General features: G+C 48.4%; 3 protein-coding genes and 1 long non-coding RNA gene across 12 annotated transcripts; 1 reads left to right on the top strand and 3 right to left on the bottom strand.

The window, feature by feature from the left end:
• Positions 1 to 2460: 2460 nt before the first annotated feature.
• LOC307107038 lies at positions 2461 to 9583 on the top strand. Of its 9 annotated transcripts, XR_013814174.1 has the most exons (6): positions 2461 to 3301; positions 4434 to 4503; positions 6062 to 6154; positions 7420 to 7682; positions 9030 to 9130; positions 9237 to 9578. It is a non-coding gene; the product is annotated as an uncharacterized lncRNA (long non-coding RNA). The 9 variants fall into 9 exon arrangements; XR_013814171.1 differs by adding an exon at positions 7760 to 7905 and having other exon boundaries at positions 2461 to 6154; positions 9237 to 9583; XR_013814173.1 differs by having other exon boundaries at positions 2461 to 2601; positions 3017 to 6154; positions 9237 to 9582.
• Positions 9584 to 13273: 3690 nt separating this feature from the next.
• On the bottom strand, positions 13274 to 36130 carry LOC307107491 (lipopolysaccharide-binding protein-like; the record flags this gene model as incomplete). The annotated part of the gene is given in 15 exon segments (XM_079784727.1): positions 13274 to 13425; positions 14104 to 14167; positions 15026 to 15071; positions 17100 to 17167; positions 20923 to 21093; positions 22377 to 22574; positions 24241 to 24249; positions 24253 to 24417; positions 26652 to 26743; positions 27792 to 27855; positions 29148 to 29211; positions 31467 to 31622; positions 32493 to 32621; positions 35212 to 35326; positions 36010 to 36130. Coding segments are annotated over 15 exon segments (1614 nt in total).
• A 28888-nt stretch (positions 36131 to 65018) lies between these two features.
• Positions 65019 to 85752, bottom strand: LBP (lipopolysaccharide binding protein). Its single transcript, XM_079783456.1, has 15 exons — positions 85612 to 85752; positions 83765 to 83879; positions 82245 to 82373; positions 79144 to 79299; positions 78503 to 78566; positions 76971 to 77034; positions 75029 to 75120; positions 74333 to 74509; positions 72732 to 72791; positions 72036 to 72203; positions 70255 to 70322; positions 69677 to 69719; positions 67814 to 67877; positions 66962 to 67038; positions 65019 to 65352 (listed from the first exon to the last, which is right to left on the bottom strand). Exons 1-15 carry the CDS (start codon positions 85733 to 85735, stop codon positions 65308 to 65310), a joined length of 1446 nt encoding a protein of 481 aa, XP_079639582.1. The 5' UTR covers positions 85736 to 85752; the 3' UTR covers positions 65019 to 65307.
• A 7399-nt stretch (positions 85753 to 93151) lies between these two features.
• Positions 93152 to 121838, bottom strand: BPI (bactericidal permeability increasing protein). Its single transcript, XM_079784196.1, is given in 16 exon segments — positions 93152 to 94356; positions 95904 to 95980; positions 96955 to 97018; positions 100863 to 100905; positions 103046 to 103113; positions 104148 to 104315; positions 105617 to 105676; positions 106746 to 106785; positions 106787 to 106884; positions 108653 to 108744; positions 110055 to 110118; positions 114500 to 114563; positions 116021 to 116182; positions 117659 to 117787; positions 118998 to 119112; positions 121618 to 121838. Coding segments are annotated over 16 exon segments (1413 nt in total). The 5' UTR covers positions 121748 to 121838; the 3' UTR covers positions 93152 to 94317.
• Between the last annotated feature and the right edge of the window lie 21426 nt (positions 121839 to 143264).

Genomic DNA, 143264 nt, shown 5'->3' with positions numbered 1-143264 from the left:
CCCAAGTTAATTAATCATCCAGATTCATTAGTTAAGAAGGCTGTTTTCAAGGGTCATCCACCATGGATAGAAGGAAATTCCAATCTCACTGCTGAGGTTATCAGTCTTTATCTAGGACTTCATTCCCCAGGGCACATCCCTGCCAGTTTTTGAAGGAAGAGGACTACAACTTCTCATGCCTGTCCACATGGCAGAGGCTGCCTGAGTCATTTATATCATTATTGGCCCACATTGGTCCCCTCTTCAAAACCAGTGGCCTTTAATGAACCAGAAGCAAAAGTAGAGAGAGAGAGGTTGTGGGGGTCAGAGGACCCAAGTAGGGGACTCAGGGAGAAGGAGGTGCTGAGACCCTGGTGGGAGCTGACCCTGGTGGAAAGACCCTCTGTCTCATCTCAGTCTGTCAGAGCATCCAGAGAGGGCTTGGGGCTGTTGGAGACTCCAAAACAGGCCAAGATCCAGGGCATGAGGCAGCTCAGGGAGAGCCCGACCTGCCTGAGAAGCCCCAGGGGGCTGGAATGGTCAAGGCTTCTACGAGGCCTCAGCTCCAACCTGCAGGGGCCTGAGCCTATTGCCTCCGAAAGATGCAGTAACAGAGGAGCAGAAAGAAGGCCAGGAGCAGGATGGACAGGCACAGCAAGGTCTCCAGCATGGTGATCATTCTTAGCGTGGGGGTGGAGCCTGGAGCTCCTGCAGGCCTCACAGGGCCAGTTGCTGACTTCCAGCCTTGACCCTGGGCATCAACTCCTTGGGACAATCTGCCCAGCCAACGGTTTCATTTTCCTCCAAGGAAAGGGGCTCTCTCAGCTATTGTGAGGTCACAAATTCTAGATTGGTGGAATGTTGGCCTCAGAGTTACAGCCCAATCCATTATTAATGCAACCAGTGTGTTGAAAATAGAACTCCTCGTATGTAATCATAATTTTATTTGTGTGTTTTTGTGTGTTTTGTTTTGTGTGTGTGTGTGTGTGTGTGTGTGTGTGTGTGTGTGTTTTGTTGGTTTGTTTGTTTTTTGCCAGCCTCTTAGACTTTCTAAGTAGAAGTATCTTTCTCCTGTCCCTAGAGAAATATCAGGCAGGTCTCATAGCTTTTCTGCCCATTCTTAGGTAGCAAGTCTTATAATCACTAAAAATAAGGAACACAGTTTCCATTCAATTATTTTAAATGTCAAGTCTGGCCCACTAGACTTTTCAAACTCAGCACACTTGCTCTGCCCCATAAGTAATCCCAGAGGGCCCTCAGCTTTCTCAGAAGTACTAAAGTATTGCAACTACCATGCCTTCGCCATGTTCTCTGTGGTATGCTCTTGATATGAGTCGTTTCACTTAATTTTCACAGCAACACTATGAGGGGGGAGCTCTGATTCTGCCATCTTTCAGAAAAGGAAAACGAAGGCTAGGCGGAGAAGTTAGGTCACTTAGCCAAGGTCGCACGGAGAGGAAGAGCAAGAGCAGGAGTCAGGAGAGGGCAGCAGGCTGAGTGGCCACAAGTGTGTCCAGTGTCCTCACAGCCAAAGCATCCCATGTGGCTGTGAGGACCACCACAGAGACCACCCCCCCCAGAAAAAACAGAGACCACCCCCCCCCCAATTTTCTCACAGTCTTAGAACCCCAGCAACTTCTCCCAGAACACTGAATGTGGAGTGTTCGCATGCTCAGAGACCCCCATTTTCTCTCGGTTGCATACATCTGGATTGTGTGGACGTAGTGAGCGCCAGGAATCTGTCTGTGGGCCAAGGGTGCGCTGTTTTACTCTTCAGAATGTGGGCTGAGTTAGTGGCAGGGTTGCCCGGGGTCTGAGAGGTACACCTGGCTTGGGATACAGGCAGTGCTAGAGCTTGTGAGAATTGGGAGCCATGAGTCCCCTCCCAGGCCTGTGTCTAGTGTGATGTTGGGAGCACAGGACCTCTGCCTTCTCTGCCACTATGCATATCTGATCAGGACCCTCACATGCAAATCTGATCAAGGATTCTTTTCCCATTTAATTTTAGGATGAGATTCAGTAAAGCACCTGCATATCCCTCTAGGCTTCCTCACATTCCAGTCTCAGACAATATTTTAGACTGGTGATGGCCAAATAAATACATGGACAGAATTCACTCATTTGTTCACCTGTGCCAGCCACTAAACCAGGTGCTATGAATACAGTGGTCACTCAAATTCCTATTGCCCAAATTAAACACAGTGTACAACGAGATCCTGCTAATAAAAGTTCCTCACGTGGAAGAGTGATCATTTTTACATATTAATGACAAATCAGTGACCAAGGAACACCTTCAGAACAAATAGAATGTTTTTTCTCTAATTCCAGACTGCGTTGGGAAAATTATCCCAAACCCTCCAGAGTCAGAATTTGAACTCCGCTCCACCAGGGGGCGCTGGAACCGCTTTCGCGGGCTCTGTCCGGGGAGGCGCCGCTCTGGGCCGCAGCCCGCGCCGCAGCCTCGTTTCCGCCGGCGCCGAGCATCCGGAGGAAGGGCCTGGTCGCGTGGGTGCTGCCGGCAGTCGACCCACGCCATCTCCCGGAATCCTCAGACATCCACGCCGTCCCGCAGTGTCGGCCCTCTCTCCGCCGCTGTCCCGAGCCGCTGGTCGCGGCACCCAGGTGAGTCCACTGCGGAGAGCGATGGGCGCGTGGTCTGCGCCTTCCAATGTCGGGAAACTGAGGCCGGAGGTCAGCTCCGAGGCTGGGCCCGGCTCCCACTTCGGTGCCCGTTTCTTCCGCCGGGTGTGGATCTCTCCGGGTTCGTGCCCTGGGGAAAAGGGCGTCAGGGCGGCCGCGCCCTCTGCCCACGCTGCCTCGGAGCCGGCCGGGCGTCCGATCCCCGTCCTCACCCGCCCGGGGGGGGGGGAGGCCTGTGCCCGCTGACGGCCAGAAACGGGGCCGGAGCCGCGTGTGACCCCGGGCCTGGGGGGCGACAAAGCCCCAGGTTTCCTCTGCCCCGGCATTTAACCTCCCCGAGCCACTCGTCTGTTGCCTACACGGTGTACTAGTGACCGTAATTCTTTCCCTTTAATAGCCCTAAGGGAAGTGTTGGACCTCCATTGACCGACCCGTGGGCTGAGCATTCAATTCAGGGATGCTCCCAGGGCCCCGGAGCCTGGAGTCCTCCCGCTGCTCTGCACGAAAGCCTTCCCCTTGCTCTTCCCGGCCCAGGCCGCGGGACTCCGGCTCTCGGAGGCAGATGACAGCTCTCCCTCGGACGGCCTTTGGGGCTCTGCACCAGCCAGCGCCCCGTCTCTCCAGGGCCCCGATGACACTGCCTGATGCGCCCGCACTGTGGCCGGAGGGTGAGCCCCCCCGGGTAAGTGCTGCTGCCCCTGAGCCCCTTGAACCCCGGGCTTGTTGCCTTCCGGCCCCACCGCCGAGGGGGGGAGGGTCCTGGAGTTCACCTGGGCGCCGGGAACTGTCGTGCAAAGCACTTGTGCCCAAGGGGCCTGGTGGAGTAGATGGGGCTGGGTTTGGGGGTTCAGATCCTGACTCAGCCCCTCCTTCCCTGTGAAACTTGGGTTAAGTTTCTTACTTCTTTTTTTTTTTTAATCTTATTGATTTCAGAGAGGAAAGGGGAGAGAGACATCAATGATAATTGGCTGCCTCCTGCACACTCCCCACTGAGGATGGAGCCTGCCCCGTGGGCGTGGGTGTGACCCGGATTTGAGTAACCGATGTTCAGTCACTGAGCCAAGCCTGTCGGGTCCTGTGGACCCTTCTGATGAGGGGAGATGGACTCTACATGGAGTGATGATGGTGCTCAGGGTCCTGGGCTGGGCTGCTTACATGGGCTCCTCGTTCTGGCTCTCACTCCGCCTTTCCTGCCCCTGCATTCGAAAGTGATGGTGGGCTGCCCGTGCCCTGGTCATTGATAGTGCAGGGAGAGCAGCTGCTGGAAGCGTTTCCCCGTGTTTGGAGGGTGCACCCCATCCCTTGCAAACCCTGGAGCTTTCACACACCACCACCCTCCCGCCACCTTTAGAGGCCGCCAGGCCCCTGGTGTCTGGTTTGTTGAGTCTGTGAGGCCTTAACAGAGGACAATGAGAGGGGGTGCTGCCTCGGGCGATGCCTGGGTTGCTTGTGGCCGTAGCTGTGGTCTTCTGGCTCTGGTCTGCAGTTTCGCCAGCTCTGTGTCCTTTCCTCTGCCTGAGTTGGAAGTGAGTAAGGGTGCCCGTGTCCTGTAGTGCAGGCAAAGGGAAAGTTGTCAGGGTTTCCTCATACTCAGAGGACCCACTCTTGCCCCTTCCTGAGGGGACAGTCTTAGGTGAGTGGCAGTGACGGAGCATGAAGTAGACTGAGGTTCAAGGGAGACAGGCTGTCATTGCATTCGTATCCATATCCTAACACTTGGATTCCCCAAGTGACTTTCTGTTGAGCACGACGGTTTTCTGGACATATAAGCAGTGCCGAGTGGCCTATCACATGCTGGCTTCCTTCCCCTGCAGGAGTGTCCTGTGACCGCTGTCCCATGAATGAGAAATGTCCTCAGGGAGATCCTGGATTAGGAGATCCCAGGTAAGTATGTTCTGTCTGGTTCTCTAGAGCTCAAGTTCTGTGCAGGCTAATAGGCCAGAGGTGTGGGGCGAGGAGAGCACAGTGAAGGCTGCTCCCCAGTGTTCCCAGGTTTGACCCCTGGGGCCAGCAGGCACAGGTCCCGGCCCTCTTCTGAGAGCCGCTGGTGAAGGCTCCGGTGATGTTGAGAGGAAACAGTGTGTTGGAATGGACGGAGGGCTGCGTTTTAGAGCCAAGCCTGGGTTTATGTCGTGACCAGCGGTGCGCTCTGTGAGCCTGAGTGGGAATGCTGTCATATGTTCCGTGTTGGTGCCAACTCATGCCCAGTCTTTCGGAACTCAAGGATTCTCAGTATACCTACTGTTAGTCTTCCCTTCAACTCTCAGCTCTTGGCAGGGACTTGGTAAGTAATCTCTGAAAATGAGATGTGGCTTCTGTAATCTTCGGTTGTAATCTGGTCATTGACCTGTGTGCTGGCCCGGTCTCACTTCAGCCATTTCTCAGGCTGCTGGCAGTGGCCTCCCTTCTGGCCTCGCTCACTGCCCTTTTCTGCCCCTGCATTCGAAAGTGATCGTGGGCTGCCTGTGCCCTGGTCATTGATAGTGCAGGGAGAGGAACTGCGAAAGCTTTTCCCCGTGTTTGGAGGGTCCACCCATGTCCCTTCCAAACCCTGACGCTTTCGGACATGTCTTCCCACCAGTTTGTGTTACTTCCTGGTACCTGGTGCCTCCCCATCACATGCACCCCTTCCCACATCCTCAGACCCACCTCTTCGCGCTAATCACGCCTGGAAAGTGTTGGCTTGTTTATCGTGTCCCCATGCTGCGATCTTGAGGGCAGAGCCTCAGTCTTGTTTTGCATTGTGCTCAGGGGCTGACATACAGCACCTGGACAGAAACAAAGCAAAATAACAAAATGAGGCTCATCCCTTTGTGGGCGGTTAGGGGAACAAAACCGTTGAAAAGTGCCCTGGACTGAGACATTCCCTCCCCCGTCCGCCCACCCACTGGAAAAGTGTTCTCTCTCTATTGAAAGATAGACTTCTTGTGGTCTACCTTTCGTCTTGCCATGGACAGAGCCCATGGCCCATCAGGGGTGGTTTTCCCTCTTCCCTTAGATGACAGGGAAGGGACTTGAGCAGTAATAGAGCTGGGCCAAGCACAATAGAGTTGAGGATATATATGTAAGCAGCTCTTAAACTAGATGGTAGACATGGGGCCTTCCCCTACCCAGTACCCTTCCAGTTCCTGCTAGTCACTGCCAGTCAGCCATGGCACCCTCCCTAAAACTTGGGCTCGGCATCCTTTCAACATAGACTTTTAGCAACAAATCGATCACAGTTGGCACACAGGATAACACGGATGTTACTCCTGATCACAGACGATCTGCAGACCCCTTCCTAGAGTTAAGTTGTTCTTGTTCCTGGGACGGCAGTGTGGCCGTTCGGGTACTCATAGTAACAGCCCATATTTGTGGGTGCTCTAATCTGCCAGCTACTGTGCGTGTTCTCTGTGCCCCCGGGGCCTGCTACGAGTGCCCATTCATGGCTTGTCTCTTGCAGGTGGGTCTGCGGGTGCAGGGGTGCCATGGGAGATGGCAGTCATCTTCATGTCAGTCTCCTTATCAGCCGGGTGCTAGACCATGGGGTCCTGAGGTAAGTTTTTTAGACCATTTTCTGGAATTTTGTTACTTTACATCTGTAAAGTCACATGCATATTCCCTGGGACTTGGGTGAAAATGTGAGGGGGAGGGAGGTAAAGGGGGCATCCGTGAGTTCACAGCTGTGTTTCTGCTCTGGGAAGTCCTTCACACGCCTACAGGAGAGGGGCCTCTAGGAACCTGCTTGGGTCAGGGGCTCCCTGGGGCATCGCCCTTCCGAGTGCTGGCGTGTCAGCAGGCTGCTGTGACGGAAAGCATGTGGGTTTAGACACCAGAGACTCTGGTCCCACCTCTGAACCTGTCCAGCGGTGACCTAGTCTCCTCTCTACTTCTTCATCTGAAAAATCAAAGCTGGGGTAGCAGAGAAGGTTTCTAACTTTTTTACATGGTGGTGTCATGACCACATGATCCTGATCTTTCCCAACCCAAAAGCACTTCTAATTTTTTATGCTGGTAATGTCTAGGTTCCGGCAGAGATTTCAGGGGGTCTTTGCAGGACACAGCAGAAGCTGTTGGGGTTCTGCTCGGCTGGGCCGCTTGCCTGTCTCAGCCATGCCCCTGGCACCAGCCTCCTGCCCTAACCGTCCTTTTCTGCTCCTGCATTCGAAAATGATCGTGGGCGCTGTGCCCTGGCCATTGATAGTGCGGGAGAGGATTGCTGAAAGGAGTTTCCCCGTGTTTGAAGGGCCCAGCTGTCCCCTCCAAACCCTGGAACTTCCACACACTAGCTGTTTCCTCCTGCCATTCTCTCCTTCGCTGGCCCCATGTGATATAGTGACTGGGCGACCCCCTGACTTGTGGGCTTCACTCTGTCTTTTCAAGTTAAGGATCCACTTCTCAGAAACCAGTCCATGTGTTTACATATGTACCTCACAGTGGAGTAAATTCAGATAGTGCTGAAGGGCATGCATAATTCATGGGTTCTGCTTTATAAATTTATAGGAGTGTAGGATAATCCATAATAATACGTTATTCAAGACAGCCAGTGGTGTTTGGGTGTTTTTGCTCCTTGACTCTTGAGCACAACTATATTGCTTCTCCAGGAGCCGTCGGTAATATCAAATTAATGGAGGGGAAAAAAGTTGGGGGCCAAGTGTAGTGGCAAAGAGGGGTTCTATTAATTCTGAGTCAGTTTGTATTGTCACAGTCTACCAGAAAATTGAGGCGTTTTCTTGTCAGTCACGGAGGAGAGTCGAGCACATTGACTATTACTCTCCTTTACTGATATTTAACGTGTGCTTTGTGGTTTCTCTTGAAAAGGATGACCCTGGGTTTTACTAGAGAAGACATTTCCGGCCTGTGGATCTTTGGAGTCTGTATTTGTGGACTCGAACTGTGGCTTGCTTTCTGGTTCATGTTGGAATGGTGTGTTGCTGACGGGACACCCAGACATGGAGTCCGCCATTCTTCTGCCTCTTGTCCGTGCAGCTGTGTTCTGTAGGAGGCAGGACCCTGTGGCTGCCGTCTCTCTGTAGACTCGGAAGATGCAGCATGGTGCCCCTGAAAGGCATGTCCTCGCTGAGGTGAGTTGGAGGTGAGGTCAAGGTATTCTTCTCATTGGTCCCCACTTTTGGTCTGAGGACTCCTGTCTGGTTCCCAGGTGCTCTTCCGTTGACATTCATGTCTCTCGTCTCTGAGGATGGGATGCAGTTTGCCATGTCTTTTGCCCTATGTCTCTCATGATGCTGTGAAGGTAGTGGGAATAATACATGTGAGCCACCTGGTACAGGCAGCCATCTGATAAACGTGAGATTTCCCAACCTGCCCTCTGCCCTTTTGCTTGTCCTGTCGCACAGCCTGGTTACCAGGCCTGGGGCTCCTCAGTCATGTTGGAGGATTTATGGACAGTGGTGACCATTTTGAAAAGACAGTTTATCACCACCCCCACCCCCACCTGGTAATTCATGCCTCTGAGTGTAGCAACCTGTGGATTGAGTTGGGGCTCGCTTATGTAATGTGTTCAGGCTTTGATGCTGTTTTCTCATTTAGCTTTCAGTGGGTCTGGCAGTCTTTTTTTTTTTAATGTTTTTATTGGTTTTTATTGATTTGAGAGAGAAACCTCCATCGGTTGCCACACACACTGGACTGGCGACCTTTCAGTGCATGGGACGATGCTCACCCAATTGGGCTACACTGGCCAGGGCAGGGCCCGGCAGTCTTTTTTTTTTTTTTTTTTTTTTTTTAATATATTTTATTGATTTTTTACAGAGAGGAAAGGAGAGGGATAGAGAGTTAGAAACATCGATGAGAGAGAAACATCGATCAGCTGCCTCTTGCACACCCCCTACTGGGGATGTGCCCGCAACCAAGGTACATGCCCTTGACCGGAATCGAACCTGGGACCTTTCAGTCCACAGGCCGACGCTCTAGCCACTGAGCCAAACCAGTTAGGGCATGGCAGTCTTGATCTTCAAAGATCTGGGCACCTAACAAGTCTTGCTGGAGGCTTATCTTTTATTTGCCTTTTTTGGCTGGGTCATACAAAGTGGGTCTTTGTAGAATAGGATGACTCCTGCTGGGCCTGTGACAGGCTAGGCAGATAAATAGTGACAAAACGATGTGAGAGCCGCTGAAGATGATGGTCCATTCCCTTGGTCAGGATGCAGTGGGACCTGTGTCAAAGCCCCTGACAGTGAGGGCTGAGCTGTCTCTCCTCTTGAGGGGTACTTTTATCTGGGGCAGTTGTCCTGATCATGAACCACTTGAGAGAAAACCATTTCCTATAAAAAGTGGGCTTTTAAGTGGTTTCCTTTATTGCCCTTTCCATTCAGGTGATACCTCGTTTGGTGTGCATAAACTGGGAGCTTGGTGATGTCGCTTGGGGAGAAGAGGCCACTGGAGACTAAATGCTTGTATGCTTCCTGTCCTAGGCCAGCCTTAGATCAGAGACTGTTGAAGAAAGTCCCAAGGCCATGAATCAGTGACCCTCAGGATGATTTGGGAGCTGTGTTTCCTGATATTTCTCACCAAAGTGAGTTAATGCCAGGGGCTGGGAACCGATAGCTGGAGGATAAGCTGTTTTGTGTTTATGCAGATGCGAGCTCCAAACCACTGGACTCACCTTTCCTTTCTTTTAGATTCTCTTGGTGGTGTCTGTGGAGACCAGAGGGGCAGAGAATTGAGAGGGAGGTCCCCACATGAAGCCTCACCACAGCTCTCCCCCCTGCCCGCTCAGAGCATCATGAGCAACTTCACTCTGCACAAGAGATCAGAGGGAAGCTTGGGGTCCACTTCAACCAGCTCTGCGTCTTGACAGCAGCACCCTTAGAGGGCCAGCCCTGTGTCCCTCGGCCATGCCCAGAATGACTTTAGTAACCAAGAATTTTCTCTTGAATTTGTAGCTGCTCATCACTTTCCTCCACCACCCATTTAATAAACCTTACCAACGTGCTTTGTCTGCCTTTTAAATCAGCATCAAGCCTTGTGCCAGCAAGACTGGGCCTGAAGAAAGTGGGTCACGGGCCAGATCTCGTTTTCAGTCCTGGAGTGTTCAACATGGGTTGTTGTTTAAAGTGTTCAATTCGGACTAGGAGGTGAACAAAGGATGGTAGTTGGTTCAGATTTAGGACCCATGACAGTTGAGGTGTTGAGGAGCAGTCAGGCCAAGGCTTTGGAAGGGTGGCTGGTGACAGAGGAGACTAGAGAGACAGATGCTGATGTCAGAGAAAGTGGGGTGTCCTGGAGTTCTGGGGGTTGGCTCAAAAAGCTGCCTGCTGTGTGACCAACTGTCCAAGTTTGCCTGGGATTGAGGGGTTTCCCAGAACGAGGAACTTGAATTGCTAAAACCAGGTAAGTCCCAGGCAAACTGGGACGAGTTGGTCGACTTATCTGGGGTGTAAAATACAGGAGGTAAACTTGAGAGGACAGGTCACTGTGTGAAGGTGGGAGCAGGGTGAATGGAGCAGCTGCTGTTGAACCCTGGTGTCCTCGGGGTCAGGCTTTTTGGAGATCTTGGTTTAAAATCAAAAACTGCCACAATGAGGATGTGCATGCATGAATTTTTTAATCCCATTTTACAGATAGAGCGGTCTGTACATGAGGATGTCCCAAAGGCCATGATGTCCCCTTTCTGCATTTGAAATAGAAACATTGGCTGGGCTGAGCAGAATTCAGGCTGTCTAGCCTGCCCGAGTTTGGCACCTTGATGGCCTCTACTGCAGGGGCAGGCATTCTTCATGGCTGACCTGTTCCACTCTGCCCCCAAGCTGCTGTTTCTGCCTTCCCCTTCCCTTTAACGCCTACCCAAGGCCCTGGCTGGGCCTGTATTACTCAGTGGTTAGATATAGGCCCACGCAACAAAAGGTTGGTCTGATTCCCAGTCAAGGGCATATATCTGGGTTGCAGGTTCTATCCCTGGCCCTGTTCCAGTCACATGTGGGAGGCAACCAATCGATGTGTCTCTCTCGCATTGGTGTTTCTACTCTACCTACCCCCCTCCACTCTAAAAATAATGGAAAAATCCTCAGGTGAGGATAACAAAAAAGACCTACCCAAGGACTATCCTTGGACCCATTTTAGTCACTGGTTGTAGCTGCCTGAAAAGATGCCAAGAAAAGGAATCTGGGTCCACTTAAAAGTTGCGACTGGTAATGTCTGCTGCTGTGGGGACACCAGGCACGTCCTGTCAGGTACCAGGTCATTTTCCTGCTTCTGTGGGAAGCAGGAGCCACCCCTGGTCCTCAGGGCCTGAGGAAATCAGGAGAGCATTACAACCAAGGGGACCCAGGAACCAGGCGGAATGTCGAGGAGGTATGGTCACCGCCTGGGAGCTGCAGGGTACCAGAGGCTGGTGCAGCAGCTGGTGGGAGGTTCCAGAGCAGAGTCAAGAGCCAGGAGTATGGAGAGATGGACAGATTGAAAGTTCATTTTAAAAAGGCAATTAATGAGCCAGACACGATGTTAGAAATGGTGTGATGGTGAATAAAGACAGTTTGTGCCTTCAAGGGACTCACTGATAAGTATATTGAGAATGTTTGTCATGTCGCTCAGTTCTGTATACATGGTCTTTGTTTCAGGTAGAACTCCTTTCAACACTTCTTATAATGTAGGTCTTGTAAATTCCCTCACCTTTTGTTTGTCCCATCTCAATAAATACACACCAAGGAAGTAGCAAAAACAAGGCTTTGAGCTCTCTGTGTCTGACACTTGCTCCCTTAACCATGACATCAGATGAAATGTACAACTAAGGTGTTCTGCATGTTTAACCTTGAGTAGGATGCTTTGGGCTGCGTGGTGACTGGTCACAGCTCATGCTTTTTCTTCACCAAGGCTTATTTTAGCACCAGACAGGTAAGGAGATGGGGTCAGCTCCCCACAGTAAAGCTGAGGACAGCTGCAAAGAACATGTAGGGACATGGGGAGGAGGAGGAGGAGGATGAAGCTGGAGAAGGTGCCCCATGGTCAGGCAGGCTTCCTGGTGATTAGTGTCCATGGGGACAGGGACACTCATGGCAGAGGAAACGGAATGGTCACAGCCACTGGGGCTCCACAGGGCAGGCAGGGCCAGTCGCGCTGTGGTGTGTCCACTCCTCCAGCCACAGGAGCTCCTCAGTCTTCAGTCTAGTCAATGTTGGCCCCTACGAACAAGAAGTTCTGCAGAGAAGACAGAAGGGCAGACAAGAAAGGCCGTTATCTGAGTTGCATAGGATCTTCCTAGAAGGGAAACTTTCTTAGGGAGAGGCAAGTTATTGAATAAAAACCCAGTTAGTGCAGAAACCAAGACCTTAGGCTTTTATAAAAGGAGGTCTTTATAAAATTGTCCTTTCCCTAGCTGGTTTGGCTCAGTGCATAGAGCATCAGCCTGTGGACTGAAGGGTCCCGGGTTCGATTCCGGTCAAGGGCACATGCCCAGGTTGCAGGCTCAAGTCCCAGTGTGGGGCATGCAGGAGGCAGCCGATCAATGATTTTCTCTCATCGGTGTTTCTATCCCTCTCCATCTCTGAAATCAATAAAAATATATACTACCTAATAAAAGGGAAGTATGCAAATAACCATCACTCCGCTATGCCCACGATTGGGCTGGCAGGAGGAGCAGGGGGCAGGGACTCATGAGTCCCCGCCCCCATTCCTCCCGCAGGCCCCAACAGCAGCGCTGCGGGAGGACCCATGGGGCCAGCAGAAGGTGCGGGGGGGGGGGGGGGGGGGGGGGCGGAACTCGGGGTGGCTGATTGCATGGCTGCCGGCACCAGTTTTCTGCCAGCACCAGTTTTCCTCTGGCCACCCGCCGATCGAGCGCCTCCCGATCGGAGTTCCTCTCGGGGTGGCCGATCGTGCTGGCGGGAGGCGCTCTGGTCGGCGGGTGGCCAGAGGAAAACTGGTGCTGGCAGCGAAAACTGGTGCTGGCAGCCAGGTGAAGGAAGGTCTATTGCACGAAACTTCGTGCAACGGGCTTCTAGTTTTAAAATAAAAATAAAACTTATCAGCTGTCCTTATCAGTTGTTGGCCCCCAAGAAATTATTTGCATATCCTAAGCTTCTGGTTTCTGGAAGACATCCATAACCACTCTCCTCCAAAATGTTTTCTCCCAGGGAATAATGTATACTCGGGTGCTGCTGGAGTTTACTCCCCTCACATAATTTCTGAGAATGTAGTCCTGGATTACCTTAGAGTAAAAAATATGATCAATACGTTTTTTAAAAAAGTTTAAAAAGAACATGAACAGTGAAGACACTGCAAACTGGTACTTCTGGATTTATATCATAAATTGTACTATGATTGTCCATGTCCCCTGCCCTGATGGGTTCCTACCACTAGAAGGCATGGTCAGTTTTTCTCCAGGATCATCCCTTGCTGCTGTGGGTAGGAGGGCTGGTCAGTGGCCCAGTGGGGACTCTCACTCCACCAAGGACATTGAGGGCTTCTTCAGGTGGCCTGTCCTCAACCCCAAAGTATTGCATCTAATCTGATGCCTTTGCACATTCTGCCATACATGGCTAAGGACCTTGCACATTGTAGGTGTTCAATTAACGTTGGACCTGAAATATTGAGAACTGAGCTATTGTACTTGAAGCCCAGATTTCAGATCATCAAAACCTGCCATTTATACACCAAAATTCAAAACATTTTTTTCTATGAAAATTAGGTCTAGGATGTAAGTGGGAGTTAAGGACTCCCCCTAATATCCATCAACCCGAAAGCAGCCCTCCCAGGCGTTCTTAGAGCTCCCCACCAGGCCCCTCTTCTCACTGACCTTATGGATTTGGAGCTCCAAGCCGTTGAGGTAGGTGTCCCTGGGCAGAGGTAGTGGGAAGCCCTTCTCAAGCTTTGCTGGAAGATAAACAGCAGAGAGCGGGCTGGACAGAAAACACTGGGAGGTGGGAGGTGTGGAGACACAGACATTGCATTTGCAGCTGGCCAATGAGAATGGGCCACTGTAATGGAGACTATTGGATTCAGGGCTGTGTGTGTTTTTTCGGGGCAGGGTGTGGGGAATACACACAGGCAAACACTTGGGAAATCAGCCTCTAGGAGTCTACAGCCTCCTGGGCTTCTATCCCTTCAAGAGCCTTTCCTCAATCATCACCCAAAGTGGCCAGGGCTGGGCCGTGCAGTTTCTATCCAGGGAGTCATCCCCAAGGACCACAGTCCTAACCTGGCTCAGGACCCACCGTGTTAACTCCAGGTATTCTCCATGTGCCACCTGGGATGCTTCCTCTTCTTGGGTCTAACTCCTTGTGCTTTGGACTCACTTAGCCCTCACCTCCTGGGGTGACCTCTAAGTCATGTTCAGTGCCTCCTCCTAGCTCCTGCAGCCCCAGTGCTTCCTCCTGTCGTGGCATTTATCAACTTACATGTAAGCCTTCCCAACAAAGTGTGACCTCTGAGGGACAGTACCCCAGCCAGCACAGAATACAGGCTCAATGTCTTAAATGAATGAACCATAAATGCTACCGAAAGGGTAGAATTCAACCTTCACACGTGGCAGTCAGTAGCAGCTATTCTTACCATTGAGAAAGGGAAATATGATGTAGGATGCATAGTAATTGAAGATGGATTCCAGCAACCTCACCTGGAACAGGAGGGGCCAGAGCAAAAGGATCAAATGAGGCATGAATAAAAATGAGTCCAATAAAAGAACAGCTGCCCCCACCTCTGGACACATCGACATGTCATTCCATTTACAAAATAGAGGTTGACTACAGATAAACACAGATAAACAGCTCCCTGTTCGCAGTCCCCCCAAACTCCAACTCTCTGAACTTCATTCTCCATAACTGCATGCAAGCTCATTTTAAGGCAAAATGACCGCAACTGTCATAGGGCTATCTACTTTGTGTGGATATTTTAAAATTTGGTGGCAGAAATAGTAATGTGTTTGATTATAGAGTGCTGCCCCAGATCCTGCTGGAATTGTTATATAATATGGTGCATGCGCCATATATTATCTCAAAAAGTCTCAATTTTGAAACCCATCAGGGATTGTGTACCTGGGCCACTATTATTACAATAATAAACATATGTTGAGAGCTTATGTGAGATATTTTGTCAAAGCGTCTTACTGAATTCATTGCCCCCATTTTATATTACAGCCCCCATTTGAGGTAGACACTATTATTCCCATTTTACAGTCAGGGAAACTGAGGCTTAGAAAGGGTGAGTGATTTGCTAAGGACACACAGCTAGCAAATGGCAGAGCTGATCTCCGAGCCTAGATCTATCTCCCTTCAAAGCTCATACTCTCAATGTCCCTGTCCTGTCCCCCTTGAGCCCTCAGGCAATGCCTCTCGGCTGGTTAACTTTCAGAGGTGGTGTCTCATTTCCAGCAAGACTGCAGTGCATCATCTTCTGGGACCTTGTCACTTCTTGAACCCCATGATGCCCTGCTTGGACAAGACTGTCAAGAAATACTGAAGAGAAAACAACTCACATTGAAGAAATCGATGTTGGAGTGTTTCAGCTCCAATTTCAGCTTACTGTGTGGAGAAGAGAGAAGCATGCTCACGCCAGGCCTTGGCTAATACTTTTTCACACTTATGCCGTGGGGTGAGCAGTCCCTGTGGGCAAGGGCATTTCAGGGCTGGGCACCCAACGGTTCCTCTGCAATTTAAGGCTTTAAGCATGCACTGTGATTTAAGAAGTGGCATTAAAAAAAAAAGTGTTATCTGAGCACTTTTGATAACTTGGAAGAAATTATGATGACATAAATATTAACTGGGGAAAGTGGAATATAAAAAACAATGCACTGTATGTTTCCAGTTATATATAAATGTATAAAAAAAGACTGGAAGGAAACATGAAACTATTAAGAGTAATAGTCTCTATGAGGCAAGATTATGGGTGATTTTTGTTTAAACTTTTTAAATTCTCTTAAATTTTTTTATCTTGCCATGAGCATGGATTATTTGTATAATATGGGAATAGACAATAAAAATGGAAAAGAGGCCCTGGCTGGTATGGCTCAGTTGGTTGGGCATTGTCCCGTGCACTGAAAGGTTGCCAGCTCGATTTTTGTAGGGCGCATACAGGAGGCAGCCAATCGATATTTTGCCCTCACATTGATATTTCTTTCTCCCCCTTTCTCTAGAATTCAATTATAAATATATATATATATATATATATATATATATATATATATATATATATATATATATTAAAAAAAGAAAAAAAAGAAAAGAGCGGCACCACAAATGGTAATGGCAGGCAGCTGGCAGCCACTGGAGTGAAGGAAGGCAGAGGGACTCAGCACCTGGATTGCTGTCACTATAAAAGCCGGACACCAATTTCCCCATTGCTCCCTTTGGCTGCTGACCTGGTTCCCTTGTTCAGGAATTCTAATTACCCTAGACAGATCTCTGCTTTCTGCTTATGAAGCAGAGTAATTTTAATAATTCCAGAGTAAATTATTGGGTGAGATCTTCTGCTCACTTTGCTGTCTCCTCAGACTAAGCTCTTGGCTGGCCTCCCTGATACTGCAGACACCCCAAGCCAGGTCTATGCATACACTCAAATTCAGGGACCTCTAAAAGCGCACCATTAACTTATTTCTCTTTTTAAAAAATGATATTTTTAATTGATTTCAGAGAGAGGGAAAAACATTGATGAGAGAAACATTGATTGGCTGCCTCCTGCATGCCCCCTACTGGGGATCAAGCCCTCAACCCGGGCATGTGCCCTGATGGGGAATCCAACCTGCCACCTACTTGTGCATGGAACACTCTACCAACTGAGCCACACTGGCTGGACTAGCTTTTCTTTTTAAAGACCTCTTAGGGAGATGTTCATTTGAATGGGGTTAGGGCATTCTATCAACCAACAGGCATCTAAACCTGAGACCAGGAATTTGTTCTTCTGATGAACCATTGCACCTGTACCTCAGCAGGGAGCAGCAGCCAGAGCAGCTAAGACATGGGGCACAGGTGAGAGCTCTGGACAGAGAGTACCACTAGGGCCAGTGCCAACTACTGCGGGGTGGTATAGTCTCTGCTGTCCAAAGCCTGAACTCCCTGATTAAATAAATACTTGCCTATTGATTGGGTACCTGGGCAATGGAGCAGTAAGCAGTGGCTTGGGGCACCTTTAATCCTCCATCCAAAATCTGCACTTTCTGGTGTGTAATATTGACAGTTTTTCTCAATCTTGTATGTAAAGTCCTTGCAAATACAGCTCCAAGCCCCACCCTCTCCAACTGGACTATTGTTTCTAAGTACTCTTTATGCAGAAGTTTCAGCTCCTTCACTGGTGCCTATGAGGGGAAGTGAGGAGCCCATAGTGACGGGGAACCTGAAGGTGACCTCTGGTCCCTGGCAGCTTTTCTCAGCTTCTGGCTTTTCCCCTGAGGCATTGCCAATGTGCATTTTTCAGAGGGGCCAGATGAGAGAATGAGACCGCCCCAGTGGAGACTCCTGTTCCCAAGGGGTAGCTCCAGCCCTATCAGTGAACCAGTCTCGATGCTCTGACCACCCATTCCACACCTGCTCACACCCACACCCATGGCCTCTTACCTTCCTGGGGTCAATGAGCCAAGGACCCTGCCGGAGCTCACACTGACGGTGGCGGAGATGTTAGTTCTCTAAAAGCAAAAGGACACCACCCAGATTCTCAGGCTATGTAGGCATTGTATTGGCTCCCAGTCCAGGAGACAAATCTCTGGAAATAGAAACCACGGCCAGATGTGGGACTTAGGAGGAAAAGGCAGCTACTCAAGGATTATGGACTGAGGATGCAGGATGTTGGTGGCTCCATAGCTAACTTTAAGAAAGGTGAGCTAAGATTTCTGAGGTTTCCATCTTTTAAAAAAAATTATTATTATTTTATTTGTTTATTTGAGGTGGGGAGAGATAGAAAGAGACATTCATTTGTGTGTGTTTTTGTGTTAATCCTCACCTGAGGACATGTGTCCATTGATTTTTTTGTAGAGAGTGGAAAGGAGGGGAGAAACATCGACTTGAGAAAAACACATCAACTGATTGTTTCTCGCGTGCAGCTGGGGGTTGAGCCTGCAACCAAGGTACATGCCCTTGGCTGGACTCAAACCTGGGACCCTTCGGTCCACAGGCTGATGCTCTATCTACTGAGCCAAACCGGCTAGGGCTGAGGTTTCCATCTTAATGTAAGCATCAAGAAGCGGGCAGAAAAAAAAAGAAGGGGGCGAATAAGCACTGTCTGGTGTGGCTCCATAGTTAGAGTGTTGCCCCTTGAACCTAAGGGTCTTGGGTTTGAATCCCGGTCAAGGGCATGTACCTAGATGGTGGGTTCGCTCACTGCCCCTGGTCAGTGCATGTGTGGGAAGCAACCAGTCGATGTGTGTGTGTGTCTCTCTTTCTCTCTCTCTCCCTAACTCTCTTTGAAAAGCTGTGGGGAAAAAATATCCTCAGGTGAGGATTAATACACACACACATACTCACAAAAAAGAGAGAAAAATAAGGAGGAATAAGCCCAAACTAGACTCAGAGTATTTGAATTGGGAGACTATCTGCCCCTATAAGCATGACTTTGGAGCAGACTATCAAGGGAAGTTCAGAGAATATCTGAGCACTTGTCAGATCCTGAGCCCTTGTCAGATATAAGATTTGCAAATGTTTTCTCTGATTCTGTGGGCTGTCTTTTCACTTTCTAGAATGGCGGTGTCCTTTGAAGTACAAGCTTTTAATTCTGATGAACTCCAATTTACCTATTTTTTTATTTTGTTGCTTGTGCTTTTGAGTTGATCTGAGAAGGCTCTGCCTAACCCAAGGTCATGAAAACTTGTTGCTATATTTTTTTTCTGAGAGTTTTATAGTTTCAGCTCTCACAGTTAGGTCTATGATCCTTTTGGAGTTAATTTTTGATTATAGTGGTCTGACTTCATTGTTTTGCATGTGGATGTACAGTTGCCCCAGCACCATTTCCTGCAAGTCTGTTCTTCCACATTTAATTGTGTTTGTTCCCTTGTTGAAAATCAATTGATTATAAATATGGGGAATTAATTCTGGATTCTTAATTCTATTCTATTGATATTTATATCTATCCTTGCACCAGTACCATACTATCTTGATTAATATAGCTTTATAGTACATTTTGAAATAGGAAAGTATGAGTTATGCAACTTTATTTTTCTTTTTCAAGATTGTTTTGGCTATTCTGGGTCCCTTGAATTTACATATGAATTTTGGAATCAGCTTGTTATCTGGCAAAAAAGCCAGCTGGGATTTTTTTGATAGGGGTTATGTTGAGTCTATAAATCAATAGCAAGCGTATTGCTATTATAAGAGTTCTTTAAATTTTATATCTTCTTTAAAAAGATAATTTGATAACTTTCATTTATAACAATTTAAATAGGGTTATGCTTTAAACAATCCTCTCTAATAAAATGGTAATATGCAAATTAATCATCACTCTGCTACATAAAGCCACGCCCACCAACCAAGCCACGCCCACCAACCAATCAGGGCGAGTATGCAAATTAACCCAAACCAAGATGGCTACAGCCACAGAGAGCAAGGTTTCCCAGGTAACAGAGGAAGCCAAGCTTTCCATAGCCGTTGCAGGCCTAAGCCTCCACTCAAGCTACAAAGTTTCAATTATAGAAGGTAAACAAATTCAAACAAATGGCGGCAGAATGGAGCTTGAGAGAGCAAGCCAAGGTTGCCGGCGGCAACAGGGGAAGCAAAGCTTTCCGCACACCCTGGCTGGGCTCACCCGCTTAAGGCTACAAAGTTTCAATTGTAGAAGGTGAATTAACTGCCACAGAAATGGCTGCCACCCCGGAGGGAACAGCAGGCTTGGCTCCGCTCCAGGCTACAAAGTTTCAATTGTAGAAGGAAAATAAATCCCAGATACCAGGGCCTCTGCTTGGGTTGCCAGGGGGTGTGGCCGGCCTGCAAACCACCACAGGCCCCTCACTCAGGCCGCCCCACACCCCAAGGGAACCCCCACCCTGATCCGGGACACCCTTCAGGGCAAACCAGCTGGCCCCCACCTGTGCACCAGGCCTCTATCTTATCTAATAAAAGAGTAATATACAGATTGATCATCACTGCAACACACAATATAGCTGCCCCCATGTGGTCAAAGATCCTGCCCCCATGTGGACACAAGATGGCCACTACAAGATGGCCAGCAGGAGAGGGCAGTTGGGAGGCACCCGGCCTGCAAGGGAGGGCAGTTGTGAGGGACCAGGCCTGCAAGGGAGGGCAGTTGAGAGGGACCAGGCTTGCAAGGGAGGGCAGTTGGAGGTGATCAACCCTGCAGGAGAGGGCAGTTAGGGGTGACCAGGCCGGCAAAGGAGGGCAGTTGGAGGTGATCAACCCTGCAGGAGAGGGCAGTTAGGGGTGACCAGGCTGGCAGAGGAGGGAAGTTGGGGGCAAACAGGCTGGCAGGGGAGCAGTTAAGCATCAACCAGGCTGGCAGCGGAGTGGTTACGGGGGTGATCAGGCTGGCAGGCAGAAGTGGTTAGGGGCAATCAGGAAGGCAGGCAGGCAAGCAGTTGGGAGCCAGCAGTTCTGGATTGTGAGAGGGATGTCCGACTGCCCGTTTAGGCCCGATCCTGGTGGGATCGGGCCTAAACGGGCAGTCGGACATCCCTCCAGGAGTCCCAGATTGGAGAGGGTACAGGCTGGGCTGAGGGACAACCCCCCACCGTGCACGAATTTCGTGCACTGGGCTTCTAGTTTTTTTATAACCAACAGCAGCGAGAAAGCTAAAATTTTCAACTCAGCTGCAGTGAATGACTTTTAAGGTTTCTTGAAACTCTGATAATATTAATTACTAGAGGCCCAGTGCACAAAATTCATGCACCCAGGTGGGGGGGTATCCCTCAGCCCGACCTGCGCCCTCTCGCAGTCCGGTACCCCTCGGGGGATGTCTGACTGCCGGCAGTCGGACATCCCTCTCGCAATCCGGGATCCCTCACTCCTTACCGCTCGGCTCGCTGCTCCTTAGCACTGCCGCAGAGGTGGGGGAGGCTCCCACCACCACCACTGCGCTTGCCAGCCATGAGCCCGGCTTCTGGCTGAGCAGCACTCCCCCTGTGGGAGTGCACTGACCACCAGGGGGCAGCTCCTGTGTTGAGTGTCTGCCCCCTGGTGATTAGTGCGCATCATAGAGACTGGTCATTCTGGTCGTTCCACCGTAACCGTCACTTAGGCTATTATATATATAGATATAGATGCCCTTGGGAAGCCTGGCCATTCAGATCAGAATTGCAAGGCCCACTTATACCTCCAGTGGAAATAAATAGCCTCCAGCATCTATCAGCTGTGCAGTCTCCTAGTCTTTCCGCTGAGGGAGGGGCTTACACCCATGGCAAACATAACCCTTTGCTGCCCCAGCCAGAATCAGACTTACCGCCCTGAGTTGGAAGAGTGGCTTGCGGTTAGAAGAGTTGGGCAGGAGGGCGAATGCCTGGATGTTCATCACTGGCATGAAGGTAACATTTCCAGGGGTGAACATCAAGAATGGAGCTGATTCAGGTGATATCTCAAGTTCTAGCTCTGTATTGGGGTACAACCTGGCCAGCTGTAGAAAGAGGGCAGAGACTCAAGGGAGGGCAGAACACAAATGGAGGGACTCTGGTTCAATCTCTAAGGGCCTGAAATCAGCAGTGGAAATATCACAGGATGGAGAAACTTGTATTTTCCAGAACTCCTTTTCAATAGATGGCTATTGTGGTTGGAAAGGGCACTCTGATAAAGAGTGTGAGGTGGGTGAGACACCCCAATGGGCATTTCCAATAAGAATAGATGGTTGCCTAGCTGTTGTGGCTCAGTAGTTGAGTGTCAACTTATGAACTAGGAGATCACGGTTCAATTCCTGGCCAGGGCACATGCCTGGGTCGTGAACTCGATCTCCAGTGTGGGGCATGCAGGAGGTAGCTGATCAATGATTCTCTCTTATCATTGATGTTTCTATCTCTCTCTCTCCCTCTCCCTTCCTCTCTGAAATCAATAAGCATATTTTATAAAAAAAAAAAAAGAATGGCTGGTCACTATATTTCCTTTTATGCTGGTCAACTTGTTTTAACTAGTGTGCAAGTTTGGGGCTGAGCTGAATTGCCTGGTTCAAGAGAGGGAAGGCTGCCGGAACCGGTTTGGCTCAATGGATAGAGCGTCGGTCTGCGGACTGAAAGGTCCCAGGTTCGATTCCGGTCAAGGGCATGTACATTGGCTGCGGGCACATCCCTGGTGGGGGATGTGCAGGAGGCAGCTGGTCGATGATTCTCTCTCATCGATGTTTCTAGCTCTCTATCCCTCTCCCTTCCTCTCTGTAGAAAATCAATAAAATATATTTTTTAAAAAAAGAGAGAGAGAGGGAAGGCTGAGTGCTCTTCTTCACTCTGTTCCTGCCTCCTTTCAGCTATGCTCTACATAAACATCAAGCAAATATCAATTATTAGCCTGCTCAACATGCCCCATTTGTGCCTTGGAAGGATTCTGTACATTGTAATGGTTGAGTGCTGTTGTCTCCCATTGATACAACTCAGTGGGGCAGGTACTATTGCTGTCCCTCTTTGACAAATGAGGAAACTAAGACCCAACAAGGGTGAGTTCCAAAGATAGAAAATAGCAGACTCAGGATTAAAACACCGGCAGTCTGAATCCAGATCCTCCATATTTATGCCATAAGGAATCAGAATGATGGGAATTTTATACAAAAGAAATGAACAATTTTTATCTTTACCCACTGTTCTAATAGGTAAGCTGTTTGGAGAAAGTCTATGCATAGCTCAAATACAAACTCCACTTTGGCCTAGGGTCAAGGGGCTTGCCTTGTCCTCTATGATGAGTAGGCAGCGGTCTTACCTGAGGAATCACGGCCCCTAGTGATTTGGTGTGCAAGTGAATTGGAAAGTCCAGAGGACTCTGCAGCAGAAGAAACAGGTAGTTGCTTACAAAGCAGGACATCATGGTGGTGAAAGGTGTGGCCTCGGAGGCCAGACAGCTTGGGTTCCACCATTCTTTAGCCGAGTGATTGCTGAGAAACGCGGTCAGGTTCTGTATCTGTAAAATGGGGATGATAATAATGACACTTGCTGTACAGGCTGTGCAAGGATTAAATGAGATAGTCTGTGGAGAAAGCATGAAGTGCAGTACCTGGAACATACTGAATAGTACTTAATAAATGTCTGTTATTGTTATTTATTATTTTTCAGGACGATCCCCTAAAAGGCCAATGAGGACTGCTCACCACCACAATCTGGATTTAGGGAGCTTCCAGATATAGCTCCCCCCAAAATCTGTTTCTCACCATCTCTCACCTTTCTCTACCCACCTCGTCACTTGCTGATCTTTCAGCTTGTTATGGGGAACCCTGCCTACACCTGTTCTTAGCCAACCTTCCTTCATCTCTCCTCCCTGAAGATCCCCACTCTTTACCTGGGCAGCTCCTATGGCACTTATCACTGCATAGGCTCGGAGCTGTGCTGCTCAGAACTCCCTTCAAGGGGGTCAGCAGAGAGGCGGGCAGCTGGCTGCCACTGCCTCCCCTTCAGGCCCCACAGCATTCACACCTGAGGCACGCTCTCCCAGGCAGCTCGCAGCCCCTGCGGAGCATGGCTGGGGTGGTAGAGCTGGAGAATTTTGTCAGATCACTGCCAGGATTCGGAGTGGTAGTACAAGCAAGAGACCAACAGGAAAGGGCACTCCCGCACCCCCATTGTCCATTTTCCCCTGTGGCATGGCATCTTCGAGGGTCAGATGTGCCGATGCAGATGGGCTGGGGGATCATCTTAATGCCAGGGGATCCCTGAACCAAAGGGCCCTGCTGTTCTGTGGACTCAGGGGGAAGAGGTGGAGGAGACAGGGTGGGGGTGAAGTAGAAAAGTACTGAGACTGAAGAAAACCGTCTTGGAGACTGGGAAGGGGTCTCATCCGAGGCACATGAACAGAGTCTTGGCTGAGGTGTCCCCTCCTCCCCCATCCGTAAGGAGACCTCTGAACCGGAGGTGTCAAGACTAGGAATGCTGAAATGCCAGTCTTGGGTGGGAGTGGGGCGGGGCTTGAGCTCCTTCTAAGAGACTGACAAGCACTGGCCCTGCCCCAGGTCTGGCCTGGCCTGTGTAACCGGCTGTGGTCAGGTGTGAAAGAACACATGTAGGATTTTGGCCTAAAGCCGAATCCTCACACTCTGCCTGATGTGTGTGGTCCTCCTCCAATCAGCAAGCTGTGCTCTTGCACCCCCACCAGCTTGGCTGAGACTTCCCAGAGCTATGCAGTAGCATGTCCACCGGCTGCCTTCCCTCTCTGTTCACAGGTGTGAGTACCACATCGCATCGCAGTCTGAGGGCTCTCCCACCTCCTCCTCCTTCTCTCTTTGATCCTTCACAGGATCCCCAATAAGACTCTTATAAGTCTAATGCTATCTGGGCATCTGCTGCTCAGAGAACCTGTTCTGACACACCGGAGTCTGTCTTAGTTTTGTAAATTCCTGCCAATAATAGCTAACGTGTATTGTGCGCCAGACACAACCTCTTTACAATCACTCTTAGAACCCCTGGGGGTCCATGTGCACAGACAGGGAAACTGAGGCACAGCCTGGCTTGGCACTCATGTTGGGCAGGCTCCAAATTCCACATTCTTCCCCTAGCTTCCTAGGACATCCAGAGAGGGTCTATAGTCCCACTTGGTGCTCTCTCCTGGACCCCAGCCTCCTCCGTCCCCTACTCACGTCCTCATTTCAGATGGTGAAGTTCATGTGCCCAGCCTGGTGGTAAACCCGGCTGGCCGTGTTGAAGACATATGGGGAAACTGCAAAGTAGGCCATGCGGTCATGCTCCTGGGGCAGCCTGATGAGAGGAGCATCAAAGGGAACTGGGGAGCGCTGGCTTCGGCTAAAGAATTCACCCTGGAGACAGAAGGACATATCAGTCACCCAGGGTTCCTTCCAGAGAGGCTGTCAGGCAGAGACATCCAAAGCCTGGCCGGGGGAGGCCTCCTGTGCCTGGGAGGTGGCTGGGGTTGGGGGGGGGGGGGGGAGGTGCAGTTTCTCTCCAGAATGTGGGTTCAGGGGTCCTGAAAGATTCCCTCTGACCCCACAACATCTAGGTCCTGACAGCTGCCTGAAATCCCTCTTTTGGTGGGGAGGTACGTCCTGTGTTCACTCGGGCTCAGGACACAGGACAGGAGGCCCAGCGGTGGTGAAAAGCATGGACTCTGGAGCTTAACAGTATGGGTTTGAGTCCTGGTCTGCCACTTACTGGCTCTGCAACCTCAGGCAAGTCACTAACTGCCTGTGCCTCAACTCCGTCACCTGTAAAATGGGGATGAGGCTAAAAGTTTTTACTTCATGGAGCTAATATGAAACTTAAAGCAGTTAATATTGAACAGCATCTGGGACATAGTAAGAAGCACATACATGTTAGTTAAATAAATACAATTGGAGGGCGTGGCACTCCAGGGCCTGGCTCAACCCACGGGGGAGTTGTGGAAGAGACCAGTATGAAGAGGGGTGTCCTAGTTTCCTGTGGCTGCTGTAATAAATTACCTTAATCTTAGTGGCTTCCATCAGCACAGATTTATTCCCTTGCATTTCTGGAGGTCGAAAGCCTAAGCTCAAGAGGTTATGGCTGGGCTCCTTCTAGAGCAGTGGTTCTCAACCTTCCTAATGCCGCACCCTTTAATACAGTTCCTCATGCTGTGGTGACCCCCAACCATAAAATTATTTTCGTTGCTACTTCATAACTAATTTTGCTACTGTGAATGAATTGTAATGTAAATATCTGTGTTCTTGAGAACCGCTGCTGTAGAGCCTAAGACAATGGGAAAACACAGATATTTACATTACGATTCATTAACAGTAGCAAAATTACAGTTATGAAGTAGCAACGAAAATAATTTTATGGTTGGGGGTCACCACAACATGAGGAACTGTATTAAAGGGTCGCGGCATTAGAAAGGCTGAGAACCACTGTTCTAGAGGCTTCAAGGGCGAATCTGCTTCCTTGTCTTTTCTACCTTCCAGAGGCCACCTGCATCCCCTGGGCTGTGGTCCCTCCATCGCATCACCTCTTGCTTCACTCCAACTCTCACTTCCATTGTCACATTGCCTTCTGTCCTTATCTACTACCTCCCTTCCATAAGGATCCCAGTGATTACAACAGGCCAGGATAATCTTGTCATCAACACCCTTAATTTAATCACACCTACCCAATCCCTTCTGCCAGGTAAGGGAACTTTGTTTTTTTTTTTTAATGCTCACCCAAAGATATTTTTCCATTGATTTTAGAGAGAGTGGAAGAGAAAGACAGAGAGAAACATCAGTGTGAGAGAGACACATTGATTGGTTGCCTTCTGCATGTGCCCTGACCAGAGCCCAGGCCAGGGAGGAGCCTGCAACTGAGGTACGTGCCTTTGACCAGAATCGAACCTGGGACCCTTCGGTCTGCAGGCCAATGCTCTATCCACTGAGCCAAACTGGCTAGGGCTGTAAGGTAGCATTTACAGATTTCAAGGTATAGGACATGCCCATTGGCCCCCTCCAGCCTGCCCCCGCCCACACCCCAGGCCTTCATCATCCTATTGTCTGTGTCCATGGGTTATGCATATATGTATATATGGTCTTTGGTTGATTACCTTCCACCCACCCACCCTCCCCTGCCTTTCCTCCGAGATTCCGAACTCTGTTCCAGAACATGGACATTTTAGAGAGCCATTCTTTAGTCTACGATAGGCGTGGGCAGATAGTAATAACAATGCTACCCTATATATGTGCTAGGTGCCAGGCACTTGCTAAGCACTTTATACATATCTCACTTAATTCCTATGGCAACTTTATGGGGAAGACTATTATTATTCCAATTTAATAGAGAGTTTAATTCTTACACCACATAAGTGATAGAGCCAGGATTCAAGCTCAGCTCTCTCTGGACTCCAGACAGATTCACCACATTGGTTCAGAAACCTTGTTTTAGGTTTTGCTCTGCAGTTCTGAGTATCACATCTGCCCACTGTGGGCCCTGGTCAAGGATGTGGACTGACAGGCAGGTGTGCTGGAGAGGGAGAATAGGAGCTGACTCTGAGAGGTGCAGCTGATTTCCTGCCAGTTCTCAGCTCCAAGACCCTTTACCTAGAACCCCTTACCTTGAAGGGCGTGTCCAGGCCTTGAGAGGTCACCTGGGGAGCTCCTACTAAACTGTAGTCAATGCCAGCAACCTGGTCAATCATCAGGGTGACTATGGAATGGGAAAGAGGCAGCATTATGAACAGTGGCTAAACACAATTGTGCACATTCTATACTGGGAGCTCCTTTCACATGGACTGTAGTAGCCTTTGGTGAATGGAAATGGGCTGGGGCATATCCATGTCTCTTCAGTCACAGGGAGAGTACTTCATTCGTTCATTTATTGATTAATTCATTAATTTAGTATTTACTGAGCATAAGTTCAGAGGAGGAAATAATCAAATAGTCAAGGAAATAAATGTTCAATTGCTAGTATGTTAGATGTTAGGTAGAAGTCCATAGGATGATGCCAGCCATATAACAGGAGTTAAATTGGGGGTAAAGTGACTTGCATGGGGAGTCAGGGAAGACTTCCCAGAGGAGGTGTTGCTTTGGCTGAGATCTGAAGGAACAGCAGGTGTTGACTGGGTGAAGGGGGGTAAATGTGGAGGAAGGCATTGGCAGAGGGAATGATATGTGCAGAGATCTCCCAGTGTTATGGAGCACTGTATATTAGAGGGATGAATAGGGACCGGAGTGGCTGGCTGAGTTGGGGAGGGGAGCAAGGTAAAGCTGGAGACAGTGCTGTGGTGGTCTGGGCCAGACCATGCAAGGCCTTGTCCCCCACAGCTGGCCCATTATTCTGAGAGTCGGAGGAGTCTTTGATAGATTTCAAGAAGAGGGGGAGACCTGACCTGATGTGTGATTGTAAAAGGTACCTGTGTCAGCCAGAGGGTCAGGGCTAGGAGGGTCCCCAGCCCTGCACAGGGAGGTCAGAGCACCCCTGTTTTGTAAAAGCAAACACATGATTCTCCCACATATTCCTAATTTTCTGCCCACCTTGTGCTCCCAGCAGGTTTGTGAGTCACCACCTTTAGTCACCTTACTCCCCCACCTCTAGAGAACAGACCCCCCAAGAGGTGGTCATCCCATATCTAACTGTAAAATGGAGAGGTGCCTAATGGGGAAAATTCTCCCAGGGCTCTTGAGGGGGTGGTGGTTCCAGGGGTACTGGGTGCCATGGCATCTGATGGCACCCGAGAAGTGAGGGGACTCCTAACCTGGCAGAGTCCGGAGATAGGGCTCCAGGTGTGAGGCTGTTGATGTCCTGACGATTTTGCAGATCTGCCGAGAAAGTGGGTGAGAAAGTCAGGCAAGTCCTTTCTTCTCCCTCCTCCCGCCCCCTCCACCCTAGGAACTGTGTGTTATATCCCTACCTTGTAGGTAGATATGTGAGGGGAGGGAGAGAGTATGGTGAAAGGGAGAAGAGACCACTACCACCCTCAACACCTGGTCACTGTCCCACTCGGGCTGGCCTCGCAAACAGATGGGCCCAATTTAAGTTCCTAGAACCCAGTTACAAGTGGATGGTGGTCAAGTCAACACTGCCCTAGGGTCTACCACTCTCATGGTTTTCTGGCAGCTGAGTGGCAAGCAATGTAGTACATAAATGCTTATATTAGAGAGCAGAGGGACAAAGCAGAAGAGCTTCTAAATATAAGAGGAAGCTCTTGAATTAGAGGCTACACCACCCCATTTCCCAGCCCCTTTGCCTCCTTTTCCTACTGGGGTTTCTGTCATCAGTGAATCTGTCAAGGAGCATGGTGCCTGGTCTGTAGGCAGTACTAACTATGGCCACCAGAGGGCTTCAAAGTAAAGCCAACGGAGGGTCTGCTCCAGAATTGTATTCCTCAGTAGGCCAATTTACTCCTCTGTAAGCCATGAATTACAGCTTGGGAGATCTCAGAAGCCCTTAGTCTTGTGATTTCCTAATTCCAGCTATTCCTACTCCATCTCTGATGCTCCAGGATGTGTGTTGATTTGTCCAAATATACACAAAGGGTAAATGTAAGAGGTACCTCTTTGCCTCCAAGGCCAAGGCCTTTTCCAGAGGTGAGAAATACTGAGGGCCAACTCCAGTGCGGTTCTCAATATGATGCCTTTTTTTTTTGGAGTGGGTAGTCTTATTTAAGAAACATTTTCCTATCCTCAAGATGAGATAGATATCCTAGGTTTATCCTCTAAAAAGTTTTAGATTTGTTTTGGCATTTAAATCCTTAGACTAGTGGTCGGCAAACCGCTCTGTTGACTAATGAGTTTGCCGACCACTGCCTTAGACCATTGGGAATTGATTTTTTGTGTATGGTATGAGGCAGGGATCCAAAGCCACTTCTCCATATCTCTCTAATATTATCTACAACTAGATATCAAACACTGTCAGTTTCAAATGCCAATTTAGATATGTGATCATTCACTCTGGGGAAAGCCTTGAGGTTTGCCTTTACACCACAAATAAATAAGGTTTTTTAAAAGTAAATTCAAATGATAACCTACTTAAAAGACAAGACTGTTTCCAAATATCAAATATGCACCTGTCAATGATTTTTAATGGAAAAATCTACTTATCCTTTCTTTACCTCTTGTTTCAAGATATCTTTTAACTTGTTTTCAATTCTTTCATGGAAAAGGTTCAGGAGCCAGCTGAAGAAAAGAAGAAAGAGGGTCAGGATCCACTTTACGATGAACTGAGATTTCCAAGAAGAGGGCTACCCATAGATGCGACCTTCCCCATGTTATCCCAAGAAGATCACAGCCAGGTGAATTTAATCTGATATACTCCCACCTTTCAGACTGGCAAAAAGCTAAATCTTTGATAATATGCTGTGTTGACGGTGATGGGGGGAAACAGCCACTAACTAGCAAACCACGGCAAGAGCAATTTGTTAGTATATATTAAAAAGACAAAATGCACATACCATTTAAAAATTTACCCAATAACTTATTTGTCCAGATGCCAAATGATGTTATGCACAAGGTTATCCTTTGTAGCATTGTTTGTAGTAGCGAAAGACTGGAAGAAAACCCCTTACACTAAAAAGAGAAGTCTATCAATAGAGGTCTAATTATTACATTTTAGTGTCTTCATATGATGGAGTACTTTGAAAAGGAAGCTCTTATGTTCAGGTGTGGAAGAGCTTACAAAGACATAGTGAAGTAAGGCGAGCTAGGGATATAGCACTCTCTATAGCATGCTACCAAATGTGTTAACATGAAGTGGTAAACTATCTACATGTTCAGACATAGACTCTCAGGAACGAGACGTTAGACACTATATTGGTTGCCCTGGCTAAGAGAGTTGGTTGGTTTCATTCTGTACCCTTTGCACTTTTTGAATTTTGAACTATGCAAATGAACTCAGACGCATTTACATTTTTAAAGGTATGATAAGGAGAGTAAGACCCATTCTTTGTACCCTGCAAAGTCCATCACACAACTTATCTGGTCACTTAGCAATTAGTCATTCACTCGTTCCTTCATTCAGCAAACGTGCACTGAGCCCCTTCTACCTGCTCAGGTAGGTGTTGAGGGACATTGCTGAATAACCTCATGGTGCTCAGGCTGTGAGTCTAACCCACTTCAGGTAAAGCTGCCCACCGAAAGCCCCTCCCAACCACAGACACCACTCTGTGAGAATCATGGCCCCGAACAGAGCTTCTCACATTGTTCGCACCTGGGGGTGAGGGTGAGAGGTTGTGGGAAATAAGTGAACTGCGTTAGTGGAATTACTTCCAGTAAAAAATTTTCTCCCATAAAGTTTTCTTGATGGTTCGCTTGCTGATTGAAGGACTAGTGGTATGTATTAGAAATGTATATGCATTATAAGTTGATATGGTAACATCAGACACGTGTGTTTCCTGGGGTTCTGCAGGTAGCATCGTGGGGGTTGATGAACAGATTCATCTCTCAAGCCTTCTTGCTATCTGGCTTCTAGTTGTTTTGGTCAAAGGGAGACACAGGGAGGAAAGAGAGAAGAGTTGGGATGTTTATACCCAGGTCCCTCTGCCTGCTGTCCCAGAGCTCTTCTCCAAGGTTCCAGCTCTTTCCAGGCTCTGGAAACACCCTTCCCTCCCTCTCACCTTCAACCCTAGGAGGGTAATAGCTCCCTGCTGCTGCCAGTCTCAAGTGAATGTTCTCTTCATTAGATTCTTGTCAGCTAAGCCTTTGAGTTGCCCTCTGTTTCCTGCCAGGGTCTGAGTGATGCAGTGCAACCAAAACAGAGTGGGAGGCAGTCACCATCATTCATTCGATATTCACTGAGCATCTGCCCCAGGCACGTAGCTTTGAGATGCTGGATTTTTTAAGCAAATTCAAATGGTAACCTACTAAAGGCAGTCTTGCCAAGAGGTGAGCAAACTTTCTTAAAGGGCCAGATAGTAAATATTTTTGGCATTGCAAGCTGCATGGTCTCTGTGGCAACTACTCAACTCTGCTATCGTAGTGCTAAAGCATCCAGAACAAATGCAAACAAATGAGCGTGACTGTGTTCCAATGAAACTTCATCTACAAGCACAGGTGGCCTGCTGGATTGGGCCCACACACTTTAGTTCACTGACCTCTGATCTTTTGTTTTTTTAATCCTCACCCGAGGATATTTTTCCCATTGATCTTTAGAAAGAGAGATTGGAAGGGCTGGGGGGGGAGAGAGAAACATTGATGTGAGAGAAACACATCGACTGGTCGCCTCTCACATGTGCCCTGACAGGGACTGGGAATCGAACCCACGACCCTTCAGTCCGTGGGCTGATCCTCTAAACACTGAGCACACTAGCCAGGGCTGACCTCTGATTTTGATGAATCTTAAATCTTGCTCTTCTGGTCCATCAGGGACATCCTGTGGGCAAGCTGGATGCTGAGGCAGTTCTGACAACTTCCAGCAAGTGGATGGGGTGGCTTACCTTAGGTTTCCAGAAATGTGAATGCTGACGTGGCCAACGGAGTTGCTGCAGTGGGCCACAGAGGCAGTGGGTCGTCCAGACCCGTCCTTGCCCAAGTTCAGATAAATCGAGATGGAAACACCATCCACACTCAGATCAAAAGTACCCTGTAGGGTGCTGGTTGGGAGAAATGAGAACCAAATGGGGAATAATCAGTCGCCTCCAGAAAGAGGAGCCAGAAGAACGCAGACCCAGGCTTAGCTCTTAGCTCCCCATTAACCAGCTGCGCATCCTGCCTGAGCCCTGGTGACCTAAAAATCGAAAGGCCTTTCAAGGTGAGAGGCAACAAGCATTTATTTGAGGTCAATAACAATAGCTACTCAGGAAGCATTGATAAGGCAGAAAGAAGCCCAAGCAATGTTTCAATCAGGAGACAAAGGCAATGGGTATTTATGAGAAAGGGAAGGGGAACAATGATTCAATAGAAGGAAGGCATTTCTATTACTGAAGATATAACATAGTGATATTAATTCTAAATGCTGTTTTTAATTTTAACTCCAGGAGTCATCAGTTCAGTAGTCATATATCTACTGTCTTGTTATCTTTGCAAACAGTTCTTTGGGGCACAAGATTGTTTTAGGCTCGGTGCAAAGGTTATTTTTCCCTGCTTTAATATTCCAAAGGTTTGAGACATAAGACATGCAAGGCGTTCCTCTGGCATGGCAGATCCGGCTCTATTTTCAAGTGGCTCCATTTATATTATTTTGACAGCCGCTTCTTACCATTAACTAAGATAGCCAGTGTTTACTGAGTATTTGCTATGCTCCAGGCATACTGTAAATACCTTACATCTGCTATTTTATTTAATCCACAAATGCATCTGGGTTGGGTTATAATTAACCCTATTTTACAGATAATGAAACTGAGGCTTAGAGGTAATCAGATCTGGGCCCTTTATAGATTGGACGTTTAAGAATCCAGAAATGGAAGTCCAGAGTAGAACCCTTGCCCAGAGCTGAGAGACATTCTAACCCAAGTACTACTTACATGAAAGCCTTTTCCACCTTCCAGTTCCCTCTGATAGACACGTAGTTATTGGACAGGGAGACTCTGACACCCCTCCCTGGGAGTAGGCTCAGATCGGAGTTTCGGATTTGGAAGCTACGGATTCTCAGGCTGGGGAAGGAAGGCAGACTATTAAATCCAGAAAAACTAGGACCACATCAGTCCTCTGAATGAATCCCCAGAATCCTCTCCAGCCTCTCACACTCTCTTTCTGACTTATTGACTTAAACCACAGAGGACAACCAAACCATTGCACCCACATCCTACAGGTCTGCATGGGCTTTCCCTCCTCCAGGAAGATTTCCCTCAAGACCTTCCCTTTGTCTGTGACACCTGCCTCCAATAGCTGCTCCTCCCCTTTAACTTCTGTCATGCTCACTGGGCCCTCTCCACTGGGAGGACCTGTGAGCTGGCTTAGCATTATGTGCCCTGTCTCCAGGAGGCAGCTTCCTCTGTCTGCTCCCCACACTTCAAATAAGGGCTCACAATTTAGGTCTGAGATCACGCCCTGGTGATCTGTGGGCCAAACATAGGATCAATATGCTGCAGCTCTGCTTTTCCTGTGTTCTTAACAATTTGAATCAATTGCCAACATTTTAAAATGAGGACATTTCCTTGTAAACATATGAAGAAAAACAAAACTAAACTAAAATTCTAGTTTCTCTTGAAAAAGTCAAAAGCCCTGGCCAGTGCGGCTTCGTTGGAGCATTGTTCTGTGCACTGAAGGGTTGTGGTTTCAATTCCTGGTCAGGGCACATACCCGGGTTGTATATTCAATCCCTGGTTGAGGTGCCTGTGGGAGGCAATAGATAGATATTTCTCTCTCACATTGCTATTTCCCTCTGTCTTTCTCTCTCCCTCTGCCTCCCTTTCTCTTCCTCACCCTTCCTCTCTCTCAAATCAATTAAAGAAAAGAAAATATTAAAAGACAATGTTCTTATTTCCTTACAGCATCAATCAACTACAGTGCATAGCAGCTGCCCCCTTTAAATGGGGCAGATGCCCTCCAGACAAACATCGTACTTATAATTTGCCTATTTGCTCTCAGGTTCATTCTCTTTCTTTCTCTTGCTCTGACTAATAGTGGATGTGACTGAACTCTGAAAACTACATTTCCCAGGATCCTTTGCAACTGACTTCTAGTTAGGCTTGGCTTCAGACAAGCTCTTAACTCCTACTTTGAAGCCCTCGCTACTGTGCTCTGTTGATACCTTTCCTCTCTTTGTCTTGCCTGCTCTGGGTTTGTTAATAACTTTTTGTTGTTGCTAATTTCTGGATTGCTTCATCATTTCCTGTTTGGCTTTTCAGATCTTCTATTAAATTGCCTCCATTGAAGTTCCCTCTTTCCCGCTGATCCCCACTGCATATAGTCACTCTGCCTGGAATACTCATCTACATTACCCACTCCCCGGTGGCCACTGGAGTTTATGACTGTTGTCAGATCAATATTTAGGAGTTCCCTCATTGAACATTCATTGAGATCCTGCTCTGTCTTACCTGGCTGTAGGCACAGAGGCCACAGAGATTCAAAACTCAGTCCCTGCCCTCAAAAAGCTCATAGCTGGTGGCAGGTCTGGATGTGTTAACAGACCATAGTAACCTACTGTGGAAACCAGATGTAAGAGGTGGTTTAGGGATAGGGAAGGGGCATTGACCTCTAAATGGCGTGGCCTGGACAGTGTGTGTGTGTGTGTGTGTGTGTGTGTGTGTGTGTGTGCGTGCACACGCACACACATTTAAAATAGCTCTCCTTTGCCCACTGTGTTGTCTCCAGGAAGGATTCCAAGAGGAGCCTTTTCTATCAGTATCCTCAAGGGCTGACTCTGGACACTGAGGAGGCTGGGCAAGAAAAATCCATGCAACTAAAGAGTGGGTTAAAAAAGAGAAAGGAGCCCAGCCGTCATGGCTCAGTGGTTGCCTATGAACAAGGAGGTCACAGTTCAATTCCCAGTCATGGTACATGCCAGGGTTTTGGGCTTGGTCCCCATTCCGCTGCCTCCCCCCACCCCATGCAGGAAGCAGCCAATCAATGATTCTCTCTCATCATTGATGTTTCTGTCTCTCTTTCCTTCTCCCTTCCTCTCTGAGATCAATAAAAACATATTTTCAGAGAGAGAGAGAGAGAGAGAGAGAGAGAGAGAGAGAGAGAGAGAGAGAGAGGAGTGAGGACTCTAATACTGAATATGTGGAAGTTGGAGGGAGAATAAGGTCAGTTAAGTCTTTGGGGGAGAGAGATGAGGAATCAGAACTTGTTCACCAGGGACCAGGAGGCCCCCTACTTTATTCCTCACTGGGGAGATGTGTGGATGCTGTCCTCAGGAGATGGCATGCAAATAAAATGTGAATAGGTTCCAGAAAGACTCTAAGTCCTTGCTTACAGATGCCCACCAGGCTCTGGAGGGATGGATGGTATGTCTCAAGTAGGTTCCTAATCTGGGTAATCAGGAGAGTGCCAGGGATTCCTGGTAGAGGGGAAATCCAGGGCCAGTCCCTGCTGGGCTAGTGAAAGACTTCAAAGGGTTTCTCTCCCATCCCGACGATTCAGGAAACACATAGCACTTTCCAGAGGCCCAATAAGAGCTGTCTATGGTCCTTTTGCCTCTAGTCAAGTGCTGATCCCATGTTTATCTCCCTTCCCCTTGACCTTAGGCCCCCATTTTTCCTCCTCCATTGCCCCTGTGGTAAAGAATGAAGACCTCACCTTTTAAACTCGTAGCTCACACTTCCCATCCAACCGACTTTGAAGCTTCCTGATAAATCAGGCACATTGATGGTGGACAGTTCCTTCTTCAGGGTGGCCATTCCATATTGGCGGGCTGGGGGCAAATAGAGGGAGTTAGCTCCTTCAGTGGGAGGTACCAAGCATAACGGTTGAGTGGCCAGGTTTTGGAATCACAAAAGGACTGGGATTTAATGCAAGATTTGCCACTTACTGTTGGTATAATCCCAAGAAAGTCCCTTAAATTCCATAAACCTCAGTTTCCCCACATGTAAATGGTAATAATAATAATAATAATAATAATAATAATACCAACCTGAGCCTGAGAATTAAATTAGATCATTAACTCAAAGTGTCAGGTAAATGACAATCATTGCTATTTATTCATTCAACCAGATCGTGGAAGCAATGATGGAATACAATGGGACATTTGAGGAATCATTTCCCACAGTGTGGTCAAACCTTAGGGTTTTTCACCATTGCTTGGACCACATGTCAACAATGCAGATTCCTAGGCCCAACATCAGTCAATCTTGGTGAATCTCCAGAATTGTGTCTCAGCAATTCTAATGTGGGGGCTCCCCGGACCACCCAGGAAAAAATGCTGATCTAGTCCTACCCTTAACCTTTTATAATTCAAGATGAGGAAACTGAAGCCCAGAGGGTGACATACCCAAGGTTTCTAAGCCGGGCAGGGCACAACCTGAGATTTCAAAAATCCTGGTTACATCACTTTGATGAGCAACAGTGGGCACCAGAGGAATGATCAAACCCACTTACCATATTCCAGGCCTTTTCTGGTGATCCTGACCACAAACCCAGGATTAGAAGCTCCTTCTCCAAGCCTGGAGGCCTCTGCTAGCAGCAGTAGGGCCACTACCACATAGTACGGTCTGGTCATCGTCTTGTCCTCCGCTTCTTCCTGGGCAGAGGTTGGTCAGAGTCTCTTTGTAGGAGCCTCTCTTACTGAAGGTGACAGCAGAGGCTGAGGTGCTTTATAAACCCAGGGGCCAGATGAGGAACTGAGCCAGCTGGGAATGAGAGCAGGGAGGGGTCAAGGCTTTGGGACAGCCCAAATTTCAGCAACTTGAGATGGGGAGAGGTTGTGGTTTATCTTTGGCCTGAGAGTAGCAAAAATGGTGCTCTCATTTCCAGCTTCTTCCTCTTCCAAGTACTGCTGAGAGCCGAAGGAGCCTCCCCACCACACCTGGCTCTAGCTGACACCCTCCATTCATTCCTCATTAGCTACAGACTGAAACCTAAGCACCCAGCCTAGCAGTGAAGGCCACCACAACTTGGCTGCGATGCACCTCTCCAACCGGAACTTCCACTGCCCAGCCTGCTGAGCCTTCACCCTGGCTTTGCTGTTCTCTACTTATATCAAGCAAGGCCATCTCCATTCAGGCTGCAAATGCAACAAATGGATTCTGAAACTCTAGGCTCCAGAAACTTTTGATGTTCTCTTGCCTACATTGTTTTTCAGTCAACTTATTAAGGTACGAGAGGCCCAGTGCACAAAATTCATGTATGGGTAGGGTCCCTTGACCTGGCCGGCAATCAGGGCCAATCTGTGTGGCAATATGCGGGGTGATGGGGGGGCCCCCACTGGCACCTGCCTTGGCTGGCCTGGTGCCACCCACTTGCCGGCCCTGCCCCCAGCTGCCGCCACCAGTCACCTCCCTCTGTGGGGCAACTGGTGGGGCAATCAGGGGCCCCCACTGGCGCCCACTTTGGCTGGCCTGGGGCCTGCAGGCTGGGGGAAGCTCCTATGTTGAGCATCTGCCCCCTGGTGGTCAGTGTGCATCATAACGACCAGTCATTGTTGTTCTGCCATTTGGTCGATTTGCATATTAGGCTTTTATTATATAGGATAAGTTGCATTCAATAAAATGCACACATTTTAAGTGTACAGTTCAATGAGTCTTGACACATGTCTACACCCATGTAACCACATTATAATAAAGATTTTAAAAAATGTTACTATCCCAAGAAGTTCTCGCATGCCAATGTCCTTTTCCACCTCCTATTCCAGAAAACCACTGATACGTTTCTGTTACCATTTATATTTCCCACTCTAGAACTTCATACAAATGGAACCATCTAGTACATCTGCTCTTCTGACTGGCTTCTTCTTTGCAGCATTATGTTTTGAGACTAATCTTACCAGAAACATCAGATCTTAGTAGAAAAGTGAAACCGTAGTAGAGAAAAACTCCTAGCTGCAGCTTTCACTTCTTCTTTGGTCAAAACTTGAGGTCAGTTCAGGAAATTGGAAGCTCATGCCTCCGAACTCAGGAGCCCTGGGCTGAAAAATGTGTCTTTGAGCTATTTTTACAGCACAATGGGCCCTCCAGGCATCTTGAACATGTCTGATTTAATGTTCCATGAGAATGATATTCCTCCTGCCCTCCACCCAAGTGCTCTTCTCACACTGACAGGGAGCTCACTCCAATCTGTGAACACCCATGGGTGGCCTAGCCTTGGAATTTTTTTTCTCTTCCTAGTTGGGACCAATTGACTTCTCTCTTGGGTCAGCACAGATTTTAACCTGCGGCAACAGCGCTGTGCCTGTCACTGGTCCTTTACCCAAGCTCAATTCCATTTATTTGCTTCTTCTAGGACTGGGCTGATGCTCTAGCAGTTAGTGGTCGGCAAACTCATTAGTCAACAGAGACAAATAACAGTACAACGACTGAAATTTCTTTTGAGAGCCAAATTTTTTAAACTTAAACTTCTTCTAACGCCACTTCTTCAAAATAGACTCGCCCAGGCCGTGGTATTTTGTGGAAGAGCCACACTCAAGGGGCCAAAGAGCCGCATGTGCCTCGCGAGCCGCGGTTTGCCGACCACTGCTCTAACTTACCTGATGAAAAAATACCTTCACAGGCAATAACTGTTTGTGATAAAAATGGTACAAATGATACAAAAGGTGAAAAGAACTCTTCCTTCCACCCCTGTCCCCAGTCCTCCAGCTCCCTTCCCCAGAGGCTGTGTCCTTCTCATACTTCCAGAAGCACCTGGTGACCACAGAAGCACACGAGGAAACACAGGTTCTTACACTTGCTTTCTGCTCTTAACATTAGAACTTGGAGATGGTTTCCTGATAAAGAAAAAGAGTAGATGTAAGGGACATTTAGAAACTTTAGAGACTTAAGAGCTTGTCTGGATCCCAATACAAACCAACTAAGTAGGAGAAAACATTTATGAGACAATCAGGGAAATGCAAACACTGATTGGATATTCTGATGATATTCATGAATTCATATTAAATTTTCAGCTGTGATAATGGTATTGTGATTATGTAAACAATTCTTACTTTTTAGATATCTATACTGAATTACTTATGAATAAATGTCCAGGATCTTCTTTAAAATTATCCAGCGGAGGGGAGGGGAGTGGGCAGGGGTTCTATGAAATGAGAGTGGCCATAGTTAGTTGCTGAAGTTAGGTAATCTGTCCATGGGAGTTTATTATAAAAGGCTCTCTAATATTTCTTGAACATTTTTATGATAAAAAAGTTTTTCTTAAAGGTTTCCAGCTGTTCAATTTTTGGCTAATAGCTTGTATAAGTCAGTGTCTCAACAGGAAATGAAAGACACATTTAAGTTAGAACAATTAAAGGAGGGTTTATTTACAAAGGGTCTGTTTTCAAAGGCATGGGATAGTCATAGGGGAACCACAAGGAAAAGTGCAGGAACATGAAATTAGTGACAGCTGAACTGCTATATCCCCAGGCACAAAGGAGAAGGGAGGAAGCAGTTACTGGACTGGAAGAAGAGTTTTATAGAGGCCTCCTGTAGAGGATATTCCCATTCATCTTCCTCTCTCTCATCTCTTGTCAGACCCATTTTGAAGCCAGAGGGTAAGGAACCCCATTGGTGTTCAGTTGGTGTCTTTGTTGCCTTACTATTGGAAGAGCAAATGGAAAAGTAATGACTCACTCCTATCTCTTCCTTGTTGTTTTCTAAACTCATGGTAATCAGGTTTCACCCCTACCATTTCACCAAAGTTGTTCTCATTGAGGTTACCTACAAACTCCATCATCCCAAATTCAATGGTCAGTTCTTATTCATTTTGGCCAATCTCTTCACAGGCAATATCTCAGTAGCATTTGACATAGTTCCTTCCTCCTTGGAACAATACCTTTTCCTGGATTCCTTCCTCCTCATTTACCATTTCTTCTCAGGGTCCTTTGCTCACACTTTCTCCTTTTCCCAACTTTTAAATGTTGAAGAGTCCTGGGCTCAGCATTGGCCTTCCTCTCTTCTCTCACTTCCTAGGTGACCTCATCAAGTCTCTTGGTTTTAAATATCCTCTATATGTAAAACACCCCACAGCTCCTACCTCTCTCCTGGGCTCCAAACTCATAACATCAAATTTCTACCCAACATCTCCACTTGAATGTCTAGTAGTCATCTCAAATGGCTCCATCATACATCCATCCAGCAATTAAGCCAAATACTTAAGGGGGGAAAAAGACCCACTCCAATCCATTAGGAAGTCCTATCATGCTAGTGTCCAGACTCTGACCACTTCTCACCATCACCACTGCTTGTCCAAACTACCACTATATCTCTAACTTAGGCTATGGCAAGTAACTGCTTACCTAGTCTTCCTGGTTCCATTCCTGTTCCCCTACAAGCTTATTTGCCATAGTAGCTGGACAGTGTGGTTCAATTGGTTGGGTGTCATCCCATGCACCAAGAGGTCATTGGTTCAATTCCCAGTCAGTCAGGGCACATGCCCAGGTTTCAGGCTTGATCTCCAGTAGGAGGAGGCAACCGATTGATGTTTCTCTCTCACATTAATGTTTCTCTCTTTCTTCCTCTCCCTTAAAAAAAAAGAAAAGAAAAAAAATCAATGAAACATTATCTGCTTATGTCACTTCTTTGTTTAAAACACTCCAATGGCTCTTCATATTTCTTAGGTCAAAATCTAACCCCCACAAGGACTTATAGTGACTCAGGGAGAAAGGTTGGACTCTCTCCATTGTAAAGACAGGCTACCACAGTCCATTGGCTGAGAGGTGTCCCAATTTCCTTATTCCTTGCCTTTTATGTGTAAAGAAATGCTGAAGCTTATGGGAAAGAGACCTGTAGGCATGTTGAATTGAAAAAAATTGGCATTACTCTAAGGAGGGGTTGCAAGAGTTCTCACATATTCTTCCAATGAGAAAACTTAGATTAAAAAAAATGATTTTTAATAAAATTTAGTCCTTTGGGGTGGTTGCTTCCCTATTGTCTATATTTATAACATGTAACACAGTATTCCATAATCCCCAAATTTGTGTCTCTTTACTGGGCCAACAGTGCATCTGGTGTGCTATGAATTAATTTTTTAAAAAACAGATTCTGTATTTATCACATGAATAATGTAGTTATTTTCATGGTATTTTGTGTGAGTATTTCAATAGGGATTATTGTTAAATGTAAGTATTTATGTTTTTATAAATTTTGTAAATGAAATCTGTAAACCTATTTAGAGTTTCTTCATTTTAGCTGGGGGGAAATTTACGGAGTTATACAACCATCACCATTATCTAATCCCAGAACATTTTCATCATCCCAAAGAGAAATAAGCATAACTGTGCATAACCTAAAACAATTCTGAGCCTTTTTAACAAGTTCAGACCTTTTCCATTTCAGGGCTTGGGACTATTCATAAAGAAAGAAATTAAGAGAACTGGAAGATGGCTGCCGATGGGAAGGCAGACTGCAAGATAGTGCGTAAGTGAGAGAATGAAGGGAGAGTGTGTGGTCGCACGGGGAGTGTTTGTTTGTGAGTTAAAGGACAGCTATACTCCAGGGGACTGTGGGGGATTGCCGGATGGGGTTCCCCTGACCGGGCAGCCTCCACTGCTGCTGAGATTCCTCCTGGAGCTACCGGCTCTGATGCGGAGACTGCACCATCTTGAAGGGGAGAGTAGATGTTATTGGAAGCCTGAAAATCCCGGGAATTTACAACAACGGCACCCAGTGAACAGCTGTGAACCCGGGAACATGGGTACCCAAGCAGTGCGAGCACGCGGATTCGGAGGAGCTCTGAACCCTCTCATGGAAAGGAGAGAGAGAACTACATAACTAGACACCCAGAGAAGAGAGATCATGGGGAGGCAAAGAAACAGCCCGCATATGAAAGAAAAGCAGGCATCACCAGAAAAGGAAGTAAACAAAATGGAGGCAAGCAACCTGTCAGAGAAAGAATTCAGAGAAATGGCCATAAGGTGGATGAAAAGAATGGAAGACAAATTCAACAATATGTGTAAGAACCAAGAGGAAATGAAGAAGAACCAAGAACAAGTGAAAAATGACATCGCTGCTATAAATAACTCAATAGAAAGCATCAACAGTAGACTAGAAGAAGCAGAGGACCGCATCAGTGAGCTAGAAGACAAGGTAGAGAAAAATACCCAAGCAGAACAGCATCTAGAAAAAAAACATAAAAAACAGGAGGAGAGCCTAAGGGAACTTTGGGACAACATGAAACGAAACAAGATCCACATAACAGGGGTGCCAGAAGGAGATGAAACTGAGCAAGGAATAGAAAAGCTGTTTGAAGAAATAATGACAGAAAACTTCCCTGATATAGGGAAGAAAAAACTCACACAAATCCAAGAAGCTCACAGAGTCCCAAACAAAATGAACCCCAAAAGACTGATGCCAAGGCACATTATAATTAAGTTGGCAAACACCAATGACAAAGTAAGAATATTAAAAGTGGCCAGAGAGAGACAGAAAGTTACCTACAAAGGATCCCCCATCACACTAGCGACTGATTTCTCAACAGAAACACATCAGACCAGAAGAGAATGGAATGAAATATACAAAGTCATGCAAAGGAAGGGTCTGAATCCAAGAATACTGTACCCAGCAAGGCTATCAATCAAAATTGAGGGTGAAATCAGGAGCTTCACAGACAAAAAAAGGACTAAGGGAGTTTATTACCACCAAATAAACAATGCAAGAAATGCTAAAGGGTCTGCTGTAAAAAGAAGAAATAGAAAGCAAAGAAGGAACACAGGGGTAAAGAATAAAAATGGTGACAAACAAGTACCTATCCTATCTAATAAAAGAGTAATATGCAAATTAGCCATCATTCCGCTACACCCACCAGCCACGCCCACCAGCCAATCAGAGCGAGTATGCAAATTAACCCCAACCAAGATGGCTGCGGCCACAGAGAGCAGGAGGGAGGCTTGGGTTTCCCTGGCAATGGAGGAAGCCAAGCTTTCCGCACACCCTGGCTGGCGGAGGCCTCCACTCAAGGGTACAAAGTTTCAATTATAGAAGGTAAATAAATTTCAATAGAAATGGATGCAGCCACTGAGCTGGAAGAGCAGGAGGATAGGGTTGCCCCGGGCAATGGAGGAAGCCAAGCTTCTGCAGCCCTGGCCGGCTCAGGCCTTCACTCCAGGCTACAAAGTTTCAATTGTTGAAGGTAAATAAATTCCAGAAACCAGGGCCTCTGCTTGGGTTGCCGGGGCTGGGGGGGGGGGCATGCCTGGCCTGCAAACCACCACAGGCCCCTCGCCCAGGCTGCCCCATGTCCCAAGGGAACACCCACCCTGATCCGGGACACCCCTCAGGGCAAACCAGCTGGCCCCCACCCATGCACTAGGCCTCTATCCTATCTAATAAAAGAATAATATGCACCAGGCCTGCAAGGGAAGGCAATTGAGGGCAATCAACCCTGCAGGGGAGAGCACTTAGGGGTGACCAGGCCAGCAGAGGAGGGAAGTTGGGGCAAACAGGCTGGCAGGGGAGCAGTTAGACATCAATCAGGCAGGCAAGCAGTTGGGAGCCAGCAGTCCTGTGAGAGGGGTCCCAGATTGGAGAGGGTGCAGGCTGGGCTGAGGGACACCCCCACCCCCATGCACGAATTTCGTGCACTGGGTTTCTAGTCAATAATAATTTTAAATGTAAATGGATTAAATGCCCCAATCAAAAGACATAGGGTAACTGAGTGGATAAGAAAACATGACCCATATATCTGCTGTCTACAGGAAACCCACATCAGAAAAAAAGATGCACACAGACTGATGGTGAAGGGATGGAAAAAGGTCTTTCAGGTGAATGGAAATAAAAAAAAAAGCTGGGGTAGAAATACTTATATCTGACAAATTAAATCTCAAAGTGAAGGACATAACAAGAGATAAGGAAGGCCACTTCATAATACTAAAGGGAGCAATCCAACAAGAAGAAATAACTCTGGTAAACATATTCGCACCCAGTACAGGAGCACCCAAATACATAAAAAAAACTTCTGGGGGATATCAAGGGAGAGATTGACAGCGATACAATCATAGTAGGGGACCTTAATACCTCACTATCACCATTGGACAAATCCTCTAAACAAAAAATCAGCAAAGAAATATCAATCCTAAATGATTCACTAGATCAGATGGAATTAATTGACATCTTTAGAACATTTCACCCCAAAGCCACAGAATATACATTCTTCTCAAGTGCACATGGGTCATTTTCAAAGATATACCATATATTGGGTCACAGGCAAAGTCTCTTCAAATTCAAGAAGATAGAAATCATATCAAGCATCTTCTCAGATCACAATGGTATAAAACTGGAAATCAACTACAATAAAAACAATCCAAAAAAAAAATCAAACACTTGGAGACTAAATAGCATGCTAATAAACAATGACTTGGTTACCAGAGAGATCAAAGAAGAAATAAAAAACATCATGGCAACAAATGACAATGAAAACACAACAACCCAAAATCTATAGGACACAGCGAAAACAGTCTTGAGAGGGAAGTTCATAGCTCTACAAGCCTACTGCAAAAAACAAGAAACAATGGTAATAAATTACCTAACCCTACAACTCAAAGAGTTAGAAAGAGAGCAACAAGAAAAGCCCAGTGTAAGCAGAATGAAGGAAATACTAAAGATCAGTGAGGAGATAAACGACATAGAGACCAAAAAAAAAAAAAAAAAAAAACAATACAAAAGATCAACAAAACCAAGAGCTGGTTCTTCAAAAGGATAAATAAGATTGATGAACCTCTAGCCTGGCTCACCAAAAAGCAAAGAGAGAGGACCCAAATAAACAAAATCAGAAATGAAAGAGGAGAAATAACAACAGACCCCACAGAAGAAATACAAAGGATTGTTGAAAAAATACTATGTACGACTCTATTCCAACAAACTGGACAACCTGGAGGAAATGGACATATTCCTACAAAAATACAAACTTCCAAAACTCAATCAGGAAGAATCTAAACATCTCAATAGGCCAATAACTATGCAAGAAATTGAAGCAGTAATCAAAAATCTTCCAGAAAACAAAAGCCCAGGGCCAGACAGCTTCACATGGGAGTTTTACCAAACATTCAAGGAAGAACTAAAACCTATCCTCCTCAGACTATTCCAAAAAATTCAAGAGGAAGGAACACTTCCAAGCTCATTCTATGAAGCCAGCATCACCCTAATACCAAAACCAGATAAAGACAACACAATGAAAGAGAATTACAGGCCAATATCCCTCATGAACATAGATGCCCAAATCCTCAACAAAATTCTAGCAAATAGGATCCAGAAATACATCAAAAAGTCATACACTATGATCAAGTAGGATTTATCCCAGGGATGCAAGGATGGTACAATATCTGCAAATCAATAAATGTGATACGTCACATAAACAAATTGAGAGATAAAAACCACATAGTCATATCAATTGATGCAAAAAAGCATTTGACAAAACCCAACACCCATTTTTGATAAAAACTCTCAGCAAAGTGGGAATAGAAGGTTCATACCTCAACATAATAAAAGCCATATATGACAAACCCACAGCCAACATCATACTCAACTAAAACCATTTCCCTTAAGAATAGGAACAAGATAGGGATGCCCACTCTCACCACTCCTGTTCAACATAGTACTGGAAGTATTAGCATTGCGATTAGACAAGAAGAAGAAATAGAAGGCATCCAAATTGGAAAAGAAGAAGTAATACTGTCCTTATTCACAGATGACATGATATTGTACATAAAAAACCCTAAAGACTCCATCAAAAAACTATTAGACTTAATAAATGAATTCAGCAATGTAGCAGCATACAAAATTAATGCCAAGAAATCTATGGCATTTCTATACACTAATAGTGAACTTACAGAAAATCTATGGCATTTCTATACACCAATAGTGAACTTACAGAGAGAGAGACTAAAAAAGCAATCCCATTTACCATCGCACCAAAAAATTTAAGATACTTAGAATAAACTTAACTAAGGAGGTAAAAGACCTATATGCGGAAAACTAACAGACATTGAAAAAAGAGATAGAGGAAGACATAAACAGATGGAAGAACATACCATGTCCATGGATTGGTAGAATCAACATCATTAAAATGTCCATACTACCCAAAGCAATCTATAGATTCAATGTACTCCCCATTAAAATACCAACGGCATATTTCACAGACCTAGAAAGAACTCTCCAAAAATTCATCTGGAATAAAAAAAGACCCCCAATAGCCACAGCAATCCTGAGAAAGAAGAATAAAGTAGGTGGGATCTCAATACCAGATTTCAAGCTGTATTACAAAGCCACTGTTCTCAAAACAGCCTGGTACTGGCATAAGAACAGACATATAGACCACTGGAATAGAATAGATATCAACCCAAACCACTATGCTCAATTAATATTTGACAAAGGAGGCATGAACATACAATGAAGTCAAGACAGTCTCTTCAATAAATGGTTTTGGGAAAATTGGACAGATACATGCAAAAAAATGAAAGTAGACCACCAACTTACACCATAAACAAAAATAAACTCAAAATGGATAAAGGATTTAAACATAAGACAGGAAACCACAAAAATACTACAGGAATACACAGGCAGCGAAATCTCAGACATATACCGAGGAAATTTCTTAACCGATACCACTCCCAGGGCAATGGAAACTAAAGAGAAAATAAACAAATGGGACTACATCAAAATAAAAAGCTTTTGCACAGCAAAAGAAACCATCAACAAAACAAGAAAGCCCACTGCATGGGAGAACATATTTGCCAATGTCGTCACTGATAAGGGTTTAATCTCCAACATTTACAGGGAACTCATACAACTTAATAAAAGGAAGATAAACGATCCAATAAAAAAAATGGGCAATGGACCTAAATAGATACTTTTTGAAAGAAGACAGAAGGAAGGCCAAGAGACATATGAAAACATGCTCAAAGTCACTAATCATCCAAGAGATGCAAATCGAAACGACAATGTGGTACCATCTCACACCTGTCAGAATGGCAATCATCAACAAATCAACAAACGACAAGTGCTAACAAGGATGCGGAGAAAAAGGAACCCTCGTGCACTGCTGGTGGGAATGCAGACTGGTGCAGCCACTGTGGAGAACAGTATAGAGTTTCCTCAAAAAAACTAAAAATGAAACTCCCATTTGACCCAGTAATCCCACTTCTAGGAATATATCCCAAGAAACTAGAAACACCAATCAGAAAGGATATATGCACCCCTATGTTCATAGCAGCACAATTCACCATAGCTAAGATTTGGAAACAGCCTAAATGTCCACCAGCAGATGAGTGGATTAGAAAACTATGGTACATCTACACAATGGAATACTACGCTGCTATAAAAAAGAAGGAATTCTTACCATTTGCAGCAGCATGGATGGAACTGGAGAGCATTGTGCTAAGTGAAATAAGCCAGGCAATGAAAGAAAAATACCACATGATCTCACTCATTTATGGAAAATAAAGAACATTATAACCTGATGAACAAAAAGATAGATACAGAGGCAGTAAAGCATCGAACAAACTGTCAAATTACAGCAGGAAGGTTGGGGAGTGTTGGGGAGCGGGGGAAAGAGATCAACTGAAGGACTTGTATGCATGCATATAAGCACAACCAATGGACACAAGACACTGGGCGGGGCTGGGGGGGATGAGGGCGTGCAACAGGGGGTAGGGGAGGCTGGGGGAAGGTCAATGGGGGAAAAAAGGAGATATATGTACTACTATGTGTAATACTTTAAAGAATAAAATAAAAAATTTTTAAAAAAGAAATTAAAATTTGCCAAGGAAAATCAGTGTCATCTTTTGCCATTCAAAATATGACTGTGCAACAGGTCAATAGCCTTGTAAGAAAGAGTTCCCTCAATTCTTTTCTCTCTCCCTCATACCAAAAAGCAAACTTGAAGAACACATTCCCATAGAATCTTTCAGGAATGTGGACTCACTACTTCTGTCCACCATTAAGGCTTAGCTGGAATCAGGAAGAATAAACATATATTTCAGAATCACACGAGAAAAGCCTGCTGCATTTCGACCTTGAGGGTTTGAGGAAGGAGAACAGAGAAGTAGGTGGAAAGCAAGGATAAGATGGTTGTATTATTTCCCTTCTGTGAACTTTCTTACTTCTTATTTTCATTTTCCCTCTGTGAACTGGCTTGCAGGGGAAAAGGAGAAAGTGCATTTGAGGAAACACTGAGGATAGGAGGAAATTGCTGACTCTGCTTTCCATATAACACTCTGAAAGAGGCCGCCTCTCACACTGTCCCCTGCCCTAACCTGTAGGACAACTGGACAACTTAAGGTGAGGGTCAGGCAGAGAGAGGTGTGTTAGTTAGCTCAGGTTACCATAACAAAATATCATAGACTGGATGGCTTACACAACAGAATTTATTTTCTCACAGTTCCGGAAGCTAGGAAGTGCAAGATCAAGGTTGCCAGGCAATTAGATTTCTGGTGAAGGCTCTCTTCCTGGCTTGCTGATGTCTGCCTTCTCACTGTGTTCTCTTATTGTCATATATATATGACAGAGAGAGAGAGAGAGAGAGAGAGAGAGAGAGAGAGAGAGACCTCCCTGCCTCCATGGCCTGCTATCTCTCCCTACAAGGACACTAATCTTACTGGATTAGAGCTTCAACCTACATTAGTTTAACCTTAATTATCTCCTCACTCCAAATACAGTCACATTGGGATTAGGCATATGAATTTGGGGGCTATAAATGTGACAAAGTCCATAGCAGAAGGCCTTGAAATTTCGTTTCCCTGAGCTGCCCCGAAATCCTGTGTGGCCTAAGCAGACCCAGACATGGCTGTGGAGCTGGATGGAGAGCTGGTTAGAAGGGACCACAGAGGCACCATATCTGCCTTCTGCTTCACATCCAGCATGCGCCATGGTGAACTGCAAGTGTTTATTAAAAGAATCAGTTGGGTTGTGTCTTCTTTTTGTGGGTGTTGTATGAGTGTCCCAAGTTCTCCAGCCTTCAGGAGTCACCCTGTCCTTGAACATTCACGGAATGTCATCAGCCCCAAGATCTGCAAGAAATCCATACAAGAGCCTGCTCATGTGTTTCAATAGCTCCATCCCACAGCTGTTGTAGTTTCTTCTCTGAACGGCTCCATTGTGTCTCTTGTGGTACCTTCCTCCACTTCGTCCCCTGTTCTCCCAGTTGCTGTTCTTTTCCTAAACCATTTTGCTTCAAACATCCTTATAATCAGCTAAGGCCAGCACAGATTCCAAACTTGGACCTGATCTTGCATCGGCCCCAGAAGCATGTGGAGCCATGGCCTCGGATGTCATCAAGATGTTCTCTAGCTCACCCAGGCAGGCCTGCTCTCAAACATTCACCTGGAGATTGTGACAAATCCTGGTGCTTAAACATCTTCCATCTTCTTTTGTGACCCACCAAGGGGGGTCTCACAACCCAGGGTATGTAGATTAAATCTAAGGATGGGAGACAATACAGAGGAAGAGAATGTGACAGGAAGTGAGAGAAGATGGAAAGCTATCACAACTTAACCAAAGTTAAAATTCAATTTGCATCCAAATCACCTAGAAGGCTTCATGTTTCTGGGCTTCATACTAGTCTGTGATTGAGAAGGTTTGGAGTGGGGACCAAGACTTCTCATCCTATATAATAAAGAGGTAATATGCAAATTGACCTTCATGCCCTCGTACAAGATGGCCTCCCCCATGTGGTCAAAGATGGCTGCCACAAGATGGCCAGCAAGGGAGGGCGGTTGTGGGTGACCAGGCTGGCAGGGGAGGCAGTTGGGGGCAATCGGGCTGGCAGGGGAGGGCAGTTGGGGGCAATTGGGCCAGCAGGGGAGCAGTTAGGTGTCAATCACGTGGCAGGGGAGTGGTTAGGGGGTGATCAGGCTGGCAGGCAGAAGCAGTTAGGGGGCAATCAGGCAGGCAGGCAGGAGAACGGTTGGGAGCTAGCAGTCCCAGATTGTGAGAGGGATGTCCGAGGGGTCCTAGATTGGAGAGGGGTCAGGCCAGGCTGAGGGACACCCCCACCCCAGTGCACAAATTTTGTGCACCGGGCCTCTAATTTCTAATAAGTTCCCAGGTAATGCTAATGCTGCTTGTTGGGGACCACTTTGAGGACAACTGACCTCATCCAAAACCAGCTTGGACACAGTGCACCCGCTTCGGATACAGTGTTTTGCTTTTTCACAGTGGGTAGGCAGCTCTTCTTCCAAAATATCCCTGCAGCCTACAGCCAAGTCCATCTGTTTGTTCATGCAATAGCAAGATGTCCAACAAATCCCTACAGAAGCTAACAAGTAACTTGGATCCAACTCTTTATTGTCTGTCAGCGGAAAGGCATCCATGCTTGGTAATGAGCCTTTGGTGACTCCACTGGGCTCTGTGGCCAGAATAAAACATCTTGTCATCTAGGTGGTAAAGGCCTTACTTGATGGTATTGGACCAGGAAACCAAATCATGTTCTGAATAGCACCTGCTTACACCCACTAAATTGGATTTCTACTCTCAGAAACCCGTTTATTTCCATCTTGGTGGTGTGGAAAACAGGAGAGGGTATGTGTCCCACGCTGTGCAAAGGCTTGGGATGAGATTGTTACACACCCATTCATCCATTCCATCAGGATTTAGTAGACATCTGCCTAGTCTGACCCTGAACTAGATTAGGTTAGGTGGGAGCAAGGAGGGTTGGAGGGGCAGTGATGACATGCATCTAGGCTCTGCTTCAAGGCTAGGCTAGGGATGCAGCTTGAGGCTGAGAGCACAGTGAGGCCTCAAGAAATGTCAGCCTTGATTATGGTGGATGTGATGAAGAAATGTGTCCCATTCACAGTCTGGTATAGAACTCTCTTGCTTGATGCAATTCACAACCTCCGTCTGGAGAAAATTAGCATTCCTGATAAATGCTCAAGCAATTTTCTGATAAACTTTAACAAGATTAAAACCTCTTTGGGGAAATCAGCTACCCAAACACTCGGCCGATTATCAGACATTCTTTGTCTTGTATCCATTTTAATGATTACCCAACCATTTTCTTTTCCTGTGAAATATCCTGAACAAAAAAAAAAAAAAAGACTTGGCTTTGTGGCAAGATTGAAATAAAATTTTGACACATGCTTCTAACTAATTTTATCTTAAAAATTTTAAAACAGTCATTATGGAGATAGGACATAATAATAGTAGCTAACATTTAAGCACTTGCTGCTTGCCAGATGTGATAGGAAAAATTTTGTATAACTCAATTTACTTTCTCTTTATAATAAGTTGGGTTATAATAGCTCCATTTTATTTATAAGGTGATCAGAGAGGTGAAGTGACTTGCCCAAGGCCACACAGCCAGTGAATGGCAGAGCCAGGTTTTAAATCCAGGCCTGACTGAATCCAGAGCTGGAGCTAGCAATAGCTACACTCTTCTGCCTCTGCAAAAGGAGTTATAGCAGGAGATGGGATTGCAAAGGAGGAAGAGGGCCTTCCCAGGAAGAGGGCTTGGGAAGGAACTATGGATGGGGGAGGGCGGGAGAGGGAGGGGAGGAACAATAGACAATGAGAAGGACAGCCAGGTGCAACAGCATGGCCAGAGTCAGAGTCAATGCCCAAGTATGTTTGGAGGACATTGTAGAGTTCAATCTGGCAGCCGTAGGAGGTGTTCCCAGTCCTTTCCCTAATAAGAGCCCTGTCATCTAGTGCTGTGGACCCTGTTTGCTGCTAGTTGAATATGTACAGCTCTGGATTCAGAGAACCCATCCCAGTTCCATCAGTTGCTAGCTGTGGGCCTTGGGCAGGTCTCTTCACCTCTCTGAAGTGTAGGTTTCCAAATCTGAAAATTGGAGGTTAATCATAGCATCTCTGTTTTCGGATTGCTGTGAGGATTAAATGAGATAAACCATGAAAAGTAATTAGCACATGCCTGGCATCTACTAAGGGCTCCATAAAAAGGTGAGGAGTTACTGCGTTAATGTGTGACTGAATTATGTTAACATATGTCACTCTATTTTCTCAGGAGAGATGTGAACCAGCTTTTAACTTCTTCTTTTAGTATAATTTCAGACTGTTAGAAAAGTTGGAAAAAAACAGCACAAAGAACTCCTGAACACTATACAATCTTCACCAAGATTACATATATATGTTGTATATATTTTGTCTTCCTGAACTGTTTGCAAGTCAGATACAGACCTGACGGCCCTTTACGCCCAAGTACTTCAGTTTGTATTCCTTAAAATCAAAGATATTCACTTATGTAGTCACAGTACAATGATCAAAATCATAGAATTGACATTGATACAATACCATTCTCAGCAGACCATATTCAGATTTTGTCAATTGTTCCGTAATGTCCAAATAGCCAAAGAAAATCTTGGATCATATATTGCATTCAGTTGTCCTGTCTCCTTGAGTCGGTAACAAGTCCCTAGTCTTCTGTGTCTCTCATGACCTTGACATTTTTGGAGAGTACAGCCAGTCACTTGGTTTATCTGTTATTTCCTCGTCATCAGGTTCAGATTGGGTGTTTGGGGCAGGAGTACATCTCAGTGCACACATCATTGTGAACCTTTTTGTTCACAACCTTAAAATAGGGCGCCCTTATGGGAAGAGATGGGGAGCACTACACCACCTTCACGAAAATTCTCTGAGGGACTAGATAAACATGCAGACACCTCTGTACCCACGAGAGTATGGATGAGGAGTCTGCATGGTAAACCTGCTTTCTAGGTGACCAGTTGTCTCCTTTCCAGCCATAACATTCCAAGACATGGCCAGTAGATGGCGCTGCAGCCTGCACTTTGAATGCAGCTTCGGCGTTTCTGGACCATCTCACTGTGATGCTTCCTAGGAGTTAAAGCTAACATCTACCAAAAGAGCTTGGCTGCTTAAGCTGCATGCCTTCTGCTCTCCCCTACCCCTTCAGAGTGACTTCTTTGAATGCCCCAGGATCTTAAAGTGGTCAGAACTTACTTGGAGGTTCCTAAGCCAGAGATGAGCCATTCCTTGAGAGAACCCTCTTTCTGAAAATAATAGTAGGCCTAGCTGATTTTGTTCAGTGGTTAGAGCATTGGCCCGCGGACTGAAGGGTCTCAGGTTCAATTCCAGTCAACGGCACGTACCTCAGTAGCAGGCTGGATCCTCAACCCAGTTGGAACGTGTGTGGGAAGCAACCCCCTCTCTTTCACTCTCTCTAAAAATCAGTGGTGTGTGTGTGTGGGGGGGGGGGGGGCTGGGGGGGAGGAATATCCTCAGGTGAGTATTAACAACAACAACAAAAAGTAAGTGAGATGATCCAGAAGAGACTGGCCAACATCTTTGATTGAGGTGGACTCAAGAGGGTTAGGGAAGGTCACATTTGGCTTGTACTGGGGCTATAACACAGACCCAGGAACCTCACTACCCCACTTTTCTCTGAGCTGGGCTCCTAACCCAAACCAACAACCTGAGTGCAGGGTGAGGGGAGGAGAGATGGGATGACACTCCGACACCACCCTTTCCCAATGCCAGCTGACCAGTGATAAATAAACTGAACCTCACTGGAGAAAGGGTGACTCAAGGCTTTACCATGAACCATAGGTCACCAACGGATACAGAGGATCTGAATCAAATAACTGACTAGGTTGATATTAGTGATAACATTGCATTGTGTATCCTGAAAACAGAGAATATAGCTTCCATTGAAACACCCATGAGAGCATTTACAAAAATAGACCATGGCTATAAAGAAAATATCAGTCCCTTTCCCCCAAATAGATACAGTAGAAACCCTCTCACCACCAAGTAATAAAACCAGAAGTTAAAACTAAAGTAGAAATGAGACAAAAACCCAACCACATGAAAAATTTTAAAACCCTTCCTCAAAATTTTCCATTTGAGAAGTAAAGAAAGTCAAAAGTGCAAGTTCAAACCACATTGGAAAAAGCAAAAAAGGAAAATGCAACGTGTCTACAGCAATGAGATATAGCTAAAAACACATTGAAAGGAAAATTTAGTCTAAACGCTTACATTTCAGAAAAAGAAAAAGAGAAAGAGAAATGAATTAAACATTCAACAGAGGAAGATATACGATGAGCAACAGAATAAATTTAAGGAAAGAAGTACAGAATGAAAACAAGCAGAAATTAATGAGTCAGAAAACAAAACAAAGGTAGAATTGATCAATCAAAGAGCTGACTTGTTGTGGAAAAAACCTCACAGAGTAAAGAGATAAGCCACTAGCAAGCTTAAATCAGGGGGAGCAAGCACAATTAGAAGTGAGAAATGACAGATAAGCACAATAAGAGGACATTTTAGTATGTACTTTACAGAAGTCAAAACAAAAGTCAAAGAAATAAAAATAGAGCAAAAAGTTGAAGCCCTCTGTATCAGCTTGCTAGGGCTGCAATAGCAAACACCACAGACTCAGGGGTTCAACTACAGAAATTTATTTTCTCATAGTTCTGGAGGCTAGAAGTCCAAGGTCAAAGTGTTATCAGGATTGGTTTCTTCGGAAGCCTCTCTCCTTGGCTTGCAGATGGCTGCCCTCTTGCTGCCTCTTCACATGGTCTTTCCCCTGTACGAGCGGCCCTGTGACTGAATAACATAGGGCTACAGACAGAAGTGCACACACATGTTGTGTTCTATTTAGTAATAAATGTATACTAGTATTGAACAAAAAACTAAATGCATTGTGGGTAACAAGAGCCATGTTTCTCATCGTCAGAAAAAGAAATTAAAAGTAAAGAAAGAGCCCTGCTGAGTAGCTCAGTTGGTTAGAGTGTTGTCTCAATATGCCAAGATTACTGGTTCGATCCTGTCAGGGCACATACAAGAAGTAACCAGTGAATGGGTAAATAAGTGGAACAACAAATTGATGTTTCTCTCTTTCTCTTTCTCTCTTCTTCTTCCTCTCTTTAAAATAAAAAAAATAAATAAATAAGAAAAAAAGAAGCATACACACACACTAGAGGCCAGGTGTACAAATTCATGCATGGGTGGGGTCCCTTGACTTGGCCAGAGATTGGAGCCTATCAGGACTGGCTGGCCAGCCAGGGGGAGGGATCACGAGAGTCACTTAGGTTTTTATGTATATACTAGAGGCCCGTTGCACGATGATTCGTGAAATAGGCCTTCCTTCCCTGGCTGCCAGCACTGGTTTTCCTCTGGCACTCGGGACCCAGGCCTTCACTTCAGGTGCAGCAGAGAAGCCAAGCTTCTTCAGTCTTCAGTCTTTGCTCAGGCCGGAGCCTTCAGTCTACACTCTGTGCCTGTGTATGCAAATTAACCCACCATCTTTGTTGGGTTAATTTGCATACTCACTCCTGATTGGCTTGTGGGCATCACAGAGGTATGGTCAATTTGCATCTTTCTCTTTTATTATTGTAGATATAGATATTAAGGAAAGAGCTAGAATGAACACTGTGTGGGTTGGAATCTGAAATATAAGTATAAACCCATTATTTTACATGTATTTACAAATGGATTAACATAGAAATAAATATGGATGTGTGTATGAATGTGTTAGTTCACCCATGTGTATTTCTTAGTTCAATGACATCCTAGTAGCAATAAGCACATCCATATATCTAGTGCCCAGACCATGGTTTCTAACTACCATTTTCCTATTTTATTTTTAAAGATTTTAAATTTATTTTTTTATACTTATATTGATTTCAGAGAGGAAGAGAGAGGGAGAGATAGAAACATCAATGATGAGAGAGAATCATTGATCAACTGCCTCCTGCACACCCCCATCTGGGGATCGAGCCCACAACCTGGGAATGTGCCTTGACCGGGAATTGAACCGGCAGACTTTCAGTGCACGGGACAACACCAACCAACTGAGCCACACCAGCCAGGACACCATTTTTCTATTTTACAAAACTAAAGTTTCTTGTATATATGTTTAATTCCAGAGCTTGGGCAGAGAAAGTAAAACATGAGCCTGGAAGATATCCGGGTGCTGGAGAGTAAGGAAGAGCTCAGAAAATGATGGGTCTATTGTGAAAGGACCCAGGAACCAACCTGCAGTCATTGCTAAGGGCTGAAAGCTGTGACTATTTGAGCAACAAAGATTGGATTATAACCCTGTTCTATTTTCTCCCATAACCATGATCATCTCTTAACCTCCTATATAATTACCTTATGTTTTTGTTTATTGCCTCTCTCTCCCACTGGAATAAAAGCTTTACAGAGGTGGGGATTTGGGGGTCTGTTTTGTTTACAATATATCCCAAGTACCTTAATAGCACCTGGCATACAGTGCAGACTGGGTAAATATTAGTGGAATGAGTGAATTTCCTCTCCTCCCCACACTGGCACTTAGATTGAGGAAACGGAATATTCTAATGGAAACAACGAGGATTTTTCCAAATAATTGGACGCCAAACATCAGCAACCACCTCACCCTCTGATCCTCTGCCATGGTGCATGGGAGATTCACATGGCGGGCAGGCGCGGTCCTGAGGGAGCTGAGCAGGCTAGGACATCCCCCGAGGAGAGAACATGACAACCTGGGAGCCTTTTCCCCAGGGAACACTGGGAGATTTTCCTCTCATGAGAATACTTGAAACAGCTGTGGTGAGTTTGCAACCTGGGTGAGAAAGCTGACTTCTGCATGGCTAAGTAAAGCCCATTGGAGTCTTTATCTCAAGGGGAACCCTCCCCCTCTCGGAACGTTGACATAAAGTGCTCATTTTATGAACAGGAGAAAGGAAATGTGGACAAGGTATGTGTTTTAGTTTGCTAGGGTGACTTAAAACAACACACATTTTTTAAAAAAATGTATTTTATTGATTTTTATTTTTATTTTTTTTACGGAGAGGAATAGAGAATTGGAAACATCGATCAGCTGCCTCCTGCACACCTCCCACTGGGGATGTGCCCGCACGCAACCAAGGTACATGCCCTTGACCGGAATCGAACCTGGGACCTTTCAGTCCACAGGCCAATGCTCTATCCACTGAGCCAAACCAATTAGGGCAACAACACACATTTATTGTCTCGCAGTTCTGGAGGCCAGAAGTCTGAAACCAAGGGACCCACAGAGGGGCCGTGCTCCCTCTGACTTTGAGGAGAATCTTTGTTTGCCTCTTCCTCGCTTATGGTAGCCTCAAGTGTTCCTTAGCATCTTTATCAGCGCAGTCTCTGCCTCTGTCATCAGAGGGCTGCCTTTACAGCATCTTGCCTGGGTATGTGTCTGTCTCTGTGTCCAAATCTCCCCTTTTTATAAGGACACCGGTCATATGGGACAAGGTGACCTCATCTTAACTTGATTACCTCTGTCAAGACCCTATTTCCAAATAAGGTCACACTTTGAGGGACTGGGGGTTAGGAGTTCAGCATATATTCTTGGGGAGACACAATTCAGCCCATAACAATAAGTAACTTCAAATCATGGAATGTTAGAGCTAAAAGGGACTTTTTTCTTGGAGTCTCTCCCCACCCCTCCCATCCCCTAGTCTATACTCCTTCTCTGCATGACCTTAACCATGCCCAGGCTCTCCTGAAAGGGGAGGTTGTCATGGAAATCCACCCAATATTAACTGTGGCAAAAATTATCTCAGTTTACCAGGCCTCCCATCCCTGTTGCTCTTGATCACCCTCCAAAATGTAGGCCTCTGTTTCCTGCTGCCCTGGGTTTCCCCCCTCCTGGCTTAACATTTCGCGGCTCATCTACCTTCCAAGTACCCTCTGGGGCCCCAGCAGACAGCTTGGAATCATCAGAAAGAGTGAGAACAGCGTGAGATAGCCTTTGGGGAGCCCTGTGATCTGAACAGGAGTGCAGGGCAGCTGAGCATGTGCGGCACAAGCAGAGGACATGGAGACAATGAACAGCTGACTATAGATTGGAGGAGATATGTGGTAAGGGCCTAAGGCAGCCGGTAACTGGGGAAAACATAGGAATGTTAGGCTAAGTGACCAAAGACTTCAAATTAAGCCACCAGATACATATTAAGTACCCAGCTGAGCACTGCCATGAGCTGTGGGTGACACAAAGACATAATACCTGTTTCCTGCCCTCAAGGACATTTTAATCTTCTTAGGGAGGTTAGACATACAATTCCGGAGAAGCTAGATAACAAAATATTAAATAGCGGTTTACAGAACCACATGATCAATTGCCAGATGAACTGTAGAGCTGAAAACAGGCTTCTAAAATTCCGAGCCAGAAGTGATCATTTGGTTATTTATGGTCTAGACAGGTGCATATGTTCTTACTGGAGAAAAGGAAGGATTAACTGAGCAGGGCAAATCAATAAAATTCAGAGTTGTTTTATTTTATTTTTTTTACAGAAATCAACAAAGTTGATAAACCTTTGACTAGACTAAGAAAAAAGAGAGAAGACTCAAAATCAGAAATAAAAGAGGAGACATTATAACTGATGCCAGAAATAAAAAGGATTACAATAGACTGCGCAACAAATTGGGTAAGCTAGAAGAAATGGATACATTCCTAGAAACATAAAACTAGTCAAGATTGAATCATGAAGAAATAGAAAATTTGAGCAGACCTATAACTAGTAAGGAGATTAAATCAGTAATTAAAAATCTCTCAGCAGAGAGAAGCCCAGAACCAGATGGCTTCACTGAGAATGCTACCAGACATTTAAAAAAAGAATTAATGCCAATTCTTCTCAAACTCTTCCAAAATATTGTAGAGGAGGGAATACAGCCAAACTCATTCTATGAGGCCAGTGTTACCCCGATGCCAAAGCCAAACAAAGACAGTACAAGAAAAGAAAAGTACTAGGTCAATATCTCTGATGACTCTAGATGAGAAAAATCCTGAACAAAATGCTAACAAATTGAATTCAACAGCTCATTAAAATGATCATACACCATGACTAAGTAGGATTTATCCGTGGGATGCAAAGATGGGTCCACACACACAAATCAAATACCACCTAACAGAATGAAGGACAAACATCACATAATCATCTCAATAGATGCAGGAAAAGCATTTACCAAAATTCAACACCTTTCATGATAAGAAATACTCAACCAATGAGAAAAAGAAAGAAACTAACTCAACATAATAAAACCCATATATGAAAAGCCCACAGCCAACATCATACTTAATGGGGAAATACGGAAAACGTTTCCTCTGATTTTTGGAAGAAGGCGAGGCAAGGGTGTCCACTCTAACCACTTCTATTCGACATACTACTGGAAGTCCTAGCTAGAGCAATTAGGCGAGAGAAAGAAAAAAAGGCATCCAAATTAGAAAGGAAGAAGCGAAATTATCTCTGTTCAAAGATGATATGATTTTCATGTATACAACATTAAGGTTCCACAATAAAACTATTAGAATTAATAATCAAATTCAACAAAATTGCAGGATACAAAATTAACATACAAAAATTAGTTGTATTTCTGCACATGAAAAGTGAAAAATCTGAAATGGAAATTAAGAAAATAATCCCATTTACAACAGCATTAAGAAGAATAAACTACTTAGGAATAAGCTTAACCAAGAAAGAAGAAGACTTTGTTCACTGAAAACTAAAAAACATTGCTGAAAGAAATTAGAGAAGACACAGATGAATGGAAAGACATCCTACATTCATGGATTGGAAGGTTGAATACTATTGTCAAAATGTCCATACTCCTCCAAATGATCTGCAGATTCAGTGCAATTCCTATCAATATCTAAATGAGATTTTTAAAAACATATATTTTTATTGATTTTAGAGAGAAAGGGAGAGAGAGAGAGAAACATCAATGATAAGAGAGGATCATTAATTAGCTGTCTCCTGCATATCCCACACTGGGGATCAAGTCCCAACCCAAGGCATGTGTCCCAACCGGAAATCGAACCGTGACCTCCTGGTTCATAGGTCGACCCCCACCCACTGAGTCACGCTGGCCAGGCTAAGTGACATATTTTTACAGAAGTAGAAAAACAATCCTATGTATAATTTATATGGTTCCAAAAAGGATCCTGAATAGCCAAACAATCTCAGGAAAGAAAAATAAAGCTGGAGGCATCACAATTCCTGACTTAAAAACATATTACAGAGCTACAGAAATCCAAACAGTACTGACATAAAGACAGACATATAGGCCAATGGAAGAGACTAGAGAGCTCAGAAATAAACCTACACATATATGGCAAAATGATCTTCGACAAGGGTGCCAGAATACACAATGGTGGTGGCGGCGGGGAGGGTAAAGTACGGGGTGGGGCAAAAGTAGGCTTGCAGTTGTGAGTACGTAAAACATAGAGTTTATTCTTGTATTATTGTTTATTAATTGTTGTTTTATTTCTCATGCAAACATATTATCTTTAACCAATGATGGTGGGGAAACTAGGTATCTAGATGCAAAATAATAAAATGAGACTGTTCTTTTAGGTTTATTTTAAAATAACACCTTTTTTAAGTTAACATGTGCATATAGCAGGAAACTGAAAAACACAAGAAGCAAAGAACAAAGCCATCCATAATCACAAACAGTTTGTAGTCTGACGTGTCCTTCTAAGTCTCCTGTGCGTCTATCTACACAACTAAGCTTCCCTTTCTTTCGTAATTGGGATTGTACAGTTATGTATCATGCTTTTTCACACATCATGAATACTTACCATTTCAAAGCCCCAAAGCCATATGAGTGTTTTGGTAACCAAGAATGCACTACACCAATGCAATCTGAAAGAAAATAATGGAATCCTGCCTTTCTTGGCAACAGAAATTTCATAACAGACAAAAATGGCAACACGTCTCTAGATAAAGACATTGGCGGAGTTACAATGAAAATACTGCATTCCCTTAATGTTCAATTAAAAATGAGACATAAAGCAACAGAGTACACAAAGTATAATGCTTCTAAGAGAATTCATTATGATTTATACTTTTAAAATATTAGCAAGGAGCTAATATTCCCTTTGAGACCGTGGCTTCTTATTATAAGCTCTTCTGCACATTTGATTTTTTAAACAGGTGCCTAAGTTACTTTGATTTACATCTTTACATTTTTATTTTTTAAAAAGTAATATTTGTGTAAAAAAAAAAAACAACACAGAAAAGAAAACAGGCATAAGAAAGAAAGTAAAAACTTCCCAACTTTAGAAACCCTTCATTTCCAACCTTCAGAACTGACTTCTGTTCCCAGTATTTTGGATAACCCCCTAGAAATTTCCTGTATACTTATAAGCATATGCATATGTGTCTACAGCACTTTCAATAAAAGGGGATAATACCGTATCTGCCTAGCTTACTCTCGCCACTTTATAATGCCTTTGCTGGCTTTTTATGTTTGCTCATATGTCATTCTTCTTAGACTGCATAGTCTCCCTTTGCATGTAGGCCCCATCCTTTATCTACCGGTTCTTATCCAGGGCCACAGGTTGCTTTCAGTTTTTGTTATGTTGTGCTTTGTTATTGTTTTGCTGTTGTAAACAGTGCCGTGATAAACAGCCTACGCGAGTTGTGCGTCTGTTTTATTGGGTGAATAAATCTGGAGAAGTGGAACTTCATTGGGAACCTAAGTAATCAGACATTATAAAAAGTCTCATAAATACAGACTTGTCTTATATGTACTTCTTTGAAGTATAACATGTGCGGAAACGTATGCAAATAAGTGTAGATAGATGGATGCTGACCAAGTGAACTCACACACGTGTCAAGAAGCAGAACAGAATCAAAACCCCAGGAGACCCTCCCGGGGTTTGCCGGTTACTCCTTCCTGGCAGCATGAGCGCCCTCCCGACTTTGACTTCCATGAATTCCTTTTGCCTGTTTTTGAACTTTGTATCAGTGGAACCCAACAGTATGTGCCCTTTTGTGTCCGGTCTCTTTCACGCAGCATCCTGTTTGCAGGATTCACCTATGCCACTGCGTGCAGTTGAAGTTCATTGTGGCTCAGTGCTGCTTACCATTCCATTGTGTGACTCTTCCACAGCTCACCTGCCCACTACTGAGGGGCAGGTGGGGCATTTTCAGGGAGGGCTTATTCTGAAGAGTGCTTTGTGAACACCAGCACCTGTCTTTGGTTGAACACATGCAGCCATTTCAGTTGGGTGTCCTTGAGGAGTGGAATTGCTGGTCATGGGGACAGGCATGTTCAACGTTAGCAGATCCTTCCAATGGATGTACCCATTGACACTCCCACCAGCTACGGGCAAGTGTTCCAGCTACTCCGTCCACATGCTTGCCAATGCTTAGATTTTGTCTGTGTTTTTCATTTTAGTCATTTTATATTGACTCTTTATATATATACATATATATATATATATATATATATATATATATATATATATATATATTTTTTTTTTTTTTTTTTTTTTACTGACTCAGAAAGGAAGGGAGAGGGAGAGGGAGAGAGAGAGATAGAAACATCAATGATGAGAGAGAATCACATACAGATCAGCTGCCTCTCACATTTCCCCCACTAGGGATCGAGTCTGCAACCTGGGTATGTGGCCTGACCAGGAACCGAACCGGGACCTCCTGGTTTATAGGTCGACGCTCAACCACTGAGCCATGCCAGCTGGGCTATATTGACTCTTAAAATGATTCTGTGCAGGAGCAGTTCTTAGAGAACCATTCTTTTTTTTTAATATACTTTATTGATTTTTCACAGAGAGAAAGGGAGAGGGATAGAGAGCTAGAAACATCGATGAGAGAGATACATCGACCAGCTGCCTCCTGCACACCCCCCACCAGGGATGTGCCCGCAACCAATGTACATGCCCTTGACCGGAATCGAGCCTGGGACCCTTCAGTCCGCAGACCGACGCTCTATCCACTGAGCCAAACCGGTTTTGGCAAGAGAACCATTCTTGATTGGACTGCAGATCCAGAAAACTTGCTGGTGGGGGGAGGGAGGGCGCTGAAAGCTAGCTGGGCTTGATTGGGTCTTGGGGGTGCAGGTGATGGCTCGGGCCTACCCCTGCACCCAAGACGAGGTGGTAGTGGTGAAAGCGTCCCTTTAGAAACAGCCTAAGGGCCCCATGAGATCACTTGTGGCGAGAGGCAAGCCTGCGCTCGGGGAAGTGGAGAATTCAGCTCTGGATTCTTTAGTGGCCCCAGGTGGAAAACCGTTCCTTCTGGCCCATAAAGCAGCCGTCTGTGTTGCTGTGTTTTACTACCAGGGTGCCTCTGCGGCCTGGGAGAAGCAGGCCCAGGCAGATGTGCTGGGGGTGGGAGGGTGGAGGGATTTATGCACCAGACTCCAGGGACCAGCCTCGGGGACGCCTTTACAGATTCCCTTGTCACAGGAGCCAGGTGCAGCCCTCACAGCCAGTCCGCCCGAGGGGACGGGATGTCAAGCCTGTCGTAAGGGGACAGGTCAGAATCGCAGAAGAGAGGTCTGGACCAAAGGCATATATAGCAGGTCCTTGAATAATGTTCTTTCATTCAGTGTCATTTCATTATAATGTTGATGAGATGCCATAGGAACTTAATTCTTGTTTATGTCAGTGGAAAATTGGTTTCATTGTATGTCTCTTCACTTAAAGTCACAGAACCTATTGAAGACGCTAAGTAAGGACTTCCTGTGCATGAGGGTGAGTGCAGCCACTGCTGGCCCTAAGGACTTCCTGCTTCTGCTGACCACAGTGGATTGTGAAGTGTGCAGTTAGGGAGCCCGACCATACGGGGACTATAGCACCCACGCAAGCAGAGCTGAGGGTGAGTCAGCTGGGGCAGGAGGTGGGGGCCCTCCAGGCTCAGCCAGGCTACAGAGAACAGATACCAAGTGTCATCGCTCGGGCTCAGTGTCTGAGGCAGCAGCGTGTCCTGAGGAGCCGGAGAACAGGAGACACCTCCCCCCGCCCCCCGTGAAGGGAGGTGTGGCCCAGTCCACAGATCACCCTCACTTCTGACACCAGGTGCGAGTTTGAAGGTCCCCATGACCACCTGTCAGTTCTATAACTCAGTGGGAAGACTCGACCACCCGTCAGTTCTATAACTCAGTGGGAAGACTCATGGGTCTCACGGAAAGCTGTTACACTCACAGTAACCGCTTGTTAAAGGGAAAGGATGTCAACTAAAGTCAGCCAAGGGAAGGGGTGCATCGGACACTGGCCTTTCTTTGCCTGAGAAGTTTCTGTGGCTGCTAGCGCCCGCTCTGCCCAGACTAGAGCCAGGAGCTCCCCTCCAACAGAGACCGAGGGGGGCGGGGGGTATATACATACCTCAGCGCCGTGGCCCTTAACTGGTTGATCACATACCCTTCGTAGGCTCCCTCCCTTCCCCATCTCATTTTCTCTCCATGGAAACCTTTCCTCCTTGTCTCAGGGTCTGCTTCCGGGGACCCCAGAGTGAGGCAGGTGAAGTAGCACCAGCCGTTTACCAGGACCTGGCTGTGCCCGGGGCATCCCCAGAAGCTTGACATGAACCCATCGCGTCCCTAGTCACCCTGAAAGGAGGGGTCCCCGGCCACACTGGACACGTGAGGACACCGAGGCTCAGCGAGGCCTTGCCAGGAGCCCAAAGCAAGGCCACCGGAACCAAGGCTGGCTCTTCCCGCCACGCCCGAGGCAATGCTCTTAAGAGCAGGGGCTGGCACTGGGTCTAAGCTGCCCCTCCGTACCCCATGCTGAGCAACCCAGTGCCCACACATGGGAGATGCTTGGTAAGCATGTCTGGCCAGTACATATTGAGTCCTCACTATGGCTAAATAAACCCTTTTATACAGGTTACCTAACATCATCATTATCACAGCCCTAGGAAGTAGCTACTATTACTATCACCCCTATTTCATGGATGAGGACCCAAGGGGAGAGGGACTGCCCAAGACCACATGGCTAGTCCTGGAAGAAGCCGGAGCCCTTCCCCCATCCACCACAGGGATGGATGCTGGTGGCGGCAGAGGGAGCCAAAGGAGCTAGGAGGGAGGAGGGGCAGCCACGGCTCACCCTGCTGGCAGCCGGGTGCCAGCGCATCGCCCCATCTTGTCACACACAGGGTAAATCAGCCTGTTCCCTGTGACTTACCTGCTAGCCGGCAGCGCCATCCATCTGCTCATGAGCACAATAAAAAACACCAAATGATCCTTGTGATTCCCAGTCCTGGGGTAACCAACTACATAGGTTGGAAGCGGCTTGTTAGTAAGTCTGATCAAAGTCTGGTTGTGCAATGATTAGAAACCAAGGCTTCTTCCTCCAGGCAGGGGCTCATACACAACAGTGGGATGGGCTTTCTATTTGGGTCGGACCAAAACCCTAGACGGGTCAATTTCCTCCTAATTTACACTCGAGTCAATGGGGAAAGCAGTAGGAGGCTGAGTTTTTGCTCTGGGAGACCCATTGGCTCCATGTCTGCAGCAGGCAAGAGGTGAGGGGGTTGGGAGGCGTATATTAAAATGAGCCCACGAATTCCCCATAAACCAAGATGGACAAGCCCCTTAGGAAAGCGGGCACCAGTGCCAGGTCCAGGGCTGAGCGGGGAATCCCTTCTTCTCTCACTGAGGTTCCCCACAGCAGCGGCGGATGGGAGAGGGGAGTGTGGTCAGGGTCAAGCCCTGGAGACACCGAAGGGACTGACCAGCCAAAGATCCTGCGGGCAGTAGGGAGGACCAGGTGGTTCCTTCAGTGAATCGTTCAGTAAATATTTATTGAGGACCCACTACGTGTCAGCACTGTGCACGGGGATCAGACAGTGAATAGAAAAGACGGTGCCTGCCCTTGACGATCGTACAGGCCAGTGAGGACGATGGAGGAAGTAAAGTCCGCCGTCGAAGAGGGCCTGGGCACCCTCCTGAAGAGGAGTGTGGGGCAGAGGCCAGGCAGACCTCGCCCCAGAGAGAACAGAGAAGTCTTCATCCTCCCAGAGTCTCCGGGAACAGCCTGCAGATCTGGAGATGCCGCCTGCTGACGCCGCTGCGGCCTCCGAGCCCGTCTGTCTCCTCGCCCTCAACCTCTCAGGTACTGGACGTTGGCGCCTAAGAACAGGAAGTCCTAGGAGAGACAAGACAGAACAGGATGGCAAACGCATCCTCTGCTTCAAAAAGAGGCCTCTGCGATTTAAAAGGAGGCCCGCGTCTGTGGAAACACAAGCTCTGCCAGAAACCAGGTCAGTACATAAATCGCCGGTGTGCCTCCGTCCCCAAGGTCTCCATAAAGCACAGCTTTGCCAGCGACCTTCTCTGAGCGGCGATTTATCTGCCATTTCCCAACTGCTGCTTCCGGGCAGGCCTCATAACTGTCCCTTGTGTCACCTAAATGCTCTCTCCTTGGCAAATAATACAACACTGTGAGCGGCCGGGGCTTCCGCTCCCACTTCCTCGTAGGTTTCCATCACCCAAAGGGGCAGGGATTCTGCACTCAAGGCGAAGTCCTAGTCTTTCCCACGGCGAGACATCCCCTGCCTTTGGGTGTCAAACGAATGGACAGAACGGAGCTCAAAATTCTAATGAATAAGGCAGCACATAGTACATCTTCCAATGACTTCCCGCGTGCCACATGAGCTAGACCCTTTCGTACTTGGCCTCGTACTGTCCCAGGAGCCCAGTAGGCCATGGGCTACACCCCATTTTACGGAGGAGACAACTGGGGCCAGCTGCATGCATTGTCGCTCAGTCTTTGCTTAGAACAACCATCTGTCTGACTCCTTGTAAACTCCCAACCGAAGTTGGGTGTTGAGTATCTCAGCGCCCAAAAGACTTCTGGGGATTGGACTTTCAAATCTATCAGTTGGCCAGTGGGTCAACCTTCCTGACCACGCCGCTGCCCTTCACTCTCTTCGCAGCTGTTGTTTGCTGGATGTTGATGCTGTGCCAGGCACAACGCAGCATCTCCTTCAATGCTCCCCATCCCAGTCATCCCACCTTACCGGTGCTCTCCTAGAGAGATACCCTGGACTGTGAGGCACAGATGGACGGTAAAAGTGGAGAGAAATAGTGAAGGATTAGATATATTCCTTGGTCCTAAAATAGTTCAGTAAATTATGGTCCATCTGATGGATGAGGCAGTACTTAATACTGGGTGGGGAGTGGGGGACTAGATTGCAACAAAAAGAAAAAAAGAAAACATGTATGAGCACTAGCAATGCAACTATTCAAAACACAATTTTTTCAAATGCTTAGCGAAATAAAAAATACTGAAGGAAGTATATTAAAATTCAAACGGTGGGTGTATGTGGGGGTAATGGGTCTATGAGGGGGAGCACACCAAACACATATTTATAATAAAGCTCTTCCACTTAAGGATTTAGAAGAAAGTTTAAAAAGCTACAAATGGCTTTTAGAACTCGGCCTGTTGGCATTTCTAGGATTACAGTATTTAAAAATGAGCTGGTGTTGCGGCCGCCCCAGGTCACTCACGGTGAGGGGGAGAAGGCAGTTTAGCACTGACCGTGTCACTGCCTCCCGCTCCCACAGGAGTGAGTGCCACTTTGGAAGGACAGGTGGATGGCTCCGAGGCATGTAGCAACCCACCCCAGTCCAGGCCTTCCCAGTTGCAGGGCTGGGCTGGGCCTCACCCGCTGAGCTTTGGCCTCTGAATCTGGAAAGCTAAACAGCCCCCTCCCCATACCCCCTGAGCCCCCTGAGCCCCCTGGGCCACTCACCTTGTGGATCTGGAGAACAGGGTCGTAGAGCTGAATACGTTTCAGCAGAGGAAGGGGGAAGCCTGATGCCAATTTAGCTGGAGGTTGAGGCACAACATTGAGAGAAATTTGTTAATAGCAATTATAGACAAAGAATTCTTTTTACAAAAAGGCCTCTGTGCAAACTCTATACACCGCACAGTCTCATTAATTATCACCAAAGACTGTGAGGTAGATATGATTATTATTCTCATTTTACAGATAAGGAAATTGAGCCACAGAGTGGCCAAGAAACGTGTCCTTGCTCACACAGCTAGAAAGGGGTCGAACGGGGATTTAAACCCAGGAAGCTGCTACAGGAGCCCGAGCTTGCCGCCACGAGGCTATTTAAAGGAGTGGTAGGCATGGGGCGGGATACACTCATGATAAGAAGCTGTGGGCATCTGCCCTCCACCCCCATCTTGCTTTCTATTGCAGCCAAGTGAAACAGCACTTAGGTCTTTATGCTTCAATGTTTAAAGGGTGTTGGCAACTGAATCAGAAATGTGAATTTAGAGGGGGGCTGCCTTGTGCTCTCTAACTTGGTCTTTAGTCTTTCCCTTGCCACTTCTGTGAGTCTCTTCTTCTCTTAGAAGGAGTTTCCTGTGCTCTGAATTGTTGCCCCAGTCCCCAGCCTTCCTTAAGCCCTGGAGAGAGATGAGGTAGACTTCACCACTCCCATTGCAAAGACAGGCCCCTGAGGCTCCTAGGGAAGTGACTCGCCCAAGGTCTCATAGCCTGCAGGAGAACCGTTTCCCAACTCCAAGTCCAGTTCTCTTTCCCCCCAAAAGCAGTGTCCACTCTTGACTTGGAGAAATCCGTAGTGATACTTACCATTGACCTCCGAGTAGAGGGTGTTGAGAATGTAGTAGTTGAGCAGCGCCTCTAACAGCTCCACCTGGTGGAGAACAGGAGAATGGCACATGTGGCCACTGTTCACCTGGTCACAGCATTCTCCACCTGCAGAGAACACTCTGACCCCGTGCGCCATATTGCCCACCAATAAACCTCCACACAGCCACCCTGGAGGTGGGAAGGTACGGTGTGTGCTGACATGGCAAAAGAATTGGAAAAGCAAATTTCAGATAGATACCTACATCAGGGTGTACACATATATGTGTGCAAAAAGAGAAAAATTTTGGAAGACTGTACACCCAACCATCTTTCCTCTAGGAAGAACATCAAAGTTTGGCTTAGCCTTGTCTTAAATATTCAAAAAAATTTTTACAGTGAGAATGTTTTCCTGAATTACTTGTGTAATAAACAAAATTTAAGATACACAAGTTTTAACATTCACTATGTGCCAGGTGTAGGACTCAGAACATTACATATATCTGTTTCAGTCTTTACAATAACCTCTTTAAGTTGACACCAATGTCCCCATTTCATGGATAAGAAACTGAGGCCTTCAGAATGAAAATGGCTTGTTAGACACTGGGCTGCAGGGTCAGAATTTGAATCCAGATTTATCTGATTCTATAGTTCTGGCTTTTTTTTTTTTAATCACATGTTCCAAAAACTTAATACTTTTTTGTGAACCTTTACATATGTTTTATTTTATAGAACATTTTGCATGCCATGCCCAGATACAATATTAGTGTGTCATTATCCACTTTATTCTCTGAAAGGAGTCGTTCTTTGGGGGTCCCTGTGCACAGTGTCTCTCCACACTTCATGTGTTTATTTCCTCTTCGGAAGTACTTAAGGGAAAGTCTGGGAGAGGAGAACAGGGTGAGCGTGGTCAGAGGAGGCCAGTGTCCTTGGGACGGTGAAGAGGAAAACAACCAGTGCAAGTTCAAGTCGTCCCATCCCCTCCTCGGCCTGTGAGGAGCAGCTGCCATCACCCCACCTTCTCTCTTTTCAGAAATCCCCCCAGGATTGCTCCAGCCCACACCAATCTTCCCATTCTCTTTCCCCCTTTAATAGGGGGCGATTTCACCACTTTTCTCTCTTGGTGGAAATCATCTCTTCGTTTTGTGTGCCCAGCAATTAATTTCTCTTGTTTTAATACAAGTTCCTATTTTCCTCTGGGGAACCCCCTTTCCAATTTCAGTCCATACTGTTGGGGATTGAAAATTCTGGCTCCAGGAAACCCAGCCTTGGCTGACTGGCCTTGTCCTATGTCTGGCCATAGTGATTGGCTAAAGAATGGGCACATGGCTAGGGTTGATCTAATGAGAGCTAGCACAGGGATTTTCTTCTTTTAATGAAACCACAGGAAATTTAGGGTTTTTTTTTCACCAATGGGAATAACCTGCCTGAGAATAAAGCCAACACTGATAAAAGCAAACAGAGAGATGGAGATTCTTGATGCATTAATTTGAGCACCTGGGTCCAGCTATGCCTGGAATCTCTAGCCTTAGTAGTCTTCATTGTCTTTGTTTTGTTGTTGTTTTTTAATCACATGATTCTATATAGTCCTCTCATATGCTTAAGACATTTTTAGTTGGCTTTCTATTCCTTGCAGTTTAAAAAAATTGGTCCAATAGGAGATTTAATTATGTATTGTCTTACATTGAGATGTAGCTTTTGCTTTGCCCTAGGTTTTATGTCCTTGAAAGCTTCCGTATTTTTCTAAGGCAGAGAACAGCTCTCCTCCTTTTCTCACTTCTACTCTTGGGCACCATAACATTGCTTGGTAAACACTCTGAATTAATCAATACCCCAATCATTTGATAAACAAAAACAATAACTTACATTGAATAGTCCAACTTTAGATTCTTTCAGTTCCACTTGTACCCTACAATGGATCAGAAATGGTTCAGAGATGTGGGTATTATGCCCATGGGATACCTAAGCCATGTGGCGTTACCTGGAAAGGAGGAGGCACTGGCTTGAGAAGGCACATGACCAAGGGTGGGGTAGGGGCAGGAGTGAAAAAGATGACTAACTAAAAACAATGATATCACCTTATTGGAAAGACTCAAAGAGGGGAGGTGGGTAGTGTAAAAGAGCTCAATCTTTATCATTTCAGAGAGTCAGTATAGCCGATGTCTAAAACTCATAGATTAAGAAAAAGCAGTATTCATACATTCTGTAGAAGATTGGAAGTAATGGGGCTTAGGTGGAAAGGAAGTTGGTGGAAGCAGGGCCAGTGGGGCTAAAGAATTTGGCTAACTGGGGCAGGATTTAAGTTTCCCTCTTGAATGTTGGGCCCCTAACATTGACAAGAGGATCTGGTCACATCTCCACCTCCAGTTACAGAGAATCAGCGAATGCCAGCCACATGGAGCAAGCCTGGTTGAGCGCCCCCATGTGGGGGGAGGCTGACTTACTTTTCTGGCTTCAGGAACCCAGTGATCTTGCTGGTGTTGAAGGTCAACGTGGCCGAGAGGTTAGTGGTCTGGAGATTCCAGGGGAAGGAAACAGGTCTGAGTGAGGGAGGCTGTCTTCTCTAAATAAACAGCTCAATGGATTAAAGCAGGAACTCCTCTAGTAGACTATAGACTCCCAGAAGGTTCATTGTAGGTGCTGGATGTTTGAACTTGAACTTGAACATTTTTACTTGAAATTGTTGACTGTGAGAACAAGTAAACTTTGAACAGACTGCTGAGAGCAAGTGTAGAGTGTCTGTCCCTGGAGATCTCTACAGGGCTCATTTCTAGCTATCTCAGGACTAAGATTCAGCCCTAGGAATAACAATAATCATGATAGAAATAATAGATTATATTTTCATTTAAAATATATTGATGACATGCCGAAACCGGTTTGGCTCAGTGGATAGAGCGTCGGTCTGCGGACTAAAAGGTCCCAGGTTCGATTCCGGTCAAGGGCATGTACATTGGTTGCGGGCACATCCCCAGTAGGGGGTGTGCAGGAGGCAGCTGGTCGATGTTTCTCTCTCATCGATATTTCTAGCTCTCTATCCCTCTCCCTTCCTCTCTGTAAAAAATAAATAAATAAATAAATAAATAAATAAATAAATAAATAAATAAAATATATTGATGACAAAAAATTTCATAACAATATCAAATTGTAGATATAGCATTTGGGTGCAATTACCCTTCCAGAAATTTGTCTTGTTGCATTTCAAACCTAAAAGAAAAGAACAAAATTCTCCGCCCAGTGAGCGAGAGTCCCAAAAGGCTCAGAATCCCTTCTCTAGAAGACAGGGTCCACCGGGGAGGGAGGAACTCTCTCCGTGTTTAACTCAGAGGGAATGTAATCCAGGGACTTGGTTATACAAGTGATGGAATTGCTGAAAAGCCAAAAAACAAATAAATAAAGAGAGTTGAAGTGGCAGCTCAGGGATTAACAGAAGCAGGAAGCTACTTCCACCTCAAGACCAGAAGAACAGAGAGAGTTGGGGTTATGGGAGCCACCATGGAGGAGACCGCCACTCCCCTGTCTCTGTCCTAGACAAAGAGAGGAGAAAATAATCTGCTTCTTCCTTTCTCCTGCCCTCCATTCTCTAGATAGTGCCTTCGATTGGCTGACCTAGCTGGATGTCAGAGTGCTGCCAGGGATCCTGGGAAATGTAGTCTTCAGGGGTCAGCTATAGGTGCAGAGCAAACAGGTCCAAGACCCCTATACCTTCCTTCCCACAGTAGCCCAGATTCACTTGGTGGGAGATAAATACATTAAACAAATAAACCTGCAAACAGCTGCATAAGTATATTCATAATAAATGTAATGAAGTAAAATAATAGGGTGCTACAAGAGAAAAATGACAAGGAGCCTAAGGTGCATTGGGGTAAGAGCAATCAAGAAAGGCCTCTTTGAGCCCTAGCCGGTTTGGCTCAGTGGATAGAGCATCGGCCTGCGAACTGAAAGGTCCCAGGTTCGATTCCGGTCAAGAGCACATGCCTAGGTTGTGGGCTCAATCCCCAGTGGGGGACTTGCAGGAGGCAGCCGATCCATGATTCTCATCATGGATGTTTCTATCTCTCTCTCCCTCTCCCTTCCTCTCTGAAATCAATAAAAATATATTTATAAAAAAAGAAAGGCCTCTTTGAGGAAGTGATATTCAAGTTGAAATCTGAAGGAATTGGACCAGTAGTGAGTGGGGGGAAAGCACACAGGAAAAAGGAACAGCATTTACAAAAGCAAACCTTACCACGCCAAGCTGGAAGATGAGCTCCCTGGCAGAGTTAGGCAGGAGCACAAAGCCCTCAATCTCCATCTGGGGGGCCAAGGACAGGTTCCCAGGGCTGAAGTTCAGGACGGGGGCAGAGACCACTCTTCCCTGGAGCTCCAAGTTCATGTTGGGGTAGCGTTTCTCTAACTAGGGGCAGAATGGGGAGATTATGTCAAGAGAAGGAAACATGAGGGTTTGCCGGGAGAGCCTGGAGGGAGACAGATAACTCTGAGCATGCTTTCTGGTGGACTTTATTCCCATAAAATGCTCTGTGCCTTTTCCTCTTAGTGGTGTCATAGGACACCTTGCCATGAACACAGAGAGTGGTCATTATCGTGGCAAAACCTTACAGACAACTTGATGCCCAGCAGGGTTAGATCAGTGACAGCACCCAAGCATTGATTCCGTTGTGCATGGGTCATGATGGCATTCCTTGGGATTCTCAGATGGCACCAGTAAGGCTGGGCAACCTGTGGTCCCAGGAGACCCGGGGCTCAGGCCTGTGCTATTGGGGCTTTGAAGGGAAGAAAGTCCCAAAGCCTGCAGCACTCTGGCCTTCACTGAGGGGCTCATTGCTCGTCTTCTGACTCTTGGTCAAGCTGAGAGGAGCCTGGGGGTTTAAAGAGAGACCCCTGAAGGCTGGCCTGCACCACCGAGGGCCGAGGGAAGCCTTACCCGGGGGACGAAGGCGCGGAAGGACTTGGTGGTCAGTCGGATGTTGGAGGTCGGTGGAACCTGCAGTGAAGAGATGCAAAGAAGTTTTAGGGTTCTCCTTCCAGAACTGAAGGTCTAAACAGAGAGGGAGAGGTGGCGGGTGTTTCGGACTGGAACTTCTCGAATGCCCGGGGTTACCATGGCAGTGACAAGATGCCTGTCCTTCAGTCAACAGGGGTACATGAGACCGTGGGTACTCTCTGCTCTCCTTGGGGCACAGGTGACATGCAGGACCCACTCAGAGGGTTCATGACAGTGAGACTTGCAGTCACACAGACCTAGATTTGGCTCCTGGCCTTGTCACAATGTGGTCTCTGGCCACTCCCTTCACCTCTCTGAGCTTCAACTTCCTCACCTGTGAAATTGGTTAATAATAGTCCCCACCTATCAGGGCATTGCGAGGGTTCCGTGAAATGGGGGTACAACACATCTGGCACAAGGCCTAGCATATAGTGAGCACTCGATGAAACATGGTTATGTGATCCCGTCTGCAAGAGAAAGGACTGCAGCGCCGGTGGGAAGGGTGAGTCAGATGTGACGATGGGAGGAAAAGTCACTCCAGTCATTCACCAGGTGGTCCCTGATTTATCACCAGGGAAACTGGGTCATCCAAATGGGACCACCCTGCCGAAACCGGTTCGGCTCAGTGGATAGAGCGTCGGCCTGCGGACTCAAGGGTCCCAGGTTCGATTCCGGTCAAGGGCATGTACCTTGGTTGCGGGCACATCCCCAGTAGGGGGTGTGCAAGAGGCAGCTGATCGATGTTTCTCTCTCATCGATGTTTCTGACTCTCTATCCCTCTCTCTTCCTCTCTGTAAAAAATAAATAAAATATATTTAAAAAACAAAAAACAAACAAACAAAAAAAAACAAATGGGACCACCCTGTGTTTCCCCACCATCCTGACATTGTTCACGGGCTACAAGAGCTGCTAGAAATAACCTTCTGAAACCCAGAAATATGAAAGACGTGATCCACTGTAAAATTTAGTATCCCTTATACAAAGCCACATTTGAGAAAGTTGTTTTAGAGGTAAGTGCTTTGTTTAGTGTGTCATGAAGTTTGTTTCTTGTTTTTACCATGAATCACTAAATCATGTACCTTTTTACTTTGGCTACAAGGAAGCTCTCAGACAGATATTTATGGGTTCAGTGTCTTCCTAATTGTGCTTTATTTTTAACTTGGTCTTTATTTACTATTCTATGTAACTTTATGCATTTCATTCTCTAAAATCTTTTTTAAAAAAAAACCCACAAACTATCAGAGTGAGATAAATTATAAATTAGAATAACAGATCTAGACTGAGGGAAGGAGGAGAGAATAAAATACGGGCAAGCAAGCCACAAAGTCTTCCACAGTTGTTATAAGAAAGAACTTTGATTTTGAGCTTCCTGGCAGCCAAAGTGAAAAGGGAAATTGTACTGACATATTTTTCCTGGTCCGGGTCTTTTTTCTTAGTCATAATTTATTACTTCACTGATGTAAATCAGGCAGAAAGGAAAGAAGGAAGGGAAGCCAGGTTACACCATCACTTGTCAGCATTATTCTTGTCACCAGCCTTACCACATCATCTGTGATGGAGAAGTTCAGGTACCCTGCCTCATGATATACCAGGCTGGCTGCGTTGAAGACATAATCAGAGATGGCAAAGTAGACCATTCGGGTGTGTTCCTCAGGAAGGCTCATGACAGGAGCAAGGAAAGGAACTGGGGAGCGATGATCACGGTTAAAAATTTCAGCCTGGAGAGAGAAAATAAGGTCCATTTGAATTGTCAAAGTTTACTTCAGGCGGGACTTCTGAGCTAGGTAGTCACCTATACAGGTTGATGGGGGTGGGGGCACTGGCTAGAGACACTGCCTGAAACTCCACCATTAAAGACGTTTTCCTTTGGGTCTTTCCTTTCCTGAAGTGTTGCATGTCCAGAATCCCTTAACAAAACACCCACCAGCTTTGGTGTATTAACCCACAAGACCTATTGGCCAGACTTTCTGATTGACCTCATCTGCATGGTGGGCAAAGTGAAGGAGAGGAAGGGGAGGGAGGGGGAGCTACAGGCCTAGGAGTTTTCAGACACTTGTGAGAGGAGCCTGGCTCTGGGAACACTCCCCACCACTCCAGATTGCCCCGCCCTCAACACAGCTGGAACCATGAGGTGATGAGGACAGAGCTGAACCAGGCGGACCAGGAGGCTCCAAGAAAGAGGGACGAATGCCTCGCTGAGGCAGGACCCACCCAAGCCCCTGCTCCAGGACCCTCACCTTCAACATCACGTCCAGCATTTGGGCTGCTGCCCGAGGGGCCTCCATTAAGCTGTAATCAATGCCAGCGAGACTGTCAATCTCTGTTGTGACTGTGAACCAGGGGAGGGGCAGAATTAGGAGCCAGACAAGGAGAAGGGGTAAGGGCTCTGACTGACCTACACTCCGGTGACGTTCTTCAGAGCCCCCTGCCCCTCTGCCTCCAGACCCTCCACCCAGCCCAGCCCTGGGCAAGGAGCTGCTTCATAAGAAAGAGACCAGCTGGGTCCTTTCGTCCCACTAGTGGATTAGCCATGCGGGGAGGGGTGTGCTCTGCCTGAGCTTGAGTGGGTTCCAGGGACACACACACACACACACACACACACACACACACACACACACACACCCTGAGGGTGCGAGGAGCCCAGGTCTGGCAGCCCATTCACACCAGGAGCTTCATGCCAAGGAAGCTACACAATGGGGAGAATTCTCTAACCAAGGGTATGGCTCCCCAAGTTTACAACTGAGGGGAAACTGGCCTCCTATCAACACAAACCAATTGGCCAGGAAGGACAGCAGTCCAGAGGGCTCAGACTCTCCCCGCTAACGCCCTGGAGGAACAGGGGATCTATATCTCACACAGGGCTGTCCGTGCCCGCCTGGGCCTCCACTGGAGGGGGATGTCCACAGGTGAGCGTAGGGGCCAGGCTATCAGAGGACACCTCAGGCTATTTGGCAGGGGGTAAACCACAAACTTTACATGTGCATCCTGGACCCAGGGTCTCCACTTCTGAGGACTGTTCTATATACACTCACATGTGCAGGCAAGGAGGCTGGGCGAGGTGCCTCCTTCCCCATATTGGCAATAGCAAAGGAGGGCCCCAAGCCTGCATGCCCAGAGTCTGGGGACTTAATAAATAAATGAAGACACAGCCATAGGAGGGACTGCTACACAGCTATTAAAATGAGTTCTGTTACAACTTCGTTGGAAAGCTGTGTGGCAGGATCTGATAGTGTTAAACTATGCATACCAGGTGAGCCTGCAATTTCACTCCTAGTGTAACCCAAAGACATGCGTTTTATGAGCTAGACTATTCACAGCAGTGCTATGCATAATGGTCTAAAACGGAAACTACCCAAATGACCTTCAGCAGTAGAATGGACAAATAAAGGGAGGGACCTTGACTCAGTGGAATACTACACAGCAAGGAGAATGAACGAGCTCACTGCATGCAACAATATGGGTCAAATTCATTTTAAGGTTGAACAAAGAAAGCCTTTGCTTTTGGTAAAAGACTTTAAGTCCTGCAAGGCTCCATCCATGGACAAAATGCAAAACTAACCTTTTCTGGTAGAAGTTGGGGTAGTGGGTACCCTCGAGCGGGGGGTAGTGACAGAAGGAAACCCGAGAGGGCAATCATATTCTGTATATTGATCTGGGAGCTGGTATATATGTGTTCAGTTTGTGAAAATTCTTCAAGCTGTTCACTTATAATGGGAGCACTTTTCTCTAAGTATTAAATTCCATGAAGAGATTTTTTTTAAATGAGATCAATTTATATGCACTGATATAGAAAGATCTTCAACATATACAAGTTACACAAGGACAATGTCTATCCTGTATACATTAATATTACTCACAATTATGCATATGCATCTATATTCATGAACAACAGAATATATATGAATGTATGTTCATATGCACATGTGTATGTATATGTATATGTATATGTATATGTATATGTATATGTATATGTATATGTATATTTGTATATGCAAAGAAAATATCGAAGAGGATACACCCAACACAGAGGTTACCTCTTGGAGGAAAATTTGAGGAGAAAAAGGGACTTTTAATTTTTACTTTCTATACTTCTGTCCCACTTAAGATTTTGTAAGATACATATATGCTCTTATGAGAATTAATAGAAATAAACTGTCCGGTGGGGGGGGGGCACCCTACCTGGAAGAGTTTGGAGATAAGGCTGTAGGTCAGAGGTCACCGATTTCTGGATCATTTCGCAAACCTGAAAGGATGGGAGAGAAAGCCCGAGTGAGTTCCCTGGCTTTGGGTTGGCGCTGTGCTAATTGCTTTAGTCACATTTCACATATTTGCTCATTGATCATTGATTTTATAAAAACATATAAGTACTTATTATGCGCCAGGCACTGAACAAACAGAAATAATCAGAGACACTTAGGTCCCTACGTGGACCCTAACAGGGACCAATCAGTCCTTCCAAAGTCTATCCCAGGGCTGGACATCTGAGTTAGGGAGTCACCTACACAGCCTGATGAGGGGACATTGGCCGGAGGCCCTGCCCTGAGCTCCACCATTACAGACAGTTCTTTTGAGCAGCCCTGGACTCCCAGAACTTAGAGGGGAATAGCAGGACTAGGTAGTACGTAGATCTAGCCATCCAAATAAGTGTATATTTAATGTAGATACTTCCAAATGTCATCACTTAACAGGTTGACTCTGACTCATTACAACATGGCAGTGCGGTGCTGGAGAAACAGGTTTGCATGTTTCCCAAACTCACCTCTCCCCCAGGACCCCAGAAGAAGAAAAGGCACAGAATGCAGCTTGCCACGCCAGTCTGTGGGGATGCCTGCTATTCCGATTCAACCACTAGGGGGCACTCAGAGCCAAAGCAGAACTTGGGCCAAGGTGCAGGGATATAAGTGTGTGTATTTTCCTCTTTCCTCCTACATTACTTACTCCCTCCCCAGGCACACACTGCTACAGACACAGCTCCAGGCATATGATACCTCTGAAATGGGAGTGAAATGTTTTTGTTTTGGCCAGAGATATAAAAATTTGGAGATTTCACATAATTTTTTAAGTGGGAAAAACTGACACCATCGCTGCCTTCCCACCCAAGGCGGGTGCTCATGTGCTCGCCCAGGTAGGAACCGGGTTCTCACCTGGTTCACACGCTCTTGAAGTTTCCTGCCTGGTTGCTGCAGGCATCTAAGTGCTGCTTTTCCTTTTGGCCTTTGTGGGGCAGTGGGGGCCAAGGAGCAAGACCAAGCAGAGGGCGGGGCGGGATCTGCTTGGTCCCTGCTTCCCACCCTTGGCCAAGCATCTAACCATTCTCTGCTTCACAGGACAGACTCAGAGTCCAGAGACCTACGTGTTGGCCCAGCTTACCCACCAACTCTGCGACCTGCGGCAGGTGATCTGTTCTCTTTGGGCCTTGGGTCCACGTATGACCTGAGCCCAGCCCTTGCGTGGCTCTGACATTCTTTTTTTAATTTAATTTAATTTTTATTTATTTATTTCAGAGCGGAAGGGAGAGGGAGGGAGAGATAGAAACATCAATGATGAGAGAGAATCATTGATTGGCTGCCTCCTGCACACCCCCCACAGGGGATTGAGCTCGCAATCCAGGCATGTGCCCTTGGCCGGAATTGAACCCGGGACCCTTCAGTCTGCAGGCCGACACTCTATCCCCTGAGCCAAAGCGGCTAGGGCAGCTCTGACATTCTTACCTTGCTCTCCAGTATTTTTTGGAATTTGGACTCGATCTGGTTGTGGAAGAGATTCAGCAGCCACCTGGGGAATGGAGCACAGGGCCTGGTCAGCTGTGTGCCACTGAACACAGAGTCGGCGGGGCAGCCAGCAAAGCCAGGCCCTGGCCTCCGGCGGGCCGGTTCCTAAAGGAGCCCTCCCTGCCCCAGTGTGGTACCTGCTGTGTCCCCGAGTCCCAGCCCCCAGCACACTCACTGATTCAGGGCATCTGGCATCCCAGCCCCTGCTGCGCCCCAAGCAAATTCAGTAGATTTGGGGGAGGGGCTCAAGAATCCACATTTCCCTAATCAAGGACATTCCACTCAAAGACACTTGCCCAAGGGCTTGTATGTTTTTCATAAACTCTCCTTTGGCCAAAAGCCCTGGTGTTCCTCCAACAGCCGAATTTCATTTGCCTGAGGTAGTTCCTGAAAACTTCGGTGGAAATGGCTCACCAGTACTCCTGGCTTGAATCTGCGTCTGTTAATCTGTTCATCTCAGCCGTGTTGGGCTCAGGCATTACGCCTGGACCTTGGTGCTTGTCAGAGGCCAGGTCGCTGGCTGGCTGGACCTCAGGCTGCAGCCAGGGGTCAAGCTGGCCACTGCCCCTTTGGTGACCTACCCCAAATCTCCCGACATGTCCACCTCCACATCACGGATGTGGGTGCTGCAGCTGGAGGCAGTGACCGTGGGCCTCCCCGAGGGCTCGCTGCCCAGGACCAGGTTGACGGAAATGGTGATGCCCTTGACGTGCACGTCAAAGGAGCCGTGTAGCCTCCTGGAGGAGATGAGAGAAGAATGGTGGATTTCTAGGCTAGATCAGCCACCCTTTTGGGGGAAATCGGAAGCTCAGTTCTCACCCCAAAATAAGTGGAGCTGGAGCAAAAAATTTTACAAATATTTATTACAAAGCAAAGATGTATTACAAAGAAGTCCATAAAAGATCTAGAACAAGCATGTCAAACTTGCGACCCGCAGGCCGCATGTCTTGTTTATTTGGCCCGTGTTAGCCTTTGAGTTTGACATGCTTGATCTATAAGAAAGCCTGGGTTCGCTTGTTTACAGTCAGGGATGGGCAAAGGCTCTCAGAAGCCACTAAGGAAATGGTCATACACTTGCCAGCACAGAAAATTAAAACTTCAGTGAACAAAAAATGCCACAGGCAAAGTAAAAAAAAACACACAAAACTGCATCATGAGTGAGCCAGAGCTAATTTCCTTAGCGTATGAGCTCATTTCCTTAATACACAAAGAACAAGCTTATACTAATTAATAAGGAAAGGACAAAGTGACCAAAAAGAAAAGAGAGATCAAAGATATGAACAGGAAGTTTGACTGCAAATAAGCATGTGAAAGTTATTAAAAATAAAAATCACAATGATGCCAGCTTCCACCTATCAGATTGATGAAACTTTTGAAGTTTTAACCGCCGGTGCTTGTGAAGGTGTGGGCCACAGAAGCCCCAGGCGCTATGGCTGGGCGAACACCTCTGGAATACAAATTTGTGGGATCCCTCCTAATTACACACACACATCTTTGGCCCAGGAACCTGACTTCCATGCCTTTACTCTGTGGCTCTTCTGGCCAAGATATATGTGTGGGGCAGCTCACTGAAGTGTCATGAGTAATAAATAGCAAAAAAAGAGAAAACCACCTATAGGTCAATTAGTAGGGAAGGTTCAGTGAGTTGTGGGCATCAATGCTATGCAGCCTTTAAAAAGAATAAGGCCAGCCCTGGCTGGTGTGGCTCAGTTGATTGGATCATTGTCCCATAAATGAAAAGGTCGAGGGTTTGATTCTCGGTCAGGGCACATACCTAAGTTGCATGTATGGGAGGCAACCAGTCGATGTTTCTCTCTCACATCAATGTTTCTCCCGGCTTCCTCTCTCTCTAACATCAATGAACATGTCCTCTGGTGAGGATTATTTTTTAAAAAGGCCAAAGGTAGTCTATCTATACAATGGACTATTACTCATCCATAAAAAGAGATAAAGTCCTGATGTATGCTATAATGTGATGAATCTCAAAAATATGATGCTAAGTGAAAGAAGCCAGACACAAAATGTCACATATTGTATGATTCCATCTATATGAAATGTCCAGAATAGGCAAATCCATAAACAGAAGGCAGACTGGTGGTTACCTGAGGGTAGAGGAGGGGGAAATGAGGCGTGACTGATTAATGGATATGAGGTTATGTCTTGGGGTAACAAAATGTTTTAGAACGAGACACAGGTGGTGGTTGCAAATGTACCAACGCCACTGAATTATATACTTTAAAATGGTTAATGTTATATTCTGTGAATTTCACCTCAATAAAAATATTACATTGGAAAAAAGGTTAAAAAAATGAGGTAGATCTTTACATGCTCCTATGAAGAGATGTTGAATATACTTCAGTGAAAAAAGCCAGGGCAGAAGAGTGTGGTCTGATTTCTTTCATAGAATGGAAGGAATGTGCATAGATAGGTGATATATATATATTTATACTGAGCATCTTGCTAAAGCATTGTTGTCCAACAGAAATATAATGTGAGCCACATTGGTCATTAAAATTTTCTAGTAGCCATGTTAAGAAAGACAAAAAGAAAGAGTAATTAATTGTAACTATCATTTCAACATGTAATCAATCTAAAATTTATTAATGAGGTTTCTTGTGTTCTTTTTTGTACTAAAATCTTCAAATATGGGGTTTCACACAGTTGTCCCAGCCTCTTTTCAAGTCCTCAGTTACGGCGTGTGGCAGAAGCTGCTACACAGACGGTGCAGGTCTAAAGTGGAAATAGAGTCAGGTGACCCGGAAGAGACTGGGCAGCCCTCTTTTAGGGGCTGAATTGTGCCCCGCCCCCAGCCCATAGGTAGAGGGCCTAAACCCCAGTACTTCAGAATGTGACTGTCCTGGAGACAGAGCCTTAAAGGGGTGATTAAGTTAAAGTGAGCACACTAGGATGGGCCCTAATCCAGTCTGACAGGTGTCCTTGTGAGAAGAGGAGTTAGGACACACGCAGAGACGCCCAGGTGCATGCACAGAGGGGTGACCATATGAGGACTCACAGAGGGGCAGCCATCTGCAAGGCCAAGGAGAAAGGACTCAGAAGAAACTAGACCTTCTGACACCTTCATCTCAGACCCCTAGCCTCCGTGTGAGAAAAATAAAATTCTGCTGCTTCAACTGGGAGTCTGGGATATTTCGTAATGGGAGACAAACCCACCTTCCATCCAAGGACCTTGGGGGTTCAAAGTGCCTGGGAGCCTCCCTTGACCAATGGCAAACAGGAAGACGGGTCACCTATCTGCATTGGGGTAACTCAGAGGGGTGCCCCATCCACACTGTCCCCAGAGGGTCTCAGGAGTATCTTCCTTCCCTTCCTGCCTCACTTCCCCCAGCCCCTCTGGGTGCTTTCTTAGGTCATTTCCCAGATAAAGTACTTTCACTTGGAGCCTTGGGGTCTGCTGTTGGGGGAAGCAAACCAAGAAAACACAGTATTATCTCACTTAGCTCATGGACAACCCCATCAGGGAGGCAGAAGATGGGAAGAGATTGGTCCTAGAGCCAGGACTTGGAACGGGGCGGGGCGGGGGGGGGGGCGGGGAACGGGTGTCTCTGGCCTTGGACTCCCTCCATCCACCACGTGGCCTTCTGATGAGTGAGGAACTCCTTGGATCCGAGAAGAATGGGACCAAGGCCAAGGGTCCGAGAGCCTGGGAGTCGAGCAAACTTACAGGAATGACTTGCGCACCTTCCACTTGCCCTGGACCCGGATGGAGGAGTCAGAGATGGACAGGCTCAGGCCCTGGCCAGGAAGGGGTGTCAGAGCAGAGCTTCGCAGCTCACAGCTGTGGATGTTCAGGCTGAGGAGAGAGACACGGAGGGCAGCATCAGCCCTGGCAGGGGCCTTGATCTCGCCTTTTACCTTTCCCCAGTGGGGACTGGACCGGCAGGGCTGCTTCAGGCAGGTGTCTGGTTACCCCCACGTACCACCTGCCTGCTGTGTGCCCCACACCAACCACACAGCCATGCAAGCACCTTGCATCCATTGTGTCACTTAGCCTCACAGAGGGGTCAGGACTATTCTCGTTCCCTTTTCACAGAAGAAGAAATAGAAACTCATAGAAGAGGTGCATTTGCCCAAAGTCACACACTCAGGATCAGAGCCTACAAATCTCATGAATCTGGGTGGGATCTGAGTCCGGCCCGTGGACACACGCCTCTGGGTTTTCACCTCCTTCCCCCTGCCATCCCCTCCCTTAATACATTCAGGTGTGTGCGTGGCGGGGGAGAGGGGCGGGGAGTGGGGATCAGATTCAGGGAAGGCCAAGGGCAGCTGGAGTAAAGATGCCAAAAGGGCTGAGGGCAGCAAACGAAGACGACACACTGTTGTGGGCCATCAGTGGGAAAAGAATGGCCAAGTTCCATTTTATTTGCCTGGCAATGAGTAGGTGCTCAATAAACGCTTGCTGATGGACTGAATAAAAGAAGGAAGGAAGGAAACAATGGTCGTGAGCAGGGAGGGAGTGATGAGCTGTGGGCTCAATTCCCCTCCTTTCATTGTCTGCCCCTCAAACAGTCTCATGCCCTTTTTTTTTTTTTTAGCATCAGTTGCTCATCTATATATATAAAAGACTAATATGCAAAGTGTCCCCTCGGGAGTTCGATCACTCGCTATGATGTGCACTGACCGCCAGGGGGCGGCACAGAAGTAAGGGAGGCCCCAGCCGGCAGCCGGAGGCCCCAATCGGCCCTGATCGCCGGCCAAGCCTAGGGACCCTACCCGTGCATGAATTTCATGCACCGGGCCTCTAGTATATAATAATCCTTTGAAGACTCAGCTCAAATGCCATCTCCTCTGGGAAGCCTTCCTTGATTCTTCCAGATGTTCAAACCTCAGCTCTAACCCTTGGGCCACTGTATCTAAAGTTTAAAGTTTAAGGTCTATCTTCCCTTCCAGGGGGGTCAGATTGGAGCCTGGGTTATTATTACCCACAGGAGGTAGCGGTGTCATCCCCATTTCACAGGTAAGGAAACCGAGGCTCAGGTCCACAGTCAGTATGTCTTCGTTTATATTTGTTTCATGAGCAAAGAGAGGAGCCAGTTCCCTCCCTGAACTTCCTTCTGAACTCGGTGAGACACTACGCCACTGTCTGTCCCAGAGGGGCCCTGACCCAATCCTTGGGCTCCCCCTCCCTCTCCAGGCTCCCACCCCTGCCCAGCCGGCTCGGGGCCCAGCAGAAGGGAGCCCCACCTGTGGAACTCGTAGTGCCCACGTCCAACATGTTTGATCTTGAAGTCCCCAGTGAAGTCGGGCAGCATGATGTTGTGCAGCTCGCTCTGCAGGGCCACCAGCCCCTCCTTGGCCACTGCAGACAGGAAGGAGCTGAGAGTCAGCCGAGTCGGCCTGCCTCTCTCCCCTCCAATCCCTTCAGAGGCTCCCACCATCATAGGGAGAGACGCCGACTTCCTTACTAACGCTCATTCCAGTTGTGGGTGACTGAGCCCTTCTGCATACCAGGTGGCTTGAGGAACACTCAGGATATCCCGGCGTTACATGGGTTACGTGCCCATTTTATGGAAACAGAATGCCTGTGTCAGCAACTCCACGAGGGGAGAAGGGCTGTGTGCTTGTGTGGGTGGTTCTCGTTCCTTCGTGGCATCTAGCCTGAGTAGAAGAAACTGTCAGGATTTTAGGGATAGAATCCAGGCTTTGGCATCTTTCTAGCTGGGTGACCTTGAACAAGTCCTCAGCCTTCACTTTCTCCATCTGTCAAAACGCAATGAGGACACTTTCCTCCTTGGGGTGCGCGAGGATGAAAGGAAACCCCTGCAGAGCACACAGGGGCTGGGAGGATCAAAAGCACCCCTGGCGTGGTGCCTGGCACACAGCAGGCCTCAGCAATGCCGGGAACAGCGAGGCGGGTTATATAGTAAAAATACTGGAAGGACTAAAAAGTCCAACGCCAGAGAACCGGTTAAATAAACATGGCACTTTCACACGCGGAAAGGGACAAAGGCAAATTTTGCTTGATTTAGAGTTTCAGTATAAACAGGACCTTCTGTTTGTTCTGAAATATGAGGGAGCCAGGATTCTGCCCTCAAGGAGGACATGCCTGCCCACACCGCTGACCAACGGTCTGCCTCTTTTCAACGTGCATTCCTCCCTTGGCGAAAGCATGTGCCGGTCCCTGTGTGGACTGCTACCCCTGGCCTCTGGCTAATCCCCACTTACCTTTTCTACCTCCCCTCCTCGGGAAGACTTCCCTGACTTCCTTCTCTGCCCCCAGCCAGTCTGGGCTCCCAACAACCTTGCCTGAGGGAATGTTATTGCCCATTTAATAGATTAGGCAATCGAGGCTCCATGAATAAGGAGCTTCCCTTGATCAGTTCTGTGTGGAGCAGTGTATAAATACCCGAGATCCCTTGCCCCAAGGATGGATGAATTCTGATGCATTGTTTTGGCATCTTTTAAAAAATACTTCTACTTTTTTGCCCATTCTTTCAATGGAGGTATAAAATACGTCAAGTACCCAAAGGGCACTAATCGTAAGGGATTGCCAGGTAATTTTAAAGCTTCGATACACACCTATAACCACCACCCCAGGTGAGAGGCAGGCAGCACCTTCCCAGCACCCTGCAGGCTCCCTCCTACCCCTCCCGGTCTCCACTGGCCAGAGGTAACCACCGTTCTGACTTCTGGTTTTCAGGCACGTATCTTCAAACTTTACCAAGGATTTCCCCAGTGGGACTGTTGCAGTCCCTGGGTAGGAGCTGGTTTAATAACATCCCCCTCCTGCCCTCTGCCCTCTCCCATCTCCCGTTGCCTCTCCCCTACGGTGTGTCCTGAAATCAACTCCCAAATCAACTACTTGCACCCAAATCCTGTCTCTGTTGGCTGGCGGGAACCCAGCTAAGACAAGTAAGTGCCTGAGCGACTCAGCGGTTGGGTGGGTGATGAGGCCAGAGTTCGAGCCAGGGCCGCCTGGCCGGGAAGGCCGCCTGGCCGGAGGAAGAGCGTCCTGTCTGTGCACCGCCGAACCCAGGGCAGCCTGGTGCCAAGCGGGTCAGCCAGTCCAGCCCTCAGCCATCGCTCCTTACCGTACTGCAGGCCCTGGTCGGTGATCCTGGCGACCAGGCCGGGGTTGGCCCCCGGGGCCCCCGGGGAGGACGCCAGCAGCAGCCCCAGCAGCAGAGAGGGCAGGACCCTGGCGGGGGCCCCCATCCTGGAGTCCGGGTGGATGGACAGGACTGCGCAAGTGCTGGCGGGGCCCAGCTTCCTTAAGTAGCTGCTGCGCTGGCTGGGGCAGCTCCCGGGTGGGGACGGGTTCCTGGAATCAGGGCGGGAGGGGGAGGCACAGGGCCTGGAACCTGCTTGCGACACAGCTGGGGTCACGGGTCATACTTAGATGCCGGTTGCTGCTGCCCCAGGGTCAGAGGTAGGTCGGCCTGGCCCCAGGTGACAATATCTGTCCACCCTGCCCCCACGAAGACCCCATGTTCATTGCTAGGAAGGCCCGGTTTACACACCAGGGGACTGACGCTTAGAGAGGCCTGGTCACATGCTCACGATCCCACACCCAGGAAAGGGCAGAGCTGGGAGTCCAAGCCAGTCTGGCGCCTCCAGATTCTCTCTTCTTTGTGCTCCACTCTGTTTGTTTAAGAAAGACCCACCCCACTCCCACCCCGCCGTGGGGAAACAGGCTTTCTCCAACCTTGGTGGTGGTAACATTTCAGGAAGGGCACGATGGCCAATCAGTGAACACCTGCAGGCCCAGCCACCTGACCCAGACAGAACTAAGCCACCGTGTCGCTGCTCCAAGTGTCCATTGCTGCGCTGTGTGAAACAGGCAAGGAGGAGGGGACCCGACCTAAAGCGTCCCACAAAGGGCATTGGTGACGTCAACGACGAGACTGCCATTGAAAGCCAGGCTGCAGCAATCAGTGTATTTCCTGATAAGGAAAGAGGGCCGTGAGGGGTCGGTTTCTAATGGCACCGTAGAGTGAGGTTCTGTTTCTTTGCTCTATTTCCATGTTTGCCAATCAGGAAAATTCTTAGCAAGGAGTTATGAGAGATTGTCTCTGGTTGGATGGGCAGGATTATAGGTATTTTAAAAATCCTTTTGCCCTGGCTGGTGTGCTAAGTGGTTAGAGCGTCGGTCCGTGCACCAAAGGGTCTTGGGTTTGATTCCCATTCAAGGGCACGTACCTGGGTTGCAGGTTTGATCCCTGGTCAGGGCGCATGCAGGAGGCAACCAATTGTGTGTCTTTCCCACATCAATGTTTCTCTCCTTCTCCATCCCTCCCACCCTCCCTCCCTCCCTTCCACTCTCTCTAAAAACAAAACAAAACAAAACAAAACAAAAATCAATGGAAAAAATATCATCGGCTGAGGATTAGCCAAAAAATATATAATAAATAAAAATAATAAAAATCTTTTTGCTTGTTGGTATTTAAATTTTTTATTGGGCGGGGGGCATGGTTCTGGATAATACTGTATTTGCAGTAAGTAAAGATGATGAAATTTCATTTGGGAAAACAACTCATTGGGTCCCCAAGGACTCCCTATATTTGTGAGTTTTGTTCTACCCTCACCTATGGGAAGCCTTCCCTAATCTCCCCCAGGTTTTCCTGGATTAGAGAAAGGCACCCTCTGCGGTCCCAGAATCCTCTGCACTTTCTCCATCACAGCATTATCCATGCTCTGCTGTCTCATAATTGTGGTCCTTTAGAAATATGGACAACAGTTCTTACTACTCCTCCCATCCAAAGCTGGAGTCTCCGTGCCCGCCCTTGAAACTGGGCGGGTCTTTGTGACTGCCTCCACCAATCAAATGGGGTGAGGTGACAGTGTCTTCCCAGCGGGTCACGAAAGGCACTAGAAGTGGGATTAAGAGGGGAACGCCCCACGCTGAGCACACAGCCCGGTCCCTCAGCTCCTCGGTCATCAGGCTGCGGTCCCGTGAGGTCCTGGCTGTCGCCCCAGCCGCCCGGTGCTCCTGGAGGCAGGGTTGAGAGGACTCAGCCATCCTGGGGGCTTCTCCTTCCTGGGCCCAGACCGCTGGGGTGGGGACCGGTCCTGTGCTGGGAGTCAAGAAACCCGTGTCCCAACTGGCTCAGCCCTGCCTGGCCTGGGACCCTCAGCAAGCCTTGTGTCCTCCAGTGCCTCAGTTTCCCTCTGTAGAATGAGGACAGGGCAGGGGACTCCCCTGGGCCCTTTCACCCTTGGAGAGTGGGGAGAGGACAGTGTGAGAGTGAGGACCCCATGGGGACACAGGGGTTCATCTTCTGGTGGCAGTGGGAGGATGTCCCAGGCTGGGGGCCATTTGTGGGGGCTGGGGGAATCCCCACGGCGCAAACATTGGACCTTAGACCTGCCTGGCCAGCATGCCATGTGGCCTCGGGCCAGGCCTCCACCCCCATAGGTGCTCCCCCTGCTCAGGGTGCCTTGGTGACCCAGCAGGGGCCCCCAGCAGCAGTGTGACCCCAGTGCTGGTCAGAACCCCCGGGCCTTCCTCCTCCCAGGCCGTCCACCCACTTCTATGGAAGCCACAGCTGCCACCACCGTGTCACCAGGAAGTCCCACAGCAGTGAACATGCTCCCCCTTTCAAAAGAACAATATTGACTGTGTTCTGATTACAAAGGTTGAAAAGGATTCAGAAAACCCAGAATTTGGAAACCACAGTGCTTGGAATACTGAGTGGATGTAGGAGATAGTTGTTTAAAGAATGAATGAGCATACAGCAGAACACAGTGCACGGTCAGGGGTGTGGACTCTGGGACCAGATGGCCTGGGTGTGAATCCTAACTCTCCCACGGGGGTACTTTGGGCACCCCGTGACTCAGTTTCCCCACCTGTAGTAGGGCTCAGCCACCGGTGGTCAGAGAGTTCTGGCTATGGTTGTGTCACCCCTGAGCCCCTCACCAGTCTCCAGCCCTCACTGGGCTTGGACGCCCCGACTCCATTTTTGCTCTTCAAGCTTAAGGATGCCAGTTCCTGGGCCCGCAACTTCCTTCACCAGTTTCCTTAAGCCTTTCTCCCAGCTCCATAAAGAGCCTCTTCATTTGAATCCCAAGAGCCATCCGAGCTGGCTTCCGGTTTCCTGCCTGGACCCTGATTGGCACAATTAGGGCGCGGATCTTTTGTAGCAAACGCCTTCCTCTTGTGGAGAGCTCTGAATTCTTTTCCAAAGCCCACAGGTCTTGTGCGGGGACAGGGGGCTGGGAGAGAGAGAACTAAAAATACACAGAAACGAATGCCACCAAGAGAGTCTCGGTGGCCACTGAGAAAGCCTTTGTGGAGAGCTGACATTCTGCTCGATCCTGAAGGTCACGTGGAGGAGGGAACTGCTTGAAGTGGGAAGCACAGACAGCAGGGAGCCTGGGTCTTTGTCTGCGCTCCTCTCCTGATGGGCTGTGTGACATGGGGCAAACCATGCCGCTCTCCGATCCTCACTTTCCCTCCAAGTACAGATGACGGTGTTGGACCAGGACAGCATTTCTTGAATCTTCCAGGGCTCCTGTTTATTTATTTTCAAGTGTATTTTTATTGCAATATAATTGACCTATAAGGTAGGTATATCACGTGTTGATTTGATATATTTATATATCCTATATAATAAAAGCCTAATATGCAAATTGACCGAACGGTGGCATGACCAGTGGAACGACTGGGTGCTATGATGTGCACTGACCACCAGGGGGCAGACTCTCAACACAGGAGCTGCCCCAGCCCGCAGGCCCCAGGCCAGCCAAGGCGGGCGCCAGGGGGGCCCCCACTCACCCCGATTGCCCTGCCAGTCTCCCCACAGATTGGCCCTGATCGCCAGCCAGGCCTAGGGACCCTAACCATGCATGAATTTCATGCATTGGGCCTTTAGTTGTAATATGATGGCCACTGTAGCAAAAGCTGACACCTCTATTCGTTACATAATTATCATTTTGGTTTTGGTGGTGGCAACAATTAAAATCTAGTCTCTTGGCAACTTTAACGTTCATAATACAGTGGTGTTGTCTCTAATCACTCTGCCATGTATTAGATCTCCAGGACTTACTTATCTACTAGTTCTAAGTCACCTTGCACACCATCTCTCCTACTCACCCACCCCCAGTCCTTGTAACCATCAATCTACTCTCTGTTTTTATGAGCTTGGCTATTTAAAAAAGTTCCATTTGTAAGTGAGATCACACAGTCTTTGTCTTTCTCTGTCTGACTTATCTCCCTTAGCATAATGCCCTCAACTTTCACCCATGTGTTGCAAATGGCAGGCTCTCCTTCTCCCTCATGGCTGCAGAGCATTCCGTTGTATACACATGCCACACACTACTGCATGCGGAGAAAAGGAAACTCCCGTGAACTGTTGGTGGGACTGTACATTGGTGCAGCCACAATGCAAAACTGTATGGAGGTTCCGTAAACAATTAACAATAGAACTACCATGTGACACAGCAATTCCAGGGCTGGGTATTTATCCAAAGGAAATGAAAACAGGATATGGATGAGATATCGGCACCCCCATGTTCATTACAGCATTATTCACAACAAGACCGGGAAACAACCTAAGTGCCCATGGATGGGTGAATGGATACGGATGTGGTATATATACACCAGGGATCTTGTTTGAATGCAAATTCTGATGCAGGGGATTCCTTTGGGGGCCACGACTCTGCATTTCTAACAAGCTCCCAGGTGGTGCTGATCTTGGACCGTGCTTTGAGTACAGGGACAAAATGAGCTCCACGTTCGCAGTTCTGTATCTCTGCTCACTTCTATTTTCAGTGCACTTTCCCCTGACGGTGCCCACACTCCTGAGAGCGTCAGCTCTCGCTGGAAGACAAAGATGTTATGAAGACCTGCGGTTCTGGATCTCGGTAGGGTACTTTGGATTTGAGGCTTTAATATTGTTGGCAGCCCCTCTCCTATCTCTCTCTCTCTCTCTCTCTTTCTCTCTCTCTCTCTCTCTCTCTCTCTCTCTCTCTCTCTCTCTCTCTCACACACACACACACACACACACACACACGAGCCCTGAGGCATGTGGATGTACAGAAGAAAAATAGGAATGTTAATGACAATCCAGTGTGGTTTAAAGCTTGTGTATCACCTACTTGGGATGCTAGGGGACCCACTGGAGCAGAGCTGGCCGAATGGATACACAGACCCTCACCCCAGGGGGACCCCAAGGAACCTGAGAACCCTCCCATCTCTCCCTCCCCATCCCCTTTGCCCCTGCAATTGGCAGCATCTGAAATCCCAGCAGTGGCCTCATTTCACTGGGTCTTGATAGCTTTGGGGACCCTACGGAGCTTCTGTTAAAATGAAAATTTCTCAGCCAGAAATTCTTTAATATTTGCCAGAGCTCACTTTATTGGATTCCTTTCCCGGAATTCCAGAGGGCCCTTGCTTTTACAGATGGTGAAACTGAAACCGAGATGGGGAGAAGACTGGCCCAAGTCACACTGTGGGCCAGCCCTGAACCCTGCTTTCTGGCCATCCAGGCAGGCAGCTCTGAATTATACTTTGAGAATCACTGACAAATGGCTTTGCGTCACTATGAATTAAGACGTGAATTCAAATCCTAGATGATTTTGAAAGTAAATATTTACTGAGCACCTATTATATGCCAGGCATTGGGACTGCAACTATAGCAAGTCCTTATAGTATAGAGAGAAGGAGTTATGGGATTTACTCACATTTAGAGCTAACTTTGATTCCTACTTGTCAGGTCCTGGGCCCACAGCTTGCACATATATTTGATTCCCATAACCACCCTGTGAGGTAGGTATTATTATGATTCAGATAAGAAAACTCCAAGCCCAGAGAGTTAATTGCCCAGGTTCACACAGCTGATAAATAGCAGAGCTGGGATTTGAACCGACAGTGTCTGGGAGCGCAGCCCATGCTCATAACCACCATGCCCTGAGCGTATTAATAATACCACCGATTCCTACCAACAACCTCACCCCAAAGACAGGGGCGCAGTTTTCCCTCTGCTTTTCAGAGGAAGAAATAGAGGATGGGAGAGGGTGAGTAACATCTGGACAGATGTGCAGCCGTGCAGAGCTGGGTTGACTTTGAAACTAGGGCCCGGTGCTCCCTAGCCCGAGCTCTGAGTGACCTGGAGCGGGCCACAGCACCTCCCTAAACCTCACACTCTGCATCCGGAAATGGGGACCCCTTGTCTGCTTTCAGAGTCGTGAGGGTTAGATGAGATAATAAATGTGAAGAGATTGGCCCAGGGCTGGGGCACTCATGGCCTCTAACGGGACGTGGCAAAATGCTGAGCACGGTGTTCATCTCCGCACGGCCCTCCCCTCCTCTCCCCACATAGGGCACCCCTCCATCATATTTCATGTCTCCCTCTCCAAAAGGAACCCCAGAGGGCAACACGTAACCCCCAAAGGAAGCTGATGAAATGGTGAGCTTTTAGAAAGCCTGGAGTAGGCAGTTCTTCCTGCTTCTTAACAGCGTTATCGGCATATATTTCACATACCACAGCACGCACCCATGTAAAGTGTACAGTTCAGTGGTTTTTGCTATATTTACAGACTTGTGCAACTATCCCAGTGATCTGATTTGAGAGCACTTTCAACACCCCCCAAGGAAACCGGCAGTCAGCAGGCCCGCGGAGCCGGCACCGCCTGAAGGGAGAAGCTGGCCTTTGTAGGCAGCCTGGCAGATAACTCAGGTTGTCTTGGGGAATGCTCCTCAGATCACACCTCCAAACAACGGCCTATTTCTCAGCCACTAGAGAGAGGTCCCCAGGGCACAGTGTGTTCCACTCACCAGTCCTTAGGTGCAAGAAATACTGCTTTTTTTCCTATGGAGTGGGACAGGGGCTGCCTGAGTGTTTTGCAGAGTAGAGGCTGGGGGGCGGGGAGGCAACTATGTCCAGAGAGAATGGTGGGAGGTGAGGTGAGGTGGGGGAGGCAGGGCTGTGTCCCTGTACTTACCAGCTCTGCTCCCGATTCCAACCGGAGGGGCCTTTTAAAACGTGAACTGGATTGTGCCATTCCCTGCTCCTCTGTGTTGTGTTCCCACCCATGCTCTTCCTCCCAGCCTCACGGGCCGCTTTTCTGTTCCATTTCAGAGCCTCCACTAGGCAAGTGGGAAACGGTGCATCCTCTTGGTGGACAAACTGGAGAAAGGATTTTGTTCCCCCACCCTGACACCTGTTTACAGTGCACAACCAGTACAACTGAACTTGGTAGTTCGGCCTTGCACGTCCCAAGCATCAGACAGACAGGATTTTGACCCCTGGGAGGAGTGGAAAGAGCCTGGGCTCTGAGGGCAGAGGGGGTGGGAATCCAGCTCTGCCACCGGCAAGCTGCTGATCCAGGGAGAGGGACTCAATCTAAGAGGACTGGCCACTTCCCACGTTAGGGGATGAGCGTGCCGTGGGGTTAAATAAAACCGTTCATGTGCTGTGCTTGATCAACGACCCTCCCTTCCCCTTGGCCCCAGAGCCTCTACCTCCATTTGTCAGAGGATTGATGATGTTAGCAGAAGTGTGTCCATTTTTCTTTAAAAACACCTTTTATCAGCCTTTTCATCACTACAAACGCTTTTGTCTATTTTTATTACCGCCAGCCTGGATGAAGTCTGAACAACAGGTTCCTAACTTGTGCCCACCCCCTCCACTCCTGCCCCTCCAATGCTTTCAGAAGTCACAACAAAACATTTTAAAAGCTAAATCTGGTCGTGTCGCCCCACACCCCACTGACTGTTTCAAACTCTTCCTCACCCTTCTGGTCTCAGACCAAGTGTCAGCAGCTCAAAGAGGCCTTCCAGAAACGCTCAATCAATTTGAAATAAAATGCTATTAGCGCCCATCTAACGGCCTGGGACAGCCACACCTGATGTTCCATGGCAGGAACTATCCTGAAGCCCCGGAGGAAACGCACGAAGAGTTCAAGGATGGTCTGGACTGGTGATCCGGCTTCCACGCCAGCCTGGAACGTCACGGGGAAGGGCTAATTGCAGCTGAAAATGCGATTGACTGAAAACTTCAATGGCCTCTGTCCCCTGGCCCAGTTCTGCTTTGGGCCCAATGGCTGGGCAGGAGAGGAGAGCACAGATTAAGGGAACCATCATCCTTGGGCCCAAGTGTGGGGCAGGGAACACAAGGCTTTGCAGGATAGCTGTTCAACAGCGACACCAGGTGGCAGTGGAAGGAACAACAGCCCAGTGGACCCATCTACACAGCACTCTGACATGAGGAAGCGAGACTCCCTCTGGACTCTTAGCCAGTGTCCAAAGAGGAACAATGGCACTTTCTGCTAACAGAGGCATGTGGGGCCCCAAGATAGTAATTAGAAAAATAAAGAGGTGACTGTATCTGTGCCGTACATGGATGCTGCAGGCCATGCTGGGTACAGCCACTGAATGAATGAATGGACATGAAACAAGAAACAATACCATCACACAGAATTCCACATTTAAAAAACCCATGTGTTTCTCTTTTTCGTTCTGTGTGTGTGTGTGTGTGTGTGTGTGTGTGTGTGTGTGAAGCACAAAGAGACATATTGTGGTTACACAACTGAAATGCAATTCCTGGAGGAAACGTCTGGGCAGGCTTAGCTTTGGAAAGAAGCTCATACTCCCTAAAATACACACCGCACACTTTCCCAAGCAACGGGCTCTCCACGCTTAGGTCATTTCTAAACCCGAGTTCAGAGAAGTTTGCAAGGGTCTCTGGGTCAAGAGCTGGAGGGGCCGCCTGGAGAAGGGTGCCCCACGGGCCTGCCAGGAACAGTGTGACCACCCCTCAGCGGCTGGTGTGCCGACCGCCCCAGCACCGATGGCGACTTCAGTTGTAGAGAACATCCGCTCCAAACAGCAGGAAGTTCTAGGAAGAGACAGAACGCTGTCAACAGCTGGAAGCACACCCCTGTGGTGCGGGCGGGCGGGTGGGTTGTTAGAGGAAAACTTCGGGAGAGGGCAGAGTGGGGCCTGTCTGCTGACAGAAAGGCAGGAGTGAGGGGCACTCGGGGTCGCGCCTCTGGGGTCTGCACATCACAACGCCCGTGAACGTGTCGGCAGCTCTCAGACGTGCGGACCCCCAGGCAGCTCCGGGGCCTTCGTTTGTCACCCCGGCCTCATGGCAGCTCAAGGGGGCCCCTGTTCCAGCCAAGGTTGCCAACCCACTTCCCCGTGCTCCTTCCTGCCCTTGACTCAGAACTTGCATAGATGAAGAAATGAAATGGTGCCATGGGGTCATTATTTCCTTTAAGGATGAACTTGGGGAAAGGTGGGCAAATAGGAGCTGTGCTTTCCCTGCTCTCTCACCTACTTTTCCACAGTCTCTTAGCCCTATTAGTTCCCTAGTCTAAAGAGTTGGGGGTTGCTTGGACGTTGGGAATGAGGGAGGGCAAGGAATCTGGGTGATGGGGGTTTCCCATGGGGCCATGGGGTTCTGAGGAAAGACATTGACTAAGGTAAGGAGTGCAACAGGGCGTGATGGTTTTTGCAGAGTGATCAGCTTCGCTGGGACATGCTAGGGCCTCGGGGTGGCATAAAGGTGGCTGCTGAGCCTGAGTTGATGGATGTGACCAGGGAAAGCCCGTAGTGGGGAAGGCAGAGCCTGGGCAGGAACCCTGGGGAACTCCCTCTGGGAAGGAAGGGGAAGCAGGAGGCAGCAAAGGAGACTGAGGCCCCAGGGAGAGGCGGCTGGCAAACAGGGAGAGGGGGCTCTTTGAAGCTAAGAAGAATGCTCCCGAGAAAGGGGTAAATATGCCCGATGCTGCTGGGGGTCAGGCTGAGAGAAGGGCAGGAGGAGGTGGTCCATACTGGTATCTGAATTCGCCAGACACTGACCAGGCTTCATACCCACAGGCGTAGAATGGCGCTGATGCAAATGAAGAGGCATGCAACAGTAATTAAATGCAGCCACCTCAGAAAAGAGGCTCTATGTCACCAAGGGAGTTCTATTTTTACCAAGTGTCGGGTGTGAATGACGCAGCCAACAGTTAAAAGCAGGGACCTGGCCCCGGCCGGTGTGGCTCAGTTGATTAGAAAGGTCGCTGGTTCGATTCCTGGTCAGGGCACATGCCCAGGTTGCAGGTTGGCTCCCTGGTTGGGGTGCGTGTGGGAGGCAACAGATCAATGTTTCTCACATCCATGTCCTTCTCCCTCACTCTCTCTCTCTTCCTCTCTGTCTAAAAAAATCCATTAAAAAATATATGCAGGGACCTGGCTTTGGATCTGGACGTCATTAAGTAGCCATGTGGCATTTCTGAGTCTTGGTCTTCCTTCTCTGTTTATCAAGAGCACCCACCTTCCGGGGTGGCTGTGAGGGTAGAAAGTGCTTGGCCCGGGGCTTGCATAGGGAAAGCTTTCCAGCACCAGGTTGTGGTTGTGGTGGAGACTGGGAGAAAAGCGGCCTTTGGGACTCACCTGGTAAGACTGAAGCACCAGGTTGAAGAGCTGGACGTCGGTGGGCAGCGGGAGAGGGTAGCCCTTCTGCAGCCTCTCTGCAATGGAGGTTCAGGACAGGATCAGGGAGGAGACGGGAGAAGATGGGGCAAGCGGCCCAAGAGAGCCAGGTGGGCGGCCTCCCTGGACTGGAGAGAAACCTGGGACCCTCGCATTCCCGCTTCAGCACCCAAGCTCATGTCCAGGACCTGAGCAGGCCTCCTGACCATGATCACCCTCCTGAGGGTGAGCACCTGCTAGTGGACACCAGGCCCGAGTGGCAACCAGGGGGCGCTGCTCGCATGGGAGTGGACAGCCTGTGGCCATGTGATTGGGGGTATCTGCTTGTGGTTGCAGGAAGCCCCTCAATGTTTAGGAGAAAAGCAGAGATGGGCGGTGGCCAGGGGGCAGCTCCTCGGCCACCACCACATCTGAACTGGAACTCGGGAGGATGCTAAATTCAAACCTGGTCTCCGAGGTCATTATGAAGCTACATGGATCAAGGTGGGAGGATGAGACAGACTCCATTTAATAATTTGTTGTCCTCATTTATTATTTTTAATATTCTAGTCACGTGTTATGTGGGCCTCTCTGTGTGCCGTCGCCCCTGGCTACGCCAAGGTTAGCGGCTGGCTCACCAGTGTGGTGAGCGTAGGACCTGAGCTGAGCCCCTTCCTCCCTGGCCTTCCTCCCAGAGTTGGAGAAAGACCAAGGGCCCTGGCTGCAGAGGTGGGATGGAACCCAAGCTCCACCTCTCACCTGCTCTGTGGCCTGGTCATTTAACTTCTCTGATCTCCTCCCATGGAAGTTGGAGATATTACTAATACCCCACTCCTGAGGATTGGATGGGCACTTAACAAGAATGCCACCCACGTGGAGTTGCATTGTCTTCATTCCTATTCTGGGCCAGGTGCCATTTGAGGTGACCACCCCTCAGCCCCCACAACTGGAGCCAGGTGTTAGGTGGCTCTAGGAACCCTCCCCACTACTTCTCCCAGGACTGAACGTCAGGCGCTTCTGCAAAGCTCCTTACCGTTAACCTTGGGAAGCACAGTAGTGGGCACAATGTAGTTCATGACGGCCTGCAGCAATTCCACCTGGAAACCAGAAGGAGGACGGGACCCACGTCAGGGCATGGAGGCATTTCGGTCTTCCATCACCCTCCCTCCCACACAGGACACCTTCCAGCTGGAAAAGGCTGAGAGACGGACGGATCCAAATGATGTGAAAACTCTGCAGCCCAGTCAAGGTCACGGAAGTGATCTCTAACTCTAAAGGCTCCAGTGGTAACGCAAGTTCTAGACTATACGGTGCAAGGCAGAGGTAAAGATGGTCAGCAGACAGTATGTAAATGTGAAAACGCCCTCTCAGGCACTGCGGGCTGGAGGGCACACTGGCTCACCCTTTCCCCAGGCGATTCAGCAATGCTCATCAAAAGCCTTAAAAATGTGTGTGTTTGGTGGGCTGCAAACATGCCTCTAAGGCATTTATCCTGAGGAGGTGACTAGGATGTGGGCAGAAACAGATGCAAGGATGCTCAAAGAGTGATGAATATAACAAAAGCAATGGAATACTACACAGCAGTAAAAAAAAAAAGAATGAAATTCTGCCATTTGCCACAACATGGATGGACCTGGAGGGTAAATAAGTCAGACAGATAAAGACAATACAGCATGATTTCACATATATGTGGAATCTAAAACAAACAAAACAATAACAGACTCATAGAAACAGAGAACAAACTGATGGTTGCCAGAGGGGAGGGGGATGGAGGGATGGGTGAAAGTGGTGAAGGGGGTTATACTCAATTATAGTGTGATAACTTGGCACAGTGACAGACGGTTACTGGACTTAGTGATCACATTGTAAGGAAAATAAATGTCAAATCACTGTGTTGTACACCTGAAAACTAATATAATAGTGCATGTCAATTATACTGTAACTAGAGGCCCAGCGCGAGATTGAAATTCCCATGCAAGGAGGCACCCCACAGGGGGCCGGGACCCGAACCTGACTCGCAGCGTCCCCTGGCCCCCCTGCCTGTGTCCGCTCCAGGGACGCCTGAGCCGGCCCCTGCCTCTGTCTCTGTCTCCGCTCCAGGCCTCACCTGCATGCACAACCTCCTCCTGTCTGGTTGTGACCATTATGTAGTCCCAGCCTAATTTGCATATTGCCTCTTTATATAGAGAGACTAGAGGCCCATTGCAGGAAGATTCCTGCAAGAACAGGGCTGCCGGCGGGCTTCCCTCCCACCACCACCACCCTTCCCGCCCCCCGCGCTTTCCCTCCCGCTGCCGCCCAGTGCTTTCCCTTCCCTCCCACCGCTGCTGCCTCGTGCTTTCTCTCCCGCCACTGCCGTTGCTGCTGCCCCATACTTTCCCTCCCGCCGCCACAGCCCCACACTCCCCACCTCCGCGCTTTCCCTCCCACAGCCGCCGCCCCCCCCGCGCTTTCTCTCCCTCCGCCACTGCTGCCTCGCTTTCCGCTTTCCCTCCCTCTTCCTTCTATGCTGTCTTTAGTATTCACTCCCCGTCTGCATATGCAAATTAACTGCCATCTTTGTTGGGTTAATTTGCATACTCACTCTGATTGGTTGGTGGGCATAGCGGAGTGATGGTTAATTTGCATGTTTCTCTTTTATTAGTGCAGATAACAATTTTTTAAAAAGCAGCCTACATGTACACATTTGGGGAACCATCCGGAGGACATGGTGGCACTTTGATGCTAGGAAACTACGCAATTGTTATGCATGACATTGTAGATGTATAATTATCATCACATATTCATGATATTTTTTGAGTAAGGAAAAGCGGGCTATAGAAACCACAGAATTTATTTTGTTATTGAGTATGCATAGCAAAAGGTAAGAAAAGATATAGTTTAAATTATTAACTAATGGGGAAATTAGGAAATGGTTTTTATTTTCTTTCATTTGTAAACCTGTAGATTCTGATTGTTCTATAATGTATATGTTTTGCTTTTGCAATGAAAAAAAAAAGTCAACAATAATGTAACACCCTCAAGAGCATTGCCTGTGGTGGTGACATTTACAACTTGTAATTATGCACATTTTTGTTTCTGGAACAATTGAGTCTCCTTTCCCGGGCTATAATTCTCTGGGCTCATCAAACATGGTGCCCTTTTTCCCATGAATCTAGGAACTTAAAATTTTTATTTTCTGCAGAAGCAGCAGTTAGTTACCCACTGAGTCATCGCACTATTGTGCCTTGGCACCAGTAAATCCATGCGAATACAGTGAGGTAGCTTTGAGCCCTTTTTGTTGTTGTTGTAATCTCTCATCAGATGGACACAGCTGGTTGGAGTTCCATCGGATTTGGAGGGACATTGGGACGGTCTGACTTTGGGGTGGCACCCACTTGGTGGGGTATTGGGGCATTTCAGAGATCCAAGGAAATGTTCTCCAGGGGTTCACCGAGCAGCCACGTATAGTAAGGCGCTGTGGACAGAATCAGCATGCTGTGGCTTCTAATGGGAGCCACAAGGGTGATGCTCACTCAGGGCAGCAGTTGAAGAGCATTTGAGCTGCTACTTCCGTGGGCAGCTCACCATCAGTGCCCTCCTTGGGTGAGGGAGGCAGGGGTGTCTACTTAATGATGGCTGGGGATTCCAGGTAGTGGATCATCTACCTGGGCTGGTGAGAACCCTGCTCCTCTCCCTCCCACCTGCCCTTCCCCACCTCAGTGACTCTGCACTCACCCAGCTGCTCAAGCCAAAACTCTAGGTGTCATTCTTCAAGGCCCTTTCCCTCACCCCACATATCACACCTCTCATCAAGTTTTGCCTGGCCTGGCCAGTGTGGTTCAGTGGTTGAGTGACGACCCATGAACCAAGAGGTCACGGGTTGCAGGCTCGATCCCCAGTAAGGGGCGTGCAGGAGGCAGCCAATCAATGTTCATGTTTCTACCTATCTCTCTCCCTTCCTCTCTCTCTAAAGTCAATAAAAACATATTTTACAAAATTAAAAAAGAAAGTTTTGTCTGACCTTACTTCCAAAGTACATGTCCCCAATCTATCATCTTTCTCTTTCTTCCTGGCCTCGTCTCTCCCACGGACACATGCACCCATCTCCCCATTTATTAATGTGGTCTGACCTTGTCCCCAGACTCCATGCTTCTAATCCCAGCCCGGGGCAACTTTCATCAAGGTACAAATCAGATCATGTCACTCTGTATGAAACAGCTCATTGCTTCTCACTGCCCTTCCAACACCATCTACTCTAGCCCAGAAGGCCCCGGGTGAGCCAGCCCCAGGGCCTTTGTCCCTGCTATTTCTTCTGCCTGCGGCAATCTTCCCCTCGCTGGCTCTCTCAGTCCAGATATCACCTCCTCAGAGAGGCTCTCCCTGATCCCTCTGTCTAACCCTCAACCTTCTCATCCCTGTCTACCCCACTTCCATTTGGTTTTTCATAGCACTGATCTAGACTGAAGTAATCTTCCTTCCGTATTGTCTGATTTCCCACTACGATGCAAAGCTCCAGAAGAGGTTGCTTCCCTGTCTTCTTCATGAGCATATCCCCACACCTGGAGCAGCGCCTGCCATAGAGCAGGTGCTCAGTAAAGTAACTCATTTGTTCCTTCAACAGACATTTACTGGGCAGATCTCCCACACCAGATTGTGCACATTTAATCCCAATTAAGCCTCACCATATTAACTCCAGTGGGAAGGATTATCCCTGACGTGTGGGGAAGGGCTGAAGTTCCCAAAGGAAAGTGACTTGCCCAAGGCCACAGTGAATAGGTGAGGAACAGAGATTCCAGCCCAGGTATCTCGGCAACAAAGCTCCTCCCATCATTACCTCACATGCAAATCGCATGCAAATGACCAGTGGCCTCCTGAAATGATGCCATGAGCCCAGTGGTCTTCAGGACCATTATCTCAAGATCAGGGGAAGGAAGGAGCCTCTGAGGGCCTCAGACTCACCGAGAAGGGGCCGATGTCTGAGTGCTTCAGTTCCAGGAGCAGCCTGTGAGAAGGGGAGGGGCGGGTGAGAATTCAGTTACTGGGGAGGGGCGGGTGAGAATTCAGTTACTGGGGAGGAAGGGCCACTCTGGTGAAGGCTGCTCGGTTTTCCCTCCCAGTAGTCATCCCCCTTCCTCTGGTCACAGCCCCCTGATTTTTTCCTTTGGGGAACCACCCATTCTCTACACTGTCAGTGCTGAGCTGGGGGCGGGCTGGCCAAGGGGCAGATTCCACCTCCCTGGCCACAGTGATTGCTTCAGGGATGGCCCTGTGACTCATGGCTGGCCCAGTGAGAGGTGGTCTCAGTGGGAAATATTGGCAATGAGGTGTTCTTTTTTCTCCAGGAAGCTTAGGGAGCTGCTGGTGACATTCTGTCACCGCCTGGCGATAGCCCTCTGGAAAAGGGAGCCAGCATAGGGGATAGCAGAGCCAAGAGACGAGGGAGTCAGAGTCCCAAGGACATCACTTAAGCACCTGGATCCACCCTTGCCTGAAACCTTTGGACTTTTCAATCGCCTGAGCCAATCAACTATCTCCTCTTTACAGCCTTTATGGCATTTTAAATGTGATCTCAGAGAAAGGGAGAAGTAAATGGCTGTCTATTGAAGCCCTATCATTCACCATGTTGAGTACTTTGTCCCAATGAATTCCTGTAACAAATCAAGAGGCAAGGGCCATCACACTCGCATGTTACAGCTGAGAAAACTCACACTCAGTGAGGTCAAACAACCTGCCCAAGGCCACACAGCTAACAATGAGCAAAGCAGGATTTCTAATAACTCCCCCGAGGCCAAGGCTTTTGTTGTCTCCATTACAGCACAAAGTTTGAAAACTCACTCTTGTTCACCAAGACTTAGGAGCCCCAGGACCCCAGCCCTGTGGATTATTTCAGGAAGTCTGTGCTCAGCCATCACCCAGCTGCGTCCTCTCCGGCTCCTCTACCTGAGAGGCCCATGGGAGTTTCAAGGAAAATTAAATCCACCTGTTTCCAAAGCCGTACCACTTCTCAAAAGGATGTCACAGAAATGAGCAGCATGGAGGCCTCAGGGACCGAGGTCAAGGTTAAGAAGGGTACCTCCGTGCCAGGGCGAAGCAGGACCTGGGCAGGAGCCTGGCTCCAGACTCAGTTTAACCGGCGTGAGTGTGATTAAGAGGTAGATGCCAGGTCTAAATGTTGGGGCCATGGCACCTACTCTCTCCGGGTGTCTTTCCTTTTCTTTGTGTCACCTCTATCCCCCCTCTTCCTTCTTTTGTGTCTCTGTCTTTCCCTGAGATGCTCCCTCTTCTGGGTCTTCCCATCTGCCTGACTCTCTATCTCTCTGTCTCTCTTTCTTGATGTCTCTTCCTTTCTTCCTTTGTGTGTGTGTCCCTCTCTCCGAGTGTCTCTCTTTCTCTGTCCTCCAATTTCTGCATTTCTCTTTTTCTGTGTCTCTCTTTTCCTCTTCCTTATTGAGCACTTATTTTTATCCCTTGAAGTGTTCCAAACACAACAACACATATTAATGCCTCATTTCATCCTCACAACAATGCTGCTGTGAAAGAGCAATGCTTGGGCATATTTTACAGCCAGGGGCGCTGACGTTTGGAGAGCTTGTTGCTTACCACGGCGAGCTGCACTTCGAATGCAGGTGCCTGGGCGTCAGACACCACACTCCCACACCTCCTCTGCCGGGGTTCACATGACCCCAGTCTCCTAGCCGGGGAGGGCTGACAGTCCCAGGGATGGGGGTGAAGAAGTTGAAGTGGGTTTTCCAAGTGCCAAGGAAGGCCGGGGGCGTGGGAGGCTGCTGTGGTTCAGTGTGGAGTGGCATCAGCCAGCACTGCCCAGCCATGAGTTGGCCCACAACTGAGAGGTGCCTGGGACGAGGGACCTTCAGTGCCCAAACTGGGACACTCCGGGCAAACTGAGATGGCTGGTTACCCTACGACGTGTGGCCTTGGCAAGTCACTTCAGCTCGGAGTGTTAGTTTCACTGTCCGGGAAATGGGAGCATTGTGCCCTCTGCACACTGTTTGAAGCTTCAATGAGTTGGGTGAACGGGAAAGCAATGGCATAGAACTTGGCACCCAGTAAGGTCATTGCTAGCCCATGGACCCCACGGATGAATGGGCAGCTCCCTCCCCCTGTCCCACGGGCCCACTTACTTGTCCAAGCTGAGCTCCCCCACAAGCCTGTCGGACACGGCGCCGACCTCCACAGAGGCGTTCGTGCTCTGCAAAGCAACAACCCAGGAGGTGAGGTGCTGGCCCAAGGCCTGGGGGCTCTGGAAGGTCTCCACAGCCGGGAGGGCCAGCTTGTGTGTGTGTGTCGGGGCGGGGGGTGACCTCCCTTTTACTTCCTCCTTGTTGATGAGTCCTGGGCTGGGACCAAGTACCATTTTCTCCCCGGCTTCTGAGTCCATGTCTGAGTTCCCAAGCTACTTGTGAGTCGGGCCATAGGCCAGCCCTGTTCTCAGAGCCATTCATTCATTTATCCATTTAATCAATATTTGGTGAGTCAGAAAACCGAGCTTCCTGCCTCAGCGTTCCTGCCCGCTGTCGGCCTGACCTTGGGTGACTCTGTGAGAACCCATTTAATCTGCAAAGTGAGGAAAATGGGTCTCAGTTTGAGACTGCGCAGACCTGCCTGCGGCCTGTGAGTGCCTCCTGGTGGGGAGAAAGTCTGGCCTCACTCCCAGCGGCCAGAGTGGGTGCCACCCAATGTTCGCGGGGTGACACCTTGATCAAATGAATGAGTGCACAAATCAACAATGGAATAAAAACTTGAATAAGTGAGGGATTAAACACACCAATGAAGGAATAAACAAAGATATGTGTGGATGAATACATAATGAATGAAAGAACAAATATACAAATGATCAATTGAACAAAGGTATAAGTAAATGAATAAATGAATAATAATGCATGTATAAACCAGAAGAGATTTAGCATATTTCAAGTTAGCAATCTAATGAATAATTGAATGAATAAATGAATGAACAATACACACATGCATAAATGACTGTAGATATGAGTGAATGAATCAGAAACAGTACACATATTTCAAACCAATGACGAATGAATAATTGAATGAATGCGTGCCTGCAGGAGCCCAAAGCAGTTCGTGTAACGGCTCTGGTCACAGGCCCTGGAGCTACAGAGTCCAGGTTTGAATCTGGGCAGGATTCACACTGGTGCCCTGACCCCGAGGGCGTGCTCTCAGCCCTGTCCAGGGCTCCCCATCTGCCCACACCCTGGAACAACTTACCATGCCAAGCAGGAAGAGAGGGGCCAAGGAGGAGTTCGGGAGGACAGCGAAGGCCTGGGCCTCCAGGTCGGGGGTGCAGGCAAGGCCAGCGGGGGACAAGGTGAGGTGCGGTGGAGAAGAGACTCTGATGAGGAACTGCATGCTCATGTTGGGGAACATCTTGGCCACCTGCAGCCCCCAGTGGGGACAACCAACAAAAGGGACACTTTTACTTAAATGTGTCTAAATCCTGTCTTGCCCTGGCCCTGCATAAACACCTCCAATGTCTTCCCGTGGCATTTTGACTAAACCCTCAGACTGCATGATCTGGCAGCTGAAACCCTGCCAACCCCACTCCACACACCTCCAGTGCCAGCCACGTGGGACTCCTGTTCCGCAAATAGGACCTGCTGTTTCCCCAAGACCCATTGCACTCTCTGTTCCCTCTCCCTGAATGCTTGTCCCTCCATTCTTTCCTAGCTTGGCTTTATCCCTTCCCTCAGGTCTTAGTTCAAATGTCACCTCCTCAGAAAGCAGAGGTGGCTTCAAGGGGGAACAAGGAGGGATTTGGTGACACCCATCTCTGCTGGCCTCCAGTCCTCCCCAGATAAACTCAAAGTCTGAATAAAAATAATGTGATTGTTATGCAAATTAAGCTTCAAGACAATTCCCTTAGCTACCGTATCAGTTACCCCTTGAAGTATCACCACTGAAGAGGCTGTTCAATACTGAATATTTGTGTCCCCCTCATCCCCAAATTCATATATCGAATTCCTAATCCCCAATGTGGCTGTATTTGGAGATGGGGCCTTAAGGAAGTAATTGCAATTCAATGAAGTCGTAAGGGTGGGGCCTTGCTCTGATAGGATTAGTGCCCTAAAAGAAGAGACACCAGAGCTCTCTCTCTCTCTCTCCCTAAGTGCTCACAGGAAGGCCATCTGAGGACACAGCAAGAAGGCAGCCATCTCCCAGCCAGGAAGAGAGCCTTCACCAAAAACCGAATCAGCTGCCACCTTGATCTTGGACCAGAACTGTGAGAGGTAAATTCCTGATGCTTAAGCCACCCAATCTGGCATTTGGTTATGGCAGCTGAGCTGTTTCAAACAGAAGTTTTCTTCAGCCGCCTTGTCTAACGACCTTATCAGCCTGTTGGCTTCACCCATCACAGTCTGCATTTCTTTTTTATTGTGTTGGGTGCCTGACTAGTCATTTTCTCTCTCCACTAGACCGGAGCCCCAGGAAGGCAGGGGTATGGCCTTTCTGGCAGGATACCCAGCCCAGGGCCCCCAGCACACAGCCACTCTCACACCTGAGCCTTTCTGTTTGGCGGTGGGCTTTGCAAGCTACTGCTACCCTCTCAGGCTGGACTACCCTGGATCTGGAGGGGGCTCTTGTCAGGCCGCTCAGCAGAGCCCTGTCCTCCCAGCACCCCTGGGCTGATGCATGAGCTGACTACAGCGGGTCGGGGGAGAGGGCAGGCCTTTTCTTACCTGGGGTATGAGGGTTCCAAAGAACTTGGTTGTCAGATGGAATTTGGATTTCTTTGGAATCTGTAGCAAGAGAAGAAAAAAAAAAGATTCTGGGGAATTATGTTCTAGATTAGGGGGGCAAATTCCATATGAGGGCAAGAGACGGAATTTACAAACACAATGGCCAGACCTATAGGACAATGGAACAATGATCCAGGGCTTCTGCAGCAACCAACCCAGGACAGTCAGGACCAGCTCCGTGACTGCCAGCTGCCCAATCTCTTTTTGCCCCCAAAAGTCAAACATGCTCTTAAACCAATCATATCGGATGCCCAGCTTCTATTAACCCACATCCAGCTTCCCCACCCGACAAGCTCCGTAAGCGCACACCTGCGTGTCCCCCTCATCTTCAAATTCAGCAGAAAGCTTTCCCACCCCCTGCCTGTCTTTGAGTCTCTGCCAAATGCAAGTGGTGGCTGACCCCCTTGCCCTAAAGAGTTCTCATTCGGGTGGTCTTCATTTATTTCCACAGCGGTTAGGCGGGGCCTCAGCATCCCTGTGGGACCTCTACGGAGAGGGAGAATATGACATCTCTTCCAGGAGTGGCATAGGAGGAATCCCACGTGGTTGGTGACTGGGTTGGGATCAGGTTGCACCTAGACTCTGGAGAGGATGGCCTTCTCTTCATTTTACAGATGGGTAAACTGAGTCCTAGAGCGGGACTCAGCTATGAATATATAGAGACAGTGAGGAGGAGGACAATCAAGGTGACATTATGCTGAGACTGGATGACAGAGCCTGACATAAAGGAGGACTCAGTCAGTGCTGGCTGTGACTAGGAGCACTCACCGAGGACTCCCACATGCTAAGCCTGTGCTGAGTGCTTCCCATGCATTTATATCTCATTTATATCCTCACCACCCCTTTTGGAGGCCGAGCCTGTTATTGGTGTTTTACAGATGAGGAAACTGAGATTCTGAGAGGTGGAGTAACCGGCCGAAGGTGACCCAGCTGGAAAAGAAAGGGCCAATCAATATTCGAACTCAGGTCTGGCTGACTCCGGGGTCCAGACCTCGGTCTCCCCAGTGTGCACAGACTCAAATCCAGACGTCTGCTGATCTTCCCACATCCACCCCCGGCCCGGACGTACCATGTCATCCTTGAGGGTCAGGTTCAGAACCCCAGCCTGAGATGCCCAGGTACACCATGTGGTCATGGTCCATGGGTAAGGCCAGCGCCGGCGGGGCGAAGGGCGGGGGACTGCGGTGGGCCAGGCTGAAGAACTCTCCCTGGGGGTGGAGGCGACAGAGTGAGCCTGGGCATCCTTCAGGAATTATAATTCGACATGTTTATTCCAGGAAAAATGGGTTGAGGAGACCAACCCTGCGTCCACAGAGGAAAAAGCCGCGGCCAGAAGCTAACAATAGCACCACGTGTCTCCTGGCGCCACGGTCCACGTGCCCTGCCCACCAGCCCATGCTCATCTTACAGGAGCCCCCCCCCCCCCCCCCCCCCCCCCCCCCCCCCCCCCCCCCGCCGAGCACAGGGGGTGAAGTGGCTGGCCCCCGGTCACTCGGGTCAGGGGCGGAGCCGGAATGGGGCCCGGGCAGCACACTCCCAGCCATTCCATGGCTCTGCCTCAGCCTTGCCCGGAAGCACAGGAATTCTACTAAAGGAACAATGGGTTGTGTGTGCTTGTTTTTTCATCCATCAAGTCAGCAGCAGTTTTAAAGAGACAGGTGAATTGTTGTGTGTATACTTGTACTTTATTTTATTTTTAATATATTTTTATTGATTTCAGAGAGGAAGGGAGAGGGAGGGAGAGATAGAAACATCAACGATGAGAGAGAATCATTGATTGGCTGCCTCCTGCATGCCCCACACTGGGGATCGAGCCTGCAACCCAACCATGTGCCTGGACTGGGATTCGAACCCATAACCTTCTGGTTCATAGGTCAATGCTCAACCACTGAGCAATGCCGGCCGGGCAGTATACTTTTGTACTTTAAACCCATAGAATCCAGTTTATGGTAAAAGCATTCACAGGCTCAGAGAACGTATTTTTATATGTTTCTGAAGAGCAATTTAGCAACACACTGCAAAAGCAAATAATCTATTTAGCTAAAAAATAATGTTGAGTTATAAAGAAGCAAATTGTAGGTGAATACATATGGTCAGATACTATTTATGTGAAATTTAAAGGCCTACAAAACATACTGTGTAAGAATTACAGACACACGTAGGCAAGAAGGACATACACTGACGTCCTCCGTGTGACTAACTCAGGAGGATGGGATGGGCGGGTTTGAGAGGAGGCCCAAGAGGGCGTGAGCTATTTATGTCTACAGTGTTTCATTTTTTTAAAAAGTCAGAGGCAAATATGACAAAATGGTAATATTTCTTTTGGTTTTTTAAATCCTCACCTGAGGATATGCTCATTGATCTTAGAAAGAGGGGAGGCGAGGGAGAGAGGGAGAGAGAACATCGATGTGAGAGGACATCAATTGGTTGTCTTCCATAGCATCCACCCGTCCAATAAATATTTATTGAACACGTGCTATATGCCAAGCACAGTGCAGGGTGCGGCACATACAGTGAAGATCAAAGCAGTCACAGCCCTGCTCTTGTGTGTGTTTGTACGTGCATGTTAGTAAGAAATGCTGCTGAGGAAAATAAAGCAGATGGGGGGCAGGAGGAAGGAGCTGTTTCCATGACAGTGGTTTGAGAAGGCGTCTCCAGGAGAGAGGATATTTGAGTAGACTTGGAGGAAGGTGGGGAGAGCCGGGGCGGGGGGGGGGGGGGGGGGGGGGGGGGGGGAGGAGGGTCTCTGGGCGAGAGCCTCCTGGGCAGAGGAGTGGCCAGGGCCAAGGCCGGGGATAGAGCAGGCCGAGTGTGTTCCAGGAATGACAGGAGGCCAGCGTGCCTGAGCAGGGAGAAGATTCGGAGGCAGGGTGGTTGAGGACAGAGAGGAAGGGGTGGAGTCTTTGTACGATTTATTTCCCAGGAGGATGGGGAGCCCCAGGAGGGAGGGTATACGATTGTGGGTGTAAGTCTCACCTTCAGCTGCCCATCCAGGGTCTCGGTCGTGGCTGTCGGTGGTGCCAACAGTGAGTAATCGATCCCGGCCACCTTATCTATTTTGGCTGTCACTAGAGGGAAAGAAGACGGACCATGAGCTGGCTCCCTATGGCAGCATCTTTGGGGCCTTTGATGCAGGGTCAGCATCCCCTAAAGATGAATTAAGAACTGTAGTGCTTGTTCCGTTTCCACCTCCTCCAGGGAGCCCACCCTGAGTTCCCTTTAAAAGAAAATGAATCCACACCCCAGATTCACAGCCATCATCTTCCCCCCCTTCTTCCAACAGCCCCTAGATGAACTAAAACACAGGGTAAAGGAGCAGAGAGACCTGGGCTTGCATCAAACACTGTAAGACCTTGGACATGTCCTGTTGCTTCTCTGAGTCACTTTTTGTCATTTGTAGAATGGGGTGAGAGCAGTGGCTCATGGTGCCGGAGAACTAAATGAGAATAAGTGTCTGCCCTATGCCCTGTACATGTTGGGGCTCAGACACCAGAAGGCACCGATATTAGCATCAGTAATATCCCAGGCTGAGCCCCGGCTGGCTCAGGTCTGAAAGGTTTCTCTGTCTCCCAGCAGCAAACAGTACGAATTAAATAAACACCGGTCCCTCCTTTAGCCCTTTCTTCCTGTGTTAGAGGCTCAGAAATGGCAGCCTGTCCAAGATGGCACAGAGCTAGGACTCAAAACCAGCATGTTTGTCCTGCCTGGCGAGGCCAAACCTTGGACACTGCACCTGCACTGCACATCCCCAGGATGGGCTCTGTCCCTGGAGGGGCCGGGTGGTGCCTGGAGCAAGGTAAAGCACCATCGGTGGGCATAAACCACGTGTCTGCCACACCAGGCTTCCAGGGGGAGCCCAGGGCAAGTCACGGCTCCTTTCTGAGTCCGATTCCTCGTGGTAAAATTGGGAGGATATGCAGACTCAGTGGGGTGTTGTGAGGATATGGAGGGACAGTTCTACCGGGTGCCAGGCACATGGTGAGCACTCGGCCAGGGGAGTCCTCCCCCACCTACGGGGGCTCTTCACAGTTTGCCAAGCACTTGGGGATAGAGAGAGTCGTCTCCGTTTTAAAGATACGGAAACTAAGGCCCAGAGAGGCAAAACGATCAGTCCCAGATCTCAGGACAGTATGTGTGTCTGGCCTCAGAGAGCTGAGGGCATTTGGTTGCAGGGATAGGAGAATGAGTGGGTGTTTGTCCACCTCCCTTCTGGACTTGCCACAAGGACCTGGCCCAATAGGGATCCAGTGTCGATTGCCATTTGAAAATAATCTGTTCTACCCCTTCACACCCAGGCCCAGGCTCCATCACATTCCTCCTGTCTCCCTACCCCTCAACCCCTTCTACCTCGGTCTCCTCGACCCCATCTAGCACTCACCTGGCATTGTCTGGAAAAAAGGTTCCAGCTTGGAGGACACAGACTTGGTCACTACCTCGCAGATCTGGCAAGAACAAAAGAAGTGATCAGGGAGGACTTCCCATAGTGTAAAATTTCTTTGAGAATAATGACCTGGACATGTCTTGCTTTCCTGGAATGTTTCCTTGAAAATCATGTAACGCATCCAGTTTCCCTTTTCTCTTTGGCCACCAGGAAGCTCAGAGTCCACCATGTAGCTTGGAAATAGTAACTGTAGTATATGACTGGATGATCTGCATGTCTGCATTTTATTGACTGCTCAAGTGTGGAACTTTCTTATTGGGTATTTATGTTTTCTCTATTTTAACGTGGGACTTTTTTGTTGTTTGTATTTATCCATTTGTTTTTGCTGCCTCAGATCCTTTGTGGAATGAGGTAGTGAAAAACAGAAGGTGGTCAGTGTCAACCTTCTCCGGTCTGTGCTGCTGGGAGCAGGGGACAGACCTCTGCTCAAGCCTGGGCACACTCACCGTTGCTGAGTATGGCCAGACGGACGCTCCCTGACCTCCCTGCCCCTCACATGACTCACAAGGAAATAAGCACAAGTCTGAAAAGTCCTGGGTCACATGCTGATTTTGCCACCGAGGGAGTCACTTCATTTCTCTAGACCTGTATTTTCCCATCTGTAAAATGGAGCGCGACAGCTTCTATTTTCCATTCTGCTGCTCTTCTGGAATGTAGCCTTGCCACCCCCATCAGGAGGTGGGTCGGTGAACTCCCCCCTGGAATCTGGGGGGAGGGGGGGTGTGGTGGCAGAAGTGACATTGTGTAACTTCAGAAACCAGGCCATAAACGGCTGTGCAGCTCCCACTTTGGCCTCTTGAAATGCTGCCTCTCTGGTCGCTTCCTCTGGGAACTCAGCTACACGCTGTTGAGCTGCCTGCAGAGGCCACGGATAGCTGCTCGGCTCAGCAGTCCCAGCCGAGCCGAGCCTTCAAGTGTCTCCAGCCCAGACACCAAGCCCTGAGCTGTGGGTCTCCCCTGATGGGACCCAGTCAGCAGGGAGGAGACACAAGCTAAGCCGCCCTGTTGATTCCCTGACCTGTGAGGGTTGTAAAGTGGCAGTTGCTTTATGACACCATATTTGGGGCTCTTTATTTCCAAGCCAGACTTAGCTGGAAAACAGGATAAAAGTCGCAGGCCTCCCTAACCGAAGGCATGGGGGCTGGGGGCAGGGTGGTCAGATAAGTCCCTATCTTCACGATTGGTACTTGCCCCAAGTGTCAGGTGACTTTTGCCTCATTAATCCAACCGAGTCTCCCGGTCCGGGCCTCGCCTTTCTTGACTGTTGGGCAGCCCCTGGCAGGTGGGCCACTGTCCCCCAGAAATGCTCCTCCTAGAGTCCCAGGACCCCGGACTCTCCCCGCTCTCCGCCTGTCCCTTCACTCGCTCTTCCCCGGACCCCTCGGAGCACCTCTTCCCTCTTGCATATCGGAGCTCCTTCCTCCTGGGCTCCCTGCCTTCCGCTCACAGGTTCCCGGAGCCCTGCCAGGCACCCCCAGGCCCCTGCTAGGCCCACTGCGTCACCTGCACCTGTGTGAACAGCTCCCCACACCCCACAACTCTCCCAGCCTTGCTCCCAAGTGCCAAGGAGTTACAGTGCCAGAAACAGCCCCAACCAAAGAGAGCTGAGGGTTGGGGGCTAAATACCCAGCTTCCTCACCCCTTTGGGGCGGTTCTGAGGTGTGTGCCCCCCGGTTCTTGAGAATCGCCCACAGGACTGAGCCTCAGTGTCCCCAGCGCTAGCCCACTCAGAATGTCCCAGCCCCTTCTACCCCCTCGCTGTTCTGCCTGGGATCCCCTCCCAATAAATGTCTTGCACCCGAATCTCTGTCTCAGTACCTGCCTGGGGCAGGGCACCCAAGCAAAGTCCCCTCCTCCCTGCTCCAAACCCGGGGCCAGTGTCCAGGGTGTGCCGCCCACACCTCTCCCCGGAGCGCCAGCCTGAGGGCCCAGCTGCCTCCTGGCCACAGGCCCCCAAGGCCACCTTGTCTCAGCCAAACCCCTCAGGTTCTTACTCCTCCTCAGGGCTGTCCCCACCCCCATCTGCCCAGAGGGCATTCACACTTCCCTTCTTCCCCTAGTCAATCAAGCTATTTTATCTGGGGGAAGGTGGGAAGGAAGAGGGAGGAAAAAGAAAAGGGATAAGGGAGGGAGGAAACTTGGTTTCCTGAAGTGTGTTTCTATCACCTAAGACTCTGCATGTCCCAAGGGGACTTGGAAAGTCATTCTCTGAGGAACCTGTGCCTCTTCTCCAAGTGGCCAGGGGTGGGAAGGACAGCACATCTGGCACCTGGGCCAGCTGCACACCTGGGCTGCTTGCCCATGGCCACTGGTTTCCAGTGCTGCTCGCCCACGTGCCTCCAGATGGCTCCAAAGCACAGCAAATCGCATCACAGCCTGGGCCTGGCTTCCTGCTGCTGCCCCTCGTCCCTGGCTCCATCCACCCTCCCTCCCCGCCCCCCCGCTCCCCCCCCCCCACACACACCTGACATAGACTTGTTCTTCCCTCCCGTACCACCCTTCACTCTGGATTTCTTGAAAGTCCACTCCCCAGATCACTCTTCCCCATTTCCAGCCCTTCCTGGCCTCATAGACACCCTGGCCCCTCATTTATCTTTCATCCGTTCGTCCATTCATTCATTCAGGCCAGTACCCTCTTCTAAACAATCTCTTGTTATGATTAAGAACTTTGCCTCTGAGGTGGGGTGGCTTGGGCTTGCATTCCAGCACTATCACTTCTTCTCTGTGTGTCTCAGTTTACTCATCTCTAAAATGGGATAATCATGATATACACCCCCTCGTAGGGATTTTGTATGGATTAAATGCTAATTCTTGTACAGAGTTCTCTGCATAGTTCCAAGCCCATTGAAAGCACTCTGCCTATGTAGGCCATCCTCCTCACATCACCACCATCATCTTCACTACCACCACCACCACCTTCACCACCACCAGCACCTTCACCACCACCACCTTCACCACCACCACCACCTTCACCACCACCATCACCTTCATCACCACCTTCACCTTCACTACCACCACCTTCACTACCACCATCACCACCACCACCTTCACCACCACCACCGTCTCCTTCACCACCACCACCTTCACCACCACCACCTTCAGTACCATTTTTACCATCACCATTTTCCCCACTATCATCGCCACTATCATCTTCGCCAGCAGCAGCAGTATTATTGCTTTTGAGCTTGGCTGCTATCAAGGGGCCACTCTTAAGATGTTACCAAGAAATAATCTGTTTTAATAGTTCTGAATATTAAATATGTGCCAACACTCCCCTCATACTATCACTTCATTACATACAAAGACAGTTGAACTGTGGGTCTGCAAGGCTGCTGGGAAGCACTGCCTGCATTATCTCCATAATCCTTGCATCCTTGTTGACGAAGGTTTTTTACAGACGGTGAAACTGAGGCTCAGAAAGGTCAAGTACTTTGCTCAAGTTTATACACCTAGTCCAGCCTTAGAGCCAGACTCAAAACCCAGAAATTTTGACTCTAAATGCCATTGTATAATCCACGGTTACAGATTTTGATAACCATGCATTGATTTAAAAAAAACCAAAAACACACCACCACAACTTTTGACCATGCCTTCAGATAAATGATCTCATTGTGGTGCCTTTGACTGGGAAACCAGCGTCTCCTGCCTGAAGACTGCACAGCCTCCTCCGTCTCCCCGAAACTCCTGCCCCGACGCTGGCCTCTCCCGCCGTTCTCACGCAGTCAGAGAGGTCGTTCTAAGGCACAGATCAGGCCGGGGCACCCCCCCGGCCTGAAACCTTCCCTGGCTCTCCCGTGCCCTGAAGCCCAGCTTACGTGGCTTGTGAGACAGGCTCAGGGGCGTCCTGCAGCTGATGGTCTATTAATGGAAAGCCAGCCCAATGAAGGGCCCCTTTCCTCTGCTGTACAAGTTGTGTGGGGCCAGGAGAATTGGGGTGAAGGCAGGTTTGGAGGACTGGCCAGTGCCTGCCATTCATACCAGTTCCAGCCTCAGAGAATAGTTTGGTGATTGCACATTTTCCGGGTGGGGAACACCAGGAAGGGGGTTCGGAGTGGGCGGGGATGGGGCAGGAGGCCAGAGGGCTAAGAGAAGAGAGGGGTGGTGGGGAGAGGATGGCAGTTTCTTTGCAGGGACGAATGTTGGGGAGGAACAGAGGTAGTCCACGCCGACGTGGCGGTTTGCTGTGGGTGTGGGTGGTGACCCGTTCTTAGCCTCTCACTGGACTCCTCAGAAAAATAGACATGCCTGGCTTTTAGAGCTGGAGTTGTGGTTGCAAAGGGCTGGAAGGACTCAGGGGGTCTGGTGAGGGCAGAAGTGTCCAGTGATGCATGAAGTGAGTGGACACAGAGGGCCCCTCCCGCTCTGACCGGAGCCCCTCCTACCTTGCTGTTCAAGGCCTTTTGGAGCGAAGACTCGATTTTTTTGTGGAAGAGTTGGATCAGCCACCTGCAGATTGACATGTGGGGCATGCGTGAGGCTTCCCAGGTGTCCCTGGGCTGCGCTGGGAAGGTTGCCTCATCTGGGAAGCCTTCCTCCCGCCTCCAAACAGGCATGGGCACCCTGGTCCCTGGGATGCACACGCCCCAGCACACACCTCTGCCCCTGTGGGCAGGGACCTGTGGGTAAGGTTATTTCCTCAGTAGGCGCACGGCTGGGCCCCTGCCCCGTCTCAGCCTCATTCCTGGCCACTCCCCTTCCCCTCTGCACTCCAGCCACACGGCTCTGCCAGATCCTCTGTGTCCTGTGCTTCCTCCCACCCCAGGGCCTTTGCACGTGCTGTTCCCTCTGCTAACACACTCCCTGTCCCCAACAGCGGCCTCATTAACTCCTACCTATTCTTTTCATCTCAACTCAAATGTCATTTCATCAAGGAAGAGCTGGCCAAGCCCCGGACTAGGTCAGATCCTCCTGTTCCATGTGTTTGCCCACTCTGTACCTCTTTGTCTTCGTTTTTACATCCTTTTTGCAATTCTTTGTGAGCTACTCATTAGTGTAATGATCTGACTAATGTTTGTCTTCCCTGCTGGGCTGGAGGCTTCAAGAGAACAGGGACTGTGTGGCTAAGAATCTGGGGCCAGATAGTCTTGGGCTGACTCCCTTCTCAATAATCACTAGGTATGAAAACTCAGGCTGTTTCCTATGCTTTCCGAGCCTGGGTTGTCTCCCCTGAAAATGGATTAACCTCAGTGTCATTGTGTGGACTGACTGAGGGAACGCACGTGCTTAAAACAGTGCCGGCCACACCGTGAGCTTCCAATCGCTGTTAGCTAGCTGCCTATTGCTACATTGGTATTGGCCAGTGGTCGGCAAACTCATTAGTCAACAGAGCCAAATATCAACAGTACAACGATTGAAATTTCTTTTGAGAGCCAAATTTTTTAAACTTAACCTTCTTCTAACGCCACTTCTTCAAAATAGACTCGCCCAGGCCGTGGTATTTTGTGGAAGAGCCACACTCAAGGGGCCAAAGAGCCGCATGTGGCTTGCGAGCCACAGTTTGCCGACCACGGGTATTGGCCACTGATGTTTCTTGAGCACGTGGCATAAGCCTGGCGCATAGGATTCTTAGTAGATATGTGTTGAGTGGCTGGCTGGCTGGCTAAATGCCTGCAGCTTTGTGGTGAGGATTGTATAACATGCTGCACAGCCAGTGTTCAGCGCAGAGCCTGGGGCACTAGATGAGCTCAGTAAGTCTGCGGGATGCATGCTGAGTGAGCCAGGGCCCCCCGGAGGCAGGGACGGTATCTGCTCCCTCAGAGGGCTCCTGTCCTCCCCTGCACCCGAGGCCTCTAAACAAGGCCTGCAAGGAGGCGACGCTCAGGACATGTTTTCTCAACACTGGGATGATTAGGACAGTTCTCCTTGACGTCCCTCCTGCCCCCCACAGCCCCAGGAGGCCATACCCCAGGTGGCCGCCTGAGACGTGCACGCGGATGCTGTCAATGTGGTTGCTGCAGCTGGAGCAGGTGACGGTGGAGTGGCCTGTGGCGGGGTCGCAGCTCAGCTTCAGACCAGCCGAAATGGAGACGCCTTGCACACTCAGGGCAAAGTTGCCGCTGGTTTTGCTGAAGGGAGACAAAGAGAAGGCTTGGAGCAGCACTTTCTTCCCCGCCAACGCCAGGAGGTAGGGTTTGCTATTGTCCCCACTCCAGGCTCAGAGAGGGCGGCAGCGTGCTCACGGCCACACAGCCGCTGAGTGAAACCTGCAGTCCGCCCTGAAGTTTCCACCCACGTCCGCCTGGCAGAACCCTGCTCTCACCCACCGCCTCCGCCTCTGCCCAGGCGGTGGAGCGTGGGGAGCATTCCTCCACCGCTCTGAGCTCCAGGGTCCTCATCCAGAGCCTGCAGCAGCAGTGGGCCACCAGCTGTGCCACTAAAAGCTGGTTGTCTGGGGTCAATGACTTTCATGAATGAGTGTCCTTGTTCATTCGTGGGGTTCATAACGCCTCCCTCGCGGATGAGATTTGGATAAGACGGTGGACATGAATGCAGGTTGTCAACTCTTCTACAATGTAGTGCAGTATTACTGTGAGTGTGTGTGTGTGTGTGTGTGTGTGTGTGTGTGTGACCAGTAAGTGAAATAATAGATACAAAAGAGCCCACGTGAAGACCTCAGCTATTCTTGTAGGGAACGGACAGACCCAGTGTCCTTGTAAGGGAGGCCAGAGTCACACCCTTCTCCTCCATGTCCTCCCTGGATTCCCCACAAAGGAGAGACGTTGCTAAAGCGACGGGTCAGTCTGAGCCACTATCATTAGTGGACAGGGTCGCTGTGGTGAGAGCCCAATATTTAGATTCAGGGTATAGTTTGGATGATTTGCCCGAATCTTTTACCCCTTCCTGCATCCATACCCTCTCCATTGCCTATGGTGAGTGTGTGTGTGGGGGGGGGGGGGGAGGGAGAGAAGGAACGGGGAGGAGGAATGTGCATCCATGCACTTGAGTTTGGGTATAGCCGTGTGACTTGCTTTGGCCAATGGCATATGAGTAGAAGTGACCGTGGGCCAGTTCTGAGTACAGACTTTAAGGGGACCTGCATGTTTTCTGTTGTCTTTTTGCATCCCGGCCATCACCAAGAACATGCTCTGGGTAGCCCACTGGTCCTGAGAGGAGGAAGAGATGCAGGTGGAGAAGAGCCGCCTCAGCTAAGCCCAACCTAGATAGGGGAACCCCAGCCAACACATAGATGTGCAAGTGATAATATATGACTTGTTTTAAGCCACTGAGTTAGCAATGCTTGTTACACGGCCATAGCTAGCTGTTAAAGGGGTGAATTAAAGGTCCCACTTCACCTTCCATCCTAAGCCACATGCACTAACTCAGCCTTGCCAGTGTCCTGCATTGAGATGAGGACAAATGTTCAGCTACTAAACAAGGGTTATGTAGACTCTTCTGTGAAAAATTCCCCCAGGAACCCCGGGGGGACAAGTGGTGATGGGCAAGGCAAAAATTGGGCATTCCCGAGATCCTGGTTCTCAACCCTTCCAAGTGTCACTAAGAGCTGACCCACCCATGTAACAACCCCAGGCTGGGAAACGCACATGAAATTCTTGCGTGCCTTCCATTTTCCGCTGATCTTGACATTGGCATCTGTCACGGAGAGAGCCAGGCCCTCGTTGGGCAACAGTCTTATCTGGGAACTGGGCAGCTGAACTTCACGGATAACCAGGCTGCGAAGAAGAAATGTTTTGTTAGCCTCCTGGGAGCCCACATAAGGACTCAGCCAATGGTTCGTTTAGAATCATCCTTCCCACCCACGCCCTCCACCCCATCCCTTCCAGGCCAACCCCGAAGCTATGAAAGCAGCCTTGGGAACCCTGGGCATTGGGCCAGGTGGCTAAGCTTTGAAGTCAGACAAATCTGTATTCGAATCCTGCTCTTACATGTACTATTGTGTAGCCCTGGGCAGGTCACTTAACCATCCTTGAGCCTCAGTTTCCTCATTTGTAAAAGGGGCACAATAAATTCTATCTTGCATGGTGTGTGACGATCAATAAAGATACATGTTGTCCAACTGACGACAAGTTCTGTAAAGGGAGGAAATGTGTCTGTCTTTTTTTCACTGTTGTAGCAAAGCCTGCTGTGTCAGACACATAGCAAATGCTCACGAATATTGGCTGAGTGAATAGGTGTATAAAATTCTCTACAGAACATGGTGGGCCTTCCACCCAGCACCCACACCGCCTTATTGCGTTATCAGAGCTGTCATTTAACTTTTCTGTGTTGCTCCAGAGGAAGCTGACTTTGCCTCCATCTTCACGGGGGTGACGCTTCGGATTTGGGCATAAGCTAATTAGCAGATTCTATTCCTCAGACCACGCTGCGTGGTTCAGGAGTCTGTACATAACCTGAGACAAACCAGCGTGAATCTTGGGGGTTTTGCTTGAGGTGCCAGGAGAAGGGGCTCTCCTGCCACAGGACTCGCAGTGCTGCAATGCTGGTGGCCATCTTGCCTCTTGGAGAAGACACCTGCCCGAGAGTTAGACCTGCCCAAGGAGGTGGTTCTGAGAGGTGGCCAGAGAGAAACAGGTGCAGTGACATTTGCGTCCGCCTCCAGCTGACCTGACGCTAGACTACTCCAGGGACCTCTCAGCCATGGGAGCCAGTAATTTCTGCTTAGGCCCTTTCGGATTAGGTTCTCTGTCCTTAAACCCTCTCCCCCCAAATCCTAACTGATATATGGGCCTACCTCAGAGTTTTGGGGTTCGTGACATGTCCCCCAGGGAGTCATGGCGAGTGCCTGAGAGACCGTTTTTTATGGTGGAAGCTTGGGGGATTCCACTCCGCGTTTGGGAGTCTGTGGCCCTGTGATTCTGGCTTTGGTGGCCCCGGAACCCTACAAAGTCCTGCATACTGACGACTGAGCGCGACGGGCCTCACCTGTAGAAGTTATATTCGCCTTTCCCCAGGTACTTGATCTTAAAGCTTCCTGAGAAAGAGGGAATCTCGATCTTCTCCAGCTCCCTCTGCAGCGTGGCCACTCCCTGCTGGCGGGCTGCGGGGAGAGAGCAGGGGTGATTGTCAGGGGCACAGCCTGGGAGCCTGGGTCCCTGTCCATCGCAGGACGGTGGGATTGAAAAGGTCTAAAGCTACAGTTTTCTGTCAAGGGCCAGATAGTAGATATTTTTGGCTCTGTGGCTATTACTGTCTCTGTCACAACCACTCAACTCTGCTCCTATTGGCCCAAAGCAGCCACGGACTATATGTAAATGTGGGTGTGGCTGTGTTCCAGTACAACTTCATGGACGGTGAAATTTCAATGTTGCATAATTGTCACATGTTGTGAGATATTATTCTTCCTTTGGCTTCTTTCAATGTTTAAAAATGTAAAAGTCATTTTTAGTTCCTGGGCCGCACAAAAACATGCGGTGGGCCCTAGCTGGTTTGGCTCAGTGGATAGAGTGTCAGCCTGTGGACTGAAGGGTCCCGGGTTCGATTCCAGTCAAGGGCACATGCCCGGGTTGCGGGCTCCATCCCCAGTGTGGGGCATGCAGGAGGCAGCCAATCAATGATTCTCTCTCATCATTGATGTTTTTTTCTCTCTCTCCCTCTCCCTTCCTCTCTGAAATCAATAAAAATATATTTTAAAAAACGCGGTGGGCCAGATTTAGCCTGCAGGCTGTGGTTTGCCAACTCCTGTTCTAAAATATCACTCCTAAACACCCAGCCATGCATCCAATGGGCATGGATTGTATACCTACACTGTGCCTAGCTCTGTGCTGTGCCCTCACAGGTACTCCATCTCTCTGGCTTTTGGACAAGGTCTCTATAGGGCCTTTGCACGTGCCAATCCTGTTGCCTGGTCAAAGAACCAATAAAAGGGCAAACAATACTTGAGAAGGAATAATTGTTAAAATGAGGGATTCCAGGCTTTGTGCTTTCCAAGAACCAGTTAGGAAGTACTACTACTACTACTACTACTACTAATAATAATAATAAATAAACATTTCTCAAGCTCTTACTCTATGCCAGGCACTATTCTGGGCTTTGAATATGTATTAAGTTACTGAATCTGAACAACCCTAGGAAGTAGGTCCGTTGTCACCCCCAATTCTCAGATGAGAAAACTGAAATTCAAAAAGGTGGCCACACAGCTGACAGGTGATGAAGCAAGATTTGAATCCAGGCCTTCTGGTCCCAGAACCCGTACCCTAGGATGAGCCTTCTGCGGGGGAGGGGTCAAAAGGAAATAACACACATTGTCACTGCCTGGGCGGGGTGGGGGGTTCGGGGGGGATGTGGGCTGGCCGGGATCTGTGGGTCGGCAGGGGCCAGGTCATGAAGGGTCCCGAATGCCATGCCCAGGGGTCAGGGCATGAGGCACTAGGGCACCACTGAATAGTGTAAGTAAGGAGGAGGACACAAGCAGGTCTGCTGCATTTCAGAAAACCCACTCTGGTTTCCATCTGGGGTGTGAGTAGAAGGGGAAACCGGGGCTGCTGTGACAGAATCTGGAGGCTTCCCGGTTTAAAGGCTGAGCCCAAGCCTCTGCTCCCGACAAGCCTTCGGCGTCACCCCAGCACTGTTCAGAGAAGGGCCGTACTCCTTTCCCCCTGGGATTCAGAGGTATCCTGCCTGTATTGGGGTAAGAATTCAGGGATGAGAGACCAGGTCCCCCTGAGTCGGGACCTGATGCAGCTGTGGAAACCAGGGCCTGAGGTTCTTCTGCCTTTTTGGTCTTTCTCCACTCTTCTGCAGTTCACCGTTCTGCCACTGGGAGGCAGCATCGAGCAGCCCGACGCGGGGACATCAGACAAGACCAGAGCTCAAATCCAGGCGGCCCTCCGGCCTACGGAGTCAGTGCCTTCTCCAAGTTTTAGTTTGCTCATGGTAAAGGTTGCTAGCAGCAGTATATCCCACCCAGGGGGACATGAAGATGAAACGAGATGATGTGTGTAAAGCTCCTAGCTCAGAGGTGAGCGGGTCAGCAGAAGCCACTTCCTGCCCCACACTCCTCTATCTGGGGCTGGATGAGTGGCCTGGGGGACCCAGATGGGTACTGTGCACAGTATGGCCGCCAAGCCCCTGCCCTGAAGGAACCATTAAGAAGCGTTCTCCCTAAGCTCCCTCTGCCCCTCCCCTACCCCCTCTCCCACTTAGCCTCCTCACTGCCTGAGCTCTGCCCACGCTGAAGACTGAGCCAGTGACCTGGAGGCAAATGCCAGGGCTGAGAGCAAGCTTGGGAAGAAAGTAAAGAGCCTAGAAGCCGGAGTTGAGGTTTGGGTAGAGGGGAGGAGGGTACCATGAAGATGAAACCCTTGGGGGGCCCGGGCCCTGGACTTGGAGTCCTCCAGGCCCCGCACTCCGGTCCCAGTTCTGCCGCTGCCCGGCCCTGTGATCTAGGGCAGTTCTCCTTGCCTCAGTGTCTTCGTATGTTAGCTGGGTGAAGGGCCTACTTGGAGGAGCTGTGAGCATGCCGTGCACTGGCGTTAAAGGGCTGCACCCAGCAGGTGCTCAGTGAACGCTCCTCGGGGTGGGAGAGGAGGGAAGGAAGGCCTACCGTAGTCCAGGCCCTTCTGGGTGATCCTGGCCACGATGCCGGGGTTGGTGGTCTCCGTCACAGCTGTGCCCAGGGCTGCCAGCACCACCAGGGCTGCCCACCTCGGTGTGTCGTCAGGGCCCCTGGCCATGTCTTCGTCCTCCAGAGCTGGCAACGCCTCAAGGTCTTGGCAAGCAACTAGGGACCTACAAAGGAGCCGGCTGGGGAAGCGCAGGTTACACTAGAAGCTAGAAAGGAGGAAGGAACTGGGGTGGGGGCGGGAAAGGGGGAGGACAGCTGCCTGTGGTTCCCCATCGAGGCTGGGGTCACAGCCCCTGAGGCAGCCAGAAGTGGAGTCTGGGAGGTGTGTGTGGTGTGGGGAGTGTGTGTGTGTGTGTGTGAGGCTCTGGCAACATTCCCATCCCCCTCTCTGAGCCCACCCACAGCCCTTCATTTAAGGACGTCTTGGAAGCTGGGCGGCTGGTATATCAGACAGAGTTCACTATAGTTTTCTTTTTTTCCTGTCCTGTTGAGATATAACTGACATATATAATAAAAGGATATATACAACAAAATGATTATTTTTTGAGATTCAGTTCTTTTTATTCTTTTTTTTTTTTTAAGAGAGAGAGAGGGAGAGGAAGGGGGAGAGAAAGAAACATTGGTTTGTTGTTCCACCTATCTATGCATTCATTGGTTGATTCTTGTATTTGTCCTGACCGGAAATGGAACCCACGACCTTGGCGTATCCAGACGACGCTCTAACCAACTGACAGCTACCTGTCCGAAGCCAACATAATGATTTGATTTATGTATACATTGTGAAATGATTGCCACAACCAAGCTAACACACCCAGCACCTCACATCATTATACTTTTGTTGAGTGCGGTGAGAACGCTTAAAATCCACTTTCTTAGCAAATTCCAAGTATGCAATATAGTATTCTTAACTATCGTCACCATGCTGTACACCGGACCCCCAGGACTTACTCATTTTACAAATGAAAGATACATTTTTCTTTCTACTTTTGATTTCCTCGGTATTTTCCATAGTAAAACATGTAAGGAAATAGAACCTTTAGTGTTTTCTTGTCCTGAGAGGCAGTAGTGATAATAATTAAATGCTTGAATTTGGGAGTCCAGTATCTGAGTGTGACTTTAAATCTTAGCCCTGTCACTTGGGTGGTTAGGCCTTGGTCAAGTGCCTTAACCTCTCTGAACCTCAATTTCCTCTTCTGTGAAGTGGGGGTAATCAGGGTACTCTCCCTCCCTGGGTGATTGTGAAGGCAGAAGGGGCTTTAAACCATGTACAGCCCAATGTCCCTACGTAACAAACACACAGATGATAGCTATTCATGTCACCCTGACCTTAAAGGTAATCCATGTTCATTGGCCCAAATTTGAGAAATAATAAAAAAATGTCACGCAGTCCCCATTCTAGAGACAAGCAGAAGTGTATTTTAGAGTATTTCTCCACCTCCCCCGCTCCTTCTTTTGGTAAACATAAATAGAGTGTGTGCTTTCTTAACAAAGAGAAATGGGATCACACTGTTCAGTTTTGTAAAGTTCTCTCTCTCTCTCTTTTTTTTTTTTCTTCAATAAACAGTATGTAGTGAATGTTCTCCCTGAGCACTAAATATTCTTCTACGTGCATCATATTTCATTTCTTCATCCCACAGTTTTCTTCAAGTTTTCATTTTATTCTTTTTACCCCTTCTTTTGACAGATGTGGGAACTGAGGCTTTGAGAGAGGAAGTGTTTTTCCCACAATCACGCAGCCAGCTGCTAGCAGAGCTGGGATTCAGACTGCCAGACCCACCAGACACATCCCACACCAGCCTGAGTCCTTCAGTGCCTTGGGGATTGGGGCGTGGGGCGGTGGGGGGGGGGGGGAAGTGGGGGGGGAGACGCGGGCTTTGGGAGGGATGGTGGAGGATGTAGACACTCTCCCCCCAATCCCCAGCTTTCTAGACTGTTCTCTGTCTGCTGAGCTCCTGCCCCTCCCTTTGCAGCAACCTCAGGCCCTGGGTGGGCAGGAACCCTGCAGGGCAGCCAGCTCCGTCTCCATGGTGATGAGAGAAGGGGGTGGGTCCTCAGGGGAGGCCAGCTTCTCTCCTGCTGGGTCCTCATCAGCCCCCTGGAGCCCTAGCTCCCCCGACTTTGATTTTAGGAGTCTAATGAGGCCCGCTGAGCCAGGGAGACAAGAGACTTCCCCAGTGTCTTTTCTTTTTCCTTTCTTTTTGCCTGGTTCTAAGAGGGCTTCCCTTCACGCTCCCATCCACAAGGAGAATCCTCCCGGCTTGCCTAAGAATGGAAACAGTGGCTACGCACAGCATCCACTGTGCTCCAGACGCTTTACATGGCTTACCTCCCAGCCTAGCACCACCCATGAGGGAGGGTCATTTTGCTCCGCTTTGGAGATGAGGGAACGGAGGCGCAGCGTGATCCTGTCCTTAGAACGTTGACTTTTTCCAGAAGAAAGTGCACTGGGCTTGGAGCCTGCAGGCCGGCGCTTCTAGTCCCAGCCAGGCTACCTGCTCTGTGTGTGACTCTGGTCAAGTGCTCCGAGCCTTCTGGAGCTTGGGGAGGCGCTGCCTGTCGCGGGGGTCGTTCTGAGGATCAAATGAGATAATAGGTAGGAAGCGATCTGCATGGAGAGGTGCCAGGACACAATCCTTCACCTTCAGGAAAACGCACTGGTGGCACCACACGCTGAGCTCTCAGGGCTCCGGTCCTGGGTTTGGGTGGGATCCATGCAGAGAGAGAGGAGTTCATGGCTCACCTGGCCGCTGCGAGCCTGCCACTGGCAGCTGGGCCGGGCGACGCGGCCGGTCCCAGCACCGCACAGCGGTCAAGAGCTGGGCTGGGGACGTACATGTGGATCCCCGTTTGCCACTTTCTTGCTGTGTGAGTTTGAGCTTAACCTTGCTGAACCGCAGTTTCCTCATTTGTCCCCACTCTCCATTCTCAGGTCGGGCCCTTCTTCACGCCCAGATGCTCAGGTTTGACCATGAGGCCATCCCTGTGGTCCACGGAGGCCCCATAAGCCTCTCCTTCCCCCTTAGGCCTGGATTCTCCTGCTCTTTCTCCCTTCGCCCAACCTGTCCTGCCTCCTCTGTGTGTCTGGCTTCCAGTGTATGTTGTTGGTCATTTTCTGATCCTGGATGAGGGATGCAAGAGTAGGAGGGGCAGAGGGGAGTGGGTCCTCTAGAAATCTGACCTCGTATCTAAAGGGCAATCAGACATTTTGCACTATGGAGATAACCTCTTATTGAGGCATCTCTCCTACCTTGTTATGCTAAAATTGTCTGTCTCCTGAGCTTTGAGTCTCATAAAAGGACCCCTTTGGGTACCCTGGTCCTGGAAGGTCTTTCTTATGGCATTATTATTATTATTATTATTATTATTATTACTAGAGCCCAGTGCACGATTTTGTGCATGGGTGGGGTCCCTCGGCCTGGCCAGAGATGGGGGTCGATCAGGGCCCATCTTGCCCAGTCCCAATCAGGGACTGGCAGGGGAGGGACCGCAGGAGGGCTCCAGGGTGTGTCTGGCCCTCTTGCCCAGTCCCGATCAGCCGGACCCCAGCAGCAAGCTAACCTACCGGTCGGAGCGTCTACCCGCTGGTGGTCAGTGGGCATCATAGCGGCTGGTTGAGCGGTCGACCAAAAGGTCCATCGATCAGTTGGACACTTAGCATATTACACTTTTATTATATAGGACTATTATATAGGATTATTGCAGTCCCAGAGTAGATCACAAGATATATTTAATAGTGGGTAAGTGAAAGAAGGATCAGAACCCAGAGCATCAATTCCAGACAATGAATGCTTGGAGCCTGAGAAGGGCAAGCTCAGCCTGACCTGGCGATGCCCTCAGGCTTCCAGGAGGCACGAATGGACCTTGGTCCTGGGGGTGAGGGTGGGTGGGTGGTGGGAGCCCACCTCGTGCTTCAGGGCTGAAGGAAGGGCTGCTGCTGAGACTGCAGGCAGTGACTTGGCATGAAGCACAGCTCTGGGGAGAGCTGAAGGCTGAGGGAAAGAACGGAAAAGAAGTTGCTGGGGGTGTGGTGAGGGGGCGGCAGAGGGGAGAGAGGACGCTCACTTCTCCTTTCTCTCTGGAAACTGAGGAACTTGGCCCGCGTGACAGCTTTGGCTCTGGTAGGCTGTGCCGCCTCCAGCCCTAGGGAGGACCACAGGAAGTATCAGCAACACTTGCCAAATGTCCAAGGGCCTCCAACACCCAGGCCGTTTCCCTCGGTCGCATTAGGAAACAGGTGTGTGTGCGCAGCCAGCCCCAGGGGGCCGAGGGTTGGTCCCAAAGGGAGCTGTTGCTGGTAAAGAGCAAGCTGCTCCCTTGCCTGGCCCTGCCCAGTCTGGGGACACAGACAGACCGGAACCAGAGGGAGGTCAGTGAGCGATGGCCTGGCTTGGAGCCCTGGCTCGCCTCTACATGGCTCTGTGAACTGGGAAGAGTCTTTGCTCCTCTCTAGCTCCAGGGTCCTCATCCATAAGGGCTGTCCCATCTTTGGAGGGCTTAAACCACTCCGGAAGCCAGGTCGACCCGTTGGCTAACACTCTCTTTTAATCAGCCATCCCTGAAAGTTGGTCTCATTGGCTCCATTTCACAGATGAGAAAATTGAGGCTCAGAGAAGTTAAGTAGCTTGTTTAAAGCAACACAATGGAGAAGTGGCAAAGGGATGCTGAGGGCTTCAAAATGAGGAAAGGGAGCACTTCCTGTTGGGTTGTGCGATGGAGGTGACTATGGAATGCTCCCCTGAGCTGAAGGTGGGGGAAGGACAGACCAGGTGGAGGAAACAACTTAAGCAAAAACACAGTGGGTTAGAATTCCTAGGGGCTGCAGTGAGGGATTACAAATTGGGGGAGGTGGTGGGGACTGGGCCATGGGATCATAATGTGAACTTGTTCTTGGAGGCCAGTGACCCCCCAGTTTCTCAAGTAGGAAGGTCCGCCCATGATAGTAGTTAAGTTTGCAACCAGTAGGTTGAGAAAAAGCCACTGCAAATTTAGCACCTCTTTTAAATGCATTTTCATTTTTCTAGCTCCAGGTTTACAGACATTTGAAATGTGGAGAGCCAGAGGCATGTTAGATGACATTCGATAGTGTTTGGCTAAGGGACCTCTAAATGCCCCCAAAACTTGCCCTGCCTGTTCCCTGCCCCCTGGTGCCCACTACACCTGGGGAGCTGAACCCAGAGATTATCATGTTCAGAAACAAAGTACTGATTCATGATCACCTGGGCCAGTGGCCAACGGCTGAGGCTGGGCAGGAGCACAGAAGGCATGGGTCTGGCCTCTTCCCACTGCCCACTCCTCCTCCCAGCCTGGAGCAGGCCAATCCCTGGATGACTGGCTTAGTGGAGGGAGTGGACGAAAAAAGGGGCCACATACTAAGCCTGACAACTCAGGGGAGGCCTACTTGGTGGCCTTACAAACGCAGAGACCTAAAGTAACCACATGGATGGCCTGAAAATAAAACTTTCTACTAAAAGCAGTTCATGGAGGGTATTCATGTACTAGGTCAGTGTTTTTCCCTGACTAAGATCAATCTTTGCCTTAACTGAGCCTATCTGTTGTCTTTTTTAGCATCTAACAGGCGTCCTCAAACTATGGCCCGCGGGCCACATGCGGGTGTTTTTGCCGTTTTGTTTTTTTACTTCAAAATAAGATATGTGCAGTGTGTATAGGAATTTGTTCATAGTTTTTTTTAAACTATAGTCTGGCCCTCCAACGGTCTGAGGGACAGTGAACTGGCCCCCTGTTTAAAAAGTTTGAGGACCCCTGATCTACAATAACACATCTGATAACATACCTTTGGAATATCAAAGTAATTTCCTTCCCCACCCCTTCTCCCACCCCTTACCCCCCACACAATCACCACACCAGAGCAGATACCACAAATCCCCTCACTGTTATTATTATCACTAGAGGCCCAGTGCACAAAATTTGTGCATGGGAGGGAGGTCCATCAGCCCGGCCTGCACCCTCTCCAATCTGGGACCCCTCAGGGGATATCTGACTGCCACTTTGGGCCTAAACAGGCAGTCCGACATCCCTCTCGCAATCCAGGACCACTGGCTCCTAACTGCTCGCCTGCCTGCCTGCCTGCCTGATCACCCCTAACCACTCTGCCTGCCTGCCTGATAGCCCCCGAACCCCTCTGCCTGCTGGCCTGATCTCCCCTAACTGCTCCCTGGCCAGCATGATTGCCCCTAAATGCTCCCCTGCCTGCCTGATCGCCCCTAACTGCCTCTGCCTCAGCCCCCGCACCTGGGACCTGGGCTTCCCTCCCTCTGGCCAGTCACAGAGTCACAGGTACCCAGGACCCCCGACGGCTTCGCCCGGGCCCGGCTTTGTCAGGAAGGATATCCAGAAGACGTCTGGTCTAAATTAGCATATTATCCTTTTATTAGTATAGATGTTAATTGTTAATCATTAACTAGTCTATATGTGAAAGTATGTTTATTTGTTTTACTTTTTATCCAATCCTAGACATTTCCCCTATCTCTGCCACCTCCTTTGCTTTCTTCCACTTCCCTAATCTATCACCAGTGGATTTCATATAACCCCCTTACATCTCCCTCTTTGATCCTGCCGTATAAAACAAATGTTAAATCTGCCATTTTCTGGAGCATTTCCTCAGTCTGTTGAGATTTTGCTTCCCAGCAATTGTCATTTTGGCTCAAATAAATTCATAAAACATTCTTACAGGCTTGGCCATTTCTTACTTGACATTTACTTGGCGTAGTGCAATAGGACTCCAAGGAAGCCCACCCCAGGACCACCGTGCCAAGCTGGAACTGGACCAGCAGGGCCCGCCTGCCCTACCAGCTCCTTGTTTTGCATTGGGTGAGTTTCCCTTGGAATTCTGGACCTCCCTGTCTTAAGGTAAGAGGCCCTGATTTTATTTGAGCTGTATTTTAAAATCCTTGAGGTAGAGCTAAAGGGTAAGGGTTGAGAGAACCTAAACTAAGGCAAGACAGGAGGAAAAATGGGTGGCTGATATTAAGTTTGGTTTTTCAATTATAATTGTTTTCTGAGCGTCTGAACAAAAACCTTTTACTGCACTGATGAGAACCTGAACACATTCAGCTGCAAAGATAAGGGGCACTTCCTCCCTCCCTCTCGAGTCTAAGGTATTCTTAGGTGACTAAGTATCTTTGTGGAGGTGTCAGGGGGTATCCCCCATGATGTGCAGGAACCCATAGAGAATTCCAACTCAACTGTAACTAATTAATTGACTCATGCAGGGATGCACACATAAAGGTTGTTTACCTAGTGCTCTCAGTCCTGGGCTGTGTGAGACAGCCAGGGAGAGAAACTGAGACATGTAAGAGGGTTGAATGGGACTCTGGTGGTAACAGCTGCTCAGAGCTCAACACATAAGCAGCACACTTCAACCCACCATACAATGTCCCTAGAAATTTGTTTAGACTCTACAGGTATCCAAAGAAAACTAAAATTACCATGGGAAATTGTGCCTCCAAGGCCAAAAACTCCCAGCCCAGCTCCCATTAACACTCCTGCGGATACACAATAAGTAGAAAGCCTTTATTTGCAAGTACTTACAGAAATGGGAAGACTTAACTAGAAGTTATATCAAATTAATATCAAATTAAAATGATCAAAATGGAGGGATTGGGGGCACCTAGATTAATTTTTGCATGCAAAATTAGAAAATGCTGGCGTTAGCCCTGGCCCAGTAGCTCAGTTGGTTAGAGTGTCATCCCAATACACCAAGGTTGCAGGTTCAATTCCCAGACAGAACACATACAAGAAGCCACCAATGAATGCATAAATAAGTGGAACAATGAATCTCTATCTCCTTGTCCTCTCTCTCTCTCTCTCTGTCAAATCACTATTTTTTTAATTAAAAAAAAAAGAAAATGCCTACTCTAAAATTAATTTGAATGAATAGGAAACATCTTGATTGGAAATTAGAAGCTTCTAGGAGGAGCACAAATAAATTCCTTTTTAAAAAATGTTAAGAAATTTTAGCAACTGCCTCTGAACTAAAGAAGACTTCTGAAACTAATAAATGCTAACACTCCATTCCTCCTCTTTCTACAGCTCTTCTACTATATTTCTTACTCTCTGAACTTCCTGATCTGGACTTGCCCTTCCCCTTCCTTCTCTCCTTCTCTCTCCTCTGTATCTCTTCCACTACCACTCCCTCCTGACCTAAGGAAAAGTGAGAAGAGGAATTCAGACAAAGATAATCCAGGAATTCTAGACGCTCCCTGTGGAGAAAAGCTGGTCTCAGGCGGAGGGGAACCAGCAATTGGATGCATTCTTTGGACTAGAACAGAATTAAGGACTCTGCCTAAAGATCTCCCCAGTTTTCTCCAGGACACTGATGGGCTCAAAAAGGTAATTTAACTGTTAGAACATGTGATCCTAGCTATTCTGACCTATTCTAATTAATGTACCTACTGGTTTCTGGGAGCAAAAGAAACAGAATTACTAACTAGGGTATTTACTGGAAACGCTGTAGAGGAATGTTGTTTTTTATTATAAAAAACCAGGTCATCTTAAGAAGGATTATAGGAAACTGAAGTGGGATTTAGTAAGAGAAAAGAAAAAGGAACAAGCATATGATTGCTCTGAGGACTATAAGAGAGCATTTCCCCTTCTCCTTACTAACAATTTAGGAAAAATTAAAATTAGCATAAAAAACAGAAAGAACTGTGGCCCTTGTAGATACTGGGGCTACTTCATCTATTCTTAATGTGACTGTGGGGCATTGTAACCCACCCCACCGTTCTCTTGACATTGTTTCTATAAATGCTGACTGACTAATATACTAGTATAGCTTGTACATAAACAGCTTGTTTATATGAGAATCCTAGGAAGTAACTTCAGAAGACGCAGATTCCAACCTTCAGTCGTCCCAGTTGTGGGAGATTTGCTGCCATAGAACCAGCATGACATAGACCCATAATGACGAAGACCAGGATGACACACACCAAACCATCACTTGACCAGTTTCGAGATCCTTATTAAAGTGGACTGTGCTGGCCTGGCCTGCACATAGAGAACTTTTCAAATCCCTCCCCTTGATTTCTTGGTTCATCTTTCCCTCTCCCTCCTCATAAAAACCTCTGCCTGCACTGAGGTGGGGAGATGGGCTTTGTGACAAGAGTTCCACATCTTCTCAGGTAATTGGCACTTGAATAAACCTCTTCCCTTTTTCACCAACCTCTGTCTCATGAGTTTGGCTTTTGTGGTGCCAGGCAGTTGAACTTGGGTTCTGGTTACAAAAGCAAAGAAGTATTTCTGTCTTTTATTATTATTACTAGTGGCCCAGTGCATGAAATTTGTGCACGGTGAGGGGGTCCCCTCAGCCCAGCCTTCACCCTCTCCAATCGGAGACCCCTTGAGGGATCGGGCCTAAACCAGCAGTTGGACATCCCTCTTGCAATCTGGGACTGCTGGCTCCTAACCACTCACATGCCTGCCTGCCTGATCGCTCCTAACTGCCTTCCCCTGCCGGCCTGATCACCCCTAATTGTCTCTGCCTGCCTTATTGCCCCTAACTGCCCTCCCCTGCTGGCCTGATCTTACTCCCAACTGCCCTCCCCTGCTGGCCTGATCTTGCCCCCAACTGCCCTCCCCTGCCAGCCTGATCACCCCTAACTGCCTCTGACTCAGCCCCCACCACCATGGCTTTGTCCAGAAGGAAGTCAGATGTCTGGAAGATGGCCAGTCGACCCAGTCTAGTTAGCATATTACCCTTTTATTAGTATAGATAGATTATATAGGATAGGATTGCTTAAATCGGGGGTGGGGGGAGTCTTTTTCAACAGAAGGAGATGCTCTTGGCAGACAAAAATACATAATCCCCATATCTGGACTGATAGCCAGCCATATGCACTATATTGCCAAACCAGTCATTAAAAAATTGAACCGATTTCTTACACCTTACACCAAACAGCTGTTGCCCTTAAAACCCCTCCTCAGCCCCCACCTTAGGCTCTGCCTTCACAATTCACCCAGATTAGGTTCTGATTGGTTGGATTCTATGCCAGTCAGTGTCAAAAGCTTCATCTCCTAGGCAGCCATTGGCTCCTCGCAGTTCACCCAGATTTGGTTCTGATTGGTTGTTTTCTATGCCAGTCAGCGTCTCTGGGCCTATCTCCAGGCCTGATCAGAGAGGCGGGGCATATCAGCAGCCACCCCAGGCTGCTGGCAAACAGGCTGAACTGCTGACCTCTCAGAGAGAGAGAGGCACAGCTGCTGGCGAGGCCCGGAGAGAGAGAGAGGCAAGGGCTGATCCGCAGCTGCCATGGAAGCTGTGGATCAGGCCCTGCTTCTCTCTCCGGGCCTTGCCGCCTCTCTCTCTCTCCGAGAGGTCAGCAGTTCAGCCCACTCACCAGTCCCCGCCCACCTGAGCCTGCTGCATGCGCAGCCTGGTTTTCAGTCATCCCTTCAATCATTTTGGATGTTACAAACTCTGGCTCTTTATATATATAGATTATTAGTAGAAGCAGTAGTAGTTCAGAAATGCTAGAAAAGGTACTATATAAATTTATCACTGAAAAATATTGGCAGTCCACAGGAATAGGTAATACGTTATGTGCATTTGAAACCACAGGATGTTTGGGGATGACTATTTTATTTATAGCTGAGATTCTGCACAAATCTCTATCTTTTCCCATTGAGTTTCTTTACTGGAAGAGTAGGAGAATTATAGGGGCTTGTACATGGAATTACAAGCCCCTATAATTGTATAATGGGCTTAATTCCAGCTAGTGCATAAAGGATATTGGTGACTTGAAAAGGCCTGAAGTTGCATTGGAATACCCTGTAACAAACATTCAGTCGGTTCCTCTCATGGAGGTTATCTTAAAACCATTTTTGGCATCATGGGGCTGCCATTGGAAAAGGCACCCATTAAAGACTCTCTCCTGCATTGTTGGAAGGGACCTTCTCAGGTGACTAACTTCGAGTGGACATCTGCCCCCGTTTCTGACACTTGACTCCACCTAGAGCGGAGATCACAGACTTCTCGAGATGAGAAACCACCACCATCAGAAAGACAGCTTCCCTAAGACATTGACAAGGCCCGATTTCCTACAAATTGATGTTGAACTTTATTAGTTTGATTGTCTTTACCTGTCTGCTAATAATAATAAAAGTTATACTTGTTCTTTAGGCTTTTTTCAAACCTTGTGTATATAGCCCAACTGTTAATAACTGCTGAAAGAACATACGATAACTTTTATATTATCAACAACACTCTTTTTATGGTTTCTCTTTTGAAATGTAGAAGAAATGCTGTTGCAAAAGGAAGGAAAGGGATGTGTATATTTTTTAAGAGAAGCTAAAAGGAAGTAGTTTGTCCTAAGAAGTTGCTTATTTCTGAATGACTAAAAAGAGACAAACTAAGAACAAGGGAAGTTGCAGAAAGTTAGCGGAAGAGGAATATTGAAAAAGGAATTGTATGTATAAACGCTAAAACCCAATTATGGGAATGTGCCTACCTCCTAACCCAACAAGGACTATGAACTATATCAATTCAGATAGAAGCTGAAGTGGCTATAAAAACATGGCCTTCTATATCTACTGTTGAGGCACAGGAATTTTACTTATGAAACTCTTACTGTTCTCCTGGCCTCTGGAATTTTTAGATAGTAATTATAATTTACAGCATTGTGTTCTTACAGTCTTGGTCCCTATTAAACCTTAAGGTTACAGCTTCCAATTGCACAAATACTTGGAATCAGATTAATAACAACACGTGAGTGCTTCCAATGGGAAGTAGATGGGCCATAGTGAATAGAAACCCATCTCATGGTCAGATTATGAAAACTGAAGCTGTGTATGGTGTGCCCTCAAACTATAAGTAAGTGTTATATTAGATGCAAATTACAGAGAAGTGAGACAGACAGCAACACTTGGATCATAACAGCTCATAGGTTAGAAATAATCCAAAGTATTTTTCTTTTCTTTCTTTCTTTCCTTCCTTCCTCCTTCCTTCCTTCCTTCCTTCCTTCCTTCCTTCCTTCCTTCCTTCCTTCCTTCCTTCCTTCCTTCCTTTCTTTTTTAAAGAATAGTTTATTGATTTGTAGAGAGAGAGGAAGGGAGAGGGAGAGAGAGAAACATTGATGTAAGAGTACAACATCGATCAATCAGCTGCCTCCCGCATGCTCCTCACTGGGAATCAAGCCTGTAACCTGGTGCAAGGGATGATGCCCAACCAACTGAGCCACACCGGCCAGGGCCAGAGTATTTTTCTTAACAAAGGCCCATGGGACCTGACTGCCTCCCATTTACCTGCCTTTCACTTTTGAGAAAAAATCTACCTTGACTTTCATTTAAGGTTTTGGTCTCGGCCCATCCCCAATGGTTCATCATTCAGCAAGACAAACACTGAGTATGAGACTTCCTAGAAATGAACCTTCTTAGTACCATGAGATGTCATTATCCAACCAAAAGATTGGTCATCAGTGCATCCTTTAGCTTGATTTATGACCAAAAAGGGGCCACATACTAAACCTGACAAGCTCAGGGGAGGCCTACATGATGGCCACACAAACCCAGCGACCTAAAGTAACCACATGGGATGTCAGAACTGTGACCCTGTCACTGCCATGTGCCCTGAGATGGGACCAGTACACATACATCTATCATCTGGATTTTCACAACAGTCCTACACATTTACTGAGCACTCCAATGTTTGCCAGGCCTCTTTCTAAGCTCTTAGCACATGGGCACATGCATGTACGCACATACAACATCCTGATGAGGTAGGCGTTGTCTTTATCCCCATGTCATAGAGGAGGACACGGAGGCACAGAGAGGCTGAGTAACTGGCCTAGATACACACAGCTGGTAAGTGATTGATTGGGAGTCAATCTGTTGGCACCAAAGCCCACCCTCTTTGACTTTTTAGTCAACTACAAGAGCCCAGGCAGTGGGGAGGGGTGAGCAAGTGGGGCCACTGGCTCTGAAATGGCCAGGCTGCCTGGCGGCCCCAGAAGGGGGCTCCTGAGTCTGAATGTCTGCCCCTTCTCCCAGTCTCCTGCCTTGTCTGCTCAGGGAGGAAAACAAACATGGACAGGACGAGACTCAGGGTTCATCTGTGGGCTGCTGTTTTCCCAGCTGTGGTGTGGCTGCCTCCTTCCAGCCGCCCTGAGCCAGGCCTGGACTCCAGCGGTTCCAACGAGCCAGGACAAAGTGTGGGAAAATTAGCAAACACAGGAGCAAAAGAAAATAAAATCAGCTGCAACTCCTCCACTCAGAGAGACACATGGACACCACGACTGCTGTTTATCTGGCAGGTTGTCTTTTAGCAGCGTGTGCATTTGTATATGCACAGATAGGTGGGAACCTATAGCTGCATAGCATAGACATTCATTCATTTGACAATATTGTGGTTGTTTTTCCAGATCATTAAATGTTCCTACAACCTATTTTTCGTTAGCTTTCCCATCATTGGTTTATTTTAATTCACAAAGGTATTATATATAGCACCTTTTATTATTTGCATTTTTCATTGAAGTGTAATTTGCATACAAAGTCACCCTTCCTCGTGTTTATGTCTGAGTTTTGACAAACCCATAGTCTTGTAATCACCACCTTAATCAACATATAGAACAGTCCTTCACCCCCACGAAGTCCCCTTGTACCCCTTTGTAGTCAACCACCACTACCCCTCAGCCCCCGGCAGCCTCTGATGTTTCCTTTTCTTATAAATTTGCCTTTTTCAGAATGTCATATAAATGGAACCACAGAGTACATAACATATAAAACTGCCTTTGAGTCAATGAGAAGAGACTAATAAAGGGCACAATAGAAAATATGCAAAAACATGAACAGAAACCTCATAAAAGAAGAAGCAGAAATGATTCATAAACATGAGAACAGACATTCCATTTCATTATTAGTCAAAGAAATACAGATTGAGACACAATCGGATAGCATTGCACAATCCCTGGACTGGCAACGATTTGAAATCTGGGCAGCATCAAAGGATAATGAGGGCCTGGAGGAGGCTAGTGAGCATCTGAACTTCAAAAGCAGGTTTCCTTTACCTTCAGTGATGCCAAGGATGCTGTGCGCTGTGACGTACACACATGTGCATAGGCACTTTCACTCCTAGGCTTACCCCAAAGAAGCACATCTGTATGCCAGCTACATATGCAGGACTACTCATAGAAACATTGTTCGCAATAGCAAAACACCTGGAGAGAACTCAGATATCCTATCTAATAAAAGAGTAATATGCAAATTGACCTTCACACCAAGACACAAGATGGCCACCCCCAATGTGGTCAATGATGGCTGCCCCCCATGTGGACACAAGATGGCCGCCACAAGATGGCCTGCAGTGGAGGGCAGTTGGGAGGGACCAGGCCTGCAGTGGAGGACAGTTGGGGGGGACCCAGGTCTTCAGGGGAGGGCAGTTGGGGGGACCAGACCTGCAGGGGAGGGCAGTTGGGAGGGGCAGGCCTGCAGGGGAGAGCAGTTAGGAGGGATCAGGCCTGCAGGGCAGGGCAGTTGTAGATGATCAGGCCAGCAGAGAGGGCAATTAGGGGTGACTGGGCCAGCAGAGGAGGGCAGATGGGGGAGACCAGGCCAGCAGGGGAGGGCAGTTGGAGGGGACCAGGCCTGCAGGGGAGGGCAGTTGGGAGCCAGCAGTCCTGGATTGTGAGAGGGATGTCCAGCCACCCATTTAGGCCTGATCCCTCAAGAGGTCCCAGATTGGAGAGGGTACAGGCTGGACTGAGGGATACCCCCCTCATGCACAAATTTTGTGCACCAGGCCTCTAGTCTATATATATAAAAGCCTAATGAACAACTGGTCGGCCGGTTGCTATGAAGCGCACTGACCACCAGGGGGTAAACACTCAATGCAGGAACTGCCCCCTGGTGGTCGGTGCAGTCCCACAGCCAACCTCCCAGGGCCCTGATGCGAGGGTGGAGCGCGGGGCCTGGCCGCCAACCTCCTGCATTCCCTCCCCCCCTCTGGCCAACCTCCCATGGTCCCTCCCCGCAAACAACTGACCCCCTCCCCATCTGCCCCTATCATTGGCCAGGCTGAGGGACCTCACCCGTGCACAAATTCATGCACTGGGCCTTTAGTCCATTAATAACAGAAAATAGATAATGGGCCCTAGCCCCTATGGCCCAGTGGTTAGAGTGTCAGCTCGGCCCTGGTTAGGACCATGTGGGAGGCAATCAATCGATGCGTCTCTCTCACATCAATGTTTCTCTCTCTGTGTCTCTCTCTCCCCCTCCCTCCCTTCCACTCTCTCTGAAAATCCGTGAAAAAATATCCTCAGGTGAGGATTAACAACAACAAATAGAAAATAGGTACATGGCAATCTGCAGTTGTACCACATACATTGTAATAGGCAGACAACGAAATGCTGCATAGCAGTGACAGAAAATGAGCTGCTGCTGCTGCTGTGTCCACATGGATGAATCTCATAGCAGCCTGTCCAGGGAGAAAGCCAAGTCACAGAAGAATATGTTCAGTCTGACTCTATTCATACAAAGTTCGAAAACAGATGAAGCAAAAGACAAATTTCTTAGGGATTTATATGTAAGGGGTAAAACTATACAGAAAAGCAAGGGGATGTGTTACCCTGGGCAGGGGGCAGGAATGTGGAGGGAGGGTATATTAACCATGTTTTATTTTTTGAATTTTCTGTGTCTACAGTGTTTTAACATCTTAAAACGCTTGCTGGCCAAAGAGAGATGGCCCACCCAGGGGTAGCCAATTCTTAGAGATAGCAGAGGGCTCTGCCAAGAGCATGCCTTTTATAAGCGAACCATGAGGACCCAGTTTATCTAACTCACACGCCAAGCCAACATTTCTCCCGCTCAGGGCCAGCTACTGGACAATGGGAGACCACCCCCATAGTCCAAAGCCCACTGGAATTATTCAAACCAGCCTATCCTAAGCTGTTTGCCCTGTCTTGCCTTGCCTTTTTCATGGAAACCCCAATAAATGCCATACCCAAGTGCTTCCCTCTACCCTGGTCTCCTGATCACCCCCATGCCTTTCCCATGTGGCCCTGAGTGGTGTGGTGCACCCCCTTCTATTGGGAAATGTAAGTAATAAAAAATTTTTTAATTGATTTCAGAGAGGAAGGGGGAGGGAGAGAGAAATAGAAACATCAGTGAGAGAGAATCATCAATTGGCTGCTTCTTGCATGCTCCCTACTGGGGATTGAGTCCAACCGGCAATCAAACCTTGACCTCCTGGTTCATAGGTCGACCCTCAACCACTGAGCCACACTGGCCAGGCATAAATTCTTTTTTTTTATGGCATTAGCCTCTCCTAGTCTTCACTCAGTTACCTCCATAAGTTAAAAATCTGTGGATGCAGCCCTGTCCAGGTTGCTCAGTGGTTAGGGCATTGGCCTAGACACCAAAGGGTCGTGGGTCTGATTCTCAGTTAAGGGCACACACCTGGGTTGTAGGTTCGATCCCCAGCCTCAGTTGGGGTGGGTGGGGGAGGCAACCAATCAATGTGTCTCTCTCACATCAATGTTTCTTTCTCTCTCTCTCCCCCTCTCCCTTCCACTCTCTCTAAAAATCAATGGAAAAAATGTCCTTGGGTGAGGATTAACAACAACAACAAAATCTGTGGGTGCAATCATTGAAATGGAGGATTTGATCAGGGAGGGGCACACAGATAGTGCCAAGGTAACGGTCATGTTCTATTTTTTAAATAGACTGGTGGGTGCCAGGCATTTATCATTATTCTTCAAACTGTACATTCATACCTTGTATCTGTAGACTATGCCACAATAAAAATGAAAGAAATCCATAATCATTTTTGTTTACTATGAAAGTAGCACGTCATTGGACCAACGTTAATTCCTTAGTTTTGATAAAAGCACTATGGTTATAAATGATGTAAACATTAGGGGAACCTAGCTGAGGGGAAATCTTCATACCATCTTTGCAATCCTTATGCAAGCCTAAAACCTTTCCAAAATGAAAGACATTTTAAGCGCTACAGAAGCCAAGCCGTGCAGGGTCCTGGAGGCCAGGCGGAAGTGTTTGGATTGTGTTTACTGAGCGATGGGGAGTCAGTCACTGGCGGGTTCTCAAAAGGTGGGGCAGGGTCCCATGGATGTGAAGACAAAACAGCTTCTTAAAATTTTCAAATATTGGCAGATATGTGGAGGCAGAACTTCCTTTTGGCCAGATGGAGATTGCCGTGGCCATGGTCATGTGGTCCCTGGGATAGGGGGGCACGGGGAGGGGGAGCAAGAGAGAACACAGCGTCCATTGATCAGAGTGGACAGCAGATGGGAGGGAGTGTCCCACGGACCTCATAGGAGGGTCCTGGGGGAGATGGGGAGGAAATGGCAAGGACAGAGGCTGCAGGGGCTGCTGGGGGATCCGGAGGGAGGTCTGGGACTGAGAGGTCCGGGGAGCCCCACACTTAAGCTTCCTGAGTCTCAGCCAAGCCCTCAACCTTCCCCTCCTCATGCTCTTACACCCCCTGCACCTCCACTCCCAGCAGGTCGCTTCTTCACTGCTGCCCACTTTTCCCTGACACTCATGCATGTACACCTGCCTCTTCCCTTCTCCCTTCCTCCCCGCTTCCCGAACAGGCCGGTCCCTCCTCTTTTCTGAACTTTTGGAGTCCTCTCAGCTCACAGAATTCTCTATCATAAAATCAGATGAAACTTCTCTTTGATCCCAGGCCTCCTTCCAGCTATGATCCACCCCCACCCCCTCACACACACATACCCTCCCTCTCCCCTCAGCCAAACCTCCTAAAAGCCCCATTTGTCTCCCTGGACCCAAGACTCCACTTCCTGCCCTCAGGCCACCCTCCCCACTCTGGAACCTTCCACCCCATAGATAAGAGCAACCCGTTCCCCTTGTCCCGCTGTTTCTCTCTCCGTCACACCCCTCACCTCCTGAGGTATCACATACGTATTTGCTTATCATCTGTCGCCCTCACTAGACTGTAAGGTGGACGTTAGGATTTGAATTGTGCTCCCCCCCAAACTCATATGCTGAAGTCCTAGCCCTCAGCACCTCAGAACGTGACCTTATTTGGAGACAAGGTCCTTCCAGAGGTGTTCAAGTTAAAATGAGGTCATGACGGTGGGCCCGATCCAATACCACTGGTGTCCTTATAAAGGGAGATTTGCACACACACATGCCCAGGGAGGAGGCTGTGCGCACAAGAAGATGGCCATTCACAAGCCAGGCAGAGGCGCCGGGAACAGACCCTCCCCTCACAGCCCGGGAGGAAGCAGCCCGCTGACACCCTGACTGCAGGCGTCCAGCCTCCAGAACTGTGAGAAAATAAATTTCTGCTGTTTAAGCCGCCCAGGCTGTGGTATTTTGTTATGACAGCGCTAGCAGACTAATCCCGCTGATGACAGCAGGAACTTCGCTCAGCTCACTGTTTCCAGTGCCAAGAACAATGCCTGGCACACAGTAGGAACTCCATAAAAATATTTGTTGTTCGAAGGAGTGAAAGAACTTCTTTCCAAACTCAAGGGACACTCCTTCCCTTCCTGCTCAGCTGTCTTCTTGCTGGCTTATTGTGAGCATCCTGAGTGCAAACTCTCTCTGTGGCCCATCCTTAGCATAGAGCCCAGTATAGTCAGTGCCGAGTGAGTGATTTGATGAATGGATGAATGAATGAATGAATGAGTTGGCTTGGGTCTAGCTATGAAGCTCGCTCTCTGACCCTGAGCAAGTCCATGCTCCTCTCTGGATCCCAGTTTTTCTCAGTCTGTGTAACCAGGCATCTCACCAAGCAGCTGTGTTTATTAAAAATACAATTTCTGTATTTTTTAACCCCCTAGCCCTGGGGGTTCTGATCCTGGAGAAGAGGGACATGTCTGCATGCCACCCTCCCCACCCCCGGGGCATGCTGATGTGGCAACGGCTGGACACCATGGCCTCTGAGGCCCCGTCTCACTCTGCAGACCTGAGGTTCTGCTTTGACAAACCAGGAGGGAAACGTGGCAGTTGGTCCCTGGAGGACAGTCCTGGAGGACTCCCTGGTGGGGCCGGGGGCACAGGCGAGAGGACGAGGGCCCCTCCTCCATCAGGACTGCAGACTGAAAGGGGAAGAAAAGCAAGCACAGCTGCTGAGGACAATTTAGCTCTTTCATCAGGAGCTAAGTTCTGGGCAGCTGGCGGGAGAGGCCGCAGGATGACCTTGGCCCCCACCCTGTTGCTGCCGCCACAACACCATCTGCCTGACTTTTTCACACTGCCCAGGCCTTTTCACCCCAGGAAGAGACCCGGGGTGCTCTTGGGTGGCCCCGGAGCCCTCAACGTGGGGCCATGGGGGGAAGGTGCTGTCCCCATGAGTTAGGAGACATTTCAGTGCTGAGAATCCCAGAAATGGGGGTAAATGGAGTTAAGCTGTGAGCCTTGAGGGGGAGGTATGGCTTGGGGAGCCCAGCTTCCTATTTTTTGCAGCTCTGCCACCGCAAGGTAACGCGGGGGGATTCCACCAGCCCTCTGAGCCCCTTACCGTCTCTGTGAGGTGGTGTCCCCACGGGGGAGGCACTGATGATGCCACAGAGAGGCCTGTTCGATGCCTGCCATTCCCAGCTCTCCGGGACTTCGGGGCAGATTCCTGGTCAGGACAATGAGTTTGCATCCTGACTCTGCCGGGACAGGCTGGGAGAACACTGTTGCCCTCTCTGGGCATCTCTGCAAGGCGGGTGGGGGCAGAATGGAGGTGTCTGAGGCAGCCTGTACCTCCATTGCCCCATTCTCGCACAGCGTACCCAGGGCAGGTACCATCAACGGGACCTACCGCTGTTGATGTTGACCCTGGTACCTGGCAGACGTGGTGCTTGCCGGGTTTCTCCACCGTCGGGTTACTCTTTCCCCCTTTCCGCACGGCTCTTGGGGAGGAAGTCACTATGCGTGATCAGACTCTCGGACTGGGGAGTTCTGCTCCCTCTCCTGGAGGGCGAAGCACCCACATAAATTATTTGGAATTCTTCTGCATGGGAGGTTTGTCTCTTCTCCCCCTCTTATTTATTTATATCAGCACGATGCTCGATTTTCTCGCTCAGCTGGTTCCATATTTGGTTATTAGAAGCGCTCTGGGTTGGTCCCTGTGTTCCCTTTCCATCATCGTGGGCTTTGCTGTTTGCTTTGAGCACTTCCTTACTTTCTGGCACTATGAGGTGCTCCAGGCTCGTCCTGGATACTTCCTACTCCAGCCCTAGAATCAGCCATGTCTCCAAAAAGCTCTGGGTCCTTTCACTGGAGAATGGTATTAGAAACCAAGGCTTGGGTGGTAGGTGTGCTTGTTGTTACTGGGGTGTCACTGCCTCCGAGCCTTCTCAGCTGATGGAACAAGGAAATATATGTGTATATACTAGCTTCTGTCTACACACATGTCTATAAATATTTCCATATGTACCTATCAGTCTGCCTCTCTATCTACAGCTGTATCTATTGTAAGCGAAGCATGAGTTTATGCTGTCTCCAGTATGTATTAATTTGACATACAGTTAAGTTCATTTTTCCTCTTTGTTTTCAAATTTAGGTTTTTGATTTTCATCTTTTTATTATTTTATTTTTGAAAATGTAAAATGTTTACACTGTTAAAGAGTATAAAAATATATTCAGGGAAACATCACTCCCATCTCTTTCTTCTCCATTGCATTCCCACTAACTCCTTATGAGTAACTATATTCCCATCCAAGTACTAACCAGGCCCAATCCTGCTTAGCTCCCGAGAACAGATGAGATCGGGCGTGTTCAGGGTGGTATGGCTGTAGATCTGAGTAACTATTTTCAATAAGTTTGCTATTTATACTTCCTGGGATTCTTTTGCATAATTAAATAAGTATATGTGTAAATAAATAAAGGTTTAAAATGTTTTTCTTACATGAAAGGTAGCATACTCTATACAGTGCTTTACACTTTGCTTCTGTTTTGTGTTTTTGCTTAACAACATATGCTGTACATCATTCCATCTGGGTTCATGAAGATCTTCCTCCCTGCCTATATGGCTCATAACTTTCCCTTGTGTGGTACCATAGTTCATTCATCCAGTTACCTATGGATGGTCATTTGGGCATTCTAACATTTTGTTATTACAAGCAATGCCTCCATGAATAACTTTACGCATATGTATTTCATATTTGTGGAATTATATCTTTAGGTTAAATCATAGCAGTAAGAATCCTGGGGGAGAGGGTACAGCATATGTCATTCTATTAGGTATTACCAAATTCCCTTCTATAAGGCTTGCTGCCAATTGAGATTTCACTAAAGATGTTGGAGGGTGCCTGTTTGTTCAAAGCCTCACCATGTGTCGCCAGGCTTTTGAACCTTTGCAGTTAGAGAAATGAAAAATGGCATTTCAGTGATTTGAATTAAAACTTCTCACATGTATTTCCCCAGAACACATGGTGGGTCATGTCATTTCCAACAACCCCAATAGACTGGATCAGGGCTGATCTATCCAAGTGGTGGTTGGTGTTTGTGTTCCCCATCATGCTGAGGGGCAAATGGGGTCTTCACATGGAGTCACAGATCCTCATGCCCCGCCCCCCCGCCCAGTCTCTGAATGCTACGGACCCTACTCTGAGCCCCTCCCTCTCCTCACCAGCTGGGGAGAAACTGCTTCCTCTACACAAAGAAGACTCTGAGAGAAGAGGATGACTTGGCCTCTGAGAAAT

This window comes from Cnephaeus nilssonii (genome assembly GCF_951640355.1).
Source record: "Cnephaeus nilssonii genome assembly, chromosome: 11".
Taxonomy (NCBI): Eukaryota; Metazoa; Chordata; class Mammalia; order Chiroptera; family Vespertilionidae; genus Cnephaeus; species Cnephaeus nilssonii.
Note: the sequence above shows the minus strand (reverse complement) of the source record. Positions and strands in the feature narration are given on the sequence as shown.

What these genes read in the sequence shown, in the direction of transcription:
- LBP (XM_079783456.1), bottom strand. Translation starts at nt 85,735, where the DNA reads ATGGGGGCCCCCGCCAGGGTCCTGCCCTCTCTGCTGCTGGGGCTGCTG. An exon ending in CGACCAGGGCCTGCAGTACG is followed by an intron (nt 83,880 to 85,611) that starts GTAAGGAGCGAT and finishes TCCTGTCTGCAG; the next exon opens with TGGCCAAGGAGGGGCTGGTG. An exon ending in CTGTTCTCCAGATCCACAAG is followed by an intron (nt 65,353 to 66,961) that starts GTGAGTGGCCCA and finishes TGTCTCTCCTAG; the next exon opens with GACTTCCTGTTCTTAGGCGC.